Source organism: Python bivittatus, unplaced genomic scaffold (assembly GCF_059951505.1).
Source record: "Python bivittatus isolate LINGU-HERP-01145 unplaced genomic scaffold, Pbiv_v1 ctg000020_np1212, whole genome shotgun sequence".
NCBI classification, from domain to species: Eukaryota; Metazoa; Chordata; class Lepidosauria; order Squamata; family Pythonidae; genus Python; species Python bivittatus.
The window spans coordinates 13,438,874-13,568,954 of record NW_028277030.1 but is presented as its reverse complement, the minus strand read 5'-3'; the positions used below and the strand labels follow the sequence as shown (position 1 = coordinate 13,568,954).

Sequence of the window (130,081 nt, the reverse complement as noted above, 5' to 3'; positions counted from 1 at the left end):
ATTCTGTCCTATACCCAGGACTAAACCCTAGCTGAAAAGTATCTAAATGGCCCACCTCCTTCAGGGCCTTTTGTAGCTGCCATTCCACCAGTTTCCCAACAATCTTCTTTAGAAAGGGAAGGTGGAGACTGGCTGATAGTTTTTACATGATGGCTTTTAAGCGTGCAATTTATTTTACAACCTTACTTATTTTTTTTTCCATTATGAAGTAACAATATCCCAGTTATCTCACAGATGTGGAATTGACGCTGAATTACTGATTACTGGATCTTTTAATCACCCAAAATAACAAAACAAAACCCTCTGCAAATAAGGACAAGTGGTCTGTCCTCAGTAAGTATTTGTAGAGGGATGTTGATAAAGTTTGTCAATCCTGCACTCAGAAGTGAACTTTGTCAGCATCTCAAAAGCCTGCCTCAAAGAAGACACAAATTCTGCAAGTTATACTTTTAATTGATAGCTCAGATTTTAATCTGAGCAACAGGAAAGTCTCACCAAACTTTGTAGTTCCCTGGAGTGTTCTCTACAAGTTTCAAAACATTCATGTTTCTGACTTTCAAGAAGCAGAGCCAGGAGAAGGAGAAGTCCAAGCGGAGAATGTGGAGAACATTATCCTCTTTCTTTCCTATTTACCTGTGACACCGATGAAGAACCTGCTGGGGCACACAAGCTTGAGGACCATTGGAAGAACAATTATTAGGGGTAGGCAAACCAAGTCTGATTAAGTTTCAACTTTCAAATTGATTCAAATATTGATTTGAACATCTGATCTGATTTATAAAATCAATCTGATTCACTTCAGCCACCTGAACTGATTCAGACAGAAACTCCAAATCAAGGCTGACTTGATTAGATAATTCACTCTATAAAAATGCCTAGGTCCAGACATGGAAAGTATCCAAGTTGGTCTAAATCAGTCCAAATTAATTTGGATACATTCTGTTTGATTCAACCAATCAGATTGATAGGGATGTGCAAAATGTTCCATGTATGGATCAGGTAGTATCAAATAATTGTGCATAGATTGAAACTGGTATGCATGGACCTAGAAAACATATGTTCTGGCAGAGATGTTCTGGGGGGAAGACAGTGGGGAATAGAAAGGCTGGCGGCATGGAGCAAGGTAGGATGGGTGGGTCAGGTAGCTGTAGGGCATTAGCAGGGAAGGAAGGCACAGAAAATTGGGTGGCGGGATGGCATACAAGACACATGGAGAAGGGGGAAGGGAAGGACAGCAGCCTGGCTCTGTTTTTCTCCATAAGACTACTGTGGGATGTGTCACAGCCAAAGCCTGGATTAAACTAAATGATCCAAGCTTTGCTTTGGCTGGATCCTGACCCACCCAGAGTAGTTCAGCCAAAACAAAATTTGAATAATTTTAGTTTAACCAGAGTGTGTTTAATATGTGCATGAAGCCAAATTTTGTTCATTCTACAGACCAGTTTGTCATTCTGATTTGTTGAATCCAATGCTCCAAATTGATTTGGAATGTTGAATACTCATTCACACCTATAGCACTCTATAGTAACCTTTAGGATATTAAACAAATGGTAAAAAACAAAGCACAATGCACTTGGGTTTGCTCCGTCCAGTTTTGCTGAGAATGGCTTGTCTCTAATTAGTTCAACAGTCCACAGCTTATACCTCCTATTTGGTGGGATGCAGGCAAGAGTATGTTGGCTCACAAGGTAGTCTCTAGATTACGAATCCTAGCTTGTGTAGAACTGGATGAGCAAGTTTAATGTAAAACTGAGCTTTGGCTGAGTTTTTGGTATACTGGCCAAAATGTACCAAAGCTGAGTGGTGCTATTATTTTAGCAGAGAATGCTACATGTTACAACAAAGGTAAATATTTCAACATTCTTTGTCTATCTTATTAAGAACTGTTATGTGAAAGCCTTGATTGATCAAAGTCAGAAGCCAATGATGTCTATATATATAGACCTATCATCTGGTGATGACTATGGCAAATGAAACATTGCAACTTGGAATATAAAAGGAGTAAACGATAAAAAGCAGCATGGATTAATGAATGACATAAAAATAGATAATGTTGTATGTATGTGAAACTGAGAGCAAGGGAAAGATGCAACAGAACCTGATGGAAGGTGGTCAGATCTTGTGGAGTACTGTTGATGAATATATGCAGGGAAGCGAAGGTGTAGATTTAATTATGAAGAAAAAGCTAAATGCTTGTCGGAGAGTATTGGTGCCACGTATGTTCCTTTGGGTGCAAATTAAAGTAGGAATTGATTGGTGATTAGCAGCATATGGTGATGGAAGAACCAGATGTGGACTTTGGAAAAAATTGGGCAACATGCTAAATGAATGTGATCCTGGGGGTGGGGAGGAAATATTCTTGTCATTGACATGAAAGGAGGGGTGAGAATGAAATGAGTGAGTAGAGAAAAAAATAATTGGACTCTTTGGAAACTTAAGAAACAATAAAAACGGTGATCGTTTGGCCAGTATCTACTTAGAAAAAATTCTGCTCCCCCCCAAATACAGAAAAAGTCTATTCATGCATGGCAAAGGAATGAATATAAACCTAAATGTATGACTGCTTGGATCAGTTATGATCCAATACTGTATCTTTATTTCTGTCTATGATTGGCATAAAATAAAAACTTAGAGACTATAAAATTAACAACTGTAACATAAAAACAACCTGCATTTAAAAACTGTAAGAAAAATAAGGTTTCCCAGAATGTAATTAAAGGGAGATTAGAGTAGTGGCGATGACTGCACTTTGGGAGACTTGAAAGACCAGGTTAGGAATAAATCATCATGGAGAAAATCTGTCTGTGTGGTCACTAGGAGTCAAAAATGACTTGATGGCACATAATCAATTAAAAAAAAAAGAAGCTTAAGAGAGGGAGACAACTACAACATGCAGTGATTTTGATGGAAATAAAACATTATTTGGAAGTGGGTGAAAAGGGTCCACCAGCATACTGAACAGAATCATAAATAAAAGCAATAAGATTTGGGATGAAACTGAAGTGAGGGAATACTGGAAGGAACAATTTAAACCTTTGTGTGGGAATGATAGTGATATCATTGGCTATGGAATTGGCTATGAAATTGGTTGAATATGTATGAGAAGACTGCATCTGTGACTGTGATTAAAAGAATGCTGTTATTGTTCCCTATAGAAAGGGAAAGTTAACAAGAGTGAATGCAAAACCTACAGGGGGATTAGGTTATTTAAGTGGAAAGTGTTTAGCAGAATCCTGAACAAAAGAGTATGAAACATGACGATGAGCAAAACTTGAGAAGTGCAACGTGGCTTTATGCTGGGCGAGGATATGCAGAGCAGATTTTTGCTCTCCTGCAGGTAATGAGCAATGTATCAATGTGAGAAAGGAAGTTTCTTATATATTTGTTGATTTAGAGAAAGTATGTGAAAAAGCGAATAAGCTTGAATTATGGAATGTGTTTCACAAATAGGGAGTTAAAGGTTCATTGCTGAATATGATAAGAAAGGTACAGGGTGGAAGTAAAGCATGCATGAGAATAAATGGGCTTTTTAGGAAATGGTGCAACACTGAGAGGGAATAATACATGGATAGGTGATGTCCCTTTGATTGTTGGATGCATTTATGGATACATCTATAAGCAACATTAGAAGTGTGTTTTTAGGGACATAAACATATGCTTCCTTTTGCATACAGATGATGCCACGCTTTTTATTGGGAACCAAAGGTATCTGTAGCAAATGTTAGATTATGTGATACAATAAGGGGTATGGATCTGAAAATTAATGTATCAGCGGGCAAGGTAGTTGTACATGGAGAGAATTGAGAGAACAAAGGGAATAAATATTTGCTGACAGAAACTAAAATGGGCATGTCTAAAGAGTGCACTTCTGTCCTCTTTGTTATATGGAAGTGAGAGCTGAAAGCCATAGGAATGGGATAACTGAGAAATATGTGTGGTCAAACAAGAAGAGAGAGAGGGTCAAGAACAAATGGGTGCTCAGTGAAAGTGGACTGGAATAAAAAGCAAGTGCCCACTTTTAGAAGTGTGTTGAGGTGATTTGGTTCTATAGACACAATGAATGAGGACCAAATTCCATATCAAATATATGATGGAAGAAGGGATGGGCCAAGAGGAGAAGAAAGGCCAAGGAAGTTTTGCCTGGCTGGAGTTGATGAGTTCCTGAAAAGGGAAAGGTGAGATGTTTCAAGAGCAACCCCTGATGTGTGAAGTGGTATATGGATATATGGAAATAAGGAAGGTTTGCAAGGATTTAAGGGTATGGCGAGGTACCATGAATGCTGCTAGTGTGAACTAGCTTTGGCTGTGTTTTCTCTTCCTGATTTCATGCCTTTAATTTCTTTGGCTTACCATTTCTTACTTCTGTCGTGCAATAGACTGAACTTTGCCTACCCCAAAATAGAACAACATGGTGGGTCTGTATATATCCTTCCCGATCCTGGTTGTGGTTACACAAGCCCCACTTTTGTGGGAAGGTCAATCATCTTGAATTATCAAGAGACCAGGCCCTCTCTCTCCCAGAGGGAAACAACCATTTCTAGGACATGGTGTGTAAAAGGGGGCTTCTGAGAATCACAAGGTCTGTGAATTTTCCAGAATCTTGCAGAAATTGTGCTCCATTCACAGCTGGAGCCTCCCTCACACTATGTAAGTATTATTTGCTACCATGTTTGGACTCATGAGCTCGAACTGGTTTGTATGAACCTGAAACAACCGGAGGCAGCCGTCAGATGAAGCAAGCTTGTGCGTACAGCCAGATACAATTCGATAGGTAGATGGAAGCTGGCAACTTGGCTACTGCAGCAGGTGATGTAAAGCCAAGGCAACGGTATTTCACCCCCCAAATATTTATTTAGAAAAGCAGGACTTTTCTCAGAGGTTTGGCTGGAGATGCCAATAATTAAAATCCAAGAACACTTTATAGTAGATGAAGGATAGCAATAATATTTGCAAATCTCTATGAAGAAGCAAACATGCAGTGGAATGCAGAAGAGAAATGAATTTTCCTCCCAGGAAATTGAACATGTGATTTCATTTCAGAGCTTTGAACCAGGGCACAAACTTTAGCTAGGAAAGATACCCATCAGAATCCTTAATGTGTCAGGAAACTTGCTGTCTTTGGGGCAAAGAGAAAGAAATCCCCAATAAAGATAGTTGTGCATGCGTGACTCCAACTCATTGCTTTACATCATGAAGATGGAGCAACAACTGAGAGAGAGAGTAGCGACCCTCTGGCAGCTCACCTGGAAGACAGATTGGGGATATACAATACGACCAGTTGAGCTGAGTTACAACAGGGACCCCTTTTTTGTGAAATATGAAACATATAACCTTAAGCTGCTATTTCTGGTCTTAGCTGCTGCATCTCTCTTATTTCGTTGCAATCGTAATGCAAGAATGTCCATCCCCTCTAGGGAGGCCATCAATGAGATAGCTGCATCATCCCAAGACAAGGAGATTGTGCTGTTGCTTCTTATCCGCGAACATATCCCCACTTTCTTATCTAGTAAGGACTTCCCTGGCCCCTTGGTAAGATACCATCAAAATACTGCTTTGTACAATGAGCCTGTACTTTAACAGATTGCAGCTCATGATAGGAAACACAGTCCTACCAGAAACAGGAATAGTACAAAAAGTTGCAGGAGGTATCTAACACAAGGAACTTTCTTAACCCCCCTCCCCCTGCCAAAGGCTCAGGATTGAAAAATCTCCCATTCTCAGGGGATCTTCATGATGATTAATTGCAGTGAATGCCATCCTGTAGTTCCTGCTGCAAACTACAAACAACAGAGGAGATCCATCATTCTCCCTCCAATACCTTTCCAAAGGTTAAATGCATTCTGCCCTAATCTGCTGCTGCTCCTTCAAAGTGCTGGGCCTGCTGCTTCCAGAATTCTAATTTGAGTAGGCCAGCATGGCTGGAGGACATCAGACTTGGAAAGGTAGGCAGAATGGTCAGGGTGCTCTCTCCTCCATGTCACACACATCAACTATTCCCATTTTGACGGAGAAAATAAAATGCCAGGTGCCCATTGTGTTCCTGCCTTTGCTCAGGGAGTCCATGTGAAGTGGCAGAGGAGCAAGAGAAGTTCAATCATGCAACAGCACAAGCCTCTAGCATAGCTGAGCTACTTGGAAAAGACCTCTTCCACCATGTAGAGGGAGATCGTGTGGAATGCAACTGGCAGGATCAACAATTATTTGTTCAATATTCATTGAACAGACAGTCATAGAAACAGATTTCACAGCTAAGAAATTATCATGATCTCTCAGCTTTCCATTAGCTGGCACTCTCCAGGTGTGTTAACTGGGAATTCTGGGAGTCGTAACCCCAGCATAATTAAGGAGTGCCAGGTTGGGGAAGACTGATCTCCATTGATTGATTTTTATCAGAGCCTAATTCTGTAATGCTAAGAAGTAAGATAATGGTGGTTGGTTTAGTTATATGGTAGCAAGCAATAATCAGAAAATACAGAGTTCAAAGGATTTGCTCATGGGGAAACTGAAATTGCTCTTGCCTAAGTTGTTTTGCAACACAGGACAGGCTTCTTGTTTATATCATAAACAGCCCTCTTTGCTTCAGGCATTCTTTTCAACATGGCTTAACTTTGTTGGAGGAGGTTAAACAAGCTCACATCAGCTTTAGTAACCACAACTGGCTTTGTTTAATAGATAAGCCAGCCATCTCATCTCTGCACTCCAACAGATGTCAACATCTTAAAGAGCTCTTTATTAGCTCCTCCCCAATCAGCCCCTTCTTCACCCTGGTATCCTGCACGTAAACTGGAATTTCATCTCCAGAGGCTGGAGTTGCAAGCCCAGCATAACAAAAAGGCTGTCTTAAATCACAGAAACGATTAGTAAAAGCAAAGAAAAATACCTTATTAAATCATTCAAAGGGAACGTGTCAAGACTCATTAAGCCAAATAGGTCCTGTCACAATTCATATATCCTGTCTGTCCCACTATGAGTTCCACGATGGAAGAAATCTCCAGATCAAGTTGAAAGGAATTGGGCCAATGTTTAGGAAAATATGGCTATTCTGTAAGTCTTGGGTCTTCAATCCAAGGTTGATGGTAGCATTCAGAGAATATACAGAAGAAACTTGGAAGGTTGATGTTGAGAAAAACAGACATTTAATATGCTCCAGGGGAGTAATCCTGCTGGCTTAAGTTGGACTATTCCATGATTGACTAGATTTAACACATATAATTGCTGAAACCTGGTACAGGGCAGCCAGCATAAATCCACTCATTGGAAATCGTGACTGGATTCACAAATCACATTAAGCTAGAGTTTGCTTAGCCATGATTTAATAAATGGTAATCTGCCAGGTTCACATAATGCAAAAGCGAACAGACCATATTATGGCTTCATATGCTGTCTGAACCCAGCCAGATCTCACATGTGAATTGCACTATCATAAAACTTATCAACAAAGAGATCATCATGATGCAGCCTTACACTTTACTCCTCAGCTCTGTGAGATTGGAGGCCAGTCTTTCCTAATTGGCTGTACTTCAAATATGCTAAATTACAATTTCCAGACAGGAGTGTAGTCAAATGACCATTCCCCATTCCCACAACAGTGGCAATGGGTGCACATGATCACGAGGCCCCAGTTTCTTCCAGTCTCAATCAAGCAAAGGAAGCTGAGATCCAGTGCAATTACATATACCTAGTGAGAGCACAGTTGGATTGTGTATCTATGTGGGGACGTGTGTCATCTTGCCCTATCGATGGCTCTATACCCTTCTAAAAGAGCCGTTAGGATGTCCTACTCCACAGGCACCATCAACCTGGACATTTTTTGAGTTGTATTCCAACATATGGATGACACTGAGTTGGGAAAGGGTCTTGGTGCTTATGCTATGAAAAATGTCTTTGCCAGACAGTGAAGTCAGCAGCTCAATGAAGCTCATTTTTCAGAGTTTTATACAAAAAAAAATTTAATAAATATTTTTCAAGATTTATTGCCAGGAATAACACATCAAGAGATGTATTTTCATGTTCATGTAATGCTAATATTACCATACAAGTTATCTTTGTGATCCAAGTGGTCAATGTTTGAATCCTTTTTTTAAATTATTTGATCGTCCAACTTTTGTAATAGCACTTTGATTTCCTTATTTTTAAGGCGGGCAGTGGAATCTATGCAAATCTACACAGCGATCTTACTGGACATTCTACTGTTCAAGTATTCAACAACTAGCTTATCAGAATACTTTCTACATACAGTAGATTACAAAGGAAAGAAATCAAATCTACAGGTGATTCAGTTTTACTATTCTTGGTGGGGGGAAAAATCAAGAGTTTACAAAATAAGATTTTGGTGCTTCCAACTTCACACACTAATTCAGTATTTTTTTAATTACATGCAACCACTCACAACTCTCACATTTCATCTACAGAAGTTATAGCTCCTTTGTGTTCCCTTAAACTGCTCTGAAGCAGATAATCTGCCTGTCATCCTTTCCTTCCCTCCCACCCCATCTTTAAAGCAGCCAGAAAGAAAAAAAAAAAAGAGAGAGAGAAAAATCTAGATCTAACTGCCTTGGCTGGTATTTTACAAAAAATATGAATGTGTTATTATGGAAGGTGTTTCCCAAAGGAATAAAAGAGACACGTTTGACATCATACAAAAAGTCAGCATCGAAGGCTAGAAAGCCCTTCCTATTGTTAAAAATTAAAAATAAGACAAAACAGATTTCAGAACATTTAAATTTTGGCATGTAGGCAACATGTAACAATGAAAAAAAAAAGTAAAAAAGTAAAGAAGCCATAAGCTTACAATGCTATGAAAAACCTTCAGCTCTAAACACATACATATAAATAAAAAAGGAATGATATTTAAGGCTCTTGATTATTAAGTTAATAAATCAAATATACACAGTGATTAATAAAAAAGAATTATTTACATAACTATACAAACTTCTACTTTTGACACATTTTCCTCTCAATTCTTCATTGTTTTTTTACCAGCAACTTGCTGACAAGAATCCTCCTGTTCCCTCCCTTCCCCCAACCAAAAAAAAAAAAAAAAAGAATTTTACAATAAAAAAATAAATAATAAACTTTTTTTGATAGTTGCTGTGGTTCTGAGCTGCAAAGGCACTTTCAAATACAGAACTAGTTGTATGTCACCATAAAACCAATATACAAAAGAACTCTAATTCAATAAATAAATAAAACATATTTTTTTCTAAGACTACAGATTGCGACATCTCGAGAGAGAAAAAGGGAAAACAAAACAAACCCACCTATATGCATATATAATTCTTTCCCGCTACAGGAAAAATGCTAAATAAAACCCTACCAATTCCTTATGAAAATTTTCTGGGATGCATCAGCTGTGACTGAATTGACACAGGGGCACTTTTGACTAGTTTTGCATAGATGTGAAATGCAGCACTTGGTAATCCAGCCAACCACAGCAACTATCACTGCCAGTGTAAGCCAGCTTGTCAAAACTTAAATTAACACAGGGATATTAAGCAAATAATAGCCTTAGACTCAAAATATTACACAACCGTTTTAAGAACTACAAGCTCCGAGTTGCCTTAGATTGATAGGTGAAGGCCCTGCACGGCAGCACCTGCTGTCTGCTATACAATATATTCCATCCGATTTAAACTTTGTGCACTTTCCAAGTCCCGGTTGTCTTGTTTGTTTGTCCAATTTGGGTGTTTTGTGGGAGTGCCGTTGGGTGGCTTTTCATCTCTGTCTACTAGCGTGTAGGTTGCCTGTTTGGCAAATCGGGTTTTCTGCTGGTGCTTGTCCATGTCATCTTCTTCCACCTCTGAGTTGTGTGTCCTTATTTTGGCAATCTTAGAGTTCTTGTTCTCATAGTCTTTGATCGGCACAGCATTAGCCCCAAGTTTCTCAATGGGGTTCTTGATCTGGTTCAGTTGCTCCCGCACATTGTTGGTGGTGTTGTCTTCCGAGGTGGTGTGTGTGTGTGTACTCTGCTTTCGGCGCTTCCTGATGCACCAGTAAAAGGCAGTGACCAGGCAGCAGATCCAAGCCACAGTTAAAATTGAGCTCAGTAACGGAACCAAGAAATCTGGAAGGCAATTTGGATTCACCGTTAGCACCTCAAGAAGCAGGATAGGTCCTTCCTTGAATGACAGACCTCACACCAGCCTTCTCCAACCTGGTGCTTCATAATGTCGAGTTTCAATTCTCAGAATGTCATTTGACCCTGGTGCCTGGGGGATTTTGGTGGCTGAATTCCAACATACCGGGTTTGCCGGGGGTGGGGGGGCATCATGGTAGAAAAAGTCTTCCCATGCTAACAAATTCCTTACCTAACTTTTAACTTTAAAAATTAGTTGTAAAAGATGTAGACTAGGATGTTACACAAGTTTTAAAATACAAAAGCTGCGGTCAAAGAACGCTTCCTTTTTCTCTGTGTTAGACTCAGGACTAGCAGTGTGCCATGTGAGTTCTGAAGGTTGTTCTTGACCTAACTAGGCTCACAGAGTTTGGGTTCAGACTGTCTCATTTAGAGAAAACCTTCCAAATCAATGGGATCAAGACTAATTATGTCTAACATGTCTCACAGATTTATAAAGGTACGGTTTAAGTATTACTAAGCCTGCATGTAATCCTTGATATCTGATATTGATCTTCCTACTTAAGGGTTATCAACGTGGCCTAATTGACATTCTAAGAAGAGCTTTGTTTTGTTTTGTTTTGTTGTAATGCCAGTTTAACAATGGGCTGCAGTCATTCGTGCATGGCATAGGGCCTGGTTATTTGAGGGAACACCTGCCTCCCATAACATCTGTCTGGCTGATTTGATCCTGCAGGGTAGGTGGGCTCCCAGTTCCTTCAGTTAAACAATGTCACCTCTCAGGACCCTGGAGTGCCTGCCCTCTAGAATAAGGTCCCTGCCCCACAAGATCCAGATGGCCCCCACGCTACTGTTGTTTAGAAGAGCTGTGAAGACCTGACTCTTCACCCAGGTTGCACCCTTCACTGCACCTGCTATCTTTTTTTCTTCATTTTTTATGTTATATTTTAATTTCTTTGATTGTTGTGAGCCACCCAGAGTCACGCCACATACAAATTTAATAAATTATTGTTGGCCGCACAGTCAGCCAGATGTTTAGATTGGATTTGGCATTTTCATCCACCTATCGAGTCCTTCCCAAGGATCTGGGATAGGCAGATGTTGTTGGATGGGATTAAAGGTTTATTATTATTATTGTTGTTGTTGTCCAATTCCCCTCCCATTTAGGACCAACATCTCACTCATTCAATAGAAATGTTATTTGCAGAAGCTGAAGAATGGAACAACGTTTAGTAAATTTCAATGCCTGACCACAAGAGGAGATGATTATCTACAGTCCTCATAGGGCTAGTTCAACTCTGAGCTCTTCCTAAGAACAACTTTTATTGGATCAAGCCACAGGGGTTTTCTTTCCTGTTAGTTAGAAACAGGGGCATCCACAAGGGAAGTAAAACAAAATCAAGATGTCAGCTCCGACTCTGCAATCAAAGCCCCACCCCTTTTTATGCACAATGCATGTAAAAGGGAGTGGGGCGTTGGTTGTATGGTGGACATCTTGACTTTTTTGACCTCCACTCCTGAAGATGCCCCGGTTACAAACTGTACAGCATAATTTCAAGCCATGTATTACCATTTATTATATTTCAAAGTACTTTTATCTCACAATCAGCGAAGGCCCCATTTTCCAAAGCAGACTTATGACAGACTGGTTTGTCTTCTTAGTTTAGGGGAAAGAAAGAAAAATGCCATCCTCCTCTCAAACTGGTTTACCTGTTTTGCTCTTAACTGGCCGCCTCTGGACCCGGACTTCTGCAACAGCTGCAATAAGCGAACTATTCCCATCACGTTTGCTGACCAGATCAATAATTTTATCAGTTATTTCTTTTACTGGATTCTTTTCCTCCTGGATATCTTCAGCAGACTGAATGGAGGAGAATACAGCTATATGTTAGGGAAGCTACTGCTTGAAATGAAGCCAAGGGCTTTCAGAGTAGTATGGAACAAAGGATAACCAATATGGGAAGCTTTAGTTTGAACTGATACAGTACAGCAGGGTTCCTCAACCTCAGCAACTTTAAGATGAGTGGACTTCAACTCCCAGAATTCCCCAGCCAGCATTGGCTGGCTGGGGATTCTGGGAGTTGAAGTCCACCCATCTTAAAGTTGCTGAGGTTGAGGAACCCTGCAGTACAGGCATGGATTCTGCTAATTCAGTACCAACGAGCCTGTTAATTACATGCAATTAAAGCCACCCTTCCACTTTTCAAAACCATTCAACAGATCCCAATGCATTGCAGGATTTACAAAAATGCCCACTGTGTTTTTATTATTGTCTCAGATTACAACATCCTGTTAGTATGCTCCCAAGGTGGCTAACACAAACCTCACACATGCAAAAAGGAATTGATCCTAGAAAGAAACAAGAAACAAGGGGGAAAAAAAAAAGCCATAGAGTATGAATTTCCCCTGCTGGAATTAATGCCATCCAACGAAGTGGAAACGGCAAGAGGAAGCCCTCCTTGGTCCTTTCCTCTCCTCTAGAACGGCTGGAAGACCATCTCACCAGGCATTTCAAAAGCCAAGCTAAAGCCTACAGGCTCAATCCAGGGATAGACTTACAATTGCCACATGAATTTCATTGCTTGCCAGATGCGATGGCTCACAGGTGATATACAGAGCATATTCGATGGAGACATTCCTTAAGATATTCAGATTCCGCAGCTCACTGCAGACATGCTCGGTTGTCAGACCCTACCCAAGAGGGGGAGAAACAGCACAGGCAAGAAAGCATGAGAACCTGGACAGCAGAGGATCTATAAAGATCATGAATCATTAATTTTATCTGGCTACAGTCACCCAGGACTCCTTGTCTCCATGTTACAACTGGAGCTGTATATCCTATATTTGCTATTTAGCAGAGAGGATCATTATAAAATAATCAACCTGAGCTTGCAAAAGTAGACTCAGTACAGAGGCACACTTATTTTAGCTCCCCCATGAGCAGACTTGCACGAGGAGTGCATTTGTAATTATATTCCTAGAGGGTTTTTTGAAAAAGTAATAAGTGAAATGGCTTTGAGGCACTTTGCTGAGTTTGGCAATAAGAAATCCAAATTAAGTCATTGCTGACCAAAGCTTCTTGATCAGCCTTGCAAGAGTCATCTCTTTGCCTAGCCTATGTCAGAGAGTTGATATAAAGGTATGATGAGAGAGTCCCATGGAGGACATCTAGGGCAGCTGGAGAGAAGCTTGAAATACCATATTGCGCAGAAGGAAATGTTTTTATTGGTTCTCTCAGCTCACAGGCACAAGCATGGGTGAGATGCTGCTGCTGCAAGGTAAGCTGCTGGTAGGAGTTTTTTGGATTCTCCCTGGAATGGGCTTACTTACCGGGGTCATCATCTCTTTGTTGAAGGTGAAGGTGATGTTAGCACAATGTTCTTGATAGTAGGAGTCCGAACTGCAGGTCATTTTCACTGGCTGTTGATTTGATGGCCAGCATTCGCCTACATTCTCACAGGGTGGGACAAAGCAGTGATCATCTTTAACAGGATGACAGGTGTGGCCTGTGGGACATTCCCAGTGGCCCTTGGCATTTATCACACAAGGCTTCGGACCGCACCAGACCTAAAGATATCAAACACTTGTTAAGTGGCCCTCTGAAAAAGGGGAAAAGCAAAGGAGCATGTTAGTTCAGAGATCTTGATGGTACCTTAGAACAGGAGACTTTTCCATTCACGCACTGACAGCTATTGCATTCGTCATCCCATTTTGATCCATCTGGAATAATATGCCCACTGGCAACACAGGGTCTTCCTGAAACTAAGATAAAAGCATTTAAGGAACTCATCTACAAGAATCCCTGACTCAGAATGAGACTTTAAATGAAATTCCCAGGGGGAAGGCTGAAGGGAAGATAAGAAAATTATCTACACATCTTTGCTCCCTGCTAACTGAAATATTGCCCATTCTAGAGGAGAATACTTGTCTATTCAACCTAATAATCTATCCAAAAGGAGGAAGAAGGCTTTTTAAACATAAATGGTATACCAACTACTAATTTAGACAATACATTTTGTTATAGCTAAATAGAATTATGCAATTTAAACCAGATGTGGAATACCTTCTTGACATCTGGGACCACCACGACCAGCTGGACAAATACAGCGATATCCATTGATTTCATCTACACATGTGGCTCCAAAAGCACAAGGTGAAGACTGACATTCATTAATATCTGGAGGGGAAGGGAGGAAGTAGAGGAATCCATGCAATTCATTGGTATATGCTTTGACAATTAGCCCAAGCAGAACTATTGAGAGTCTTAACCTGTAAAACTTGATTTTTATTATTAAATGTTTATTATTACAATTATTATCCTTATATATTTTTTATCATCATCATCATCATCATCATCCAGAGCCTTATTTCAGAAGTTCCGTAATGCAGGAATAGAAGCTGCTTATGAACATACAAAGGTTTCTTATACTGTGCTATAATAATGTTCTCAGATTTTGGCCCCTTTCAATGTATACACTCTTCTGATATCAACAGCTTCTATTACATTCTGTATTCTGTACTCCTGATTGGATTTCTGTCTTTTAAGAAGCACAGCTTTTCTTTTACCTGTAAGTTTGTAATGACAGGGAACCACATATGCCACTTCAAGGTCTGAGCCCAAGGCAAAAATTGTTCTAATTAGGGAATATTTCATTCTGAGTAGTTTCTTGCCATAAGAAAGTTCATTCTCAGAATGAAAGGGCATAGGGGAAAGAATTGCTTTTCCCTTGAAACCCCTCTTGAAATGGCTTTTCCTTGGAAGGATGAAACTCTGACACTTGAGGGCCCCATTCAGAAGAAAAAACTAGTACTTTTGAATACAAATAAGGAAGAACTTCCACACAGCACATTCTTAACTTATGGGATTCTGTGATGGTGTGCTAATAAACATCAACTTAGACCACTTTTAGAAGGGGATTAAATAAACACCCAATCACTGCCTATTTGGTATGATAGTAATTGGATATATTATCTACAGCACTGAAAACACTATGTCTCTAAGTACCAATGGCAGGAAAACACAGTCTATAGCATCTGGTTAGCCACCATGGTGTCAGGAAGCTGGGATAGATCCAGCAAAGCTCTTCAGAAATTTACATACACAGCTCTATCATACGTATCTACTACATAGACCTACTGATTTCAAGGAGGCTTTTAAATTGTCTTTGTTTAAGTTGGGTTGGAGTCCTGTAACGGAAATCCCTCTTAACTGAAGACCAGTTCCATGACAACCTCTACTCAAATGAGCCAATATGCAAGCTCTAATTCAGCATTTTTGAATCAAACAATTTTAAAAACTTACTTATCCTGCAGTCAGGACCTGCAAAACCTGGAGCGCATTCACAGCGGTACCAATTGTCTCCATCCACACAGATTCCATTATTGTAGCTGTTTGGGAGGAATGGGGAGCAGGGGAGAAAGGGAAGGGGAAAAAAAGATAATGCAAAGTCCTTTGGCTCTTACTTTTACAAAGTGCAGAGTGACATTCAAAATATAATAGATTTCTAAGCCAGGGAAACTTGCTGCCTTGAATTACGATCCTCAGTATTCCTTAGCATTGACCCTGCTGTCTGTGGCTGCTGGGGTTTAAAGTCCAGCAACATCTGGAAGGTCAGGCTGCCCACAATAACCCATTTTAAATATAAATTATTCTAAAAATACACAGGAGAGATGTATTCTACTATAAGTTGCACTGGTTTAATAAGATATAGTTATTAATTTGATAGTGTGCCTAGTTATCTATAGTGAGCTTGTAATTTAATAGAACAATGATAAACCCAGCAAAGATGAAGGAAATCTTGAAGAATTTGATAGGACATTTTCAGTGACATTCAGAGGCTTTGGAGGAAGAAGATTTAATACCCACCCTAAATGTCTACCATATGACTAATAAAAAAAAGCCTTCTAAATAAAGATATTTGGGGCATAAATAGAGAGAGGGCAGTCCAGGGAAAAAGGAAATGGCTAGGATGGAGGCTTTTTCTTCCCCCCTTCTTCATCTTCTTTTTCTACAGGCTTTATATCTTCAGATGCAAGAAAGTGACTTACCAAGGATGTGGACTGCAGTCATTTGTATCTGCAGGGAGATCAAAGAGAGGCAAAATTAGGAGAAAGTAAGACAAGTTGGGCAATGGATGAGTGATGGACTTTCCGGTGGATAGCCTCTAAATCTCAGTTTCATGCACTAAGCAGGAAGTCGGAGCACACAGATGAAAAAAAGAAGCCTCATTGGCTACTTTTCAATTAACCAACAACTGTCAGCATTCTAGTTTTGTACATTAAATGAGAAGCCCTCCTTCAAAGCTCTATTACTCACACAGATGAATCTTCTCTCTCTGTCTATAGCCTTTGGAGTGAACTGGCAAGACATTTTGACTCTTAGTTATTTAACAGCGGTAACAACTAAACGGCTGTCCCAGATTTTATACGCACATGCAAGTATAAAAAAAAAATCCTGCTAAAATGAATATTGCTCAGCAATAAGAATGAGTTCAGTTTGGTCATAACAGAACTCCTGGGCTCAAGTGATACATATTTAGAAGGGTAGAGAATGCTAACTGTTGCATCAGGCTTAAATTGATGGTTTCTGACAAAACAACTAAAAAACCTAAAGAGATCTGTAGCTTGTGCAATCCAGATCCAAGAGGAGGATTGCTGTAAAGAATCTCACAGGGAACAGGTTTGAACGGTGGCTGCTGGGGAAGAGGAAGGCAGAGCCATGTGGAGGAGCAACCCAACATCTGCCTCCACTTATCTTGCTTGCAACTTTTCTCAGGCCCAGGTCAAAGCTCCATCCTACAATGTCATTAAAGCCGACGGAAAGAGGTGAGGCTCGGGTCCCACATCCAACAGCTTCCCACTTCTGGTTTCAATCTCCAGTTCCCCAGGGCACTGTTGGCTCAACAAAGCCCCCCTAGATGTATTTGTGGAAGAAAGGGGAAAAAAAGCTTACTCTGCGTGCATGTAGGTCCTTCCCAGCCTTCTTTGCAGACACATGTAAAAGAATCTCCACTTACAACACATGTTCCTCCATTATGGCAGGGGTTTGGCAGGCAACTGCTATTCCTTGCTGTAAAAGATACACAAAAAGTTTGCTGCCAATCTCTTCAGCACACACCTGGGAAAGTGAAGGGCAAGGACCCACAGGTTCATACCTATGTTGCAAGTGGCTCCATCCCACCCTGCAGGACACATGCACTTGAAGACATCGCCCTCATCGTAACATGTCCCTCCATTGTTGCACGTGGCTTCATCGCACTGACTGTCACCTACCAGAGGGGGAAAGCCAGGGGGTCAAATTCATCTGGGTCTGACACACTTTTTTTTTTAAAAAGCTCTATCTATTGATTAAAGCTTATTGCTCCCTCTCCCCCACTCAGTCATGGTAGCATATGGGAGCCAACTGTGCTCCCCCTCCCAATAATAAGCTCTGGTCCTCAGTGTTGCTGGAATATGTTCACATAAAGGGAAGGTGTAGAGGAAAAGGCACCATCAGGTAACGGCTGGGAACATTTCCCCAGTTGATCCCTATATTCAACACAGCGTGGCTTTGTGAAACTATACGCCCACCAAAAAGAAATGTGCCTTGAACTCATGCAGGACAGAGACTGGCATTATGTAACTTCAACACTGGCATTCATGAAGCAGCTGCCCTTGAACATGTGATACTTTAACACTTCAAGGGCAGAGGAACAGAAATTACCTTCTGCTCAGAAGACAATCAACACACTCATTGGAATCAGTTGAATTCAGGCATAAAACATGACATTCTGAATACCAATAGTACGAGTCTGGAAAAGCTATTAAAAACACTCACGTGAGTGGCAGGTTTTTCCTTTCCAGCCATTTTTACATTCACAGAAAAAGTCATTGACCAAGTCTCTGCATGTCCCTCCATTGTGGCAAGGGCTTTTACTGCAATCATTAATATCTGGGGATAACAGAGGAGAATGTCAGCTGATTATCCTCTGTAGTAGCTAAAAATATTTAAAGAATATGCTTTGTCTGCATACTCTTATCCCTCTTTCTAGCCTCTACCCCCTGGATTAAATGCCCCAAGATCTTGATGCCTATCATCTTCATTCTGCACTCCACCTGTGTTCCCTTTCAGTTTTTCTCACTATTGACCATCCTTGCAAGTCCCTTGGAATGACAATAAAGCCTCATGACATAATTACAGTACACTCTTTCCAGCCCAAAGGCTAACAGTTCAGATGTTCCTGGGCACCCTTGAGATGCTGCAGGCCGGTGGCAAACTCCCCTCGAGGTTAATATTATGGTCGCAAAATTAAAACCGACAACAACAGTAATATGAAATTCAAAAGGCAAAGAATTCCTTCTGGTGAAAACTGTATAAAACGTAAGTCTGCTGGACACATAATGGTTTTAAGAGAAGAAAATACCTAGAGGTGTAACTCCATGAAATCTGCCAGCAATTTATTCAGCTCACAGTCTATCTGCCTTGTCATAAAAGTATCTTAGTAGTTAAGCCACACTCACCCTATACTGAACTCAGATCACTGGAAGCCAGCATTCCCTTAACTGTACAGCACTTTACCCAGGGTAACTCAGGCACACTGATAACTAGGTGGAGCAAAAAGAAAGCTAAAAGAAAACTTCTCTTGTACAGGATATCCTTTTTGCTCAAGATCATTTGATCAATATCTTATATTGAAGAAAAATGAAATGCAAAGGTACCTTCCAGTGGTGCAACAGTTTGGGACAATAACCAGATTTCCCTACAAAGGACTCCGATGCCCTGGGAAAACTATGTTTCCCAGACTTCTTGGTGCCTGGAACATTGTTCCAAATCTATACTGCTATGGATTTGGATGCTGAGGCTGTCGCTCGGGGCATTGTTGTTTTGCTTCTGTTCTGCTTTACAATAGCTCTTATTTTAATGCTGTATTTTTTTCTCCTTGGTAAGCTGCTTTGAGCCCTACTGGATTGAGCTGCACAGCAGCTGCAGTAAATAAAACCAATAAATAAATAGCCACTGTCAGCTACTCAGAGAGAGGGGAGCATAAGACAACCGTCCTGGGCAGCCCATCAGCAACAAAAGCAAGTAGGAAAAAATAAAGGGCTTGTAGGATGGGATGAGATGTGAGGTCAGAAGGAGCAGCTAGCTGCTTTTGTGAAAAAGAGAAGCGAGTTCTGTTTGCTTAGCCCAAAGCCCAAACTAGGATGGAGGAGGGTACAAGTGGACGGGGGAAAGAGTTCACTTACTACTCCCAAAGCCTGGGGCAGAACACACACCTGCAACTTCCAGTGTTGGATAGCCTACAAACCCAGAAAACTGTTTTCTCCTGATCCAAATCAAGATCCCCAACTCTCTCAGCATCTAGACAGGCTGCTCAATAAATGATGCCCATTGTGCTTTCAAGAGATTTTCCCCTTCCATCCTCCCATCTGCTGGAGGAGGACCTGCTTACTTGCTTCACAGAAGGTGCCCTCCCAGCCATCGCTACAAATACACTTGTAGGAGTTGATGCCATCAATGCACGTGCCCCCGTTTTTACATGGGTTGCTCTCACAGTCGTTGATGTCTGCAAGACAAGGGTTGAAAAGGAGATGAGTAGACCAAAGGTGCCTTTTAAAAAATTAAACAGGGAATCTAGGTTGAAAGGCATCATGTCCCAGGACAAAACTATTTTAGCCCTGTCCCTAGAGATGCCAAGAGTAAATCTGTTTCATTCAACATGCAAGTGCTCTACCACAGTGCTTGGCCCTTTGCTAAAAAATGGAAAGCTGGCTAATAAAAACCAGCTTATTCTTAATATCCCCACATGCTTTAAACATTCTGTAAGGCAGATGATAAAACTGGCAGGGTAAGTTTGCTGTATGCTAGTAGAAGCCTTCTGTACACAAGCCCAAGTTAATGTTACAATTTATTAAAAGGTTAGACATCCAAGGGCAGGGGCCTCTTAAACAGTTTTCCCAAGGCCAAGAGAGCTCCAGTCTCAATTCACTGCAGGAGGAGGAAAGAGGGGTCCAAAAGGTGCATTACTGTCAACCCTGTGGTCCCAAGGACAAATGTTGTTATTATTTACACAGGCAGCTTCAAACTTGGATTTTAAATGAGAGGAACCGAATTAAGCATCTCCAAAGCTTACTTTCATGACAGTAGGTGCCAGTGAAGCCTTTGTTGCATTCACAAGTAAACTTGCCTCCCGCTTGGCTCTTGCACTTGCCATGGGGGCCACAAACATTGGAAGAGATGTAGCGAACCCCTTCTGGGGTGCTGTTGGAAGCGACAGCAACGGTGCAGCTGTCAATCACTGCAGAAAGGAGACAAGCAAGCAAAAATGAGCCTTCACTGTCTCACCAGTGGCTTTACAGACCCTCCGCAGTTGTTCCTGATTTGGGGCAGGTACATTCAAATTAAACTCAGTTTTAAAGACTTGATAAGAAAGGAGAGGGTGGATGAGGAAATGCAGCACAGCTCAACGTGTGAAGAAAAGGGATTTCAACTTTGGACTCTGTCACTTTCTACTTTAAGCACACCCACTTTTCCCTTGCCATGCCTTACACCCAAGCCCCTATGTGTTCCAAAACCTGGCATGCGATCTTCAGCCCCAAAAGGGCAGTATACCCACATCCTATGGCTCCCATGCTCTCCAATACTGTTATTACCCATCCCTTAGGAGTGTGCACTTCACTCTTTTCTGGAAAAAAAAAAAAAGACTCTAGAGCACCTAGTTTTCTAAGTGTCCCCAACTCTTAGCGGCAGGAGCATTTTGTAACCAGGAGAGCCTTAGATCAGACCAGATTATTTCTCCATCTAGATCGGGGAAGGTAAACTTTTGGTGGCTGAGGATTCTGCTTAACGATTTTAGGACGGGCTGAAGTTTGAATTCGGAAGGGTTTGAATCGGATTTGCAAAGCGGGCAGTGTCGGGATATTCTGTAGTTTTAAATTTACTTAGAAATACATGGTGAAGTTACTGGGTCTTCCTCCTTAAAATAGCAGGAAATCAGGCTGCTAACTTATTCAGGGGGCATAGCTCAAGGCTCAATGAAGCCACAGAAAATGGGGTCTGAAGGTCCTATGCCACCCCACGGCCAAAGCCTGCTAACCTGCTCTAACTCAAGCACTGATGAAACTGAGTCGCCAGAGTTCTGCCCCCTGAAATTTCAGACAGACATCTTGGTCAGGTGATGTTGCAGACCGAATTTGGGATATTCTGCATGAAAACCATGGGCTCCCCAAGTGAAAGAGCCACCGCTACACAGCACAGCCCAAATGTTCAAAAGCATACCTTCGCAAGGAGTTGAACGGCAGTGATCTTTGAGGTGGGAACAGTTCTTGCCTTCGTAATCCTCAGGACAGTTGCTGCAGAAATAATCGCTCTCGTAATTGAAGCACTGGGCCCCATTCTGGCAAGGGTTGGGCTCGCAATAATCTATGTCCAACTGTCAGTGATGGTGGAGAGGGAGGAAAGAGGGGGACAGAACAGAGAATCCAAGTCAAAGGCTTTATTCATCTTCTTCCCACGGTCACAGGAAGGAAGTGTGGAATCTGACCTTTTTATCTGCCACCTCTATTGCTTGTGTACACCAGACGCAATGCAGCTCTCACCAGCCTCGCTAAAATAATGAGGCTATCAAGCAGCATGCAGAGGTTGGGCAAACAGAGCACTTGCAACTTGAGCGCGCACAAATGCTCCTGAAGTTATGGCTTTCCACACCTTACCCTTGAGGTTGTTTTAAACAATAAAGTATCTACTAACACTGCTCGCTTGAATACAGGTATTCAGCCTACAGATCCAGGAACTGCAAAGGGAGTTTGCTCTTATCTGGAACCTGCCTCACCTGACAGATGTTTCCCGAGAAGCCAGCCAGGCAGAGACATTGGAAGCCATTGATTTCATCTTGGCAGTGACCCCCATTCAAACAAGGGTTGCTTGCGCATTCATTGATGTCTCTCTCGCAGTGATCCCCAACATAGCCAGGTGGACAGAGACAGCGATAACTGTTCACTAAATCCTGGAAAGAGAAAAGGGTGCAAAAAACAAAAAAGTTAGCTTACCTTGCCAATAAACACAAAACGTCACAAGCAAACAGCACAAAACACAGAGAGGCCATTTGACGTCCTATGATTACATTGAACTACAACTTCCACAATCCCGTCCCTTTGACCATGTGTGCTGGGACTGTGGGGACTTACAATGCAAAACCACTGGAGTGCACTAGGGAAGAACCCAGTCAAACCAGAGAGACCTGGATTCAGTGCATCATCAGAGCTAACCAGATAGGATGAGGTAGCACTGCTGATTCATTTCTGCACATACACAGTTTGAACTTCATAGCTGGGGGGATATTTACTTACAGGAGGGTGATGACACTAGTGATAATCGCATTATAAAGCCCTGTTTTGGCTCTACAATGTTTGCAATTTTGATCTTTTGATCATAGCCTGACCTTCATTCCTGAAGCCAAGCTGGGAAAAAGGGGCAGAAATGATGTGGGAGAAAATTCAGTTCCTCCACCCCACTTCAGTCTCTTTTTCCTGAAAAAAAATTATGCATTTTGTGCTCTCCACCTAATTTGTGGATGAGCAACAATCTGTTCCATCCCAGGTTGAACTCCCATTTCATCTATGAAGCCCTCCTTTTTCTATTTCATGGAATTGTGGAGAGAATAAAAATGAGAAGACAAGCAGTGGGAGAAGCATACCAATTTGAATGAAGAATAGGATAAAAATGGAATATATTAAAATATACAGAACAGCTCTTGGTAGCAACAAATTATGCATTGACACATTGAGAGAGATTTCTGAACATACATTAGTATCAAATATTATCATATCTTTCTAAAATTGAGAAATGACATACAAAAGGTTTTATGAAATTTAATGTCCCTGAAAGGCAGACTACCATTAACCTCATTTTGTGCTTATTTAGTGCAAAATGACTTTCTCTTCATATGTAATGGCCTAGTTCATGCATCATGCTAAGTTTTAACATGATTATTTCATAGTTGGTTAATCTGATGGAAAACCCACCCAATATGCTTACGGTGTGTGAAAACTAGCCATTATGATTTGTTCAACAAACATGGTTATGTGCTTTGTCTGCAGGTTATGGAATTGACACTATTAGTAAAGTAATGATACTAAACTAGATAAGCATTGTGTGCTGACGTTCATTTCTCAAACGATCAGAAAGACCTTTCCTATGGAAGCAATCTAGTAATAAAATAAGCTTCTGCAGATGGAGTACTGAGGGAGGCAAGTTTGAGAAATGGGATTCCTTGGGATTTAAAGAAGGATAAAATGATTGAATTGAGATTCGACTGACAGCCTTTTGGAATGGGAGATTTTGTTTTGGAGCAGGAACACTGGGCCAGAATAATATGCCATCCAGTGCCACAACCTTCTGAGCCAAGTGAGCAACTTTGGCTGTTGTAGGGATGCTTAAGGAATTTGATCTTTGTGAATTTAATTATGAACTCTCCCAGTCTGCTTCCTGGATTTACCTGCAGACTAGAATTCAAATTATCTATGATCTTTCTCCAATTATCCAATGCTGAGCTTAACTTAAAAGAGAGAGAAAGAGAGAGGGAGAGAGGAACCTCATAAGCATATTTTGAGAGAAAAACCCTTTTCAGTGAGAATAGTGAGAATTCTCCCCCCCCCCCCCAAGAACTCATTCCCAGATTAGCAGAAATCTAACCAAAAATGACACCAATCTGAAAGGGACTGTGCTGTCCACCTCTCCTCAGTTGTACTATTCTCTGTTGAAAACTGGCACTAAACACCGATCGGAGGGGAATCAACCATTACTCACCTTACAAGTCCCTCCATTCTGACACTGTCCCACACAGTCATCAATATCTGTAATTAAAAAAAGAAGAAAAAGAAAAACACAAGCTCAGTGGGAAGGCAACACATGCACTGAAATCCAAGATGGGAAAAAAAAATCAGGGGGCTCTGTAGCTCTAGCTAGATAAACTCTTTGTGAAGTTTCCTGCTTGCTTTCCTTGAGATAAAGTTATTATAATGGGTGGGAACCTTCAGCAATTCTTCCAGTAGAGTTAAATTGAAACTTCACATCATTGTTTCAAGCCACCTTATCAGAATCTAGCCATATTGTGGACTAATGGATTTGATAAAATTGCCTCTTATTCATGCCAGATTGACTACTCCCTTTCTAAAAACATCAGTGACTCCCCCCCTTCCCTTCCCTGCATTTGCCTTCTGGCTGAATTATGACAAAATCTAAACTTCAAGCTTAGTGTTGATTGCAACATTTTGCATTTCAACTCCCCCAAGCTACACACATGCTCAAGCTTACTTGTCTCACAATTCTGGCCAGTCCAGCCAGCAATGCAATTGCAGTAATAACTACCAATCAGGTTCCTGCAGGAATTGGCATTGAGACAAGGTTTACCCTCGCATTCATTGGCATCTGAAAAGAGAAAATGAATTGCTCAATGTTCAGCTGTGAGTACAGTGAAAGAGGAAAACACACCCCTTTCTTGTTTTCACAGCAAGCACTCCAAGTTTATTAAAAGCTAGTGGACTCTGAAAGATTACAGGACGAAACAAACAGGAGAACAAGTTCAGGGCTAGGCAACCTGGTGCCCTCCAAACATTTGGGAATACAGCTCCCAGCAGCCGCAGCCAGTCATAACAAACTAGAGGAAGTACAGTCCAAAACTTCAGGAGGGCACCAGGCTGCCTAGTCCAGTGTTTAAATCACTGAAGTGTGTTCTGATTTCTCACAATGACATCAGTAGCACTGAGTCACTGGCCCCCACGATTAAGAGCAATTACTTTTAAAAGAGAAGGGGGAGGCAGGAAGAGGTGAGTGAAGTGGAGATTAGCCAAGGAGCAGAGCATCCCCAGTCCTTGGGATTAAAACACTGCCTTCAAAGTGCAGATGACTCATTCTTCAGGGGATCAAGCCAGAGGTTGGAATGCAGCTGCAAATTCTCCTGGCTGAATGAATTAATGAAGCTGGTGGGATGCCACGACTTTCCCACAAGACCAAAAGGGAGGGAAAAGCAGGTGGGAGAGTGCACTGCCTTAAGAAGGAATATCTGCTCTAAACTATGCATCGCAGCTGATTCCAAGATAAGGAAGCAGTCTCAAGAGTTGCATAAAGGGGGCTACTTCCCACGGACTCATTGTGCAGGGAGATGGAAATGGCTAAGATAACTGCACAGGTTATTCTTGTGCCCTTGGGCAAATGGTAGGAAGTTCTCCTCCTCTGAGTTCAAGCAGCCCCAGAGGTTCCCAGATTAGCAAATCTGAATTTCTCATACACACAGCAGCTCAGATATTCCAAAATTTCTTTCCATAATGCATGGGAACACATGGACAATCTGTTCTACTGTGCAATCTAACAATCTCCACAGACTGAGTATTGTATCTGGGAAGCTGTTTCTATCAGCTTGGCCCAAGGAAGAGAAGAAAAGGTCTTCCTGATGAACATAACGCACCATATCCCTCACCATCAAATACATACCTATTTGACAAGTTTTACCAGTCCACTGAGGTGGGCAAACACATTTAAATCCATCAACTAGATCCTGGCAAGTCCCTCCATGCCCACAGGGGTTTGGAGAACAGTCATCAATATCTACCAAGAAAGGATTTATTTAGACTTGGAACAGATAATTATCATCTGGCCAACATATTATCAGTCATGCATCTCTTTGTCAAGAGTCATGCTGTACTCCAAAGGAAATATCCAACTTTTAGGTTGTGCCCTTTACTTTTTATTCCTCCCTGCCCCCACAACTGTCTTTGGTAGCTCAGACATCTTTAAACATAGTTATGGATTTTGATAAGAAGCAGCTTTCAACATCAGGAACATTCACGTTGGTTAGGTTTTCCAGATTTAAAAGCCTTCAGAGAAAGTGCTAGCCAGTTTCACATTGTCTCCAAACAGGAGATAACTACTCCAGCTAGAGTGCCAGTGAAAATTCATGGATATTCACAAAAACATTCCTGTTCTGCTTTTAAACTGCCAAGGCTAGAGAGTTCAAGTCTGAAAAAGACTCCAATGAACTCATTTAAACTTGGGACAAATTCAAGTGGGGCCCAGGAAAACACAGAGAGCTGTCTTATATCAAATCAACCCTTCCAGCCTTGTACTCTCAACACTAAGTGGGGCTCCCCAGGGTTTCACACATTGGTATTTCCCCAACCAAACTGGGACTTTCTGCACACAAAGCATTGGGTTCAGTTTTCTTTCAGTATCAGCTTACATCATTGTTTCCCTCTATCCATATTTCATAGTTAGACCTAGCATGCACAAAAACACCAAGGTGCAACCTTGACTTCATGATTGCAATGAAGTCCTCTCTACTAGGTTTGAGGTCTCAGAAAATGTGTGTGTAGGGGGCAGGGGGGCAGGTAGAAGCTCCTGGGAGAAGCCCATTCTGAATGACTAATATGTAAATAGCCCTGGCCAATGCTTCAATTTTGATTTGGACAAGCAGTGCTTTGGAATGTACAGGGGCATGAATGCAGCACCTATCTGCAACACATTAAAGCAACTACATCTTTTTCTCAGCTCATGCAGCAGCAGCTGCAGGGAGGTTTCCACTGTGGCTGTCCCCATCCTTTTATTCTTCAAGAAGCAGTTGAAGAACAACTTCTTCCGTGAGGCTTTTGAGGAACCAATTTGGAAGATAAGAGCAGATTTTAAAAAATATTTAGTTTTTTAATATTTTCGATATTGTAAGCTGCCTAAAGTTGCTTAAGGCAAATAATTGTAATAAATAAATAATAAACAAACAGTGCCATTCTGGAAACAAATGTGGTGATTTTCCTTTGTGCTCCTGCATATTCCAAAGTATCTCTTCTGAATCAAATCCTAAAGTATTGCCCAACTCTGCTCTTCAGTTCTAATTCATCTGTCCTTAACTACAATTTTTACTTGCAGATCATCTACATGGACATTGGAACTGACCTGCACTGAAAGGATAACACATACAAGACAGAAGAGCATACTCTGTTTTTTTTTCCCCCAGACTTGCAGATAATACTGGCAAGATGCATGAGTAACAAATGAAGGGTTTAAGAATTTAGAAACTAGGAAAGCAAAACCAGAGGATCTTTAAAGGGTGGAAACTGATACTGTGTTATGGCAATCAGCATTATTTCTGACAGGAGCAAATATTAAGAACCACCTGAAAATTTCTGTGACCTCAAGAAGCCGAGTGAGGTTTAAAGCTTTGCCATTCCAATTCACTTACTAAGCGTGCAGGTTGGTGCTGCCCAGCCTAGCGCACAGATGCATTCAAATCCAGTAGGGGTTTCAAGACAGCTTCCTCCATTGTGGCAAGGATCCGAAAGACAGGCATGTTCCGCTGCAGCAAGAACAGAACCCCCTTCAGCTTAGCCAAAGCTGCCAAGATGAATCACCCCCTTCAATTATTTCCTGCTTCCTTTAGCTCCTCCTAGGTTCAATCCGGCAGCAGACCTAATTCTTGGCCCAGCTCTGAAATACCAAGTTTACCCTCAAACCAGTGACAGCATGCTAAGCCAGAGACCATCAGCATATTTTTCAACAGCCACTTCACACTTCCCAACTGCACTGTCCTCCCAGTACCATCTTCAAGAGATAGGGTGTTACCTGGATTGGATTGTTTGGAAATGCCCACCTGTTGTCTCATTGTATCACCCATTTCTATAACCCAGTTGATTCTAATTGCATGATGACTGGTGGGCATTTCCAAATGATCCATTCCAGGCAATGGCCTTCTCCAGAAATTTCAGGTACTTTATATTCCAAAATGTTCTTTCTCTCTACAAAATTGGTTGGCCGTTAATATATAAAAATTGGTCCGTGCATATGTCTAATAATATAACCAGAAAATTTTTGTTAGTGGGGAATTAAAATATAATAAATACATGAAAATAACTGTTGCAGCTGACTTTCTCTAGAAGCAATGGGGAAGCAACGTGGGACTCTCCAGCTGTTTTGGACTTCAATTCCCATTATCCTTGCCATTAGCCATGCTGGGTAAGGCAGATGAGAGCTGAAGTCCAAAGTTCTGGAGAACAACTGCTTGCCTACTATGCACTGAAATGTAATTTTGCATTCTCTCCCCATCTCTCATTCTGCCCAGATGATCTCTGGGGGTGCAGCCATGGTGCTTGAATACAACAAAGTAGCCACTGGAGAATCTCTTACCAATTTCACAATTTTGTCCCGAATAGCCTTCTGGGCAGGAACACTGGTATTTGTCAGGGCCTGTGTTGCTGCAGGTCCCTCCGTTCAAACAAGGAGGGTGAGTCCCACAGTAGTTGAGATCTGCAAGGGATAAGCAGGCGCCAAAGAATGAATAAGAGGTTTCAAAACAGATATGATGTGTCCTCTGCCATGCTATTCTCCAAGACAAAGCAATCAGATGTCAGGAAGCTCATAAGCAGAATATGGAAGCAAAGCCAGCAGGCCCAAAGTTTACCAGTGCACTTTCTACCTACCACCCCAACCTTCATGGTGTTCATCAGCATTTCAAACACCCCTACAACTCCTCCTAGATTCAGCCTACCTTTATTGCAGAACTGGCCACCCCAGTTGGTTTCACAGAGACATTGCCACGGTTCGTTGCAAGTGCCATGGACACAGCCGGGGTGTGGAATGCATTTATCACAGTACTGGCCTTGCCATCCATACTGACACCTTCAAAGAAAAAGAGCTTGGAATTATTTCCCGAAAGGAAATAAAAGGACCAGCGGCTGGAAATTCCAAGTTTTGCCTTCCTGTTTTTAAATGCAGCGTCCTTTCAGAGACTTATTTGGTGGCTTCTTGTAAACAAACAGTTTTAACCAAGGTCTCTAAAGGCAGCCTTTGTACAAAAGAATAACTGTTTTGGGAGGCTCAGTGTGGAGCCATTGAAGACAAGACTACGCTATTCTGAAGCTCATACAAACGCAGGAGGGAGAGTGGGTGGGTGGACACAAGAGATCAATCTCTGGGCCTTGACAAATGGATTAGAGAAAGGGATCAGGGTGGGAAGAGAAAAGAATGAGTCAGGAGGAGCAACAATTATCCAAAGATCCTCATGAATACAAGGGTTTAGAGGCATTTCAGCAGAAAGGCAAACAGCCAAGCAGTACAGAGCAGCTACCTAACCAGGATTCCCTTTGCACAGCAACTCTGCACACAGATGAACAGCTGTTTTGGACCTGCAGGCACTAGGAGTCACATGCTGGCATTAGGAGAAGGAAGCCGCTTTAAGAGAGATAATAACAGAAGTCCTAAGCAATGTTTCCATTTAATAATCTATATTTCCATATGCAACATGAAAGGAAGGGGGTGGTGTTTGATTTATCTCCTCCAGCCATAGCTGAGCACAGAGACCACAGTTCTATGAGGATTTTATTTAAAGTTTGGCTCAAAGGCTTATGGGAATTTTTTTTAAAACACACACACACACACACACACACACAATGCAGGTTGATATAACAACAAAAGCTAGGAAAAATCATTATTCTCCAAAATGCCCAGTCTCCCCCTCGTTCTCACCCCCACTGCACTAAGGCACTGCTAATCTCATAAAATATACTATCTGAGGGGGAAAATGAAAACTTTGCAAGTGTGAAATTGTGGGTGAACAAAAAGGGCATTTCATACCCAATATCTGGGGAGAAGCAATCAACTGCAATTACGCAACTCAACTGGGCCTAATTTACCAAAACAAACCTTTTTCCTTCAATTTTCAAAGTGATACCCTGTCAGAAAAGCCTTGTGATGAGAAAAACGACAGAGATATATGACTGGGGAGCTAATCGCTAATATCATCCTCTAACTCTCCTTAAAAAAAACCTCAGATGGCAAGCCACTCCCCTAATTAATTTTTTTGAAGCAGCTTTGAGAAAGAAAGATGCCTTGATGCCACTGATAGATTGAAAACAGCAAGTATTTCAAGTCCTGATTGTGGAATCTCCTCTGTGAACAGCACAGCAGAGGAAATGGAGGTTCTCCTTTGAATAAAGAAGCCTCAGAAGGAAAGGACGAAAGACAGATTTCAATCCTTGCATGGAACAAAACGCTTTTCTCCTCCCCTACAAAGCTTCCTGAAATGTTGGACTACAGCCCCCATCACTGGCAGTCGGTGCTGGAAAGGAGGACACGATGTTGGGGAAGATGGACAGACTACTTTAGTTAAGTGCCAACGGCCTCTGCAGCATACGCTGTTTAAACATGTAGCAGCATTTTTTAAAAACAGCCTCCAAAACTCTAACTTTATTTTTAATGTTAGGCAAAGCCCATCTTGACAGTTCAGTTCCTAAAAACAAGCAAAACTGAAGGAGGGCTAATTTTAGCAGAAGAATTTATTAGGTCTTTCCACATTAACATATACCCAGCCACTGTATCCTTCAAAAACAGCTTGGCTTACAAAATGGGTCTGTCTTTTTTTTTTTTTTTTTGCTCCACATCACTTCCAGTGAGAATGAGTGAAACTTCTATGTATTGTTGTTTCAGGTCTTAAAAGCAGCTTTGGCTGGGGTTTTATTTTTAAACTGTTGCATTTGTAACATAGCAGACTATGACTCATCCCAACTCAGTGGAAAAAAAAAACACCATATAGTTTGGTTTCCCTGAGTCCAAGAAGATAATTGAGGCTGGGGTATCAGGAAGGGCAGCTAGGCTGCTGGAGTACTATGAAAAAGAAGTGTGGGAAAGTTGCACCTTAAGTAAATAAGGGCAATAATGCATGTCTGGGCAGCAAGTGGGAGGCGAGAGACACAGGAAGACTTGAACTCTGGAAACAAAGCCTGTTGTTCTGGCTAGCGAAGAATGCAGGCAAACCCTTTAAGGCACATTGAGCTGGATGACAGAAGCACAAATCTTCTCCTGCTTTGGCCTGTGCATCTCTTGGGATCCAGCCCAACCAAAATAGGGCAAAGAAATACAACAGCCTGGCTGAGGCTGAGTCTGCACTGACAGACAGCCAGGGCAAGAACCCCACCCCTTGTCTCTTCTGTGCGTCTGTTAGGGCTACTCGGATTTTGGCCCTACTCCTTGTCTAAGGGTCCATTCACTCCTTTCTTTTTTAAAGCAGGCACACCCCGTTTCAGCAGTGCCTCCACAACAAGGGCACAGGATATGGCCTACCTGCCCCCCCTCCCGACCCCAGGTGGCCCCAGGGTGGGGGACTACCTTTTGTTCTCTGATGTGGAAGGGCTCTCAAAGGAAAGAAAGCTCTGATGACTGGAAGGGGAAGGGCCCCTGAGCCCACGGTTAACAGTTCTCTTCCCAACAGAATCCCATTCTGTTCCTGCAACCACAAGGGTCCTCAGTGGAGCAGCCACACCGGTTGTCCTGTTCCAGGCAGATTCCTCTCTTTTGAAAACACCGTGGCAGTTACTTGGCGGTGCTCCATGAAGCCACTTCTAACACGGATCAAGTGCCCTGAGGGACTGCAGGGTCTTCTACTGCTGCCAATTGAATGGCTATGTACTGCACAAGCCCCCCCCCCCCGCCACCTGGGGTGACCAGTTAACAGCTCCACGTATATTCCTTTCCTTTTCAGGATCTTCTCCAAGCAGACACAGATCAATAAAGGCCTGAAAGCTGCCGGATGTTGTTTTTCTCTCCCACCACTACAGGTAATAGCCCTGTCTTTCACAGAGGGGCAGCAGAGGTGCTGATGGCGTTATGGGCAGTGGCCCTCTCCTCCTCCCAAGAACTTGGCTTGCGAGAGGACAGGGCTGTCAGGCACACAAATGGAGGAGCCATTGCCAGGGAGAGTAACGGAGGGAGTTGATTGGCTTTGAGGTTAAGGAAAAGGGATGAGCATGTTGGCTTGTTGAGATGTTACTGGGTAGGGCTGGGGACGATTGGTCACACCAGTTGCCGGGGGGGGGGGGGGAAGGACCAGGTCTGGTTGGCCTCCTCTTCACTGTGCTTGCCACCACTTTTTGGAACATAAAGCTATCCTCTGGATTCAAACCTCCAAACCTCAAGCGGTTCCCTGAAGCCAGAGACCTTCCTCACCTCCCCAAGTGCTTCTGGCTTTGGTGACTGAGTCTTGAAGTCAGACCAGAGAAGAAACCAAAAACCCCACAATACGTCTGATTCCTCAGTGAGCTCCTGGAGGCTCCTGCCAGTGTCAGAAGCTCCCTTTCTTGCGTCTGAAACGCAGGCAGCAATTACTCCAGAAAGAAAGGAAGTTTTAAAAGCAAAGGTTCCTACCCCAACATTCAACAGCTTTACCTGGATGCAAACCCAATTCAGGGATGCAAGCTAATCATGATTCTTGACTTTCCAAGTCCAGCTACATGCAAGCTGTTCTTCCCCCCATGCCCCACATCACCACAACCTTGTCTGCTTGCCAGAAAAGAAGGGAGACATCAAAGAATAACAGCAGCTCTCTGCCCATCAAGATCTATGGACAAGATTCCATCCCAGCTATTAACCTCTCATCACTCTGAAGTCTGGCTCCCAAGAGCAGGGGACCCAAGGAGGGTGCATTAATCCTGTCTCAAGAATGCTCAACTTGTGCCCTACTGATGGGAAAAGCTGAGGGAAAGGAGTGGGGGTAGGAGATGGAGAAGCCTAAAGGCAGTCGCATAATTACACTTACTAGAAGTAAATGCCTCAAACAGATTACACACTGAAGTTTGGCCAAGAATTTAGCTGCCATTCAGTACAGAAGGTTCATAATACATTTGACTTCCTGTTTCCAGACCTAAATGAAATAGGACTTTTACAAGCAGCAAGCTTCCAAGACAAGCATTTGCTTTCTTTCCTGAGTCCTGGTGTTGAGAATATTTGCTTAAAAATTAAAAATCAAGGGTGCCCTAGGCCTACTCCTACTTTTTTACTTTTACAGCAATTATGAATCATTTAAGGAAGAAAATATTTCTTTGCTTTACCTGCATTCGCCAGGTGTTTTACAAGAACCATGTTTGGGGTTGCAACCCTGACGACAAATTGCTGAAAAGAGAAAAGAATGGAGAAAATTAAAAAGAAAGGGAACAGGAGTCATAACTGCACAAGAGAACATTTCCTGCACCTTGAATCCCCTGGAAAGCTTTTAATTGCTCAGTCAGCACTGCAGTAGCTCCTTGGATTAAGCCTACTAGAAAAGAAACTGAGCTAGGTAATGATTCTTCATGCCAGCAACCTACAAAAGGGGTCCCAACAACTTGGTGAAGGCAGTATGTATATAGTACTAAAACTCTCGCATCTGTAACTGGGCTAAATGGTGCACCAGAGGGCAACAATTTTTGAACCAAGGTACCTCAAATGGGCTAACTTAGAATGCACCCAAAATCCCATGACTCCCATGGGATTGAAATTTGGGAAATTTGTGGTCATTTCAGCACTGCTGTGCTGCCACACTGCCAGTCAGCCCAGGTCCCGTGATTGTCATGGGTGTATCTCCAACCTCTTTCCCGCCTCCCTCTGTCCCCTGCACCCAAACACAAGCCTATATTATATGTGGGGGAGGGGGAGGGAGGAATCCCTGACTTCTTTCCCATCTCCCTCTGGCCCCTGCGTCCAATCAGCTGGAGGCCAGGCCTGATGGGTGAGTGACAATTGGCTGCTTTGGAACTGAGGCCGAAATTTTAAATCTCTTAAGAGCAGTTGGCATTGAGGGAAGGACAAGTGAGTGACTCTGATGCCTGTTGGCGAGACAGGGCTGGCTGAGGGGGACGGGTGGTCGACAGGTGAGCCCCCTTCCTTGAGGGAGGGGGCCCTTGGGGACATGCTAGAATGAGGAGCGGGGGTGCAGTTTTCCTCGTAGTCTGTGGCTCCCTTTGTTCCACCTCCCCCCAGCAAAGTGGCAGGCAGTTCTGTGGGTCAGCCGAGGAGGAGGCTTCACGGGGGCTCTCCTGAGCATCGTGAGGAATGGCAAACGGCACAAGCTTATATTATATGTGGGAAGTGAGGGAGGGAGATTTCTGACACTCCCTGCCAGTTTCCCACAAGCAAAGTCAATGGGGAAGCCGCCAGCAAGTCGTAAGTTGCTAATACTCCCGCTGCTTTTTTTGCCCTTGGTCATTCTGTTTAGGTAAGGAAATATCTCTGAAACAATGACCCAACAGGCCATGGGTTGTCTAGTAGCTCCATAAAAGAAATTACATGAGCCCACTGTTGAAAGTGCTGAAGTCTTTACTGGCCTGCAGCATTTTCTGTTTCAACTTAGTCTATACATTTATGTACCCACATATTATAGCTGCAAATCACTTGCAAAGTACCTTTCACCCACTCCAAGAATAAAACATTTGATGATTTGCAATGCACTGATATCACCACAGCCAAGTCAGAACAACAAAAGAACTGGCTTCTTTACTTGCTTGTGGGTTATGAGATATTGCAGACTCAGAGTGGGATTTTTTTCAAACCAAGCAACATTGTAGCTAACTTTCAGGAAAGGGGTGCAATGTGAGAGGTGGGCAAGGTCAAACAGCAAGCAGGCATGGCCATTCCGCTCTCTCACACATTCACGCACATCCCACAATGCTTCCTGTGTGTATGCAAAGATGCCATGTGTGCAACTGTGTGGTCTTCCCAGCTGGAGCTGACAGGAGGCTTTTGCCAAGCCTAAATGGTGGGTGCAGGTATCGGGGGCAGGGCTATTTTTATCAGAGGTCTCAGCACACAGGGAGTTGCTGCCCAACTGCAATTTTACTCTCCTGATTTGCAACTAGGCCTTAAAAAGCTTCTCACAAGGATTTCTTAAAAAGCAAAATTAGAGAAGAGGAGGGGAGGGGAGGCCAACTAGTGGAAGCCTCATGGGCAAGACATTCTTAAACTGTTACCCCAAAATTAATGTCTATTCTGGCTAGTAGCAGCAGCTCAGGTAGCAATCTTTCCCTATCACTCTACTACCTGCTCATCTGTTTTGGAGATCTTAGAGACTAAACTTAGGACTGTATTGTAGTATTAAGCACCCCTCAACTGTAGATATGGTCCTTATGGATACTTTTTAAGCAGAGGACACATTTTGTTAACGGACAACTCATGCCTTCATGCCAACCAACATTCTTCAGGCATCCCCAGACTTTTGGGGCTGGTGGTCACCTTTGGAATGTTAAGGACATACTGTGGGTGCTTGCACAAGATGGCTACTGGGACGGGGCTCATCCATTCACAAAATGGCTGACATAGACGACAAACCCCCCATCATGATCCTCCTTGATACCTACCCAAGCCCCTCTTCAACAGAATACCCCTTGCTTACTACGGTCCCTTCTTCCAGGAAGGTAGGAAGACTACCATTTTTAATTTCTAAAAAAAGAATGTTATAGGGTCTGTTAGGTCCCAGATATATTCTTGGCCATAAAGAAGCTGAAGTTTTGTTTTGCAGCATGACGTCTTCCTATTCTTTAAAAGACAAATGAACTCCAAAAAACACAATCTCTCTCTCTCACACACACACACACATACACATGCACACACACACCAGGTGGGCAGGGGGCTTGGCCCACACTAAGGGAGGATCTGCAAGCATAGTACTACTTCCAAGAGGAAGTAGGTCATATGAGGTACTGAATGGAAGTCATAAGTCACAATATAATCATGCACTATTAAACTAAATACAAACACAGCTTGGGAGGTCTCATGGATATATCGCTAACTGAGAAAGCTTAGGCAGCAATGTTAAGGAGTTTTGTTTTGTTTTGCCAGCTGCAGCTCTCCCTGGAGAAGTTAGCTATTCATGTGCTAGTGGGGTCCAAGCTGGATTGTAACACAGTCTTTATGCCATTAAAGTCAATTCAGAACCTTCACTGGTAGGGAATGCAACTGCTTAAGGATGGCTGCATCCCTAAGCTAATGCATTTGGTTCATGTGATACCTGTATTGTGACAACTGCATCGTGGGCAAGTATATTCCAAGACTAATTTCAAACGCAGGTTTTAAACTGCAAACCTTAAGTGGTTTGATACAAGTTACTTAAAAGCTCACTTTCATCCATACCAGCCTACCTACCCTTTTAAGAAATACAAAAGAAGCACTTTTGTCAAGTTCTACTACTAAGGTCTTCAGAAAATCCCTAAAAACTCCTTTCTTCTCTAGAGGTTTTTAAAAATGAAGAGTTTAAAAAACAATAAATAAAATTGGCTTTGCTGAATCAGACTACAACCCTACATCAAGTGAGCATTCCTATAATGGTCTGTTTTGACGTGCATAAAATCTTAAGTTCAATCTCCAACAACTATAAATATAGTCAGAAGAGGGTCCCCTTGCAACCCTGGAGTGCCAGCATCAATCAATGCACTAATAATTTTGAGCAAGAAGGAACACTGGCCAGGCTCAGAATAAAGCAAATCAGTTTGAGTAGGGTCAGCAGAGTCACTTGGCTTGAGATGGGCAGCTATAGAAATTGAATAAACAAACAAACACTATAGCACGTCTACCTATAGTAAGTTCCAGATTCAGTTCTGATATTTTCAAGTAGGGCTTGAGGCTCCACAGTTGGAACCACTGAATGCTGCTGCTAGTCAGTGCCTGCAACATCATAGTCTAGATCAGCGTTGTCCAAACTTAGCCACTTTAAGATGAATGGACTTCAACTCCCAGAATTCCCCAGCCAGCATGGCTGGCTGGGGAATTCTGGGAGTTGAAGTCCACTCATCTTAAAGTGGCTAAGTTTGGACAACACTGGTCTAGATGAACCAATACTATGATGTCAAATAATTCATTTTGTGGGGGTGGGGGGCGGCACAACAGGACATATATTAATAGCACCATGCCAAACATGTTTCCCAGGATCTGGTTTTGATAGGCCTGTTTCTTCTGATATATAGCCATGGTAAATAGTAGCCATTGATAGTCTTATCCTTCATTTACTGATCTAATCCCCTTTTTAAGCAAGTTAAACTGGTGTCATCATTACAGTTTGCAGAAGCAAAGTCTGTTTACCTGTATGTTGTATGAAGTAATATTTTTTTATTTGTCTTGATTCGCTCACCATTCAACGTCATTGGCTAACCTTACTTTCTAGGATTATAACAGAGGAAGACAATTTCCCTATTTACTCTCTCCACATCTTACATAATTTAATACACTTTTATTGTGTCTCTTTTGCTTACCCTTTTTCTGAGCAAAAGAACCCAAAATATTATTCTTTCCTATAGGACAAGTTTACTTTGCTCATTATGTTACTCTTCTCCAGCTCTAAATATCCCGAGCTAAGCTAAACTGCATACAACATTCAAAGTAACCTCCCCATAAAGGCATTATAGTTCTGGTGACTTAATTATATGTTCATTCTTCCATATTTCCCAGCATGGAATTTGCTTTTATTACAGCAATCAAGTGACTCTGGATGTTTCCTAGAACCATTCCTAACAACATCTGTATCATTCTGTTACCCAGTCATTACTGACTCCATTAGCACACATGTGAAGCTATGATTTTTTTTGCCAGAGTACACTACATTGGTCATTTAATTGCTTATTCTTCTATTTTAGAGATATCCTTTCAGGGCTTTTGTTGTCCTTTTGTTTTTAATCACCTTAGATAATTTGATATCACCAAAAATATAGCCACCTTTGCAGATGGTTTGATGCAGTTGCTCTTTATATTAATGGATACAATGTCCATTTTATTATTTCAATAGTGTTCCTTCAAGACTATTTGTTTAGTGTTAATTTGTTCTGATCCTACGAGCCATCTGAAGGTTTTGGACTCAAAAAGGTCAGCCTAAAATATTTTTAAATAAAAACATATTCCAACTTTGCCAAAGGCTATAGCAAAATCATGCTTCTGAGCAGATGCTTAGTTGGCCTAAAAAGATAATCTCTTTGGCCTCTAGAATTTGATGGTGGAGGATATACAGGAAGTAGAAAACTGATATTACAAACCTTTGTTACAGTCTGGTCCCATCCAGCCTTCCAGACAAGTTTTATTGCCATTCTGATCACAAGTATAATGTCCAAAGAAGTCATCTCTTGGTCGACAAAACTTGTTGCATCCAAAACCATAGTAGTGTTCATCACAGGTGACCCGGATCTGGTATTCAAAATGAGCCACGCCAGCATTTTGCTTCAAGACCTGCCACTGACGGCTTGGATTGATCATTGCAGAGTGGGAAGCCTTTTCAATAATGCTATCTGCATCTGACATGGGAAAAAAAAGAAAAGAAAAGAAAAAGGAGAATAAGAAAAAATCAGTAAGAATGAAATAGCCACTTGGGAGGGTCTCTACTGTAATGTTAATTCACCCAAGTAGCCCCCCAAAAGTGAAAGATGGGGGAGTTAATGTAACAATATTGTCAGATCTTGAAGCACCAGCCTGCACTGAGGAGTCACCAACAGGAAATATAAATTTTTATAGAAATGCAGAACTGTTTCATCCCTTGCTGTTGCCCTCCTGGTTAGCATTTCTAAACATACTATACACATAAAATCCTATGAACCCCTTATTTCTAACATACCTTGTTACCCACTTCTAACAGCTGTGCTGACAACATTATATCGATTAAATCAAACAATTATAAAGTGAACTTTATGAAACAAGAAAGCATAACTAGAAAACACATGCTTTGCGAAAAACCTTAACTTTAAACTTGGAGTGGAAGATAAAACCTAACACCAGCTGATGATTAACAATTAGGAGGGCAGCAAGAGACTGAAACAGCTTTTCCAAACAAGAAGAGCTTACAATGTCTTCTGTTTTATTCTGATTATTCATCCAACAACCAGATATCCTTTGCACAGTATTTATAAAGCCTTCAGGCCATATACAGTAGCAGTGTTGCAACAATCTACTTAGACTTGGAAGATCAATGCCAAAAATTTCCAGACAAGCAGGTCTAAGCAAGAGATACTTTAAAGCAGTAAGAGTTGGTTACTCACTTTCCCAAATAATTTTTTTAAAGCTGGTTACGATGTTTATCAATTTTTTTAGAAGCCAGCTTTCAAACCACTTTAAGCTATCATTATATACACACTTAACTGTGAGTAAGCCCTACTGAACTCATGGAGTTGACTTCTATGTGCACATGTACAGGGCTGAACTGCAAAAATGCAAGTGGAAATAGAGTATCTGGCAAGATTTCTCCATTATCTCTTTGAAGTAAGGGTTGGTTTTCAGGAAACTCATCTTAGTTTTGAAAGAAAGCCCTAAACTGCTGTGAGGTACACCCCAAACCTGAATATTTAACATTAGCTTGGAACATTGTTTATAGATCTGTGGTATTTCACTTTGTAGTCTAGCCTTGTGACTTCAGTTATCTGACACTGCCATATGACTTGCTTGCTAGCAACACTGGGCTGTAGTATGAAAATCTTTCATAAAACAGCGGAAAGGTGCCTAATACACTCAGTGTAAAAACAAAAAAAGGAGAGGAGAGGAAAGAAGGGACAAGAAAATAAGAGGGAAGAGAAAAAGCTGGCAATAATGCCAAGATACAGTGGGGCAAAAAAGTATTTAGTCAGCCACCAATTGTGCAAGTTCTCCCACTTAAAAAGATGAGAGAGGCCTGTAATTTTCATCATAGGTATACCTCAACTATGAGACACAAAATGGGGAAAAAAATCCAGAAAATCACATTGTCTGATTTTTAAAGAAGTTATTCGCAAATCATGGTGGAAAATAAGTATTTGGTCAATATCAAAAGTTCATCTCAATACTTTGTTATATATCCTTTGTTGGCAATGACAGAGGTCAAACGTTTTCTGTAAGTCTTCACAAGGTTTTCACACACTGTTGCTGGTATTTTGGCCCATTCCTCCATGCAGATCTCCTCTAGAGCAGTGATGTTTTGGGGCTGTTGCTGGGCAACACGGACTTTCAACTCCCTCCAAAGGTTTTCCATGGGGTTGAGATCTGGAGACTGGCTAGGCCACTCCAGGACCTTGAAATGCTTCTTATGAAACCACTCCTTCGTTGCCCGGGCGGTGTGTTTGGGATCATTGTCATGCTGAAAGACCCAGCCACGTTTCATCTTCAATGCCCTTGCTGATGGAAGGAGGTGTTCACTCAAAATCTCACGATACATGGCCCCATTCATTCTTTCCTTTACACGGATCAGTCGTCCTGGTCCCTTTGCAGAAAAACAGCCCCAAAGCATGATGTTTCCACCCCCATGCTTCACAGTAGGTATGGTGTTCTTTGGATGCAACTCAGCATTCTCTCTCTTCCAAACACGACGAGTTGAGTTTAGACCAAAGCATTCTACTTTGGATTCATCTGACCATATGACATTCTCCCAATCCTCTTCTGGATCATCCAAATGCTCTCTAGCAAACTTCAGACGGGCCCGGACATGTACTGGCTTAAGCAGGGGGACACGTCTGGCACTGCAGGATTTGAGTCCCTGGCGGCATAGTGTGTTACTGATGGTAGCCTTTGTTACTTTGGTCCCAGCTCTCTGCAGGTCATTCACTAGGTCCCCCCGTGTGGTTCTGGGATTTTTGCTCACCGTTCTTGTGATCATTTTGACCTCACGGGGTGAGATCTTGCGTGGAGCCCCAGATCAAGGGAGATTATCAGTGGTCTTATATGTCTTCCATTTTCTAATTATTGCTCCCACAGTTGATTTCTTCACACCAAGCTGCTTGCCTATTGCAGATTCCGTCTTCCCAGCCTGGTGCAGGTCTACAATTTTGTTTCTGGTGTCCTTCAACAGCTCTTTGGTCTTGGCCATAGTGGAATTTGGAGTGTGACTGTTTGAGGTTGTGGACAGGTGTCTTTCATTCTGATAACAAGGTCAAACAGGTGCCATTACTACAGGTAACAAGTGGAGGACAGAGGAGCCTCTTAAAGAAGTAGTTACAGGTCTGTGAGAGCCAGACATCTTGCTTGTTTGTAGGTGACCAAATACTTATTTTCCACCATGATTTGCAAATAAATTCTTTAAAAATCAGACAATGTGATTTTCTGGATTTTTTCCCCCATTTTGTCTCTCATAGTTGAGGTATACCTATGATGAAAATTACAGGCCTCTCTCATCTTTTTAAATGGGAGAACTTGCACAATTGGTGGCTGACTAAATACTTTTTTGCCCCACTGTATAAGTAAGGTGACATCAGGACTAATAAGAATGGCAGTAAAACAAGACAGATTAAAAGAAAAAATCTGCCCAGTTTCCTAAAGATATGATTTTTAAAAAGATAATTTCTGTTTTGATGAATTTTGGAACAGTAATGAAAAAGAAAGTTATGAACTTCTGGTTGCTCACTTTCTAAAGATTAATGTTCCCAGGTTACTTAATATATACACAACAGATTAATTTGAGAAGATGAATACCCTAGTTGTGTACTGAAAAAGCAACCATTTCTGAAGGCTCCCTTCCACTGTGTTATGAACCTTCCTGACCAGATTACAGACTAAAAACACCAATGATGCATATGAATGTGTTCAGTGGCCTTCAACTAGATTAGATGATGATAGACCTATTTAGCCTAGTATTGTGAATTACAACTCTTCGTACTCCCCAGGATGTCAGTGATAAATTTCTTCCAGCTCAGCTACTGAGAACACTTCAGTTGAAAGAAACTGAACATGGACTTCTGCATGTAAATCACTTCTGAAATTAGTCTAGTTTGCAGAACAGCCATGCCAAATGTAATCCATGAAGTTATACAAAAGGACAAAAGTCCATTCAGGTATTTCAAGCTGACTGCTACGTTATTAAGACATTTTCTATGGGAAAGACAGCCTCCTTGTTTTGGTTTTCATATAAGAGCTTCAGGGAGGATTATGTGATCCTTCTGATATTGTGGGAGAGGCTCTGCTCCATTTTTAGCCACAGTTCTATTTCCAGCATTAAAGGCTGCTTTAATTATGGGCTAATAGGGGCATTAATACTTCTGAACTACTAAATGCCAATCAAGCTTTTAAACCGTTTGAGTTATTGCAGGAGGAATTGCAATTAAAATGTGGAATAGCGGTATATTCTATTAAAACACCTCCTGATTTTACCATTTGGTCCAAACATATTAGCAACATTTACAGTCTCCAAAGTATTATCAGCACGGAAATGTGTTAGACAATTCTAAATCTACAGGTTTTTTTTTAAAATAGCTAAAGAACATTGCAGAGGTAGATATTAGTTATCTACAAGTTATCTGAAATAAAGAGCTAGAATACTATTAAATGTCTTTAAAATACTACTTCAGCAAAAACATTCTGATTGGGCACTTCAGCTTAAAAATGGTTGGCTGAGAATTTAAGTATGCTGGAAGTTTAAAATGACAGGTAGATACTTATGCATAAGATTTGGACTTGCTCCACTGTAGGCCAGTTTTGGCTGAATGCCCATATACTTGTTCAAATGGTTTTGGGAAAAGTAGTTAGATAAAACTGAGCTGTTTTAATTTTTTTGTTTTAATTTTATTTTTTATTTTTTATTTTTTGCATCCTTTCTCCTGCAAGGATATCATACCTCTCTTTTGAAGAACAGTTATGCTCAGAACACAAACCTAGTTACTTATTCAGCTAACAGCTTTCAAAATATTTGTTCCAGGGCAGTTTGTAATGTAAATTGCACTATAAAGGCCTATTGTTGCACACTTCATTTCCCTAATAATGACGATACCTGTAGGGCCAATTCACACATGCAAGTCAACAAATCCCTTATCCATGGATGCAGGAACATGCTGCTTGCAGTTGTATGACCTACATGTCTGCAGGTTTAGCTTTATGTTCACATAAAGCTCTGAAGAGGCAGGGGGAAAGCAACTTATATGTGTAAAATGCTCCCCCCTGCCCCCCGCCCTGGTATATGGCATCACTAGGCAGATTAGCCACCACACAGGAAAAAACAGGCACTCATATAACCAGCTGCGGTAGGATTTTCCACATACCCTTTAGTCCTTCTCTCCACTCCCACCTTGGCAGCTTGCAGTATCCAAAGAAAATTAGTTCAGAGCTTGACAAACCTGCCATTACTAAGCCACAGAAATGGAAGGTTAATGACTAGCAATCCAATGGCGGCAGACAGTGTAAAAAATAAAGCCAGCCTGCCTAGAGAGAAAGTGATCCTTAGATTTTGCCATTGGCCACACTGGAATCTTACACTTTGAATCAAAAGGAGAAAAAGAAATGAAAGCAATTGGACACTGATAGGAATGTAGGGAAGAGAAGAGATGTATCTGGGCATGCAAGCCTCCAGAAATAATTTTTTGGCTAAGCTCATTGCAGAATGTATTTATGCTGTTTGGGCAAGTCAACATCCACATAAAATTCTGTTTCCTTGCTTAAAATGGCAGACAGTTTAGACAGGCTCGGATCATTAATCTCCCTACTGCAATCTGGTCTGTTATAGTGGGTTGCCTGGCTATTAAGATCCTTTCAGCTTTCGATATCTAAATCCAGGTTCACTCTCTAGCATTTTCCAAGCAGTTATTCTGTACTGCTAGCCCAGGACACCTTTGGCAATCAATCTTTCCTAACGGAAAGAGGGGGGCTCAACCTGTGCTGCATAGATTTTTTTTCTCTTTGTTAAGGTAAGCAAGTACGTTATATCCTCTCAAGTTGGAAAGAAGGGAGCTATACCTATTCAGAGACTCATAAGGTCATTATTATCCATCAGCATTATCCTATCACATCTTCAATGTCTAAATCAATCCTCAAGGCCTTCTTTAAGCATCTAACAGTATCCAGAAAGTGGAATGCATTTTTTTTAAAACAAAACCAATCTTCTTAGGAGACCTCAACAGTTTTAGATAGATTTGCATCCACTTGGATTTACAGATTATAGAGATCAGGGTAGGGAGAACCAGCCAGTACGTCATCTTCAAAATGCCTTCCTAAGAGCTGCTTAAATTGTTAGGAAATATACTGACAATATCTAACACCACTCAGAATACATTCCCTTCAACTGTTAGTTGACTTGCTCATTCCAACAAGATTCTAGAAGCCTGTAATTTTCATATTTATCACCTCAGCCTCATTTAGGAAGAACTCCTGACAACTCTTGTTGTGGGGCTGATGTGTCCTTTGAAAGGAGATCTTCAAGATATGCTCCAAGGGAAGAATGCCCAATGCTATAGGTTCAAGTGCTAACAGAGTACCATCCAATGGCCTTTCCTAGCTATCTTCAGATCCAGTCTTTTACAGTCTAGTACATCAGGATGTGTTGGATTGCAACTCCCAGAATTCCTATCCAACATGGCCAATGGGATTTGTAATCCAAATCTCAGTATAGACACTGCAGCTGATTTTCTAGCAGGCATCAGACTGCCTATCCTTTTAGTACATTTGACAGCTCCCATCTGAAGGTCTGAAAAAAAGTACTTTAAATTATCATACATCTGCCTTCAGAGAAAGAACCAATAAAATACCTACTTGTGAATCATAGCTATTCCATACCTGCATCTAATCTTATTCTTCAAGAATAGGCTCTTCATGTGCCATGTCTGGAAAGCATATCAAGGGAACAGAGAGAAAGATTTCTATTTGTTCTTTTGAGATCCTGGAATTTACACAAATTCAAGATTTGCCTAGACTTGAATAAGATAATATTTGTTGTGGAGGGCTGCTGAATTAATGCCTACTTGTGAGCTTCTCAGAAAGCTTCAACTGGACACTATTAGAAACAAGATGCTAGACTAGACAGCTATCTTCCAGATGTATTAGACTACTTCTTCCAGTAACCAATGCCAATTACTGCCTATGCTAGATTGAAGTGCTGAGAGCTGAAACATTAATGGGGAAGTCCACTCTTTAATCTGATATTAATAGGGCTTCTGGACTTTAGCTTTAGGGAACAGCATTCTAAACTTTTCAACAGAATATTTAGTTCTTCAATTAACAAAAGTGAATTTGTTATCCAGTCTAAATTTTGTTTCTCCAAAAGCAATTTAAAATGCTTCAGTTACATAAATTAATCTATCCTATTCTTTTAAAACACATGTAAATTATGAACCAATGCCATTATTGTATTCTAATCTATTCATCAGAAAGTTCTGTGAGACCTAATAAAATTTTGTACTAGCAGATAAACAATATAATATTGAAAGGAGGAAGTTCTCATTGCATAGTCACTGATGTGATCAATTATGCAATACCAGATCTATTGCAAGTTTACTCATGAATAAGTGCAAAGCTCCATCTGAACTTGGTCAAACATGCTTTTCAGAAAAAAGTATTTTAAGTAACTTTTTGCGGGTGAACAACTTTGCTTCCAGAACGTTCGAACAAATAAAGGATTCATTGTGAAGCTTCAGACATTCTGTTTCATGAAATAAAGATGAGATCTATTCAAAGTAGAGATAGTACAAGATGCAGAATGAAAAGAATTGGGCTTTTCCAGCAAACAAGAGCTTCTTTCAAATGCAGACTTTCTCCAATAGAGCCAATGTGGCAACACCTGTATAAGAGTTACTTTTCTTTCATACGTTGTTTATGCTGAGGCCAATTCTGTATTTTCTAATTTCAGGGTCCACAAAATGCACTTGCTTCTGTAAGGAAAGTGTTCTTGGTCCTCTCCTTGTAATACAGAAGATAACGTCAAATGCATGATGAACCTTTCACCATAGTAAGGTATACCTTGAGTATTAGCAAGCAAGTTCTCTCTGGAGGAGTGTTTTCATAAGAATTTGGGGAGAGGAAGACCAAGGCTGCATAGGTAGAAATGAGAAGCAGTCCTACACAATGAATTCACTGTTAAACTGCTTTCCTCCTCCCTCCAAAAGGGAGTTTGTATTATTTTTATATTTATCAATTCATATATGGTAGTTTCTATGCAGAGTTATGTAAATTTCAAAAAAGAGAGCAAACACAGTTGTAGTAAAGTAGTTAACTGGAAACATTTCACTCTGACGCTACTAGGTGTTCTTAGAAAAGGCATTATCACCCACCAACTACAGTTATACGAGATAATAACAATTCCTAAACTCAGTTTTCTCTCAAGATTGAAAAGAAGTACCTTAAAAATTTCATACCCATTAGGAAAGCTGTTTGGTGAAATGGAAGTGTATGTACTCTGGCTGAATCACTTTGATGTAATCTATGTTTAGCAATGGAGCTGGCTATAACCAGCCGTCTGAAAAAGCTGAATATTATCTTGGAAAGGGGGATCCCAAGAAGAACTTCAATCCAACCTCAGTGCTAACAGTGAGACGAGGCACACGCATGACTTAAAAGTGTATGCTGGTGGTGGTGGACATGTGCCTAAATCAGCAAGAATTAGTCATTTGCTTCTGTCTCCAAACCAAGATGCAACAATGATAGCAAGCTTCTGAATACCACGTTGCCTCAAATATGAAGGAAGGATTTCCAAAACTTCCCCTCTTCCTTGAACCAGATTTGCTATCCCTGGAAAGCCAGAATGGTTGCAGATGTTGTTCATTCTATCTTTGCAATGTATCTGTCACCTATTTAGGTGACATATATGCTACCAATGTTCCCCTACTCCATCCATAGGACTTCACCTGAGTTTCATGACATAGCATCATGCTGTGGACCAAATGAAAACATACTCATAAAGTGCTAAGCACATGAGATAAACATTGTACAGAAGCAATGTGCACAGAGAAAAGTACCATAATGACAACAGACTCTTATAAATGAATCAGCACTTGTGAGTTTACCAGGGAAAAGGAGGATTGTGCAGGAGCATTTCTCTAAAAGAAAACTAGGAGGACACATACAGTTTCAGTGCTACCTCACTCATGAATTCAGATATGCTTATAAACTGGGATCTTCTGGAGGTTTTGCCAACTTCATTCCTGGATGGTTAGAGTTCCACTGAGAAATGGAATAGTGAGTGGCTAGTGATCAGCATTCGCAATCCCGTATGTCAGAATGACTGAACCAATGCTCCAGTTGCTTATGTCAAGCTTAGATAGTGCTGGGGGATTCTTTTGGCTTCAGTGGTCAAAGGATATGCCTGAGTTTCCTGGGCTTTGTCCACTGTCTACTTCCAATGACAAGGGACAGACAACTGAGTAGGCTTTCACAACATGCTTGATCTTGATTGTTAGTTATGCTTAACTCTTCATGGCAGACAGCCTTTTATGCCTTACTCAAGGGAGTTTCAGATATGTTCCTTCCCTCCCCCCATTCTTTCTCAGATCTCCCACCTGAGATCAAAGGCTTTGTCTTTGTCCAGATTCCTATTCACTTTGCTGGAGAAAGCCTGACATTCCTACCTCATTATCTCTTGGCTTCTATTTCTGCCACTTAGGTCCCAATAAACCTAGCCTCTGCTAGTAGCTTCATCCCTAGGGAAAACAGATACTTTCAGGTGGTACATCTGTAAGTTTCTGTCATGGCAGGAACAGGACAGCTGGAGAAGAATTTACATTCCAGACCAAGTTGTAAGTTACATTCAAAGGTAAGGCTGGTAGAAGACACTCAGTTTTCCTTCTTCATTGGCAAGATACTCACTTCAAGAATCCCACTCTCAGGAAAACAGGCCATTTAGGGGAAGTAATTACTGATTTCTCAGGGAACAGGATTTCTGGATTCAGGGGCTCTGCTACTGCCCCACAATACCTACTTGCTAGTTGTTCTCCCTGTCTGCTCTTTTTACTTCCTAAATATTTAAAGTATCTATCCTGTTCTTTGTCCCTGCTTCCTCTTCTGACTTCATTTTCTCTATCTCCCTCCTTTTCTCCAAAGTTTTATTAAGACTATCACTAAGGTTCCAGATCCCAGCTCTTCCTCTCTGCTAGTATAGCTGCCTCTTCAGGCAGGCAGGCTGGCTAGCAAATGGTGATGTCACAGCTCAGTGTTACCATCCACAGTTGTCCTAGCAAGGATCTTCAGTGCCAGTGGGGCAAACTGAGTCAATCAATCCCAGTAGACTCCCACAAGAACTTTCTATATTTGCTTCAAAATCTCTTCAGTTTGCCTAAAATGGAATATCCTGAAGAATTTTCTGTCTCATTTTCCTTACTAACACTCATTACAAGCCATGTAACAATAGACCAGAAGTCCAGATGTGCTTCTCCTGGCAAATAAATTCTCTCCCTAATACAGCAGGTTTCTTCTCATTCAACCTAGGACCACCGTGGGAAGGAAAAAAAAATCCTTCCATTGTTGCAGCAATATGTCTATCAGAAATGTAAATTTCAGAATAATCACTTAAGGATCTGTCATCCTTTATCTGGTCAATCTAATCATATGGGTATCCTCTAATGATGACCTCACCCAAAATTCTGCCCAAGACTGGAGATATTCTACACTGTCCTCTCTAAGGTGGTGCCCATCAGATGCACTGTGACCACAGCAGGCTGGTTAGGAATTCTGGGAGTTATACTCCCAATACATCTAGAAGGCTCACAGTGGGAGAAGACCAATATACGCCCATCAGCCTTCCCTTTTTCATAAGTGCACACTATTCTGATTAAGAAACACACGGCAACTCTGCCACAACACAGTGAAGGGCTGCATCTTTTGTAATGCCATCATAACTGCTTACTCTCAAGTAATTCCAGAAAAGGAAACAAAAAGGGAAATGCATACTTACTAGCACTGTCATTGCTGTAATCCCAGGCTTCAACCAGTAAAGTGTAGGATCTCTGCAAGATAGGAATAGGGATCAGTCATTTTTGTAAGACACACTTATTCTACTATTGTCCTAAGTTTTATAGAGCACCTTCTGAAAACTGTTGGGCTTCTTCCTTTAAATTGCGTCCTGCCTGTAAGCATAAGTAGTCAATAGATTATAGCTGAAACAAAGGTGGACCTCTTGCAACTGCTTAAGCTGCCTTATCCTTCCTGATTCAAGCAATTTAAGGTGAAAATTTTATTCTTTGTCATCACTAATGCATCTTACATACTTAGGCAGGAAATTACCATCCCTCACCCCTCCAGGGTTCTTGTTGTTATGTTACATAAAACATGCTGCAAGGAAGAAAGCAGCTCTGAGAGAGGAGGATTTAAAAAAAAACATATTTTACAAATATCAATGTTTCCCATTCAGAAAGCCAGGCATGGTTGCTAGAATTGCACTGTCAAGGTTCAGAACCATAATCTCTAGAGATTCAGCTTTTCAGCACCCCTTTGAACACTTTGTCTAGGCAAAGCCATAGCTGCTCCCACAAGGATCAGGTAACGAAAGAAAGGAAAGAGCAGATGAATTTGGAAAGGGAGGGGGAGGGGGAAGAGAGGGAGAAATGTATAAAGCAGCCTTGAAAGAAGGTGGGGGGGGGGGAGAAAAAGTATACTCTCTCCTTGTTCTAAACCAACCTGGAGGAAGATGATAGAAATGGGAGAACTAGTGGCTACTGCATGCTTATAAACTCATTAAGCTACCCGGTGAGATCTAAATGCCAGGAGTCATTGCTGTATACAAGACAAACAGATTTAGGCTGGAAGGATGCCAGCTGTTCTAGCTAAGCCACCTTCTCTTTAACCTTGAATTGAAAAAGAAATTTTAAAAACTCACAGAGCAGAGGGATGTAACCTGGTGCTTCCCCAGATTTTGAACTTTGACTCCCCATCAGTTGTAGTTAAGGTACAGTGGGAGCTGTAACCCAAAACATCTAGAGGGCAGCAGGTATCATCTTCTTCATTTGTCTGTTCTGTACCCAATTATCCTCAGAACTCCACAAAGAATGGTGTGTGAGTCAAAATGCTTAGGTAAGTTGGACTGGAGTGGATAGGCAGTAAATCGGGGAAGATGTCTACTAAGGTTACATTGCCTAAGAGGAACATCTTAAGCAGTGTTACCTATGAAATGAAGGGTACAAGAAGTGCATCCTGTGAAGGCTAAACATTGCTTATTACCCTTGCCAAACTGTAAAATGCCAGGACATCCCTGATTAACACAATAAAATTAACTGGCATACTTGGTTGCCAGGCTCTATTCCAAGCAGTAGAAGCCTTTTAAAATGTCTTTATTAAAAATGACATCCAAATCTCACCGATAGCTAAGACATTTAAATGAGAATCAATCCAAATGACGTGGAAGAGTGAGCAAACATTCAATTCTCCAGAACATTTCTTTAGGTATTATCTCCATGTTGAAAAGTTCTGGATGGATTTTAGATTTTTCTATCCTTATTGGCCATCACAAACTTTTCAATCAAAAGCTCTGGAATCACTGCAGTGGCTATTTAAAGTTTTTGCACTTACAACAAGTAATACAAACTTGGTCCTCACACACACAGACAAAAAAAGCTCATTTCTCACATAACTCTGTGGGCCAACAAATGAAGAGTCTGCCAAATATTAGAGAGACCAGGTGCAACTATTAAATCACCATAGTTTTGAGAAAAGTGGGAGAAGTCAAACAAAACAAAACAAAACATCATTGTAACTCCTAAGGCTTAAATTTGCCTTATGTCTAATGACACTCTGGATTTGCTAGCAATCCACTTATAAGAACGGTGGGAAGGAATGAAAAACTACCTGAAACAAATAGCTTCTCTGAAATAAAACAACCACTGTTGTATACACAAAGCTGACTTTTTCTAAACAAAACCCAAATGAGAATTGCTCTTAACTTTGCTTTGCATTCCGTCTCTGAACGAGAGAAAAAGTTTAGTTTTTCTTCTTCTTTTTTTTTAAAGGTACAGTCTTGGACTGCAGCCTAAATATGCTTCATATTGAAAGCAGACAAGGATTCCATTTCGCTCACTGATAACTGTGGGAAAATGCTTCAAAAAGCAAGCAAAGTTGGGCAAGCAGAGACTTGTGCCCCATCTTGCAATGAATGGCCAATTTCTTTTCTTTTACAGCACTCATATTTCATTATCACCCCATTACAGGCCTTTTTCCTGAGTCACAACTAACCATGAACAATCTAAAAGAGAGAGAGAGAGAGAGACTGAGGTACCTTGTTCATACCATTCCTTCTCCGCCCCCCTTCATCCCAGTGGAAACCCAAGATCCCAACATCAGAATGTAAATACACATTAAACTTCATGGGCAGGCGGTTCTACCTGTCAAGGCACCCTTCTTCCTTGGATTAATTGCAGCAACAGGCTATATCAGTGCACAGAGGCACACAACATGTTAGAGCAAGCTGGAAGCATACCACACAAAAAAACAAAGAGCCAATTATGGCCACTCATGCTACCTCTAGTTAAGAGGATGTTTTCAGTGCTGGCTTGCACAATCATTTCAGAAGATACCCTCCTCAAACAGTTCCTGCTCCCTTTCAGCATTGTTTGCCAGCATGTTTCACCCCAGGGAAAGCAAGGAGAGTATTCGCCACAAGGGCTACTGTTGCTATACTAACCACCACCACGTTTCAATGCTGCTCTAGCAAGTCTTGTTTGTTTGTTTGATTCGAGAGAGTCACTTTCTTGGTACTGTTCTATCCCTTGATTTTTCTTTGATCTGAGAGTGATAGCGGCCCTTTGCAATCCTATCGGGCAAAAGATCTTTAACTGCAGCCCAGATGGAAGAGTTTTGAATGGCAACTCAAGAGCTTGCATGTACTTGGTGAAAGCATGGGAAAATAATTCACCCGGCCTAGTGAGAGTTCTCATTTTTGGACAAATCTTTTACAATTAACACAGATGCCTGACCCCCATGCCCCACGTTTGCTTGGTCTGATCCGTTTTAGTTGTCAAGAGGGAAATCTCCAGCAGCACCCAACTGGAGATTTCTGCTTTAAAAGCCATGCACCACCAAGACATTCGAGAGTTAAGAGGTGTGCATCAATCCCCACTCTATAGATCAACAATTAAGATAGCCAAGGAATGCAGGCATACAGCACAGAGGCTTAATTTTTCCCATGCCATGTCTGACCTTTGCACATCTTTGAATAAATATACCAGTCAGACACAAGGAATTCCACATCTTGAACCTTATCCCATCAAGTCAAGGTACTAGGCAACAAGTAGGCAGGGAGCTGTGAGAGAAAGTCACACCCAGTTCCCTAGTGCAACTCTAACCTTGACCAGCCAGAGACAAAGAGGCCTCCATACAATTACAGGAAAAGAAAACCATGTATGCCTGACATTTAGGCTTGGGAATGGTGAGAAACCCGTGTGGTTTATCCAGAATCAAAACCAAAAAGCAAGCCCCCAAGATATGAACCTTCAGGAGGGAAGGAAGGGGCTCACACTACTGTTTAAAGGCTAGTTCTCATCAAGGAGTCACACCATGTCTGCACACTACCATTTCAGGCTACCGGTAGAGGGTGATGTGATGATTAAATTGCCCCACTAGACACTATCCTATAAATGCCAGGGAGAAGGCAAGGGAAAGACTCCTTTCTACAACTCCTTGTGTTGCAGCATATATTGGGAGAGCATGCAATCAAGCATGTCCATGTCCGAGACACAGTCAGAACCAGGCTTATTGTTGATCACGTTTATGCTGCTAATAAAGGAAGTAAAGCTTAATATGTGTAAAGGCCAGGTATCAAATCCCTTCTTGGTTCTCTTTGCTGAAGTGACTCTGCCCTTCCTGAGCAAACAATCTTTTACCCACTCTACAGTTTGCCAGCCACCCCAATGCAGCCCTTCCATACTGACACTCTTTCAGCAATCAAGAATGCTGTCCACGGCTATCTCTAGTAGGGACATACTAACAGAGGGGACCTGCAACCCTGGTCATTGCCTTAGAAACCCTGCTGTCAGGTCTTGAGAGCAAACAAAGTTGTTACAGAGAAGCTCCGGGTCCTAGTGACAATATGAGCACAATCACCTTTGCCACTATTTTCTTCCATTTTTTAAAAAAATTCTCCAGCCTGGAGATTTCCTAGCGGTTTCTTATCCAATATTCACCAGTACTGACAATGCTTAGCTTCTGATATCAGCCTCCAGCTGCACTGGGCTGTGACTCTGGATCAGCATGAATGTGCAATGTTAATACTTAGAAGTTGTAACCCAAAACTTCTAGAATGTACCCATTACCTACTTCTGATTTACAAATCTTCCTGGGCTTCTGCAGCGTATGACAGTTTGAGTGACAACAGTTTTGATATTTGTTTAAACTGGGGCAGGCCTTTTATGCGCTGGCATCCAATGAAAATGCATACTTGTTAGGTTCCCACGGCCATAAAACTGACCCCTACTTCTTCCCTCCTTAGTTAACTACACACTCCTAACCCAAGTGTATAACCTTAAGAATACAATCAGATTCCCTGGGGTGAGAAAAGCTTACATCAACGGATAAAAGAGGAGGGATTTTTTAAAAAACACCCCAATTCAGAAAAACCTTCCAAACAGGTGCCATTTATTCTCTTTTTCCCCAAAGAGAATTGTTTTGTTCCATTTTGGAAGAGGGGGGGGAGTGATAGTCATGATATAATCAGAAATAATTCAAAGGCACAAGAATGCCTGAGCATTTTAGGCACTTTAAAGTGTTTTAGGAGTGTTTTAGGATGTTCACAGGAAACATCTCCAATGCTGTCTCCTCCCTACCGCCTTTTATAACATGAAACCAAGCCTCCTCCTGAGCCAACTCATCTTAGAGAAATTACATCCCCCCCCCATTTCTAAATTTGGTACATGCCTCTGTGGCCCCGGCTGCATTCCACAAGCCTGGGAAAAGCAGGGACTTGAGTATGACTCTTGCCAACAGTGGTTGTCATTCCCACGCACCTCACCCTTGTTTTGCTTTCCCCCAAATGAGCCAGAATGCCTTACTGTACTTTGTAATACAGATTTTATCTGAAGGTCCCAGGTTCAAGTCTGGCCTCTGCTGGTTGATGCAGCAGAAATGTGAAGCCAATCTTGATATTCCAGCTCATGACAATATTTGCACCTCCGCCCACTCGGAGTGCCTTTTAAGTAGAAAAATGGGATGAACACATTTTATGCAATAAACCATATCACTTGTGCTGTCAAGACCTGGCTCTGCAATGTGTGTTTTTTAAAAAAAAATACCCTTAAACCCAGGCCTTGAGAGAACACTGGCCAATCTTTGCCTTCTCTCAATCTTAATAGGCAAGAATGCTTTCCTTTTATACTTAAAGGGGGTTTACATCTTGTACTCCAGAGTTGTTTTCTTCAACCTCTTTCTGCTGCTTTCCAAAGGGAGTTGGTAGAGGACTGAGGCTTTACAAGTTACTAACAGTGGGTACGAGAATAGGATGGCATGGTGTTGGAGAGAAACTCATTTGATTTCTTTGAACAAAAAAGTATAATGGGATTATTTTTCTTGTCCTAAGGTAGCAGTTCTCATGCCTTTTAAACCACATGTCCACCAGGGTGGGGCAAACTGCACACATGGTCAGCTCTGCTAACCCTAACCCTAACTCCCCCAGCCTTGAAAGAAACAGCAAGGCATAGCAACCATGTCTTGTGTCCCCCTCATTATGGATGCAAACGAGAAAAGGAGAAATGCTAACATGCCTGACAGCATCTAAGAGACAAAAAAGAAATTTACCCCTGCCAAGGCTTTTTGGTGAAGGAAAACTCCACAGTGGAACTGATGCCATTATTCCAGATTAATTTCCTTCCAGTGCCACTTGAAAGACTCACTGCTATCTGACAGGGTAGAGTAAAATAAAAACCACCCATGGTAGGTGCAAAATCCAGATCACCTGGCAACACTTTCCATATACATCTGGCCAGATGGCAGAAGCCAAATCAGTCCATGTAGTTTCCCGGGACCAAGGAGGAGCTCTGTGAGATGCTTCTTTTGTTCTCTGGGTATCTGCTGACAGGTCTTGTGAGCCATCCTTTCCAGAGTCAGGAAAGAGAAAGCAATTGGAGGAGTCTTCTTTTCTCCCCCCATCAACAGCCCTTTGGTAATTATTTGCATTATGAAGAAAAAAGTGGAAGATGTTCTTCTAGTATCTGCAAGGGTCTAAAGAGCCCTGGTGGTTTGTTAGTGGAGGGAAGAGCAATCTGGTTGCAGGACATGAATTAGATGGCTTGAGAAATTTTTGGCCAATACCATCAAGACAAAAGGCTTATATCAGGGGCAAGCGACCTTTATGGCCCTGAGGACCACCCAGGTCCATTTCCACAAGCACCTGAGAATTTGGGCACCTCCCTCTTTCCGCCACTCAACACACTCCCTTTCATCCAAATGGCTTTTGAAATACATATTCAGAGTTTTTCCACCAGCAGCGGAAAATCAGCACTCTGTTTATCGCCAGCAAGCTGATCAGGCTGATCAGTTGCCTGGCAAGGAAAGGAAGGAGGGAACTCCAATTTAACTGGCATTTTTTTCAGCCAAGGACCACACATGGCTTAGCTTTCTTTTCCCAGAGTAACCAAGCAAGCATGCCCAACAAGTCTCAAATCGAAGTACATTCGCTAGATGAGAGCAATTCTCACTTGGTTTCCCTACAACCATGGCCATTGCTCTTTAAAAAAAAAAAAGACATCCTGATTTTAATTTCAATTTTATGTTTTACTGAAAACCAGTCATCTATCTGGGATCTTTGTTTCAGAAAAGAAATGAACATATCTCTGAACATTGTGTGATTTTTAGTTCAAGATCAGCAAAATAATGCAAATACAGAAAGCTTGGAATTTGATAGCCTGCACAGCAAGACTGCCCTAGGCCGCAGCAAGCAGACGGAATATTTTGGAAAAAAATCTTATTGGATGTGGACCATGCTGAGTTGCTCCTTTAGTTCAGTCAGGTTTGCGCACACCCCCCTCCCAGCCCTCTTTGCAGAAGCAGCAAAGATTCCTCCCACTTTTGAGAGAAGCACCCCCCAAAAGTCGACACCTCTCTTCCGCTCCCAGCCAATACCGAAAGGGAAGACATGATGGCTCCTTTGAGTGTGTGTGCTCTGCCTATAATAAACCAAGTCAATCAAGGCTCTGGCAAGGCTGATGGAATAATAATCACTATTATTAGGGATGTGCTGAACTTGCCATTGTGTAAAGCTAGTTCACAGTTTGTCTGAGAGCCAAACTATGCTGAGTCTACTGTTGCTTCCTGTTGCTTGCCCTGTATTAGCATTATTTTTGGACTGGCCCCATTATATTCAATAATCCTCTCTGCAGTCAGCATGGCCACGCTATTGTCACTGGTTAATATTAGCCACTAGTGCTTCTGTCTGGGTGGTCAGGCTACAATTATTCCAAGGACTAAGCTGATGTGCTTTAAAAGAGGTGGGGGGTGGGGGAGAGAGAGAGATCATATAATTTTAGTAAGGCACGGTGGTATCTTGTTTTTAACTGCATTATTTTCTCTGGAGAAAAAGCCTTTATCTGCTGGCCAGGGGGCAGGGCTGAGCTTAAAAAAAAAAGAAAAGAAAACTGATAACCCCATATCTGTTTGCAAGACTGTCTTCTCCCAAGCAGGCCAGGCTGGCAGTGGCTAGTTTAAGCCTCAGCACCAAGATTATTTGCTGTTCTCAGCATCTAGCCTCACTACCTGTTTAAAGCATAGCTTTGATTATTAAATGCACCAGTTACGACAGGGTGACAAGGTTAATAGGCAGAATACCTACCAGCCAGCCAAGCAAAAACTCAGAGTTGCACCCAGTGAGCCTCCAACAGAGAGAAAGAGAGAGACGAAACAGTCGTGGTGGTGGTGTTCTCCACCAGAAGACCATGCAGAATATTGGGGTATTTACTTGAGCTCATTTATCCATTTCACGACATGTTGGACCATTTGCACTGCATGATTCAATTTCTCCAGTGTATCTTACTTTAGCTTTCATTTGGCACCTTCTCAATCCACCCACTTCATTTCCCACTCAATCTCATGCTACAGTAAAGCAGTTAACTCCCAAGTCTAAGTCTTCTAACCTCAGCATGATGAATATAACACCCCGATTGGAACATCACACACCTTTTAAAAGGTTTGCTGCTTTCTTCCTAACAGCAGAGGCTGCTCATCCAAGAGCAAGAGCTGATAGAATTTCAGCCTGATCAGGAGTGTCCCAAAGAATTTACTTACTAGTATGCATTAAGACATAACCTTCACTGATTTTTTAAGAAGGTACCCAAGGGGAAATCAAGAAACAATCTTAAACAGTCCAATCTTCTACAGAATTAGGCTTTCTTAAAAGCTATAGACTTACTCAACTACAGTGGGCCTTTGTTTCTGCTGCACAAGGATCTGGGAATAAACAAATCAGTGCCTGTTTTAAAAAAGCATACATACCAAATTAAACTAATGGGCAAAGGGTACAAAAATATTATAATCAGATTATAAAGCATTACACACTTTGGGTTACCAACCTCACCCAATGAGCTGCAATCCAACACTGATGAAGTGTTTGAAAAGTAACCAACTCCATGCAAACAATTACCTGCTCCACTGTAGCCTCTCATTAAAAATACTTTAAGTATTTTCACATTCCACAGTCTTTCCCACGATGTACTCAGTCCTTTTACTGAATGTAGGTTTGCCCAACACTACTTAATTCTATGCTTGGTGCTGCAAATTTCACTTTCAGAAAGTTACTTTAAGTGGAGTGACTGGTCTTGCAAAGTCTGAATGGGAGAGCATTCACAAGCTCAGAGATAATCTGATAGCTTTTCTTTTTCCTTCCTCCTTAGGTCAGAGACCCTTTGATAGACCAGACAAAAGGCTTTTAGGAGGACTGGCTACAAATAAAAGCCTAGCATAACTCAGCAAAATGATAGTTTTCCTCAACAAGAGATTCTAGAATCTGCTGAAGAAATCTTAGCATCTGCAAACTACTTTTAAGAATCCTCTAAAATAACCAGCTGGCTGCTTCCAAGGCTTTTCCAACCCAAGGGTTTATGCAAACATAAGAAATTTAAAACTTCTATTTTAAATATTTCCAGTGAACCAGCTGAAGTACTTTAGCACTACATTCCAGATCCAACAGGCTGATACACTTTTTACACCAGCAAATTCATCAGGGACCATTTCAAGTTCTGAGGCATATACACTAGAAAAGCCAACAATTCCTGGACATGGTGAGAGGAGGGACTCTCCTCATAACAAGAGGCAAATTTAATGCTCTCCCTCATTTAATAAATAATGGCTGCTTCCTTCAGTGGAACAATGCAGGTCACATACTGGAGATTAATCTATTTATGCGCTGGGTGGAGGTCTTTAAATAAGGGCATTCTAAGGAATAAGAGCTAAGAATAAAGTTAGAGTCTCTTTGGTGTATACACTAAGCATCTGTGTGAGATTTTATAATAATACAGAGAATGCTCCTTGGCTGAAGTGTTGGTCAAGCTTTCTAAATTTTGGCAATTCCATTTTTTTCCCCTGCATAATTTTAGCCATGATTGCAGGTGTGGTGTTCTGGATGGCTCCCTTTATTTCCTTCCTGCTGATTTGCTGTCCTGTTTCCTAGCAACTAATTCAAACCTCCAATCTCTTAAAAGGAAATTTACAGCCCTCCATTCCCACAATCATTACTCACCAGGCTTATATCAAAATCCAGAGCAGGCAGTGGGAAGTTTTAACAACCAAATTTCAAACCTACTTCCTACCTCCCATTTAAACAAAACAAAACAAAACCAAAATAACTGTTTTGATTCACTCAAAGAAAACAAAGATTCCATTCTGCATGGTTTATTGGAGAAGGAGAAAAAAGGTGGTAGACACATTGCTGTGTCACGCAATATTATTGCAGCAAGTGTAGTTTCTGAGAAGACCACAGGGAGAAACAATTTTTAGGAAATAGAAGATGCAAGAGTTTGTTAAAAACAAGCTAGAGAGGCTTCCCTTGAAATTACCCAAAGCAATAGCAATTCATACTAATATGTCTCCTCCCTCCCTTTCTGTTGAAATAAGGGGGAAATCCAAGTGAAGCATTGGCTTCCACCAACTTTTAAAGAACTGCCCAGTTGGTTACAGGCTAAGAAGTTTACCCACGTAGCATCAAAAAGAAGACAAGAACTGATCTATGACTAACAGAGTAGACACATATCCCAAGTCTCAGGAACAACTTCCTCGGTTAACAAGTTTAGAATTGTGCAAGCTGTGCCCACGGATTGCCTTTGTAGCTCAATATCCCAGAACATGCCTGCAGATGACTTGGCCATGCCTAACACTTAATGAACAAGAGGTGGCATGAGGTCTGAAGCACGCCTGCAGAAGACAGGTAACAACAAAAGTGAGAGCTGTAATAGGAAAACAAATACGCCCAGCTAGATGGATGAGAGGGAGGAAAAAGCACCCCGCCTCAGGAGCACCAGAGGAAAATACAACCTCTGTCCATGCTGTAGAAACTAGCTTTAATTTGAATCAGATTCCTTCTGCAAGAAATATTTTGCAAACGCTAAATCCACTTCGGTGTGTCTTTTGTCCACATACGCTGCCCATCATAATGCTTAGATGAGAAATGCTTTATCGGGGAACTCCAGAGCAAATCAACAGATAGCGCTTTTAGAAACACACCTACTAAGTAACCTGGTGAGACAAAGAGCTTACTATAGGATTAAATCATGTCTAATTCCAAGGATACACATGCTTTCCATGAAAGGCAGGTTGGTGGTTCAGAAAGAGAATTTGAAAGAAAAGCACATAGCAGTGCTGGAACATAAAGAGAGGCAAACAAGTGCAATTCACCTTTAAATTAAGCCCTGCTTTCTTCTGTGATTCCCAGGTCAAAGGTTCATTTTACAGTGATTCATCTGGAAGTAAGCTCCATTGAACTCAATGAGACTTGCTTCCAAATATACAGAGAGTGATTATACTGATATATGCACAGGGCTGTGTTCCTACCAAATTTCCTAGAACAGCCAATTTCAACTCCTGCTCACTTTTGCAGAAGTGCAAGTCACTGTTCGGTGATGATGCAGAAAGAATTTGTTTTGGAACACCTGAGACAGATTTCTATAGCAAAGCATCCTCAACAGACCTTTCTCTCAATTTAAAGAGAAAGAAAAGTCTGAATTTTTAACAGAAATGGGACAACCACTAGTCATTTTCCAACACCACCCTTAAAAATGTATCCCTCTGATGGCATGGTTGGCATGGCTTTATTGCATTTCCAGCAAAATTCAACCACAAGGCTCATACAGCCCTGAACAGAGAATACTTTTGTACTTAGTAATAATATCTCTTTAAATACATGGATTTGGTTTCAACCCCTTCCCTCCCATCCCTACCCCCCAAAAAACAAAGCAAAAAAGTTGGGAGGGGGCAAACACTGAGAAAGATGAGTGAGCTGAGGATATTTACCACATAGGCAGACAGGAGGCAGTGCAAGAGCATTTGGCAAGAGCTGCTAACTACTAGGATGGGGGAGAGAGACGAGGCGGTGGCTTGGGCGTCCCTCCCACTGAATCCTCTGCGGCCTCCAATTTAGTAATCCGAGCCAATAAGAAAACACAATCTTGTGTCTGAGACCTCATAGTTGCATCTCTTCCAAAGAACCAATGGGAGGGGGGACCCTCTTCAAGAAGAGGCAGATTCTCAGCTCAGTCAGGATTTCAAAGTAACCAGGAAATACTCCTTGAAACCACTTACAACATACAACTGTTCAGCATCTTAAACAAGGGTGTTAGATGGAACCCACATGTCTGGCCAAAGCTGTGGCTGTTTTTTTTTAAATGCTGTCCAGCTTTGGCCCTGAGCAAAGATAGCATATTCTGTAATAAATCAACAGCCCCAACTTCAAAGTAGCATCAAGAACAGCAATATGCATACAGATGGATTCATCACTTATTTAAGGACTGGATTATTTACAGCCAACATTTCTCTTGGGCCTGCTCCAAAAGTTAAGGTTCAAACCTTCCCCAGTGTAAATCCTTGCATTTTAGAATAGATATCCTAGCTAAAGCTAAAGAACTGTGATTCCGAGAGAGAGAGAGATCTTTGCCTTGCCAGCAGCAAGGATGGCTTACAAGGGAAGATTAGGAGAAGAGGAAATGGCTTCAAAGAGGCCAACTGCTGGTGGGTTTCTGGCTTTCATTCTCAGAGACTCTCCGCTGCTTTATAAGCATGTTAAAAAGATTCTCTGAGAAGATGGCACTGCAAACAGCTCACAGTGCTGATGAGTACCAGGGAGAACACAGAGATCCCTTTAGGGAGGACTCCCCAAGCATGCCCTTTTCTGGCAAGCTACATTTCACCAAGGGACCAGGAGAGGCATGGCCCCTCCCTTTTTCCTGGGCATGAGAACTAATTGGGAAGAAAAATAAAATCAGTAACGTGAACTTGTGACCTTTCTAATTTTCAGGGGGATTCACACATACTTTCAAAGAGCATAAAGCAAATGCACAGAGAGATACAAGCTACCTGCAGCTCCTCCTCCTCCTAAACTCAATCTGACCAAGCAGTAGGTCTCTAGCCTAGGAAGGTTTGTACACGCTTGCCAAATCCTTGCTCTTTGGGCTGGATAGAAAAGAGAGAGAGACGCCAAGAACTCCACCAAGAACACTGAAGGCAGCCAGCACTTTCGCATGCAGACAGACACACAGACACACAAATGTGGCAAGATGCCTCCAGTGCTTCACTCACCGGCCAGGCAAAACTGAAAGGGAGGACAATCCGGTTCCTTTCATTATTCCGACTGTATTTTAAATTAAAGGTATTCCCACCGATGACGGGGGTTGCTCCAAATCCAAAGCTGCAAGCGCCCCCAGCAGATACGCGGGACTGATACTCCTTCAGGCAAATTTTGAAATAGGTATCACATTCATCTCTGGTGCATTTTTTATCAATTGGGTTTCGGGTCCCATCACAACAATTTCCATTTTGCAATTCACCATTTATATTTTGCATGGATATGATCTCAAACTCGAACTGGCCTGATGTTAGAGTCACCTGTTAAGAAAGACCCTCCCCAGAAAAGGGAGAGGAACAGAGTTTTAACACACAGGTTGTAAAAAGAAACCAATCAGTTAACATAACATCACAAATGGGAAGACAGATTTCTATTCCTCCTCTAAAGGAGCAGATAAGCTACGAAAACGTTAAGTCACAAACGCATTTCTTCCTCCCACGCCCCCCCCACCCCCAAAAGCAGGAAAGGAGACTCCAAGAATCAGAGTACTGTAAGTTGGAAAGGGGTGTCATGCTGTGGTCTCGGGAAGGAACAGCATTAAAGAACCATCTCTTTAAGTAAGTAATAGCAATCCCTACACATTGCAAACCCACAGTCCTAATCTAGCCAATGCAACCGTACAAATTGTAAGTCACTTTGTAATCAGCTCTTAAAAAAAAAAAAAAAGCAGAACTCCTGTAGGAAAAAGTGAAATGGAGCAATCTTTGGAAAGTTTGTTGTAATTAGATAAATCTGCGAAGAGGGCGGGGCAGTTTCTTTAGAAATTATCTCCGGCCGTTCAAATCGCGAAGATACGTTGAATTAAAGCGTCTTAAAATTAAAACCGAAGAAAACCTGGGGTTTATAAAGCACGGGGTCTTCGGATTTCTAACGAACCCCCCCTTTTTCCCTATTTACCCCTTTTTTGTTGTTGTTCAAAATTCAGTAAACTAATTATATCGCTGGAGAAAGAGGGAGGAGAACTGAAGTGTGTTTCTAAGTTTTTTTTTTTTAAAGCGAACTCTAAGCTACAGCGAAAAGAGAGATGTGCAACGTACCTTTGCTCGCAAGCATAATAGCGCAAGGAAAAGACTTAGGGAAAACTCCGTGAGCTGCGGTCTCTTTGATAAAAGCATGCCTCTTTCCTGCAGAGTCCCTTCGCTCAGAGACGCTCCCAAGGTGCCGCTGCTCTTGCAGCCGCTGTCCGGCTCTAATATACTCCCCGAATCGAAGTACGCACGGGTGGAAGACAACACCACTTTTCAAAAGCTTTTCAATAGCGCCCCAATCTTCAATGCAAAGCAGCCCAGCCTCCTTTTATTCTCCTCGGTCTCCCTCTCCCCCCCCCGCTTTCTTCTTTTTTTTTAAATATATATATATATATAACTAGCGATGGTTATTCTGGTCCCTTTCTGCTCCCCCTCTCTCCCTCTCTTTCTTTGCAGATCACTTGCCACCTCTCGATCAAGGACACACAATAACCCGGGCGAGCCCCCCTCCCCACCCCCCGCGACACGCACATAGACGACACCCAAAGACAACAACAACAACCCAAAAAAAAAAAATTACACGCGCGCAAGAAAATGGGGGTGGGTGGGAAAAAAAAAGCCGGAGAAGGAGGGAACCGATCGCCCGTCCTGCAAGCCCCACTGAACAGAATGCCTCTTCGCGCTAGCCCGTGGCCACAAGAGGAGGGGAAGGGCCGGGCGGCGCATGCGTTGCCATTAATATGCATTAAGGAGGAGGGTGGAAAGGAAGCGGCAGCGCCGCCTCGGGTCCCTGGGGAGGCCTGCCTTTTGCTTGGAAGGGTGACAAGAGGAGGAGCGTCGGTCACCCCGGGAGGAGGGGGACAAGATGCGCGAGAGACAGGAAAGGCGGAGATTTGCAGAAGGTGAGTAAAGGCGAGCAGGTGGGGAAGGCGAGCTGGACGGCATGATTACGTCCGCACTCATATTAATCCCGATCCTGTGGGTTTGCACCAAGCGGTCGCTTGCTTGTAAAAAAAGAAAAAAAAAAAAAAGGAATATTAAACCCATCAAATCCAGCTCTTTGCGCCTTCTGATGTCCTAAGGAAAGAACGGCTAAAACCGCCGGAAGGTGTGGAAGGGAAGGGGGCTTCCTTTCACCCGGGCTGTCCTCTTTGCAGAGGCTTTGCACAGCACTGTCACGGATGTACTGCGACCTTTTCCATTTTGGGCTTTGGCGACGCTGCTTGCCTTCTCCATCCCATCCTCCGCCCCCGGGTGTATGTGGGAACGTACTCGCGCGCACAATTTGCCCGCTCACGCATCTGGCAAAGTGGGTTCCTAGTCAACAGAAACTTATTATCTGTTCCTTTTAAAGATCGACAAGACGTTTTTGTTCTTCCTATAAGGAAAGGTGGGGGGGGGGAGCGCCTTTTCCTAATCCTCCCTGGAAGCGGAGCCGTTCCCACAGCCTGGGAAGGCCGAATGAATGCTGGTGAGCAGATTTTAATAAATAAAAATCGTAGGTGCTATGGCTCCGATCACAAAGTTCATGGGAGGTGCAAGGAGTAACTTAGTACACATTGTGCTGGCTGGATTGGGAGGGAGGGTGGGTGGGTTATAAAAAACAGCTTTTTAATACTCAAGTGTGATCCACACTATTTCTATCCTGTTCAAGTCACTTTAGGAACTGCTTTCCTGGTGGGCAGGCTGGCTAAAGACTGAGTCCATGAATACCTGGGCTGTGGAAATTGGTGAAAGGTTTATTTACTCCACAGTATTTTATTTACTCCACAGTAAGAGTAGCGTTTTTGGTGTACCTTACTGCTAAGAAGCCTATAGGATTGCAGTCTCCACGCTGGCCAACTTCAGATTGTCATGAGCCACACGTGGTGGAAAGTGCCTCTGTCACAGCAAAGTTGCCAGTGAGGAGGCCATGAGAGTTATGCTTCAGGGCAGAAAGCATAATGCACTCCCCCCCCCCCCCCGCAGATCTGGCTTCCATTTTATTGTGAAGAATGTAATTCATGACACTACCTAAAGAGGAGGCCTCTGTAAGATCATTTACGTCTCAATAATTTAATCTTACCATTGTTCCTGACATGTAGAAAGGTAGCTTATAAGGGAAAACAGCTAGAATTTTTCTGACACGCTGATTTTCTAGGCGGGAAAATTACATTCTTATTTACCTTTTTCTTCTCTAGGGAAAGGAGGAAATGCTACATCCAGTGAATGCCTTTCCCTAGCTGTCTGAAATGGTGTAGCTCAAATGTAAGTTGACGTACCCAGTGAAAATGGTGACTTTGCCACTAGAAAAGAAGCATTCCTCGTTTCCCCTTCTCACCTTTTAATTTGGCAAGGCTGCTGGATTTCCAGGGGTGATACTTCTTGACTTTCGTTATTTGAGTTGAGGTCTGCCTGCTTGCTGCTGTTTTGGAGTGACCAGTGTAATGCTTTGAAAAATGAATTACATAAGAACGTCAGCTGAAATGAACACACTCGTGCACAGCCGCGTTTGTGGAACATACTTGAAGAGATCCTGTTTCTGAGAGTGGCTTAATTTGGGGAGCCAACGGATGGGGCTTAGAAACTCTGCTTAATGGGACAAGTGTGTGTCTGTGTGTAATAATAGGGTAGGACTGCAGTCAGGTTTTAGACTTTTTTTTTTTTGGCATAGCGCCTGTACCCTTAATTTTTTAAAAAAGAAGATCTATGAACGTATAAGAGCACCCTTCTCTATGCCAAATGATCAAGCCATGTCAGGAACATGGAGGGACCAGTGAAAGTTTTGGGATACAATTTCTGGGCTGCAAAAATCTGGACAACCATGAAAGGTTGGCAAGGGGGATTTGTCTATTGCTTGCCGCTGTCTTTTGATTGGCTGGATATTGGCACCCCAGATCCGGCAGCCCTAAGAAAGTGGGTTTTAAGAAGGTAGATAAAAGGGATGAAAATAATGCTGAACTGGGTAGGTGGAATTCTGCAAACAAGAGGCTGTAGCTACAGTCCCATGTGCCCCCCCCCAATGCCTGAGGAAGCTTGTTTGAGCTGAAGACAGTGTTGCCTCCAAGTAAACACACACAGGCTCAAGGCTATATGGCAGTAGCTAGAGGAAAGGGTGTGTGTTTGTGTATGTGTGCAAGTGAAGATAATCACACTGGGAAAAGGAGGCATGTGGTGGAAATCATTGTCTGAAGACAAATTGCCAGCCTGAGGAAAAAAGAGGGTGTGTGTTGGAGAGAGACTTTCTCGGCTGGGAAAGTGGCATTTCAGCTGCAAAGTTTCCTTTCCTGAAATGTGTTAGAGCACTGAATCTGCACCAGTTGGCTGGAAAACTTGGTTAGCTTTCAGGAGAGACCAGAAACTCTTACTCACCTGCTGCAATGTTGGGGGGCTGATCAAAGTGAGCGCAGGCAAAGCAGGGATTATGTCGGAGTTGCTGCACTTTCTTGGCTGCTCCTGAGTCTGTCTTTTAAATCTAACTGCTGTGCAACAGGACCTGTAGGGATCCTACAAGGGGGCTTAACAACATCCATAGATGGCAATCTGCTTTCTAGTTGCAGCCATAAATACTTTTATTAGGAAGTGAGGCAGACCCAGGTAGAGTGGAGCTTCTAAGGAAACCAAAAGCTGTGCCAGAGGATAGTTTGGGAATAATGATTCTGTGGAATAAAAACACCAATTACTTTAAAGCAGAAAGGTCCAGGTCATTTGCACCAGTTAAATATGCTTTTTTTTTTTCTGTCTATGGTGCTAGTACAAGTACCAATCACGTTCTCAGTTTTGTAAGTGCTGAAATGTACACAAGGCCCAGTAATCCTTGCAACCATCCCATTTATTAGTTATAGTTCTAATCAGCCCATTAACAAGGTTCTTTGGGTGGACTTCAGAGCTATTAAAAATAAAAACAATAAAAAGGTTGACATTATCTCCTTGAACACAGAGCTGAGCCTGAAAGACAAGCCTTGCTCCTAATGAACCAGGAAATCTTTAACTCAGCAATATCATTTCAAACTGCTGTGTGTGAGGACTCAGGTGACAGAGCTTTGTGTTAAACATTGCTGAGTATAGAAGATTCCCATGCGTACAGACAAGTGTTTCTAGTATAACCTTCATTCTAACCTACTTGGGCTTTTTATGTGCCAATATTTATTTTACAGAGAGGAACATGAAGTCCTGGAGTCCCTGTGGTATGAAGTGGGACAGCCTAAATTGCCTTAAGGAGAACTAAGTCCAAATTTAGTGGGGGTTTTTTCTTTTTTGCTGCATATTTCCCTCAATCCACTTTCTAGCTATACAGAGTAATCTTGGCTAGGCTCAGGCATTACATTAAGCCATGGCTTGTTTTAAGTGGCTTGGTAAATTTATTTAATAAATTTCGATGATGCCCGACTCTGTAAGGACTCTAGGTAGCTTACAGATTAAAAAAATACATAGAAAAAACACACAACTGACTGGGTGTGCGTCATAAGTCATAATAGCCAGGATCCTGCATACCACCAAGCCATCAACTATGTTTACAAACCACAGGGGCTAGATTTATGGAACAGACAAAACCAAAGTCAAAGAAGCCATGTTCTGGCTTAGCGGGATTGATCACTGATGGCAGCGGCAATGGTGCAGTCAGAACTATTTTTTATGTACATTGAACTGTTGCGGAAGTCATCTTGACTTTTTCGACCACACCCTGCGAATCCCCACACCACTTGTGGGTCCAGAGTGATCTCTTGGCCTCACCTGCTCAAAGTCTTTAAGGCAGTGCTAAGAGGAGAGAGGGACAGAATAGTAGCCTTGAGTTCATTCCAGGAAAGACAGACAAAAATATAATAATACCCAAATATACTATGCTTTCTTGAACGATACAACCTGGGATGGCACCATCTCTTCAAGAGGGGACTTTATGAGTTTTTTCTTTTGATGAATATCATCCCACTGGTCTTCAGTGCTGCCTTTTTGTCTGTAGGAATGTATCTCAATGACTCAGGAATGAAGTATTTTTCCATGTGAGCTGGGTTCACTTACCGCATGAAGCCACGCTGTGGTTTGGCTTAGCTTGCATGTGATCCTTGCTGTTGCACTTTGCAAACCAAGGTTAATTGCTTACTTGACCAACCCTGGCTGAACATTTAGTGTGACCCAGCCTTGGCTTCCTACAGCCTTCTCACCCCACAGCCCTGGAGCTGCATTTAGATGACACTGCTGTGTTGCAGTTTCCCAGGGCATTCCCTGCTTGTGCAGCCCCTCCGACTCCAGCTGTCCAGCCTTTCTGACTCCCTTGGCCTCATCCCATGCACCCATCTTGAGAGCTGTGAATGCTTAGCAAAAAGAAGAGCCTCAAAGTATATCTCATCCTCTGCTACTTGGGGTGCTGAAAGGCAAGGTTAGCCTGTGTACTGAATCAGATTCAGAATTCCGGCCATGGAAGTTATTTAGATGCATCTCCATTTCTCTTTATTTTGGCAAGCATCCGCTGCAGGAAAAGTGGCAGGATTTCTGTCCCTAGAGCCGGTAAGAATTCTGGAATGTTCCATCCAAAATCCAGATTTTGCTTCTCACAGAGGCTAGCCAGAAGCTTCTGAATCAGGAGAGGTGAGAATCTTGTGAGAACCTGATTAGCTTTTGATAAGAACTCACCCAAACCCACAAACTTGTTTTGTTATAACGAGTCCCAAAAGCACCTGAATGAAAAGAAATGGAATATAGGAGAAAAACAGGTTCTGTCATCTGGCCAGATAGTGCCAAGTGCGTTTTTGAATTTGAGTTTTTAAATTCCTGTGCATTGAGCCATGCTGGTTGTGTTGGCAAAATAGGGTTGCCAACCACCTTTTTGGGAACAGGTTCCTCCTTTCCTACAGCAGGCAGGTACAGGGCAGTCCCCTCCAGGCTGGGAATAGCAGTACTGGTTGAAAGCTGAGGGTGCAGAGAAGTGAGATCTTTTTTTGTTAGGAACTTCCCAAACTCAACAGAGATGGCTAAAAGCTGCACTTTTAAATGATGGGATGTGGGAGAAGACAAAATGCACAGGGCTTTCACTGCATCCTTGGAAGCTAATAAGGAACCCATGAATGGAGCAGCCCTCCATATCATTTTGTATTTCCCAGCAGCTGTAATTCACAGGTGTACTGCATCTGCCCCTGAAAGTCCCACTGGTTTGTAATGCTTAAAGAACCATGGATAGATCTCTTTCTCCAGAAATTTGTCTAATCCCCTTTTACAACCACTCAGCAGACCTTGTAGCTGTGAATGCCAGAAGTCAGTTAACAGGTTGTGATTTTACCTTGGCTTCCAATCAATTATATTGGATCAACTCAGGTTCCAGTATTATTAAGGAAACAAAACAAAACACCGAATTGTCTAGGTTCTCTCACTGTGTTTAATTTAATCCCCTTATATTTACCTGAATTCTATTCTTTACGAAGCCAAAGCACGCATCTAGGCATTCACAAGAACTTTGAGGATCACAGAAATATCATCATCATCATCATATCATCATCATCATCTTAAGGTGGGTAGCCTGAATGTGAATGCAGGAAATAAAACTCTTGTATCTGCAAGATGAGCGGCCCTATAAATCGATTTAATAAAATAAATAAATGATACAATACTATGGAAGGATTTGGCTGGAACCCCAACAGGGAGGATTACAAGTCTATTACCTTCCAACTTTATGGCTCCCCCCATCCCCCCGGCAATACATAAGGATCTTTTTGCCACTCCTTGAGGAGCAGGTGTCGTTTCTGCAGATACCATGCCCCTTCACACACTTTCTCTCTAAAAGATGGGGACTTTATGAATTGTGGCGCAAGGTTTTGGTGGCACTCCTTATGCCCTGCCTCCATCCTGTTTCCAGAACCACAGTGATCATCAGGAGATTAGTCGGTATACCAAAGGGCAGAGATACGGCATCAGAATAGCAGTTTTATTACCAGCAACAATATTCAGATTGCTGGTTGCTCATGGCCTACTTACATACAGACTTTGTTTGGGTCCTAAATGTTGTTGGAGCATTGCTTTGTTTGCATGCTGGAGCAACTGGGTGCAATTTGGGCTTGGAGTGGAACTGCCACTCAACTTCACATGGGATGGGGGTTTACACAGTGCAGAGTTAAGTGAGTAGAACCTCAAGGGGTAGTTGACCTGCTAGACTTATTACACTTCAAACCAATCGATTCTAAAAAAGGTCTTCTACTTAACTATGGAGGGAAGAATTCACAGTAAAGGTATTGTCGGAGGGGTTCCTATAAATCTTCTTTATCTACCTTCCTGCCTATCTCTGCTACAGTTGCAAGACTCTCGGCAGTTTACAGTAATTGCAAACAGCCCAAGCATTTAAAGAAAATCTCCACAGTAGGAATTGAAATATATGCCTTTCTAAAACCAGAAACGTCATCAAAAGCGTCAAATCAGGCACCTCATCATTCACTAGAGGCCCTCTGGAATACCTCCATTTTCAGGAATTTCCGGAAGATCAAGACTGAGGAGGCCAGCCTTGTTTCTCATGGAAGGCTGTTCCATGAAATAAGGGTTGATACTGAAAAGCACCTCCTCCACGCCTACATTCTTCTGTGCAGGCGGAAACAGGAAATCACCAAACATTCCTCCCAGGATGCATGTGATGGGTAGGTCGAATCCACTGGCCAGAGATGGTTCTGTGGATACTTTGGTGGCAAGCCATTGTCAGGCTGTACAGGGACAAGAAGCATTTTGATTGCACCCAGAGTCTAAGAGGAAGCCAGCACAGGGCCTGGAGCACAGGAGTGATGTTCTTAGAGCAATGTGTGCCAGAGAGGAGCTGGGCCACTGTATCTAATCCTGTCTGCATCCTGTAACTCTTAAAGTGTTGCACCAATAAAAGCTTGAATCAAATGATTAGTTTGAGCCACTTTTTGAGGATTTGCATTCTCTGCTGAATACCAGGGACAAAAAAGATGTGAGAACAATATAAACTCAGAGGAGTTTCTACCTACAAACCACAATCTTTTGGGAAAAAAAATGATGGCTCAGATAGTACTATACCTATCAGCCTTTGGAGCATCTTCTCTTTTTAGCTCACCAACTTAAACACCTAATACTAGGAAGCCAAGTGGTCCCTGAGCTGGGAGGATGCTTGTGACTGCTAGTATGGGTATGACTGATGGTTGGAGGGTCATCACAGAAACACCTTCACAGGTCAGCAGTCAGCAGGTTAGGAAGGAAGGCCAGGATCTTGCTTCCATAACAGGGTCTCCTCTATACTGAGAAACATTCATTTATGCATGTGTCTCCCTCATAAAAGTCTGAATCCCAGGAATTCCTCTCTTGCCTAGGCAGAAGACTAAATGCTAAGGGGATTTGTTTGTTTATTAGATTTATATAATAAGGTTTCTATCCTGCCTTTTCTTCAAGAGAAAGAAAAGCAGCATGCAACATGTACCCTCCTTCCATTTCCCCCACAATGTTTCTATAAAATAGTTTGGGCTGGTCCATGGCTGAGGAGGGACTCGAACCTGGCTCTTCCAGGCGAGAGTCCAATATCTTAATTTCTGCTTCTCACTGGTTCTTCTTTGGCTTTAAAGTGTAGCAGTTCTGGCAAAGTGTCCCTTTTCAAAAGTCTATCATCTATGAAGCTGAGTACTGGCGGGTTGTAGTCCTATATACTTTTAGCTTCAAATATATCCCATTAAACTGAGGTTTAATTTTGAGTAGAGGAGCATCCCACTGCATAGTAAAGGTTGTATGAGCTTGGCAAACCCACTGCAGGCATAGCCACGTTGAAGGCTGTTTGTCATTACGACTTTGGCTGCTGTTTAAAGATGCTCTGTGTAACAAACCCAAACTGTCCAAGACAGCTTGATTGCCTTTCCAACAGATGATGAAAGCGGCAGATAAGCTTGGGTAAAACCAAAAAGGCAGACTTCTCCATCGCTTGCTGCAATCACCAGAGCTGGGCAAGAATATGATGAGTGAAATCACTGGAGCCACCCCAAATAGGCACCAGCTCTGGAACTTTAACAATATTCAGGGGCATTAAGCACCGAGTACAGGGCTGCTGAATTATAACAGCTGCTGGAGTCCTTTTTATCAGTTGAAAATTGGAATGGGCATTTAGAAAAAAATGTTCTTCGGTCTCAGTAGCTGGCTATCTATGGCTTATAGTGTATCCTGGGCATATCGATTCAAAAGTAGTCCAATTGATTTTAGCAAGGCTTATGGCCAGATGAGTCGGTAAAGGACTGCATCCATCATGTTTACAAATAAGCACCTCTCTCCTGTTTTTTCCTGCCTTAGATACGTCTTAACTACAGGTACCAGATTACCATCCTGAGTGTATCCACCTCTGAGTAAATCTCACTTCTGTGTACATCTGGCGGGGCTTGCCATCATTCCATTAACGGGGAAAGGAGTCAGCAACCTTTTGTGGCACCAGTGCCTTTGGGAATTTCGCAAGATTTGGGACTTTATTTATTTATTTATTTATTTATTTATTTATAAGGCATGTTTAAGTTGCTGAATTTGGAGGACCATGGGGCTGTTTATGCTGTAAATTGCAGATTCCTGAATAGGATATATTAGTTGCAGTAACTACAACCAGGTCATCCAAAAGTGTTACAGCACCAGAACTAAGGTGATCTGTGCTTGTAAGTGATAGCGCACTAACTGTAGTTTTCATTGTAGAGCTTCTAGCTGCTGTCAGTGATTATTTTAATATTCTGCAAACTAACTCCCGCTTTCCCAATATTTTGTCATACTTTAATGTGATCAAGAAAGTAAAGTCAAGGCAGAGTTGTATGGACCACAATTGGGTTCCATTCTGCTTTTATAGGGATGTAAAGAAGTTGCAGTTTAGGATACAGATGAGGCGAATATCTGCTTCTTCTCTTTGCCTCTTTTTCCCCCCTGGGGGGGGGGTGGACCTGTGTAGAGAGTAAGGAAGATGACCTTGATGGAAATATGCAAGAACTGTTACGTAGGCAAAGGGGGCTGAAACATTTTTGGAACCCTGGGAAACAAGATAATATTCGGAAGTGACTCAGGTAGATGCCTCTCTGATTCACTGAGTAGAAGAACGGGTACGGGGGGCGGGGGGGGGGAGGTACAGCACAATCAGATCTGCAAGATTCTGTTACTATAGCCAATCTCAATAAAGTATAGTTCTAGCCTTCCTGGGGAGTTGATTTCCTGGTCTGGTCTCCCTGGTGGAGCTGACAACCTGGAAGTCTCCAGGATTTGAAGCCAGAGAAGAAGGATTCATAATGCAGCCAGGTTCTACAAGCTGCAGAAATTTCTATTCCAAACCAGGCAAGTGGCAGAAAATTGACAGCACAGCATCACTAAACTTGCGTCAACCTCACAAGCATCCCGGCAAGTGTTCTAGACTGAGCAGTGGCTCACTGGGAGCCTCCTGAATTTAATTCAGCGTCTACTCTTCCTTCCTGCTAAGATCTTGCTCCTATTTTGTAAAATAGGAACTGCCGCATAAGGTTACAGTCATTCTAAAACATGCCATGGAAACCATGAGTGTTATAGCCGTATGAAGTATCAAGATGTGATCACCCTGACCTGAGGGACTTGTGTTCCAAACTAGAGATAGGACAGGCTCAAGAGATGAAAGAACAGAGCTCTGTTTTGTGAGAGGCAGTAAGGCAGTGCTGTGAAAACCAATAAAATAAAAATCCAATGTTCTCTATGCTAAGGAAATTGTAATTTTCCTTGCAGTTTTGGATGATAGCTGGCTGGTAGATATCATAATTTCAGACATAGTTTTTCATATACTACCTCATTTGACCCAAGATGTTCTATATTAGAGAACGGGAGGTACTCAACAACTGGCTGGGTTGCTCCACCCACCCCCTGCACATTTAAGAGGTGCATGGCAGACCAAAATTTGACTGGTATGGTTTCTCTCCCAGTGTATAACCCTGTTGAATTTCTGCCTCTCATACATTGCTTAGTGGAGAGTAGATGCCACCCATCTAGCTAATCCTTTTACGAGGATTTAAAGCTACTGTATGTCAAGGTGTGCTTTCATAGGGAACATGTTGAGCAAGACTTCCTTTTAGTTAAAGAGGCCTCCATAAGTGCCCCCAGGCCACTTTTATCTTGCTCTTATGCTGAAACTGATCCCCTTCACTTGAATGAATGTGGTGGTGTCAAATATAAGGATAGTGCCTCTCCAGCTTCATGGTTGACTGATGTGCATTCCACCTGAGGAGCCCATTTGCACAGCCGAGTGATCTAAACTTGAAAGCTAATTTCTGTAATTACCAAGTGCAATTGAACTCCGGCACAACTTTTCATCACCAGCATGGGATGGGAATTCTGCCTCCATAACCATTTAATATGGGAGTGGGTTAGGGGCAAGGAACTAATTGGAAGGTATTTAACTGGGAGATTTCCCCTCTTCTTAATTGTACTATATTTAACCAAGGGGAAATTGGTATCCATAATTAGATATTTGAGTGAAGGACGGAAGCTTCCACAAGACTGAGGTGTCAAATAGCACTATACTGAAAAGCCATCTGTAGGTACAGTATTCAAAGACTGTACGCACTGAGAGGGTTTCAGCCACCCGTCTGCTGAAATAAGCCAATTTGTGGCAGAGAGGAAGAATGGCTGTATTCGTGTAAAGTCACAATCCCATGGAGTCCAATCACCCATTTCAAAGTCGCGTACTGCACTTTTCTGACCTTCCATGTCTGGGAGTGACTGGTGGAAGGTTGTGTGTGCATCAAAACCTTTCCATCTATGATTAAAGTGGTTCTCCTTCCTTAGCTTTTTTTGAATGCCCAAAGAGGCTGTTGAACAAGGGCCCTCTCCTCCCCATCTTGTAAGGAGGTAGTAGTATTTTTGAAGAGGGAGATTTTAATGTTGTTGGGATAACTACAGTCTTTTCATAAGAAAATGCATCCTTTTGGAGTGGTATCTTCAAAATGCTATGCATATTTTACTTATTTATTTATATTTCAAATTTAGATACCGCCCATCTCACAAAAAGTGACTCTGGGCGATTCACAATAAAACAGCAATAAATATTAAAATACATTAAAACAATATCAAATACAGTAAAATAGAATAAAAACCAAACACATACACAAGTAATATCTTCCAAGATGTTGATGGTCAGTAAGATGCTAACATATGGGAGCATCTTCAAGGTGCTAGCCACCCCCAGGGTTGGTTGCCTCTTTTTTTGCCCCATGCCAGTTGGCAGAGCCAGGTCTTGACTGCTTTCTGGAAGGTCAAGAGAGTAGGGGCCTGCCTCACCTCTGGGGGGAGAGTATTCCATAGGGCGGGGGCCACGGAAGAGAAGGTTCTCTTTCTGGACCCTGTCAGTTGACATTCTTTCATTGACAGGATCCGCAGCATACCCTCCCTGCCTAACCAGGTAGGACGGGTAGATATAATGGGGGTGAGACGGTCCCTCAGGTAACCCAGTCCCATGCCATGTAGGGCTTTAAAGGTGATAACCAACACCTTGAATTGGACCCGGAAGCAAACCAGGACCCAATGCAGCTCACGTAGCAACGGTGTAACATGTGCCATCCTTGGGGCACCCAAAATTGCCCGTGTGGCTGCATTTTGAACCAGCTGAAGCTTCCGGATACTCTTCAAGGGTAGCCCCATGTACAGCACATTGCAATAGTCTATATAGGTTGATGATGGTGCGCAGATGGTACCCCAGGCAAATGCCCAAATATGAAATAGGACTGCACTTTGGGGCTAAAACAAGCAGTTGTAGTAGAGCTGGATAAGCCATTGCCCTGTGTCCAGGCCTATAAAGTCCCAAGAGTCTACAACAAAGTTCTAGGCATAAAAAAAGGCTCTGTTATATATGATTATATTATAGGACAGATGCCATGTATACAGTGCTTGCTTGCTTATTTATTTATTTAACTTGTATGCTGCCCATCTCCCCCAACGGGTGACTCTGGGTGGGAGTCAATAACAAAAAAGAACAAACAAACCAATCCCTCCAACAGTGACTAAAATCCATAAATAATTAAAATACAAACATACATTAAAAATGTCCTAACCCCCCCCCTGTATATTTTAGCACTAAAACCTTCATCTATATTGGGGCCTGTGGTTATGACAATGGCCAGGGCTACAAAGTCTTTTGAGATGTGAGTGTAGCTCTTCATGGATATTACTGCTGAAAAGGCAGACTTTGCTCCAGAGGAATGGCACTTTTTGAAAATTTTGGGGACTTCAAAAGAAAATCAGTATGCATTATGCTATTTGACACAGATGAACCTTTCAACACATGCTAACATGCCTATGGATATGCCCCTCTTCTATCACCCAAAGGTCACTAGCTGACCTTCAAAATCTTAGCCATAAAAATGTGACAGACAAGAATTCAGCACAAAGTGTTCTTAGGTGGCCACCTAAGACAGCATGAGATAAGCATCTGTAGTTCCTAGATGCAAAGGAGCTGCTCTTGTTTGGTGCCAGCTGTTAGAGAGCCCATGCCATCCATCCACTGGGGAGAAATCTGCCCAGATGTGATCGCAGGGAGAGGGGGTAATCTGTAAACATCTGCTCAAGGTCTTTGATAGTTCTGCATGAAGAGTATTGGTTTTCTAGTGCAGAGGCAACTCTCTTATTGGATAGAATGAGGCAGCTGCCTTAAACAGTATTTGGTAAGGACAAGAAGCAACAGCAAAATGTTGGAGGGTGAAGCTCTACACTTTGAAGCTTCTTCTCTTCACGAGAAAGGAAGGATGATATGCCTTCCATTCTGTTCTTGCCTCTGATGTCATTCTGGTTGCTTTCCTGAAGAGGAAAGATTGGGAATTTCTAACCAAGTGGTGGGTTATAAATGTACTTTAGCTGTGTCTGATTTTAGCCTGCTATATTTCCAATTTATTGTTTGGCAATTCAGACATTACAACAAAACTTACATGTGCTTCCTTAACCTTGATTTAGTGTGATGTCTGAATTGAATCCTCAGAAGCAAATAATAAGGTTGGTTGGTTGGGAGGCAGCTTTTGAGGATTTAAGAAAGCAACATTTAATACAGTCAATAGGGAGAGTTATGGGAGGAATAGCTCTTTAAAACTAATATAGTTTATGTTGTAGTGAGACTAATACAAATCTTTTCATTAAACACTACTGAGAGCGTAAAGGCCCCCAAAAAAGTGATTAGCCCAAAATCAACCTTTCCAAAGTAATCCCTTAAAAAAACAAACAAACCTTGTTTTGCTTGCTATTTTTAAACTGTTGGAAATGTTTGGAGAACTGCAAGAAATTACCCAAAAAATGATGAGTAGATTCAAAGTCACTTTCTGCTCAACCATGTGCCAAAAAAATTCGTTGCACCTCATTCAGAGTCTATTTGGAATGGTTTAAACCAGTGTTTCTCAAACTTGGCAACTTTGAGATGTGTGGACTTCAGTGCCCAGAATTCCCTAGCCAATAATTCTGGGAGTTGAAGTCCACACAACTGCCAAGTTTGAGAAACATTGGTTTAAATCAAACTCCTCCAAAGTGATTGTCTCAAATCCCCAACAAAATTGTTCATCTGAGCCAATTCCATGGTTTCTCTGTATATTATAAGAACTAAGTTGATGACTGACTAAATGAAATAAAAATTGACCGAGTGATATATTTCAGCTCAGAGATTTATTGGCAAATACTGAGCAAGTACCTTGGTACTCCACAATAAAATTGTATTATGATTTGAAAAATTACCTATTGATCTGTTTAAGTCTGCTTCTAGATAATCTTTATTAAAATTTCAACAAATAGCCTCTGGTGCTTTAAATGGGGCAATATTGTAACCTGATTTACTATTCATGTCACTTTACTTGTGGTGAGGCAGTAACTGTAAATACTCTACACTATATGTTCTGCTGCTCTATTTCTGAAAGTGGGTTGAATAGTTTTTCTTACTCCATTTGTGGAAAGATCATGAATGTAGGTGTATAAATGCTTGCTTGTTGCTAAATCTGTTGAGGAAATTATTCAAATGCACCTTTTGCCTTCAAAGCTGCAAAGTAGCATTAACATCCTTTCATAGAAAGGTTTGAAGCTGGGTAATACTATAGTTATCTGAAAGGAAGGCTAGTTTTCCCCAACTATAATTTATTTTTTAAATGGGAGAGTTGTCTTTGATTTGATTAAAATACATACATACATACATGCACATATATAATAGAAGCAGAGGAGTTCTTTCTTTCTAAACTTCCATTGTACAAGGGGGAAACCTCTTACATTCAGGTCTTCTTTTTGACTAATACGATGTTTTACTTTTGGGTAAAACATTTTCTGATGTTCATTATAAATTGAATATTTGATGTATTGGATAGATTATCATCTCTTAATTGACTTTGTAGATAAGTCTGAGGTTTAATTTTGTCTGCCGTTCTGATGTTCTGTGTTTTAATTAAATATGACCTGCATAGTGTGCAGCAGACAATTAAATAAGTCAGCCTGGAAAATGAAGACTGCGGTCTGATGTGCACTTGCATGGGAATAAGACTTATTCTGTGGAAGTGTGATTGTTAAATGTCAGATATGACCCTTTAATGATGCTTCTGTCCTAAGCCAGGCTATCTACATTGAGAGGAAAGGATGAGTAACATTGACACAGGAGAAGCATGGAAGGCCACCTTAATGCAGTTCAGAACTACAAAATTTTATGTTAAGGTTGGTTTGTTTTCCTCAATTGCTTTATTATGTTTTTTAAAGTATAGTCCTAAATATCAGAAAAATTGTATTGTTTCAACAAAAGCCATTGTATTCTAACCCAAGCTAAAATGTATCCTTCTCTGGCTAGACTTCTTTCTTATGTAAAATTATTTCAGGTCACGTTGGTCTTCTAAGTTCTTAGAATGCAAATGGGTGTTCTCTAGTAGGTGACTGATTACCTAACCAATAAGCTTACTTTAATATACAGTTATAGCACTTGCGTCTGGATAAAACAGGGTACTCCTCTAGCCAAGCTCTGTAACGATGCAAAACCAAGGTTCTTTCACATTCCTTTTGTGGAAATTTTGAGATTTTCCATTTTTCTTAGAAATATACGTACATAGAGGGAACAGATGTCCAAGTCTCCCTCCTTTTCTACTGTAGCAAGAAACATTTATTTAGTCAGTTTTTTCAAATTATTATTTTTGAGCCAGAATTGTTTTGGAAGTCCTGCATGAAGATTTGCAGATTTGGATCTGCCAGTTGTCAGCTAAAACATATATTGGGGGGTCGTAATTATTAGAATTCCTGTCCTGCCTTTAAATGCAGCCTAGCCTTTTAGGCAGGCACTGAGCAGCTGAAGCTATTTTACTATAGAGAAAAGCATTCATTGACTTTGTGCACATCAGATTACTGGGGATGAGCTCCTGAACGAAAAGCAGGATATATATCTAGCAAGCTAATAAATAAATACAAGAACAAAGCTAGCTTTTATCTTCTCCCTTTCGGTTTACCCTTTCATTCTGGGGCCAGGAAAGAAAGCTCACTCAGGGCAAGTGTTTTATTTGGGGTTACTACCTGTAGGACCCAGTGGGCTTCTGCTAAATGTAAGGAGGAAATAACTAAATCTGATGCCTTTTAGGCTGGATCTGTTTTTTCCTCCTGAAATTATACAAAATAAAGGGGTACAAGTGTTCAACAACTTGATAAGCAGACCTTTCTCTGTGCAATTCAAAACTGGGACTTCCTTCCCATCCCCTTTCAAATATTTATTGGAAGCACGTGCTAAGGAATCTGTGTGGTGGGGATTGCTAATAAGTGTGCAAGGCTTCAGATATGAGTAAAACGTGGTTGGTGGTGGTGGGGAGAGCTCTTCCCTCCATCAGAAGTTCTGCAGACCCATCTGTTGTGTTACATGGCGCCACAATAGAGCCAGTTGTGAGAAATGGAGGAAGAGTCTGAAATTACCCAAGTGGATGCATCTGATTAATTTTCAACAAGTGCAGTCCTGCAGAGAGCAGCTTGTGAGATGGGGGGTTGCTTTTGTTGTTTCTGCATGATCATGTGAGCCTGAAAAGCACATACCACAGTTCAAAAGAAGGAGAACTGCCCTTCCCTCCTGTTCTCCTAACCTTGGGCTGATCAATAATGGATCCTGCAGCACAAAGCCTGCATTCTTTTATTCTCAAATCAGAGCAGCTGTTGTAGTAACGGCACAGCTTATTCCAAACCTGTTCGCTTTGGAAAGACATAATCCAGTTTGGAAATATTAGGGCTTCTGACTTTCTCTCACACCAATTAAGAGGCATGGTATGGAACTTTTGCTATTATCATTTGCATATTTTACTCTCTGGCCTAGTTCTCCTAAAAAAGTAGATGATGTTGTCAAATGGTACTTGGACAGTACTATTACAGGCTGTTGGTTCCTGTTTAATTAAATATTTCCAAACCCCAACATATTCCTTCCACACAAGACACACAAGGCTTCCAGTCTCCAATCTCTTACAGCTTGAAGTTGTCCTGTGATCCTCTTAATTGCTCCAGACTTAAAAAACTGAGAGGGTGCAGAGAGCATCATGAGTCAATAAGTGCTAATGAGCAGGATTATACAAAGAATGTCATTCAGTCTGTGCCCTGTACCCTCATGCCACTAAAAAGGGAAATAAAACATATTGCTAGCACACTCCTGCCCTGTTCACATTTTCAGTACATGTTTTGCGCATCTGTCTTCTTGTTTGCCAGCAAAACAAAACTGAATAATGGCTATGAGGGAAAGATCCTGAATGCCTAGCCACCATTCCTTCTGCACTCAAAAACCCATTTGAGCCGTCAGGTTGAAATGACAGCGTGTCAGCAATTTTGCAAACAGGTGCTTTCCCTTCTGGTGGCAATCTTGGCTTTCTGTTGCTGCTGTGGTTGGAGTGGGACAAGAAGAAGATTGACTTTTTAAAAAATACTTTTAGGCACGTGTTGGGATGTTCTATGTGGAGGAGAGAGAGAAAAAGTAATTGCTGCCTTGATCCATGAGCTGGAATGTGTAGTGAGTTAGGAATAGACTGTCTAGGGCTTTATACAGACACAAAACCCCAGTTTTGCTCCAGTTTCAGATAACTTCACACAAAACCAGAAATAAATTGACTCAGCTCTCAAACCCTTCTATGCTGTGCCATCAAACAAGTATGGAACTAATTCTGCACCAGTACAATGTCATAGACCGTGAAGTCAGGAAGGAAAACTTGGACTTGGGAGGAATTCTTGTCTAGCCTTCTCCTTGACATGCTGTCTTTCTGTGGTTGAGTTCATGCATCACATTAAACTGTAATGCAATGCATTTGGTTTGGGCTTAGAGTATTATATGAACTGGTTTATTAAACCATGGCTTATCCCAATGTATAAACCCAGCCCATATGTTAAAAACTTTGTGGGCAATTTGTCATCAAGTAAGCCCTTACCTTTCAATTAACAGAATTCACGTTGTCTGCTGTTTTGACGGTTCACACATTATAAACAACATGTTTCCATGCATAATGTCCAAAGGAAAGTTTACAGGAAGCATGTTGAAGCATGTATCTTTCGTAACCCCAAGAGTTACGAAATCCAGACAGATGAATCTGGAACTGTGCTCTGGTAAAGGGGAGGTAGCTCTGGAGGAGAACCCATTGCAAGCCCCGTTCAGATGAAAAGCAGCAACCATCATTACAAACTTACTAACCGCCATAACATATCTAGGCGCATCAACAACCTGACTGTGAGGCGGAGTTGCAGTTGACGACCCCACCCTAACCTGATTCTTCACGCTACATTTCATTTTACCATTCGTAATTATATGCCTATCTTCCCTTCACATCATTCTCCTACACGAAGAAGGATATACTAACCCCCTGGGAGGCAACTTAGACATTGACAAAATCCTGTTTCACTCGTACCGTTTCCTTCCCTTGCAGTTCCTGCTCATGCCAATGGGAGGATCGCCTGATTCACGCATAAGGTGGTTTGTCTGATTTTGGTTCAGCGTTCTGTGTAAAGCCAGCCATGGTGGATGTGAATCATAGATAATAACTTTGCATGTTCGGTGAATACAGCCAGTTGTGAATTATGCAATGAACTGTGGTTAAATCATGACTCAGTGTGATGTGAGAATCCAGGCTATGAACCTTGCAGAACTGCCCTCTCATGTGTTGTAGCAATCCACTGCCTTGATCTTTGACAGAGGTTAGCTACAAAAGAGGATGAAGCTAGACTCTTATTTCCTTAACAATTATGTATCCTGGTAGATTCAATGAGCTTAGCAAACTCAACTTATTAGCATCAGTGCATAGCAGGGCCATCAGTGGTGTGTGTGTGTGTGTGTGTGTGTGTGTGTGTATGAAAAAAAGTCAGGCTCGAAGCCTTGCCCCTTTTTATGCATGTCAGCATCAGTAAAAAGGCTCAGGACTTAAACCATGCAGTCGTAGCCACCTCTTGACTTTTTTGACATGGGACACTCTGCAGACATTCCTGCAGAGGACAGCGTTAAGGGATGATCCCTCTGCGCTTGACCGCGGTTGCACTATAAGAGAAATTCAGTAGATAAAGCATGTCTCAAAACAAAGATGCAAATATTGTGGCAAGTTCCCTCTACTGATTTTTTCCCTAATTGTCCCCTAATATTTCCCCACCTATTATGAGTGTGATAACCGTAATAATAATAATATTTAGGCATCTGAGTCATAACAATAACAATAATAATTAAACATATTTTATGAGTGCAATGATCATCATCATTGGCAACGGTGAAAAAAAGTGTTCATCATGGCTTTGTCCAGCTCTCCTTTCACTTAATATTGTCTTTAAGATGTTCTTGCCCCCTGCCATCTTTAATTATACAGTTGTTAAATCCCATCTTTGCTTTCTTAACCAGGAATTTTTCACAGTGAAAAATGGGTATTCCCAGACACAGGGGCATAATTTAATGAGAGCAGAACAAAGGCTGGAGCTGCGTGTTGGAGATCGGCCCTAGTGTAGTAGAATAGAGGGCGACTGAGCTAAAGAAAATGCAAGGCATTAAAGATGATTAGAAGAGACAAAAAAGAACCATTGAGCAACCGTGCAAGAAATGAACAAGTAGCAGAATGAGAGGGTCCCAATAAAGGAACCCAGCAAAATTCAAAGTTTTTTTTCTTTTTAGATTGTGAATCCAAACTGCTGAAAGGTCCGCTAGATTTTGAACAAGCCATTCTCTTTAATTTCTGCAATGAGGTGAATGAGGAAGAGCAGCTATCATAACTATTCAGTGACACATGGTACAGCTTGTTATTTGCTCTGCTGCTGTTTGCTTTTCTCCACTTTTGGAACAAGTAAATGTTCAGGTGGAACTTTAAAATTGAGCTCATCTTACACAAACAAAAGAAAAAGCACTGTTAAACCAGCAAATATTTCCTACAGCACTTTTTGGGAACCTGGTGCCATTCAGAATTCCCGATGAATGTGGCCTTTGACTAGGAATTCTGGGAGTTGCATTCCCAACTCATTTGCATCAGCTGCTGGATTTGGGCAGGCTGTTTAGGACAGTGTTTCTCAACCTTGGCAACTTTAAGCTGTGTGGACTTCAACTTCCAGAATTCCCCAGCCAGCCCTGTCCACACAGCTTAAAGTTGCCAAGGTTGAGAAACACTGTCCTGGGAAATGCAGCTCACCAGTCAGCTTTTAAAAAGAAGATCCAGCAGGGCAATGTGGCTTTTCCATTGTGGCACCATGTTCTGTAATGATTCTTGCTTTCTCATACTTGAAATATGGAGCTGAGTAAGAATGGCATGGATGTACTGAATCACCTGTAGGTGTACCCGATGGAAGAGTGTCTGAAGAGATAAGAGCGTGGGCATAATTTTCATTTGAGGGCGGGCATTCCTCAGACTCATTGTTCATAGAAAATCAACTCAACAAGGCTAAGGAAGAGGAATGCAGAATGGTGGGACAGAGCAAATGCTCAACAACCCAGAAAGTCTGTTTCAGGACTAGAAACGGTGCTTGCAGTAACATTTATCTGCACACCTTTGTATTTTAGCATTCTCCCAATTGTTATTGATTTGTACAGATTCATGCAGGGGTTAGGATAGAGAGGGGATCTTTAATTGTTCGACTCTGACAGCTGAAGCCCCTGCTGACCAAGCGGTGGATCCAGATCGTCCTTCCAGTTGCCATCATCCTTCCAGCCCATCATGAAGATGTATTGTACGTCCTTGTGATTTTCAAACCTTTTTACACCGCTGTTTTCTGTATTATTTTTGCTCCATCAACGTTTTCTGTTTGGCTTTTTTTTCCCACTGTTCTCCAAAATAAATCTGGTTCCTTTTATAGTCCCACCCCTGGGCTGCTGCTCTGTTTCTTAATGTGGGGTGCATTTAGATCTCTTAAATTGCTTTAAAAGATTGTTAAAAATGTGTATATCTCTCAGTGTGGCTTGTGAATCTTGTTTATTGTCACTGCATATAGTTTCTGCTGTTTGAGCTCTCTGCTGTTTTATGGTTGATTACTGTATTTTAATATTTCACTGGTATGATAAACTATACAGACAACTTTGTTACTGGGTAGACTGCAAATACTCTTAATAAATAAATGATATGTCCCTTGAAGATTTCTTAATTTTTCACATTTCCCTGCCTTTTTATGCCTCATCTATTTAACTATAAACAACATTAACCATCTGGTACTGTCATTCTATATGGTTATCTATCTTTACTGTTTATAAAGTTGATACAGTTTTATTTTTTTTAATCTTTGATTTGTTCTTATTTTATTTTTCCCATGTATCTTTATATTAGTCATTAGGGCCGGGTCTTAATTGGACATTCATTGGAAGCACTGCATTCTTTTTGTCACAAAAATGGTATTGCATATAGTTTGATCAACAATAGCTACATTTTGCCACTTAGGTTGTTTTTTTCCTTTTTCCTATTTATGTTTGTATAATGCTTCTTTCTACCTCCCTTCACTTTATGAGCCTTCTACATAGCTTTGCTATTTTTTTGGACTTACTTACTTACTTATTTAACAAATGTATAGGTCGCCCATCTCATATACATGACTCTGGGCAGCTGACAATTAAAGCAGAGTAAAAAAACCAAAACAATCAGATTAAAAACAACAGCAACAAAAAAACAAAAGTAGCACCCAAGAACACTCATAAACACTCAAATGAACCATGAATTGAATGAATGAATGAATGAATGAATGAATGAATGAATGAATGAATGAACTTCTTTAATTGATTTTAGAAAAATTAGTGAGGTTCCTCTCCACAAATTTCCTGTTTTTATCACATGCCTTAATAACTGTCCCCATTTAATTGTTCAAATGATGACTGCCTAAACTGAAAACAATGGAATCCTAAGCAAGTTGTTCTTCTGGCTCTCTGGCAGGTTTAGGCCTTGAGGACTTGGTTTTGCTGTGGTTCTGGTCCTTCTTGACAGACCACATCTAGAGGGTGGGGACTGTTGTTCAACTCTGGCATCATTGACTTAATGGTGTCTGTAGGGTTCAATCTTGCGCCTCATGGGGATAGTTTATGAGAGCTGACGCCCAGCTTAACTGGTCCTTACCAATACAAAGCCCAGGAACTACTTGGTACCCTTGAACGTTGCCTAAGCTTAATGGGTTGGATGGAGGTAGAAGGAGCTGAAATTAAACTTGAAAAAGAAGGAGGTTATGGTAATAAATAAGACTTTTGCTTCAGGAGACATTATCAGTGTGGTTGGACCCTTAGCAAAGTAATCAGGGACTGGATTCACTGGTCTCTAAGAGGGAGCTGGGGCTGTTTTAAGGCACAAGACTTCCTGCTATTCCTTCACTTCTTCCCAATAGGTTGTTTTCACATTTCTTCGCATACTGAAAGCATGCAAGATCTGAACAAGGAGCTCTGGCAACAGATGCATTGACTATGTGACAAAGTCACCATATCTTCCACAGCTATATGAAGGAGCTTACTGTGCATAAAGGTATAGAGGTGATAGGCTTGTGCGCATGAGAGTCACTTCATGTGGCACCAGAATGGCCCACAGCATAAACCTGAAATCCTTGAATTGTTTCAGTTGTAGCTGGTTATGATTTTTAAGCAGTTTCAAAATTATGTTCCTGAGTTTGCAGTTTTCTTCCTCCCTCTCTTTCTGTATTTCCCTTTATATTGTACCTTTCAGGTTGTAAACCTGTTGGCAGTGACAATCTTACTGATCATACATAAGCTCTGCAAGCATTTTCTTTAATTAAGAGAGAAATGTGTCTGAAATGATTGATAGATGCTACAATTCAAGTTGCCTGTTATTATTATTTTTTAATTTGGTTTTTACCTTGTAACACTAGTGAAGACAGTAGTTTGATGGAAGGACTTAACTCTGCCAAAAAAAAAAAATCCCAGTTACAGGGTCATCCTAGGGATATGGCCAAATCAAGTCTGTTTATCTTTATTTAATTTTATTTAATTTGTTAATTAAGGCACAAACTTTTTCTCTGTGGACTATTTCCTCTTAGGTAGTAACATTTGCTGCATCATAGGACAAAAAAAGAATATATTTTTGAATGTAAAATCATATGCTGTAGATTTAGCTTTCATGGGACTTTCTGCCATTAAAGACAGAAGGAGCCTTCTGTGCATATAGAGGGGAAGGCTTGTGCCCATGTGAGTCACTTCATATGGCACTGGAATGGCCAACCAGCATAAATCTGCAATTTAAACCGTTACATGCAAAATCATGATAAATTTTTAATTTTGGATTTGGAGTGCCTAATTCCTGTCACTTGCCAGTCTCCTTTCAAAGTGGACCAGTGGCCCAGATTTGTGAGTGTTGCATTTCAAGTGAATGAGAGATGCTGCACTGTAAAGTGTACAACGGATAAACACAGGGCCATATCTTAAGGTAGGATGAGAAGTTCTGCCTGACAGCAATGTGAAAAACCTGCAGCTAATGCTGGTAGGTGTCAGCAAGCTCCCAGGTCCTATGAGAAAGTTTTAGGATCCCCAAATTACATGCACACATACATGTTCCCACTCACACACACAGATATGAATGAGACATATATCCATATATTAAATAGATAGATAATTGTGTTACAGAACCAATACACTATATGGAATATAAATATTTATTTAGATCTCTCACGGTCTATGATTACAAATCTGCTGAGGATTTATAAAGACTTCAATTGGTCATGTACGCATCTGGATGCTAAATACATAGCTCCCCCCTCCCGACTCTTCCTGTTTTAAAGATGGTGCACTGAAGTATATTGTGTTTTTGAGCCAACAAGAATTTCAACATCTAATCTTTCTGGTGGTTAACCATAGCATGGATCTGGTTTTGCAACTCACTCTGAAGAATCTCAGAGCCAGACTGACTTTGTGCCATGTGCTTAAGCATGCGAGTTAAAGACCCTACAATTGCATTTGTCCGACATGCTGAACTTGGTTAGTTTTAACCTTGATTCACACTTTTATTTCTTTTCTTTCGTTTTTTGGGGTTTTTTTTACATTTAGTGTGTTGGGCAAACCCATAACATGCCAAATGTTTCAATATTTTATGATCTACCACGCTGTACAAATCCTGAAAATGGATTAATTCAGTAAGCAAATTAAACATGTTGTCAAAAGCAATCTAAAAGCCCCAATAGACAACGTTACCTTAAAGATGAAATCCTTTAAAAAATAAGCCCTAAGAGTTACATTTGCTGATGTCTAATAATGCATATTAATGGGAAAAAATCTCTCTCTCTCTCTCTCTTGTTTCCCCAGCGTCCTCTTGTATGAAAGACAGGACTACCATTCTTACTTTGGATTAAAAATAGATGCTTTTGCCCTATGAACCTTCAAGCCTCTTTTTCAAACAAACTGATTTTTCTTTTGATTAGCTGGAAAGGAAACGGCACATCCAGGAGGAATGCACATCAAAGGGAACTCTCTAAATGATGCAGAAATGCATAAAACAACAAACAAGGCCAGCAGGGAAGAGAGCGATGCCATAAGTGTCTATGTCTTCATATTACAATGAAAGCCAGCTTGCCGAAGAACTGCAAGATGAGAACTAAAACTCTTCTTGAGTCTGATGCTTTGCTAGAAATTTAATGATCATTCCCTCTGCTGCCAGAGAGATGCATAATGCCCCTCTGAAAGGAATGGCAGGGCTGTGTAGCTGAACTTTTGCATTTTCTCCCAAGGTAGGTTCAAAAGGTTGGTTGCCTGCATTGAAAAGATATTCATGCTTAAGCAGGTTGCACACTTAAGGCAGAACCACAGCATTATGGCGAAAGAGAAGAAGTCTCTCCTAAAATATCACTGTAGCCATTTTTAATTTTAATTCCCAGATGGCCTCCAAAGTCAGAAGGAAGCCCAGAAGAAGGGGGAAAGTGATCCGGACAGGCATTTTTTGGAGAGGAGCAGTGGTTGTTGTTTCCATCCTCCTATCTGCTGATCCTATGAATGCCTCATGACTCTTTGTCACAAATACCTTAGAGATAGGCATTTGCCATAGCTCCACGTAGTACCATCCTCAGATAGATCTCCCAGGATCAACTGCAGAAGGAATTGGTCAGAAAATCTAATCTCTGAGTTTGCTCTAGAAAGAGCATGCCCTTCCAAAGCTGTAGAACAGTCTTTCTCAACCTTGGCAACTTGAAGATGTGTGGACTTCAACTCCCAGAATTCCCCAGCCAGAATTCTGGGAGCTGAAGTCCACACATCTTCAAGTTGCCAAGGTTAAGAAGCGTTGCTGTAGAGCGGTGTTGTCCAAACTTGGCCACTTTAAGATGAGGGGGCTTCAACTCCCAGAATTCCCCAGCCAGCCATGCTGGCTGGGGAATTCTGGGAGTTGAAGTCCCCTCATCTTAAAGTGGCCAAGTTTGGACAACACTGCTGTAGAGAATATGGAGAATCTAGAGCCCAGCATTCTGCAAGGCTACTGATGCAGATACAGGCTTCTCCTGTGCCCGAAGATAGCACTGCAAGGTTGTCAGGATAGCACCAGACCTATCTGTTTTATATACTGCAGCATAGGTTCTGGTCAAAGTGTCGTTGTGGGTTTTCTATCATACATCAGCTTTGCTGTGTCCTGGGAAGCCCTGAAACAAGCCCCTAAAAGCCTTATCTGTGACAAGCAGTAAAAGTGTGTACCTTTAGGGAAGATTGAACTAGACATGTAGTAACTGAGTGCAAAAGCCACTGTTGGTGTCTGGAACAACTTGGGATTACTGTTATGCTTTAAAGTGCAATGAAGCTATTGGTCAATATCTGAAAGAATAGATTTTTTCCCCTCTGTAAGTGCACATAGCCTTAAAAAAAAAAAGTGTTTCTTTTGAAATAATTTCTGTTAGACTTAACAATGTCTGTAGTGTGATTTAGACAAGTCAATGTGAATTTTACTTTTCCCATGAAAATTGTTGCATATTTATACGTATCAATGTAGTGCTAGTGGGTCAGGGCCTAGGGTCATGGCCACTGCATGAGAAAAAGGATACCGCTCATTAAAGATCTGGATAAAGTCTTAGGCATTCTCAACATCTACAGAGCATTGCATGATTAGTGAACCTACAAAACACTGGTCATTTGATTTCTAGAATTTTGTTGAAGGAGATTTAACTGTTGACCTATGACTACATATTGATAATAATTAGATAATTGTACTATGTATACATTGCAGCTATGATGTGGATAATATTCTCCAATATCATTTGTAGAAAATGCCCTTAAATAGCTGTAATGCATCTCAGGGGACAGGAAAGCTTGTATTTGGGCATTTTAAATTCTGAAACACCTCAGATATTTTGTTTTGCCATATTTAATAATCGGTGCCAGACATCCTCTGACAATGGCAGTGGATGAGTCAACTTTAGCGGAAAACAGGAATGTCTGCAGTGTGTGCAAAACAACTCACTTTTGTTTGCCGAGTCAAAGCTATAAAACTGAAAGGGTCAGGAGAGGAACAATGGAAAATAAGATTTGCAAATAGCCAAGCGAAGAAAGCCCAGGAACTGAAATACTGAAGAAGTTCTCTCTTTCCACAGGATCAGTCTTACCATATCATTCCAAGGAATTTTTCTATGGTGGTTTTCTATGTGACATCACTTCCTTTGGAACACACATGAGCAACCTACTCGTAATGATTTTCAAGGAGGGCTTGTGTGAGCCTCATTCAGCTTTAGAGGCCAAAGCATTCTAGCTGTGGGACAATTGGGTCCTGGGGTGGGGGTGGGGGGCTTTTCCCTACCAGCCATTTTTCAGTATTGTATTTCTTTCTTTTCCACACAGGAGAATAGCAATATTAAATCTCTCTGAGAAGTGGAGTCATAATCATGCTCCTATCATAATCCTGTATAAACTGAGCCAGGAATAAACTTCATTGAATCCACAGGGGCATTACTTCTGAACAGATATGCAAAAGATTGGACAGCCAAGTTCATTATGAGGGGCATTATGTGGAAGAATACCATGTTATGAGCTGCACCCAGTCTACCATGGTGGATAATACTGTATTCAGAATGACACACAAAGATCTAAGGCTACAGGTCCCCATTTGGGGGATAATTGGTTAATTTATCACTGCATGAAATTGTGACTTCTCGGTCACTATTGAGATTGTTCTAGTGCTAATACTGGTCCTCAGGCGTTTTCGTGAAGATGTAGGACCTCCAGTGCCACTCCCTGCCTTTTTAGTTTCCACAGACCCTCTAGTTTATTTCTGGGAAGAGCAATATTGCTTTAGCAAACAGAATGTAAGAGCTGGGGACCAGAGATATTGGACTGAATCCTGTTTCAGTCAAATGAACTTAATTGCCACAGAAATCATGAGTGGCTCATCCCCTGGATGTCAACAGAATCTAAATCCTGATAATTTAACCTGAATCCAACCCATTTTTAAAAAACATAAAGTGTAACTGGATTCTTACAGTTGAGGACTCCTTTCATAACTGCCCCTTTCGCCAAATGTTTTAGCATGCCGTTAATTTGTAAAATCTCCTTGCCCCAAGACTCGTAAGCATTCCTCTTCCCTGCTGCTTTATGCTATAGCTGTATTAAAAGAAGATTCTGGATATGAGCTAAATTCACAGGAGCCAGGAGAGACAAATCAGCATAAAATCTGCCATTACTAAAGGTAGAACATGCCTCCAAGCATGGCTGTCTGATGAAAGCAAAGGTTACATAGACTATTATTGTAACCTAGAAAGTCTGCACCATAAAAGGATCTGACAATTTTATGGGTGTTTCCCTTTCCTTGTATAAATCTCCCTGTTTTCTTGGCAGAAAAAGTGAACACTCTTGACTCTTCTGGTTTTTAAAAAAGAAGGTATTCCTGTATATTTTCCTCTAGAATTTTCCAGCTGGAGGAGGTGGGGAGAGTTATTTATCCAAAATGCCCAGTGGCTTCCCCCATAAATTTTATCCTCATTTTCCCACTAGCAATTCCATTCTTCCAGTCTGTACTTCACTGGTGAATTTAGGGTGACAAACAATTAATGGGATGCACAAGCGTCAAACAAAAGGCAGAAAAGGCACACCGCTGCTGGGAAAGCACGAAGAGTGGAGTAATGTGATTATGGTAATGATCAACAAGTCATCGTCTGCTGCTTTTGTTCACTGTAATTAACTTCTTGGAAGGGCACGGTGGTTTTCCCTGTGTTCATCAGCTGGCCCTGTCTTTGTGCCACCCCCCCCCCCGATCTCTCTTTCTCTCTCCCGACAGAGGCTGCACCCCCTCCCCCCCCAAGAGCCTTCCTAAATAAATTCAGGGCAGGAACAAAGATGCAGCAAGGAGAATAGAGATGGATATCATTTGTTGTCAGAAATTCAATACCATCTAGCAATCCAATTACTTAAGCTGTTTTTATAAGTCTTATTGCTGCTCACAGTAAGACCGCTCAGTCTCACAAAGAATGTAGTGGAACAGATGAGGGGTCTAATGAGAAGGTTTCAGTAGTCGAGGGTTTTTCTATTGTGTAAATGTTGGGATCTAGGAATCCAACCCCAGCAAAAAGTGAGAGTCACTGTTGCAAAGGCAGATCAAAGGGAATCGTGAAACTGCACGGTTACTTATGGATTTTTCTGGAGAGCAAAGAAAAATGGGGAAAGCTGCCATCCAGTGAGGGCCTGCCTGTGGTGAGTCTCGACAAGGATGAGAAACGGAAATTACTTCTGAATATTCTTGCTCCTAGGCTTGTGATCTCGATCTGTGCTTAAGCTTCCTCCCCACTGGATACAGGTCAAATGCTGAGCTCTGCTGCAATGTCTCCAGAATGCTAACCATAGCCATAAATTGCCGTAAGATGCTTTCTGTATTCCTCTACAGAGGATGCATTTGCAGAAACAAAAGTGTATCATGTTTATAATCTAGATCATTCAAAAAAAAAGTACAACTCAATAAAGAATAATGGTAAAGTCTCTGAATCATAGACTCATGTATTGAGTTACTTCATGGACACATCCCTAGTTATCTTGGCAACAGCATGAAAATACTTTGCTGTTGCCTTCTTCCTGGATGCTTTTCAACTTCGTAGACTCATTTATAGTCCTGGGATTCCATATTAGCTGCCCATCCAAGAATATACCACAGCCAACTCTGCTGAGCTTCTGAGTTCACACAAGGTTAGCTGCGGTTAGCCAATGGCCAAGAAGATGTAGGCAAATGGTGTATTGTTCTGGAATGGGATGGGCATGTGGCCCCTCTGATCATAACTCAAAAATCAGCAATGGAATTCTGAACCTTTTCAGCACAAGTTAAGTTTATGCGTTTTTTGGAGAAATAAGCAATATATATTAATGCTTCTATTTTATATCCAATGGATGTAAAACAGATGCATTAATTTTACTTAAATGCTCTAAACCAATGTTTTTCAAACTTGGCAATTTTAAAATGTGTAGACTTCAACTCCCAGATTTCTCCAGCCAGCATGCTGGCTGAGGAGTTCTGGGAGTTGAAGTCCACACATCTTAATGTTGCCAAGTTTGAAAAACACTGCTCTAAACTTTCAAGAATGAATATATACACACACACACACACACACACACACACACACACACCCCTACATACATACAAATTTATATATATAAAAAAATTCTTAAAGAGATGGGGGTACCAGACCACCTTACCTGTCTCCTGAGAAATCTGTATGCTGGCGAAGAAGCAACAGTTGGAACAGGTCATGGAACAACCAACTGGTTCAAAATAGGGAAAGGAGTATGACAAGGCTGTATACTGTCACCCTGCTTATTTAACTTATATGCAGAGTGCATCATGAGAAATGCCGGGCTGGAAGAATTGATGCCTTTGAATTGTGCTGGAGAAGACTCTTAGGAGTCCCTTGGACTGCTAGAAGGTCAAACCAGTCAGTCCTAAAGGAAATCAACCCTGACTGCTGACTGGAAGGATTGACACTGCAATGTAAATGAACATGAAACTGAGCAAGCCCCGGGAGGCAGTGAAGGACAGGAAGGCCTGGTGTGATATGGTTCATGGGATCACAAAGAGTTGGACATGACTTAACAACTGAACAACAACAATGACAATATATAAATATAAATAAAAACCCAACAAATTTGTGACCCTACGCTATTTAATAATGTCATTAGAATGCCATCTGTGGCCCCTGGAGATAAAATTAAGACTGTAGCCACAAAATAACTGCTACCCCCATTTTTCAATATGCAGAGGCCAAAAGAATGCAGACAAAAAAAATGTCCAAATGTGTTAGCAAAAAGAGTGGGTTGTAAATTTAAAAACCTTTGCAACGTTGTATTTCATGTCAGTACTGTATGAAGATGTATGTATGGCTGTGAGAGCTGGACCATAAAGAAGGCTGAGCGCCGAAGAATTGATTCCTTTGAACTGTGGTGCTGGAGAGGACTGTTAAGAGTCCCCTGGACAGCTAGGAGGTCAAACCAGTCAATCTTAAAGGAAATCAACCCTGATTGCTCATTGGAAGGATTGATAATGAAGCTCAAGCTCAGATACTTTGGTCACCTAATGCGAAGAGAGGACTCTTTGGAAAAGACCCTGATGCTGGGAAAGATTGAAGGCAAAAGGAGAAGAGGACGGCAGAGGATAGCATCACTGAAGCAATGAGCATGAAACTGAGCAAACTCAGGGAGGCAGTGAAGGACAGGAAGGCCTGGCGCAATATGGTTCATGGGATCACAAAGAGTCAGAGACGACTTAACGACTGAACAACAACAACTGTATGAAGAAAGATCTATTGGATGGATGAGGGAATGGGATTAATGGCATTTTTTAAAAAGTCAAATCTTTCAAAATAACTGTCCTCTTCTGTTGTCCTCTCATAGAAACTTGGAACCAAAATGTTCAGGCTCATGAAAGAAATAAGGGTGTTGAAGAAAAGAATGGGTATGATTCCTTAGGAATCACCCAGCCTATCATATACAGTGGTACCTCAGTTCACGAACGCTTCTGTTCACGAACAATTCGGTTCGCGACCAGCACCTTAGGAATCACCCAGCCTATCATATACAGTGGTACCTCAGTTCACGAACGCTTCTGTTCACGAACAATTCGGTTCGCGACCAGCACCATTCGCAAAATTTTGCTTCCGTTCACGAACTCCGCATCGGGTGACGAACACGACCCGTGGCCATTTTCCCTGCTGTGACATGTGGTCATGGCTTCCGGTAGGGAGGGGGACTCTCCCTCCAAACAATAACCGCCTCCCCACCCGCCTTCCTGTCCTCCACACCAGAAGTCGCCTCAACCAAGGTTAGTGTTCTCTCTCTTCATACTGTACTGTACTGTACTTTGTGTCATTTGTTTGTGGTTTTAAAAAAAAATACATATGGTTCAGAATGGATTAACCGTATTTACACTGAACCTTACGGGAAAATTTGATTGGGTCGGTGACCAAAATCGGTTGGCGACCACATTTGTAGGGGTCAGAACGGATTAACCGTATTTACATTGAACCTTATAGGAAAATTTGATTCGGGTTGCGACCAATTTGGGTCGCGACCAGAGTCGCAGAACGAATTAAGTTCGTGAACCGAGGTACCACTGTACAGGCAGCACTCTATGCTCCAACTGGGCTGAGACTGCTGTTCTCAGAATTTGGGAAGGTCTGTTTTCAAGACATCTGAAGGATACTATCAAGGAAGCCACCTTTAGCTAACTTTTGTAGGATACACCTTCAAGTATTCCTAACAAGTCAGATTCATTGTTTTTATTTTTTTTAAAGAAATGCTGAGAAAAAAGTAGAGATAGCTGTAATGATTTACACAAATCAAGATTGCATACAAATGAAGAAAAAATCACATTAGGGATAACAATTCCAAAAAGTAAAGCCTGTTTCATCAAGGTCTCGGTATAATTTCCTTTTTTTTAAATGGCTCTGTTGTTTGTAGTTGCATACATTTGCACCAGCTGTTCTACAATTCATGTATTTATCTTACCAATTTATTTAAGCAGTTTAGCATAATCACAGGATCCTATGTGTTCAGAATACTTATCATCGTTCCCTGGGAAATACCACTGCCCCCCTTTTTCCTTTTTTGTTGCTACAATGCAACTTGAAAGGCAATTTCAAACATGGGGTGGGGGGTGGGTGAGTTTAACCCAGAAATGTGTTTTAGTTAATCATTGCTTAGAATGGCCACAAAGCATATGTTCTTCTCATCCAGTTCTACTTGAAAGCAATATGAACATCTAGAAGGTAGAGGTAGAAAAATCAGGGCACCCCCAACCAATTTCAGCATGGTGCGCTTGCTTTGAAAGACAGCCTAATCTTTTCAGGCATTAATCTGCAGAACTTGAGATAATAAATTTCAAATAAAAATGATCAGCCAAAGTTGAATGAGAACAAATGGGTTCACAAATGTATTTTTCCCAATATAAAAAATAAATGAAACAAGGGAATGCTTCACTAAGCTGTAAAGATTGAATAATCTTTGGAAACCGACCATCTAAGATGTGAAAGCTGAAATATTATTTTTACCCCATTCTTTCTAAACTCTTTGCAAACATTAGATATTTTCTGCTTACAACTGATTAAGATCCAACCCAGACAAAAACAAAACAAAATTATGATGGGCCATGGCTACTAAATACATATTATTTAAAATATTCTGGTTATTATATCTAATGTAATGCTTTCATTTGTTTAGAAATGAAATTTGGCTGAAATTTATTTGTTTAATAAGGATCACAAGGAATTCTGCCTAGGAAAAAGCCCCAAATCTGTAACACAGGAGTTACAGAAGCATTTCCTACATGGCACTGAGAAAGAATTACTGTAGTAATTTGTCTCCAGAAGCTAGACCAGGTCCCTGTATAAAACAATTATCAAAGTCTGGGAAGTTCTACATGGGCTACCACTATTCTCTAGCAGACCAGATCCTCATCATGACAACATGGATAACTTTTAAGAAAGTTGGGTCACTTCCAAGAGTAGTATGGCTTTGCTTAAAACAGTTTTAAAATACATACATACTGATGGAGTCTGCTTAGTAGAGTCATCATGGAGTCAGGTGGCATGACTAGGTAGGTAGGTGATGTAGATAGACAGACAGACAGATGATAGATAGAATAAAAAAATAACTGTTAACGGAATCCCATTCCAAACTTGATGAGGTGTTAATGTAGACAGATCTTATTCAAAGTCCTTGGTCTATGAATAAAATTAACTCCAAGGTGATTTGCATTTTTTTGTAAATTGTGTCAGTCCCACTAGATGGACCAGACTAGAAAATCAATTCCACAGGAAGGCTAAAACTCTTTTTATTGAGATTGACTATAATAATCCCCACTAAAATCATCTTCCTTACTTTCTACAATTGGCAGAAAAGTTGGAAATGACCTGATTTCTCCCCCAGCTGTGCATCAGGCAACAATAATGCTTGCCCCCTGACCTTAATTGGGATACCAATGTCATCTCAGCCATTCAAATTATGTCCCAATTAGCCTCACTAATTGAGTTGTTTATATTTGTCACAATGTGTGAACAGCACTTCAGTTCTTATTTCATTCATCATAATTGCAAAATTTAACATTTTGAGATCTGATCATTTTCAAATGCTACAACTCACTTGGATTATATCAGAATGGGGCTTTTAATTTATTTTATTTTGTACTTGTACTGAATTTATTGTACTGATTTCATAGTAAATATTTGTATTGATTTTATTGTATTTATTTGTTGATGAAATTTACTATGGGTATTGTGATCTCTCTTCCTTTTCTATTATTTTTAAATAACTTTATAAATTGCCCAGAAAACTCCCATCATCAGATTACGCACACATACACACATACACACACAGGCTCATGACTTGAGTTTTAAAATGGGAAAACTGAAGCAGAAAGTTTGATCTTGAGTGAGAAAGATAGCAAAGCCAACTGAATGTTACTTTGCAAATAAAATTAGCTTGAAATGATATTTATTACCCAGTGCTCTTAACATCAGCTTCATTGTCCTCTTTTCATCTTAATCTAAAGTGAACTATAATCAATTAGGCAAATGTGTATCTTTTGTGATCAAAGCAATGATGATACTCTATGGTTGGTGCAGATGGATGTAAAGCACGCACATGAATACACCCATGTGTCAACTGTTCGCTTTCCCCTGTTTTATAAAATGATCTTTCCCAGGCTTGTTTCAGGGAAGCTGGGAGTAAAGGCCAACCGTGATACATCAGTGATCCAGGACAAGATGGCTGCTTAAGCCAACGATACTAGTTTAGCCTATAAGAAGTGCTGTTCCTGCTTGCTGGAATGGCCCTGCTAAAGAAAATCTATAAAAGCTGCAAGGGGAGAACTGACACTGAAGGGACGTGTTCTGTTTTGTTTCAGAGAGCTCAGATCAGCTCTGTAGCAGATGCACTAAAGCCCCAGCAGAAGAAGAGGTCAGAGCGGTGTTGAGTTTGCTTGATGCTGCATGGAACCTCTGAAAAGGCCAAGTGCGTTGTTGCTGAGAAAAACCCTGTAGAACTACTCTTCTCTCTCCCGCCCCTAGATCTGCCTCACTTCTTTCTGTGTGTGGCAGATGTCACTGAAGCTGAGAAATGCTCCCTCCCTGGTGTGATGGGAATCTAAAGTGCCTGGAAAGAATATTGCAGCCCTAGCATCTCCATCTTCTTTCATGGAAGATTAGTACTGAAAGCATCCTGTGGGGTTGAGGTCTGCTGCCTTCAAACAAGGGGCAGACTGTTGCTCACCAAGTTCCAGCAAATGATGGCCACTTTGCCCTTGGGGGCTTAGGCTTATGATCAGAGAGATTCCCCCTCGTTTACGTAAGAGTATCCTAGATGAAACAGAGAGAGACACCCCGCTCTCCCAAATTTTATTTCCTGCTTATTACTAAGAGTGTGAGGCAAGCTGAGACATTTATATATAGACTTCAGTTGTGGGAATTAAATCAGTAGCAAGAGATGAAAATTCCTTTATCACATGGCATGTGAACATGTGCATATTTGCTGTTAACTCATAAACTGTGAGCGTTTTCACAGGTTTGTTTGTTTTTTTTCTAATTAATGCTACCACAATGGAAATGAAGGCCATGTTGAAAACAAGCTATGACAAATGGGATTTTTACTGCTGGTGGCAGAGGGAATAATTACCCAGGCCATGGAGAGATCTTGATTATAAGCTTCTGCATATGTAATGGACGGGCTCAAAGATCCTCCAGGGGAATGGATCAGGATGTACACCTTGGGGCACGTTTATGTTGTCAGTTCTACCTTTCAAAGGGCAGTTGGACAAATGTGGGAAAATATTTGGTGAAATGAAAGATACCCAAGCCCACTCTTGACTAAGCAGGGGAAAACGACTTCTGTTACCTCTTTGACTTCTATTACTCTATGAAACCAAATGATCAGTTCCAAAAAACATTATCAGGAACATTCTTTGGTGACAATAGAGGCGAATATGATCCTTCTGCTTTTAATCAAAATTCTACTGTATTTCTAGCATTAAAGGGTGCAAGGCATATTTGGAAGATGTTGGGCTGGAAGTCCAATTTTGACTGTTATTCAACAGACTGTTATTGACTGTTGATAAATTTACCCTGTGAGATAATCCCAGTAAATCCTCTTCTTCCTCATTACTATTATTAGAATTCATGGGTTAATAGGGATATTAATACTTTAGAGGAATAAATTGCCAAGCAAATAGTTAAACCATCTGAGTTATTACAAAAAGAAATTGGATTATCTAAACATTTGGTTTGATTTTACTATTTGGTCCAGACACATTAACAGCATCTAAAACTCTTATGTTTGGGGTGATTACAAATCACTAAAGTATTCTTTAATGACAGTATTCTTAAGGTAGATATTAGTTATTTGTAAGAACTTTGGAATAAAGAAAATATCTCCATATTAACAAATCACGTTTAAGAGTTTTAAATAAATCAGGTATGTTTGATATGATATTAAAATGAAATTAATTCAACAACATAATGTTTTTCCTTAATGTCTGCTGGACACCTCAGAACATTTTTTAAAAAGATTGGCTGTCAACTTCATTATGCTAGAAGCATAAAATGATGATGGAGACATTTATGCATATGATATGAACTTATTTATTTATATAAATTATATGGCCACCCATCTCACAGTAGTGACAGTACAATAAAAACCAACAGTTATAAACAATAACCCATGATGCCCAAGGTAAATAATACATTCCAATCATAAAACCACATCAACAACAGAGTATGCCTGACATCCTGGCCTGTAAGGTCTTCAGACCCTTACAAAAGACTAACAGGATCAGGGGCCATCCGCATCTCCTGGGAGGGGGGGATGCTGTTCCACAAGTGGCTTGCTCCACTACTGTTCAGCTTTGGTTTAATATCCGTAAGTTTGTTGTTAGAATCTGGGGAAGAGCAATATGGTTTACAGATGTGAATGTGGTTTTGAATTATATACCCAAAATCTGGAATTTACCAGTCTATGAAGAATTATGGATTTATTGAAAGTGGAGCCCAGCAAAGATCAATCTTTTAGAATGGAAAAATAGTGGAGTTCAAATCTTGGACTGACAAAATATGTTTCTTCTCTGAACTGGCTCTTTATGGAAAGACTGATCAATATAATTCCATGTTGGCATGATTTAGTGCTGGGTTTAAAAATGGAGATGTTTTTAATATGTATAATATATTTTGTCTTTTTTCCCCCTTTTCTTTCTGTATAATAAAGAGAAAATATATATTTCTTTGACTTTACTAGTGCTAAGGATGGGTCATACTGTATTGTAAGAAGAAATTCCAAATGTTTCCTTGTTCTGATGCAAGAATCCCTAATAAGGGGTTCCTTTCTCTTTTGAAAAATTAGTAATTAAAATTTACAAATGTGATAAGACTTTTAAAAGTCTCCCTCTATTCCAGCTGTGGTCAAGCTCCAGGAAAGATTTGGTTGAACACATTTGTAAGGCATTTCTAAAGAGGCAAAGGGCGTGTGTGTAATTGCTCGGAGCTCCACATATGGAAGAGGCCCCATGCAAAGTATAATTCGAAATGATTAGGTGGATTAATACTTTTTATTCAAGGCAACAAAACTGATCAGTTCAAGGAGACATTCATGAGAGGGGTGGCTACACTATATAAATCTGGTAAACAAACAAACAAACAAACATCCCTTTAGTATTTCAATACAGTGTTTCAAGTTAATAAACAAATAAATAAGCAAGCAAGCATGCCTTTAGTATTTCTATACTGTATTTCAAGTTTCTGCATAGCCAGTTGTTGAGATACTGGAGCCTCTCCAACTTCTAAAAAGATCGTACATATTTGGGAAGAGACTCAAAATTCCAGCTACTGAATATTTTGAACTTCAGTTCTTACAACTCCTTCAAGAAAAAGTTGCACTGGCTCATGGCTGAAGGGAGTTAAATGTCACCCAATTGGAGGGCACCAACTTGGGGGAGGTTGTGCTATTATGTTTGGAAGGCAATGGCGCATAAGACAGGAGATGTTAATGGATTTCATTCATTCCCATTCTCTCCCCCCCCCCCCAATTCAGGAACCGATTGGATACTATTAATCAAATATTGCCCTTTAATTTCAGGGCTTTTCGCTCAGAAGCAAAACAAGGGTAGGGATTCCTTTCCCTCCTCCTCCTCGGTAGGAAGAAGAGCAAGCAGGGCAGAACTTCAGCCGCTCCCATTCACAACCAGATTCCCTATTTCTGAACTAGCGAGTGGGAAGGACGGGCCTCTCCGGCAACGCAGTCTAACGTCCCAAGAAATAAGGCACTTAACTACAAATGGATTTGCCTGCTCCCTTAATGAGGCTTGTTGACAGAGTTAATAGGAAACAAGGACCCGATCTTCGGCTGGAACCGGCAGAGAACGCGGGCCCAGTCAAACAAGCGAGCGGTCGTCCAAGCTGAACCCTGAACGAGCTCGCGTTGCTTCACAGCGTGCCTTCCAGCAATGGGGAATTTAAAAGCCCTAGATTACAGCGCCATAAAATAAAAGACACATTTACATGTGGTCACATGCAAGATCGGAGATGTCGAACGGGAATGCTTACTGTAAGTACCCAGGCACCAGCTGAATTAATGGCACAGCAGGCCCGGTCAAAACACAAGAACAACATGTCAAACTCCCTCCATTATTAGTCGGTCCAGCTCCACGCTCAGCCGCCCGTTCGGTGCGCTTGCCTTTCTACCCCTTCCTTTAACTGCCTCTTGTCCTGCAGTCGTGGGCGCCCTGAAGCGGAATACATTTGCCCGGGAGGCTTTCAGCTCTTCACGGCTCTCTTCGAGGTTTCTCTCCCTAATACTAAAGCAAACAGATTAAAGTTGCAAAGGAGCCATTCAGAAGAGGAGGACGGCGGTGGCGGGGGGGGGGGGGGGGCGCCTTTCCCCGCGAGCAAAAGTTCAAGCCGCGCGCGTGATGCCCGGGCAGTGGGGGAGTCCGGGCAGACGCGCGGCATAAATATTCATTCCAACGTCTTCAGTCCACTTCGGGTATGCTGGAGCGGGGCGGGGGGCCGCGGGAAAAACTGCTCCTTTCCCCCTCGATCCTGACGCCTTCAGACCGCCTTGGGTAAGGTGGCTGGTGGGACATTCCTGGGGAGAAGAGAGAATGGCTTTACCAGATTGGTTTCTTCAATGAGATGCCTACTTGGGAATGAGCAGTTTCTCAAGAAGGGGAAACTGCCCCCCGCTCCCCCCCCAAGAGTATTCCTGGGCACAGTGAATGAAGGGTCCCTATAAGGGCAGCCTGCCCCAAATTTAAGAGAACCTCCCTGGCCAAGGTGCCATTCGAAGTGTTTCCCCTTCTGCAGCCTCTGCATCTTTGAAGGCAAGCCCCTCCGATGCAGATATTCCCAACAGCACCCACTTTGTGCTATCTTCCCTCTTCTTGGAGGGTCTGCAAAACTGTGTGCCTGGTATTTGGCACCAATGACCTAGCTGTGTTCTTTTTTTGACAGATCCCGAGAAATGGTCATTGGGATTCGATGGGGTAGTTGGGATTCGATGGGGTGTTTATAAAGATTGGGAAACCTGGAATAAGGCAGTAATTCCCAAGCCCCACCTGTCTTCCAGGGACCATTGATGGTCCACAAAGATACTTGCAGGTGACCCTGCCACAGATGCCAACATTTGGGCATTCTTGCACAAAATCTCCTAAGCGATTCTGGCCCTCTCAACTTTTTTTTTAAAGAAATTTTTATTTAGTTTTGTGCCCCTTCAAATATCACCTGGGCAGGACTTGTGCCATGATGCCCACAGACATCATGTTCCCAACCTTCAGGTTATGTGCTGACCTTCAAAAACTTTCAGTGATGATCAGTGATCTGTATGAAGCCCTGGAGTGAGGAATTGAAATGGTGGGACACAAACATTAGGAATCAAAGATCATGTTTTATTTTAGTATATTTAAAATTACAGTTCATTCAGTAAACATTATTGTTGGCATGTATTGGGCACCTTTTATTTAGAAGTAATTGGCAGATTCAGCTAATTGTTGAAGTATGGCACTCAAAAACCAACACTGGTTCATACGATGTGGTGCTGCATTGCCGTAATTCTCTTTTGCACAAATGTTCCTTCTCGTATTCATTCTGTTCTGATTTTTTTCTTTTTTGCAGATGCTTTTTTTTTTTTTTGGAAATTATATGCAAAAGTTTTAAAACCTAGCAGGAGAGCAACGGAAATAGATCAAGTGCGCTTTTATGGTTGCAAAAAGAGAGATAATAGAAGGCCAGAAAATTATCTCTTCTCCGTCAATGTATGTAATGGATGAAGAACTCATCTATTTTTAAACAAGCAATCCAATTTGGAGGCCTGTTTCAAAATCTGGACTGCAAACACAATCTCGACACTTTTCCCCTTCCTTGTTGCTACATGAACTGACTTAAAGGTTAGTAAATTAATTGTATCATATTACCTGAAAGTATATAATATATATAATTTTTTATTTAATATGTATGATCAAATCCTTTTCCCTCTTTTTCTTTTCTTTTTTGCAGGTGATGATAACAACATCGGTGATGCTGCTGCAGCAGAGAAAATGGGCTTCTTCTGTAGTTGTGGGCAGGGACTTTCCCTGGGAGAGATGTTTGCAGGCTGGGTGTGTGGTATCTTTCTGCCCGCCAAATAAATATTTTGCCAAGTCGATGGTTGTTTTTATTTGGTAGATCTTCAGTTTAAAATGTTTTTATCGACTGAACCTGTTTCCTGGTTTTATGCTTTTAACAAATGCATGTGATAAGGTTGTGCTAATGCTTTTAATTGTTGCAGGCCATCCTGTGCAGTGTAAGTGCATTGGAAGGGCTGGGGATCAGTTTTCAAGCAGAGTAATCCTTGAGGGAAACTGAGAATTCTAATGACGGAGCATTTCAACGATTCCTAAATACCTCCCAAGAATAGGGGTAAAAGTAGGGAAAAAGTAATGTTTGCTAAATGTTTACATTCCGAAGAAAACATTTGCATCCTTTCCTTTTGATCTTTCTCTATTACTGCCCCTCCCTTGCCTAACCCCTATCCTTTCCCTTTGCTTAACCCTCCCCTTTCAGACCTTTTTTGAAGATCAGGAGTTTCTACCCTCGGAAAGTCCAGATGGGAAGACTGGCAGGGAGGCAAAAGATGAAATGTTGGTATTCCCCCTCTGATTGGACCTCTACTTCCAACCTAGAGGGGGGAAATAGAACCATCTTAGAGTCCCTTGATGCGAAGACTCTAGAACAGTGTTTCTCTGCCTTGGCCACTTGAAGATGTGTGGACTTCAACTCCCAGAATTCCCCAGCCAGCCATGTTGAAGTCCACACATCTTCAAGTGGCCAAGGTGGAGAAACACCGTCTAGAACTTCATCCTAAATCAATAAAGTATTTTGCTAGCTGCATTGGGTACCGAGAGTAGAGACACTAAATGCAAATGTAACAAAATAATATTTGAATTGAGGTTATGGGTAGAGACCATGAGCCAGATTTCTGTCCTATAATCTCTTCCCCATAAATTCACTCCACAGGTCTCATGTATAAAAGAGAACAGTGTGAACTATGTTTCCGGAGTATAAAGCTGTACGTTTTCTCTATCCATTTTAAGGTATTATTTTGATTCGTAAGCTCGAGACAAGAAGCGTTTTTCTTGATTGAAACCCAGCTACAGAATTAAAATAGAGACATATTTTTATCTCATTACATTAAGAATATTTCAGTCTTTGAAGAATTATTTTGGTTTCACAGGAGTAGTGGGAGAACTTGCCATTCACATGGGAATCCTGCACAGTTGTCCCGTTCCCAGTTCCCTAAGAGCCAGTTTAAAAAACAAAACCAAACAAAGCCAAACGCATTCTCGATGTTGACTCTTGAGTCATGCTTGGGAAATGTCTGAGAGCAGCACGGAGAGTTCTCATTGCGTTTAGTCGTAGGTGGGATCAGCCAACCTTGAGAGCGGAATATTGTTTTCCAGGGATGGAGCTCCCACCCCAAAGTATGCCTCAGTATGTGAAATGATGCAGTGGGGTTGAGCATTTTCCAGACAGTAAGATGAATTTGTCAAAATATAATCTTAAGACTAACTGATTTCAGAGTTTCTCCATGTGTCCCTGACTTTGATCAACTGCAAAATGGAGGAAAAAGTGACACTGACCTTGGGTGCAGCAAAAAGAGCATGGAGTGGCTAAAATGAAAATTCTCTCCTTAAAAAGAAGAGGATCAGTTTGATGTGATGATGATAACGATAATGAGGATGAGTGTAAATATGAATACGATAATTTAAGTTTTACATTGGCATTTTACACTGTGTTTGTCTTGATCGGCTTTGACATCATGTTTCTGCCTCTGTCAAACATCTGTAATATAGGCCTTGGCGTAGAGACAGGTTATTGGAGGAGGGTGCTTTATGTTTATAAAAGGCAGATACATTTTAGAAAATGTAAAGTCACTGAGTAAAGATAGGGAGAAACTCAAAGAGTTAGATGTGCTCAAGTGCTTACGGATGCCCCAATGGGTTGGTTCCAAACATATAACCCATTCAAATGGCAAATTCACAATACTGCAGCTCCCCTGTACCAAAGCTAATATCTTCTTAAACTCCCCAGTTTCAAAGGAGCTTGTCATAGGGCATAGCGTAGGCTGCTGTTGAAACAGCCTGACTTTCATCTTCCTTAACACTGCCCAGTCAGATACTAAACAGATAAACAGTGGCTTGCGTTACAAGCATCTCCCTTGAATTTGTAATTTTAAAATAAAATAATTAGGAGTTATTCGGCCAAGCTGGATCATTCCTTGCACACCACAATGAACATGTGGCCTACTCTGTACTCATGTGGTGCATTACTGGTGCAAATTGGTAAGAAGGGTGGGTTCCAAGCAAGACAGAGAAGCATTCCCAGCTTGGTCTTGTTCCAACATCCCAGACTGCAACATTACAATCCCCAACCAGTGTGACTGGGAATTATGGGAATTGTGTCAGTAGGACAACAGACAGGCAATATTGCGATTGAGGAATTCTAGGTAGAAAAGGAAAAGGAAATGGATGTGATGAATAGCTAGATTTCCCCTGCAACACACCTGTAACGTTCTCTCCAGCTGCTCAACGACCAATAGGCCTGCCCCCACTTTCTAATTTTCTATCCATTGAATATAAAAACCTGAAAGCCTATACTGGGCAAGGCTGCCCTAGGATGACTGGCAGGTCCATTTGCATTTACCACTTCATTACAAGCTCCATTAATTAAATTAAATTGGATTCCCAGCTGTTTAATAAACAAAACCATTGTGACTCTATTATGCGACTTGTACATTGTTTTGTTGTAGTTGTCTTTACGGATATTGCATCAACTGATGATGTTAATTGTGCAATTAGTCTATCCGCCACTGGCCATAATTTTTCCATTGATACAAATGGATTAACTCACCACCATTAGAACCAATGGTCACATTTTTCTGGGCAGCTCTAATTCTGCTTGACAGAAATGCATTAAGGTTATCCTTCTTGGATCCCTTTTCCCAACTCCTCAACCAAGGGGGTTTTGAACGGGGACAGACTTTTTAAATCAGTGAGATTCCTTCATGTACATGTATTATTACAATTATTTATAGGATCCTTTTCGGGGAGCAGTTGATGGTAATGCCCAGTGAGATGAGGAAGGGAGATTCTGACTGAACCGGCTTCGGCTTCCCTCCTCTCTCTTTGGGATTTATGTCATGTAATGGCCTCATGAATTGCTTTTCTAGAACAAACCAGGGTGCTGCTCCATACAGCAGGCCTCATCTGGAGGATGAGTTTGAATGGCTGGAATCAGGTGGGGGTGGTAGGGAGGGAATAAGGAGGTGCAACCAGCTATAGATTGCTTTGATTTTGCAGCAGAAGGTTCATCAGAATTATACTCAGTCCCTGAGCTTTAGTGTACAGAGAAGGGTATATATTTACAGTACAAAATATATCCAGGGCTGGGACCCATTTTTGTCCTGAAGGCTACTGTCCAGGATTATATACCTCACTAGGCCCTCCAGTTGGCAAGGCTATACCGTATTGATACCTATCGTTATCTGTACTCATGCAATACCTTCATAGACATCCACTCATAATAGATACTGTATCTATTTATTTTATTTTTATTTCTTTATCATATTTATATGCCGCCCATCTCACAGAAATGTGATTCTGGGCAGCATACAATAATAAAAAACCCACTAATTACAAAAACACTCTACAATTAAAACATTAATATTATTATTAAAAAAAACAGAAGGGCTAGGAAGAGCATTAGGAATACAATGTAGCCACCTCATTAAATCCCCATTTCCGTGAGACTCCCAATAACATAACCAGGTTTTAAGGGACTTTAGGAAGGATATCAAGGATGGACCCAGCCTCACCTTAGGGGGATGAAGTTCCACAGGGTTTGTGCCATGGCAGAAAAGGCCCATCTCTTGGGTCCCACTAGATGTAGTTTTGGAGCATACCTCTTCTACCGGACCTGAAGTATAGGTAGTCCCTGGGTTAAGAATGCCCATGTTACAGATGCCCATAGTTACAAATGGAGCCTATTGTAGCAAAATTTGAATTAAATGCACAATGATTTGAGTTAAATGCACAATGGTTTAAGTTCATTACACAATACTACTTATACAGTATCATACAATAACACTATCCCAGTTTACTACAAATTTGACTTAAGGACAGACTTTGAGAACAGAACTTGTTTTTAAACTGGGGACTACCTGTAATCAGGAAAAAGAGGTTCTTCAAATAACCTGGCCCCATGTCATGAAGAGCTTTAAAGGTCAAAACCAGCACTTTCAATTGGACCTGGAAGACAAACTGGCAACCAATGCAGCTCACGGAGCAGAGATGTCATATGTGCTGTTCTGTTATTCATGCATTCACTTGCACACAGAATACACAGGTTCATCTTCATCTTCACCTCCCACCCACTCTCATTTATCCATATACTTACTGTCGTGTACCCACCCAGGCAGTGCTCCCTTCTGTGCTGCGATCAAGCCTGTGGGGGAAGAGTTTCATTTGATGGAAATAAGTCAGATTCATGTTTTTTTTTTCCCCAGAGAAGACATTTTTGGCAAAACTGTCATGGATACAGTTTGAAGTGGCTGTAATTATTTTCATAATGAGGCGGCCAAGGGATGCAGGTTAGAATTCCTGCCTTTCACAGGATAATCCTCGGTTCTACAAGTGCCTTTCCCCGGGCTTTCTGCACGCCAATTAAATTCCAGAGGAAGACCTCGTGAGGGCATTTTCTCTATATTTTTGTTTCTTTCTGTAGGAAGAATGAGGAGGCGGGGAGACTACAGAATAATGGAGAGATGTGTGTGTGGGGAGGGAGATGACTAAACACACGCGCATGCAGACAAAAGCAGCAACAAAACAGTGCCTTCTATCATCAATGCCAACAATGAAGTGGGAGACCAGTTGGCCAACAAAACTGAAAAGTGCCTGCAAATGAGGTAGAAAAACAGAAGTCTCTTTTTGCAAAAGAAAATGCGGGGAGATACTTGAAGGACAGATTTCAGTACAGAGTTAAATAATATATGAGGCCCTGGTGGCCTGCATTTGCCTTCTCCCAGACAGGCTTGGATAAGAATAATTTTTATTGCATACTTAGCTATGTAGAAAAGCCTTCGGTTAGACATTGTCATTACCATGACTACACACACATGCACACCTATGACCGGGCACAGACAACCACCCACTTTGTGTCTGAAGTTTACAGCCGCATAGATTGCTTTCTCCCTTTTGTGAGAAGCAAGACTCAGATTTTTGTCTTCTTTTTGCATTATGAAGGATAAAAAATTCTCTGGGTGACTTCCAAAGCATTATTTGTTCAATAGTGGAATGGTTTGTTTCTTTGGAAACACAGATTCTGCAGTTTGACACTGTGCTCCATTTTTCAAAAAAGATCTGCCAAATCTTCATAATAGGGCATTAGTGCAAGGACTGAATAAACTGTCTGAACTGAGAGATAGAAAGCATCAGCTTCACTCGGCCATTTTCTTAGCATACAGGTCACATGCATTAGTGAGATCAAGCTGGGCTTCCCGTGTACAGCCAGATGGCTGCGTTAACATGCTATCAGCCGGTCTTTGAGTCAGCAGAACAGCATCCCATCATAAACTCTGGTGCCCTGACTGCCCATCCCTGTTCTGCTTCAGGAACAAAGCTGGTGAACGGTGCTTTCCTTATGATTTTAAAGCAGGACAAATAAAGGAAAATTATTGGCTCATTTCCCTGGTTTTGCTTCCTCTTCCACTAAGTGTCACCTCTCAGCATGAAAAACAGCCACCAAACATTCTTCTTAATGTCTAGGGCAAGGTTGGCCAAGAGAACGTAGGTGCCTGGTTGGAAGGTTTAGTTGGTTTGACATGGGACTTCAAACCAGGAACCTGTCCCTTGAGGCTATTTCTGAACCTGAGTTTAGTGCATTTTTGAAAGAGTGCTAGAGTCACATCCTGGCTGACAAATTGACAAGTCAGGTAGTTTGTGTTGGCTCAATGTGTTGTGTGAATCTGGACTGTAATTTCTAAGTAGGATGTAAATACAGATTCCTACTCCCATAACCCCAAGTCTCTGAGTACAAACTATATTTGTCTTTATGTCTGAGACTGAGAGTGACTGTGCCATCAGAACAACTCACACCATCATCTTCCTTTATTCTTTATTTTCTGATTTTCACTTTCTTTTCCGATTTCATGCTTGACCTGGGTCATACATTGCACAAAGCCATTATATAGTTTATTTGATTTTGACTTAACACAATGTATGAAGTCACTCATTTCTAAACCATAGTTTATGGCACAGTGTTGTATGTGAATCAGACCATTGTCAAATAAATCATGGCTATAACAAACCATGGTTTACTCTGATGCATGTGATAATAGTTAATTGTGCTATTATTAGTAAGAAATTAGTTGATGAACAATGTGGAGGTAGGGTGTGAAAGATCTTGCTTGTTGGACAAAATCCTAGCACATGGATTAGGGCAATCCATCCCATCAGTCACAGTGGGATTATTTCTGAGCGAAGAAGTGAGTCTTCAGTGTGTTTGTGACATCTATGAAGCCTCACATTGCCTGCCTCCAAGAGCATTGGCTTCTGTCTGTTCAGTGATCCAGTGAGGCACCCAGATGGAACTGTTCCCAGTGACAGTAGAAGAAGACACGGTCTGTCTGTCTGTCTGTCTGTCTGTTTGTCTGTCTACCTACCTACCTACCTACCTACCTACCTACCTATATCACATTTATATAGCCACCCATCTCACATAGTGACTCTGGGTAGTGTACACAATAGAACAATCCAAATAGATAAAAACCAATTTAAAAATGCAACCAGAAATAAATGTAAAAGATTAAAAAAAATTGGCAAAAAATAAAAAACTCAGAGAGTGCATTCCAGTCAACCATCATGTAGCCATCTAGCAGGCTCCACTCTATCATGGAATCTCCAGGCCAGTTGACCAAACCATGTTTTGAGGCCTTCTGGAAGGTTAACAGGTTGGAGCCAGCCTCACCTGAAGGGGAAGGATGTTCCACAGGGCAGGGGTCACAGTAGAAAAGGCTTTCCTCCTAAGTCTCACCTGATGAAACTCCCTAGGTTTCATCAGGGACCCATGACTTGCCTCTTCTATGGGACCTGGCGGGACAGGTAGATGTAACTGGGGAGAAGCTGTCCCTCAGATAACCTGGCCCCATGCCATGTATGGCTTTAAAGGTCATAACCAGCACCTTGAACTGGACCCAAAAGCAAACTGGCAACCAATACAGCTTGTGCAGCAGAGATGTAACGTGTGCAGTTCTTGGAGCACACATAACTTCATTTTGCTTCATTTTGCGCCAGCTGAAGCTTCTGGATACTCTTCAAGGCAGCCCCACATTGAGTGCATTACAGTAATACATTCAGGGGGTGACTAGGGCATGAGTGACTGAGAGTTGCTGGCTAGTAGAGGACCTTTGGGTTAATCACTTATCAAACGTACGTTCCATGCTATGCCAGCACCCTTGGCTGGCCTGGGTGCCGCCTCTTGCGTACTTTCCTCTGAAGCTCCTGAGAAGAACGTTGTCAACCAGTCTCAGTGCTCTTGTTGGCCAGTTTGTTCACCCATTACTTTATGAGATGCCGCAAGTTGCCAAGAAGCGAAACAAGCCTTTGGAATCAGACCCTTCTCTTTCTTCCTGCTTTGTGTTGGCAACTAATATTAAACTATTTGGGAGATTATCCAAGGTACCCTGCCCTTTTTAGGACTGACTGATTCCTGGAATTAGCAAACGTGTTTGCTACCAAGTTCTTTGAGGCTGCTTATAGCCTGCGAAAATGCGCCCTCTGTATTGTGTCAGCTGTGTTATTCCGTCACGGCCGGAGCCGTCTCATAATTCACAAAACGGATAAATACATTCCTATCCCAGAGTCCCTGATAATATAGCATGTGGCACCTTCACCTTTAGGCACTCTCATCACCTCTGAAAATATTTTCCAACCTGTTTAGTTTGGCCTTCCTTTTGGGGCATCCTATCTACTTCCCCCTCCACCTCAGCCTTTTATTACACTAATTCAAACATCACTTCAGAGGTTAACGTGTTTGAACTCCCAGACTGATGCTTTTAACTTCTATCCTGTGGTCAATCAGAGGCAAACTCTATCTATAAACAGTGTCAGATGGTGTCTCACACACTGCACTTAAGAAACTTAACTCCTGGTACTTCCTTGACCTTGGTGGCCTTCTAGATTGAGGCAGTTTAAATGATACAGAACAGGGTCCCTGGAAAGGATCAGAGGGCTTGATTGTGCAAGGCTGAGATTGGATGAACAAGGAAAGAAAAAAGATATGTTCCATAGCCTACCCAATCTTCTGGTAGGGGCAAAAGATATAGAGGGCAAGGTGAGGAGAAGTAGGTATGGAATATCCTGCCTCTGAGTGGGGCTGAGGTTTTCTGTTTCAGGTTTTTGGTAGTGGGGCTGCTGGCTTCCTTTCATTTTGAAATTGTGTGCCCTTGGCTTCCCATCTCAACAAGTGAGAAACCTCCACTAGGTTTTGGAGCTAGGCTCCTTCAAAAAAGGGAGTATGGGCAGCATATATTAAATATTTAGCTTCTCTGTTAAAAATGGTATTTCACACAATGTAGTCACTCTATGATAGAAATCTTTGGGATAGGGATTACTTTCCCCCATATAAGCTAACTTGGCTTACATCAGTGTTGAGGAGTGCTGTGCGATGTAGTCTAGCAACATGGGGTGGACCACAGATTTCTTATCCTTGGTTTACCTACTATTTGTTCTGGGAGCTATTTGTTCTGATATTTCTTAGACAGAGTACACTTCATTTGTGCATACCACATTGTGTTCTGTTTGGCTAAATTGACAGACAGATGGGGACCTTCTGGTCTTAAGGAAGGAGATGAGATAATGTTGTCTTCAGTCCCCTTTAGTTATATGATCCTGACTGTTTTTCAACATTATTCTTTGTAAACAAACCCACTCACTGTTTTGGAAAGAGTTGCCAACTGCATGCTGAAACATTAGCTGATGACCTACAAAGGATGATGCAGACTTCATACATCATCATAGACAGACCTTTCATGTCATCTGAATTTGCCTTAAACTTTATGCTTGTCAACAGGAGTAGTGTTCATGGTTGGCCATAAATCCATCAAAGGATGAGTTATTGCCTGATGTATATGCCTTTACAAATTGAAATCCAGGAGATTTAACTTGTTTAAGCCAGTCATAGTTACATTGAAGACTGTTAATACTTCAGAATGAATGCTTTTAAACTGTTTATAATAGTTCATATCAACAGCATCATCGTAGATTAGTTGAGTTTAGCTACTAGAACATTGCCAAAAAGAGTAAAAAATTACAATTAAATTAGCATATGTTGATTTATATGCAAATCATCTCAATTTAAAATACTTACTATCATTTAAATACAGTTAGATACATCTCACTATGTGGAGAAAACTGTGTTAAAGTAACTTGTGTACATTTTTAGAGTACTGTCCTGGTAGAGTACTTTGATGGCCACTTTCCAGGTTCCTGTTTGCCTTCCTTATGTTTTACCTTTAAACTGGACTTGTACTAGCTAGATCCTCAAAATGAGGACATCCTGAAATAACAACAACAACTCCTCTGTGAAGTAGAACCTGTGGCCATCCTATACAGCAGATATTTGTTTATTATGCCATTAGCTCACTTCCCAAATTCCTTAAACTGATTCAGAGTTCTGAGATTAGAGACATGGAAGGTCAATTAGACATGTCCCAGAATACTTCCAAATTGAATCATAATTATGAACTGCTGAAGACAAATCCCATTACTCACCATACAATATTCATGGCATTTGATTTCTAATCTATGAAAATTGAACTTCATGGGGCTCAGTCAGCCCAAAGTTAATTAATGCACACTATGATTTGCAGCCAAACTTCAGCATCTACATAGAAGTCTCAGTGGGTTCAGTGGAACTTGCTTTAATGGGAATGGATCTACATCTTTCATGATCTTCAAAGGGAAATACCTGAAACTTCTTTAGTGCCTGCCATGGGATCTCCATGATCTGAAAGACAGGATGGACTGGCTATTCAGCAGGAAAACAAACTGTTAGCTGTGTCAGGGGTCCTTCAAAGGCTGGTGATTTTTTAAGTGCATGTGTAGGCTCAAACATGTCTTTGCAGATCAAAGTTGAGCAACCAGCAGCTCTCTGCAACAACACAGCCTGACACAAGACACAGCCTGACACATTCTCATAAAGTTCAGTGGAAGGAGGTCCCAGATGAATGGGTACAGGATTGCTGTTTTAAGAGATGATTTAGTATCTTGCTATATCTGTAAATAGATATTAACAGTTCTTTGCTGTGTCATTTGTTGACCACCTAGTAAATCTACACTGTTTTTGCCAGCTAGGAATCCAAATTCTAGTTGAAGGAATTAAAAAATAGAAGACATTCATTTGCTTGTATCGTTAAACCAGTTAATTCAGAACAGCTTTTTGGGAAAAAAATGATTTATGACATTAAAACATAGGAAGGAATCCCAAATACCTTGATATTTGCAAAAAGAGAGGGGGGGGGGAGGAGGAGGAGGAGGAGGAGGAGGAAGAAAGGTAGATAAATGAGAAGGTGTGAGCTCTGGAAATAGTACTCATTCATTCATTACAATAATAAATGAATGAAGTTGGGAAGCTGGAGCTTGCATCTTAAGAAAACTTCCTGATATTCCTGCAAGCAGCAATTTTTAAGAGAAAATTGCTTTTCTGCAGACTTGTTTACACAGTCATTTCTCCTTATTGTTTGTTTTAATCTTGCTCATGCTTATTAAAAAGAAGGATAGTTAGAAGTATGAATGTGCTATAGCACTGAGTATTTAAAAGAGGTCTCTGACTTTTCCATGGCTCCCAGGTTGCCAAGTGATTGGATGTTCTTGTAAATGAACCTAAAGCACTCTTCCATTTTAAAATTATGGTTGCAGATTTTTTTTAACTATATCCACCCCCTTCTTATAAGTGGCCTGGGCCTAAGCTGAGAATGCATATCTAAGTATAAGTATGTGTGTGCTTCTGCACTTGTAAACTTGTCACTTTTTTCAAGGTCTGTAGAGCTGATCACAACAAACCTGATTTCTGGAGAATTTCTGCCCAACCTATACTGTGGGTCATTTTCAGCTGCCATCTAGAACAACACTTGGATTTGGTTTGGGCTAGGCAGCCTCTGGCCCTTCAACTTCTGCAGGAGGGCAAGGTGGGGCAATGTGTTGAAAGCAGCCAGCTCCTTTGGATGCCCACGCAGTGGAACGTGTTGGAAGTTATAGGCCAGCGCTGTTCGGAGGGCCACATGTTGCCTACTTTGTGCTAAACCACAGCTTGTTTTACCATGGCTTGAAATAACCCCAAACTGGGTCCATGCAACCCAGGAAACTAAAACCAATCAAATCGTAAAGGATCAGGGCTCAAGCAAGTGGACAGACTGTTTATTAGGTTTTTAATTTGCTACCTTCAATGAAGAAAGAAAGTTGCTTTGTTTACACCGGTGTTAATGGGGATGCTCATCCTTCATTATGATTTTGGAGAATTTTTCCTCCTCTGGAAAAAGCGTCTGAAACAAACCCTCCCAGGATCTCTGCAAATGGAGGGGCTAGGGAAGCCCAACAGGGCATTTGTGCATAGCTCAGTTTTGGATTCTGGAAGGAGGGAAGGTGAAGACTGAGAAGCAGAACTGGGGAAGGATCTCTTTTATTCTCTTTCCTACCCATTTGTTGCTCTCAGGTTCTGATATACAAAAAACATTTAGGTTATGGATTTTGGCCAGCCTCCCCAAATTATTAATCTAATAACAAAAAACACCTAAAAATGTCACTGAGATATAAATGCAATGCTGGAGAATTATTGCATATAATTAACACATCCACCCTAAAGGTAAGAGTGTTCTCATAATTAAAGGAAAAGGAATATTCTCTAAAATCATTCAACCAAGAGGGTAGGTATGTTCTCTGAAAATCTTATTGGACATTTAGGCTGTTGGAGACTTGGCTATCTAACAGCATTGCCTCTAAAATAAGTAACCAGAAAAGAAAATAATATAATAATTTCCAGCTGATGCTGGCAGGACTTACATAGGGACCGTTGATCTTTGCTTTTCTGATGAACGTAGTGATTCACTTACAAAATCATAGAATACTAAGCTTGGAGTATATTTTAAAAGTCGCTAAATACTAATTGCATTAAATACTTAGTAGAACAAGCTTGCTTTTCTGGAAATTGAGTTAAAGCAATTTATGATGTCCCCTCAGATAAATGAATTAATATGACAGATAGCTGTTCTTCACATCCCTTTAACCATAGCATGAACATTCCCCAGTAATGTTTTTTTTTTTTAATGTAATATCCTCATGACACTGCCTTCATATCACCCCAGCCCATTGCTGAGGCACCTTAAAGTCCTTACAGTCGTTTCTCTCTTCTCCTGACACAATACTGTTGCTGACATAATTGAGGTGAGATCTACCTAGATCCTACTGGGCACTTTAGGCTTCTGCTGGCACACCTCCTTCCTTCTGTTCAACAGCTGTCTATGGCCATTTGGCTCAAACTGCAGGAGAGACGGAACACCTGGATTCCGCAGAGGCTATTGTCTGCATAATGCATGATTGGTATTCCAAAACACTTGTGAATTATCTGGTCTCCTTATATACATGGGTTTAGTACTAAAATGTACAATTTAAATTGGAAACAAGAGCCAGGTTCTACCAGCTCTATGTTGATGGTTCTGTCCTCAGTGGGTTCTTTGCAGATTTTGTGCTGCTTTGGCCAATAGGAGGTTGTACAGGGCTTGCTTTTTTTGCAGCTTTTATTGTTGGGGGTTGGTAGCACCATTTTCCATATTCCTATCCATTCTGCCTATTTCCTGGGCTACCCTAGTGTTGACATCCATGGACATTCACTGCCAACACTGCCAGTGCCTTCCAGTGTTATTTGAGGGAAGAAGTGGCTAGTTATAGTTTCCTCACATTTCAACCCCATCCTCCACCCCATGATCTGTTAGCTGGCTTTTTTTTTTTTTAATGGGTTTAGTACGCTTTCAGAAAAGCACTAGTCTTCCATTCATAAATCTAGGACTCTGTCCTAAACAGGCAATTTGGCAAGTGGCTAAACCAACCAATTGAAGCATCTGTCTACATTTGCCCATCCCTGCCACACCGTATGCTAAAGAGAATAATTGGTGGCAAGTAACAGTTAGAGGGACCACAAAGGAGAGGAATCAACCAAACATCTTCCTGAACTTGTCCTGCATTAAAACTGTAGGGACATCCCCACTTGCCATCCTCATTACTGAGGCACAATAAGGATTGGCGATGAGCCCAGTGCCATTTTTCTGCTACCTCATGAACTGGAGGAGAGCACTTTAAATCAGTCATCTGGCTGTGTACCGTTTTGAGTGGGATATAAATGCAACAAAAAAGCAAAGGGGATACTTCTAGCACTCTAAATGGTAGCTCTATTATCTACATCTTGGCTTGGCAGCCCTTCTAGAAAGAGCATCAAGTCCTCTCTTCCCATGAAGGGGCTTGTGGTAGCTATAGGGGGTCAACCCCCAAATGCAGTATCATACATTGGGACATATAAGAGCAATGTCAGTGTGATGACATCATGACATCATCACATGCATGTTGATGTCATTGTAGTTTGTTGCAGATGCCGTTGCTTATGAGCTACTGCTAAACAATGGACTTTCAGAGCATTGTGGTGTTAATAGAATCTCTGAAGAAGCAAACCGAGTCCAGCGTGTTACCAGCTTGGCCAAGTAGTGGAGGCTGAAGGAAGAGCAATCCTTCTTTTTCAGTCTTCAGCAGAGCAGAAGCCTGAGCACAGCGTAGAGTCCCATCCTATTCCCAGCAGAGAACATGGTTAAGGCTTTTCCTCAGCTTCCCCTAGTTGCTGTGCCAAATGCAAACAGAGTTCCTAATGAAGTCTGAATGCCGAGTGGCCCCAGCTATGAGAGGGAGGCTTTCAAAACAGCCCTTGCCTTTACTCGTTGGTGGAAGCTACTGGGATTATGATACGCTGGAGCCCATTATTGCCTGTTGTGCAATATGTTTTCACTGCTGTTCCTCCTGCAGTGCTCTCCAGTCAAACAACATTTGCAAATCTGGGAAGCACTGCCAAACCTGCTTAATCAGAGACTGTGGTGGCGGGGGGGAAAAGGGATGTGCAAATAATATGAGATAATACACTTTAAATAATACATGCTCATCTAACCCTGCATGTCTGGAAAGACTGCGCACCGTTTCAGGTGGAGATCCTTCCTACCAATTTTTGAGATCCTTTTAATTGAAGAGGAAATGTGGGGAGGTTGAATCCTCGATCAAGAAAGCATGTATTTTGCCACTAAGCTACGGACAGCACTTGGATGCGATGTGTTGAATTTTGAGAGAAGCTCGAAGTCTCCAAAGCAGTTTAATCCAACTTCATATTTCTGAAATCTATTATTGATACATTCTTTCATTTATTTGTGATCTTTTTTTCTGAGAGCAAAAAGTGGCTTTCTCCCCTAATTTTATCCTCACAACAACAACCCTCTGACATAGGTTGAATGGCGAGAAAGTCACCCAGTGAGCTCTTTAACTGGGTGGGGACCTGAACCTGGATCTTCTCAGGAAGGTCATCTGCAGGATGGGGTCCAGTCATATTGAATGATGAAAGCAGTGTTGCTTGGCCTCTTTCGTACATGCATCTTGATGTCGGATGCAGAGCCAACAACAACAAGATGCTGCTTTCATTATTTTGACAAAAGTTTGATCCTGCAGATGTTTCTGTCCTCAGCCTGAGCTCTAGATTCTAGATTTTAGCTACTAAGCTACTCTGGCTATAAACACATTTGCCCAGCCTTGTGTTTCCTTTCCCTTATCAAATGAGTTCTTCTCAACTCTTGAATTACCTGCACCGAACTTGTTTAGAGCCTCAGCTTGACTGCGTATGAAAGTACTTCCAAGCACTCCTTGAAGTTCTCCCAGCCCGAGTGGATTTAGGAATCAAGAGGCAGCCTGAATGCCAGTGATCTGGAAAAATGCTTTGATTCTCCAATACCCCATGGGCTTAAGGACCAAACTACCTGTATCTCATGATCTGTGGAACAATGGTGGGATACTCTTGAATCTCAAGCTTGTCTTCTGCCTCCAATGTGTATGCCAGAGCATGGGGCTCAGTCCCTGGGGGCTGAATCCCCATATGTCTCCAAGCCACTGCCAGTTTTATACACTGGTCACATGCTATAGCAACTCTTTTAAAACTTATCACCGAGCGTATCTCCTTTGTGAACATCCTCATTATCATTTCATTGTCCTGCAAGATTCCTGGTTCACTGCCATGAATATTGACTTCATGCTTGCTTTTCTAATTGAATTACAGGCAGTTTCCTGCCTACCCTCCTGCAGCCTTGGCGGCAGCTTGAATAGAGGTGCAAAGAAAAGCTGTTTGCTAGAGCTGCAGGGATAACAGGGGCCATGTCACATTATTGCTACAATGATTTATTGAAAAGAGAGAGGGGACTGAGAGGAAGGGTCCCTTGCTCACTTTTAGCACCAGCTGCTTGCATCCTTCTTTGTGGGTTTCAGTATTATAAAAACAGGCAAAAAGAAAGAGATTAGATTATCAATAGATTCAGGCTCAAGAAGGCCTTCTTTTGCAAAACCACGCTTCTTTATGCATACTCATGTTTAACATTAGAAGTAACCTACTGTCTGGCATAAAGAGCATCAGTTTGCTGGAATAATAGCACCAGCAACAATGGAGACCCTCCTGAAATCCACAAATAATTGAATTCTGCTGCTAGATTATCTGATAGCGTACCCTACTAATATATGTATATTGATGTGGTTGTGCTCACATGCATCTGTCTAGCTATCTACCAACAAGGTTTGATTCAGAGCTGAATTCAGTGCTTTAGAAATGAGTCCACTTTGATGCAACCAGAGCTGTTCTCTCTGATGTGGAATCTAATTCAAGGCAAGGTTTGTGGCTCCTATTAGCTGGCATGGGAAAAATGCAAACTGTTGCTTTGCTGTTTGTTTTTCTAACAGGAAGCAAAGAAATGTTTAGAAACAATTTTGAGGGAATAAGATTGGGAACTACACTCCTTCAAGGTTTTTTTTTTCTTTTTTAGAAAAGTATCCACAACTTTGTTGTTTTGAACAGCATTCCATGCATTTATAAGCATAGTTGTTTTCATACAAGGAAGGCTATACAAATCTAATAACCATTTTAAAAGGGATTAATCAATCTCTCCTTAGTGGTCAGAGTTGCTAAATTAGTGGTAGAGAGATGCCTTAAGATAGGTAGGTAGGTAGGTAGGTAGGTAGGTAGGTAGGTAGATAGGTAGACAGCACTGAGGCACTGATCACAGCAGCACAAGAACAGGCACTAAGCGCCAGATCCATAGAAGCAGGAGTCTACCACACTAGACAGGACCCAAGGTTCAGGCTGTGCAAAGAAGCCTCAGAGACAGTCCAACACATCGTGGCAGGGTGTAAGATGCAGGCAGGAACAGCATACACTGAACGGCACTACCAAGTAGCTGGCATCTGCACAGTGTATGGACTAGACCCTCCCAAGTCCAAATGGGAGATTCCACAGAAGGTCATGGAGAATAACAGGGCTAAGGTCCTGTGGGACTTCCATTTCCAGACAGACAGGCAGGTATTGGCCAACTGACCAGACATCATGGTTGTAGACAAGGACTGGAAGACAGCAGTGGCGATAGATGTAGCAGTGCCAAATGACAGCAACATCAGGAAGAAGGAGTATGAGAAGCTGGAGAAGTACCAGGGCCTGAAGGAAGAACTAGAGAGGACATGGAAAGTAAAGGGCAAAGTGGTCCCAGTGGTGGTAGGAGCACTCAGGGATGTGACTCCTAAGCTGGGAGAGTGGCTCCAAGAGATCCCAGGAACAACATCACAGCTCTCTGTCCAGAAGAGTGCAGTGCTAGGAACTGCTCAGATACTGCACAGAACCCTCAAACTCCCAGGCCTCTGATACAGGACCCGAGATTGAGGAAGGCACATACCACCCATAGGGGTGAGAGGGGAATTTTACACCCCCCCCACACACATACACCCACACACACATATGTAAATAATCTTGCCACTGATCACTATAGACAGATGATGCCTCTGAAGCACTGATGACAAAATTCCTGTCTTTTTGGTAGGAAGAGCAGTAGAGTTTAGAGTGGAATGATGATAGCTCTGGCATTTTGCTGGGGGATGTGGCTGTGCAGACTGGATGGTGCACCACAGAGACCAAAAAGGAATCATGAGCTATAGCTGATCAATCCTATTGGTAGACTGTGTGAATGTGCTCTGCTTCCTCCCTGGGATTTTATGGAGTCAAAAAAACAAGATAGCCCTTTCTGTAGAGGTGTCTCCTTTGTTCCAGTGCTATGGAGCATGAAATCAGTTGCAAAACTTTTCAGTTTAGGTTAGGTAATTTGGTACACATTCTGCTTCATTCTATACAGGCACTAATTTGATCTAAAATAGTCCACCCCAGCTACAGTAGCCAACTTCAGTTCCTTCCCTCTTTATTTGTATTTCTTTATATGCAATCTAATAAGCAGATAAAAACTTTTAGTGGGATGAATTTCAGAGGTTTTTTTTAAAAAAACTGCTACTGTTTATACACTCCAGGCAGTTATTAAATGTATGTCTTTCTCAGCGTTGTTGACCTAAATAGGAAGGGATGTGTATCTAAGGTGATATTTCTTTGTTATTGTGCATAAATATGTATACTTTCTGCACAACTACAGTAATCAGTGATGGCGTAAACATAGTGGTATGAATTAGAAAAGGGATTAATAGCATGGTAGCTGCAGACACCAGCCATCTATGGCACCTGTAGTTCAAGTCTACAGACTCCCAACATTGCATTAAAAATACATCTAAAACATTAGAAACCGTGGCAACATTTCATGAGATTTTGGTATTCTCACTTAAAATCTTGCCGGATTTTGTATGCAAATGCTGAATTCTTCCACTGTCACAGCTGAGCCAAAATCTCAAAGGAAAAACAATGGAAACAGTTGTTCATCTCTGAACTACACCAACATTTGAAAACTGATATAGATTTTATTTAGACGTTTACATGTAGATTTCACCATCCATCTAACTGTTTTGAATATCTGTATCACAATGTTAATTCCACCAAATAATGAAAATGTACATACGTGAGATATGAAAACATAATCCATCAGGATTTTTGTTCCATTTGTTAGGTGACTTGTCATGCATCTTCTTCAGAATGTCTCTTGAAAAGTTCAGTAAAGTTTGATTTTGATTTAGGTCAAGTCTGTGTATTCAGCCCTTGGGTGTATTGTGAAAGGTCATTATTTGCATACTCTGTGTATTAGTATGCCAGATTTATGATGCTGGTTGTCTCTACCCGTATCTGTAACCATGCAACTAAGGTAATGAAAGTTCTTCCCAGTTTCACAGAGATTGCTTTCACAGCAGCCTCAGTGTTTATACAATGGAGGTAATTCTCATTTGGTTTGCTTTCATATAAGACCTGCGGTGTGTGGAAAACGTAACCTGATTGGAAATCCATAAAGCAGAAATGTGCAACTCCATTACATTGCAAATGCACCATGAACAGCAATAGATTTTTCTGCAGTAAATTAGTTATGGAGCAGACCATTATAACTTCACTGATGTACATTTACCAAGGGGACACATGCCAACTGTGTGTGTGTTTAGTTTATTCATAATATTATGCCACCATCGATTTGTTAAAACCATTTGATTCTTTATTCACTCATTAATATCATATTTGTATAATTTTTCCCTGACCATCTTCTTCCCACTCTTTCTGATACAGTATCCTCATCTGTCTCCCAGACTACCTTCTGTCTTGGTTGCTGGGGACCCAGAAATTCCAGCAGATGACAGACTGTCTTTGCAGACATTTGTAACAGCTAATGTCCACAGTTTTCATCTAACATCTCTGATGGATCCACCACCTCCCACAACAGATACTATGCAGCTCCAGGACAATATCTGGTTTTGTCACACTTTTACCACTGCAACAAATCTATTGATAAGTCTTCCCTCTCTGATCCTTTCCTCTTTGGCCTGATCAAACAGAATCTGTCTGCTTACACTGCTCTGGACCTTGCCGGTTTCCTTGTATCTCTAGGTACCCCAAGCCTTTCAGTAGCTTCCTCTAAGTACAAGACCCTGATACAAACTTTTGGTTGTGTGTTTTGGCAGCTTGTGGTGCAAACCCGCCATCTAACCTTTGCTTTTTTGAATGGGTCGCTTGTTATGTGCCTTGTAGAAAGATGATGATAATAAGAACTCACATTTGTGCTGCTTTATCCTTCCATTTAAGAACTGTTTTGCCATCATGATAGAAGTAGCAGCAGCAGCAGCAGCAGCAGCAGCAGCAGCAGCAGCAGCAGCAGCAGCAACAGATGTCCTCTTGTTGGCCTGGCTTAGGGTGTTTATCATGCAATTTTGCAATACTGTTTGATTCTTCTACTGTGGCTGCCACTATTTCCCTACCAGTCCCCAGAAGAATAGAACATGTGGACCATTTGAGGGAAAAGTGATAACTGTTGACAGAAGATGGCCATCCAAAGCTGCCAATGCTGAAACAGTGAGCACAAGGTATGAATATATAATGAAAACAAATCCCTTTTGTAGCCAGTTATTCACATCCTAACCCAGTGATGGCGAACCTTTTGGGCTTGGCGTGTCAAAAATTCAGAAAATGCCTAACTTGACTCTGCTGGCATTCATTTAATAAAAATACAGTCCAATCATGTGTGGTGCTGGTTGTTGTCGGGTGTTGGTGAACACTGGTGTGTCACCCAAAACGTTGTGGCATGTCACCTTTGACATGCATGTCATAGGTTCGCCATCACTGTCCTAACAAGAGAGAATATAACCAAATGGGCCCATTTAATTTCATCTTCCCTTATTATGCAACTAAAACAAGAATCCTTGTGCCACAGTATTGCATTCCATTCCTGATAGTGAGTCTGTCTTCAGCAGGTGCCGATTCCTACTTGGGCAAAGTATAAACAAACTTTTATACTTTTTATAAAAAGGTGTAAACCTGAGCTGAAAACTCCATTAGAAAGCCCAAGAGAATCTTCTAAAGTTTCGCGTTTTAACTCTTTTAAGTTGAGCAAACTTGAGACTAAATCCACCTGTCACACTATCTCCACCTGGGTCACTGAAATCCTTCAACTTTTTGTTTGCAAACAGCTTAACAGCTACTGGAGAGAGTAGTTATCAGTAAGCTTATTTCAAACAAAGATTAATGTGCGATTCAGCTTAATCATAAGGAGAATCAGCGAGGAGTGACCCAGCAGGTCCAGGCCAGTAAAGCAGATTGGGTGGTGATTTATGAGGTTGTGGTTAATTGCTGCATGAGGAAAGATGCTTGGAAAAAAAGCAAACCGATGTTATGAAGGCAGACCAAAATGAACACCATCAAAAGGGAGTATGCTAGCATGTCTGGTCAAGTGAACAAATGGAATAGAAGACAAAGCATAAAGAGACACAAACTAACAAAATAAAACAAACAGAAAGACACAAACTAAACAAACCCACATATTTGGAGAACTGCAGTATGTACATCTTAACAGGGAAGTCAATCAAGGTCTTTAGAAACTGGAAGTCATTGTCAGTCATTGCTTTTCAGAGCCTTTCTTTTTTCCATCAAGTTAAATAAGTCCCATTTATTTGGAAAGTATCATTTGGATGGGATAAATCTTTTAATTTCAACTTCTTATTTTCCTGACCTTGTTTTGGACCATTCATGGTATCCATTTGTGAACTGCTAAAAGAACATATAAATGTTCATGCATGGTGTCCCCCTGCCCCCCGCTTCTTATATGCACATTTTACACATAGGTTGTCTGGGATGCATACTTTGGAAAATGTTTCTGCTGTACCACAGCATATCTTTCATGTCTGCTGTCCTTTCATAGACATATTTGCGTGGGCATTTGTGAGCTGCGTGTTACTGGAGTATCTGCAAAGGTCGTTTTACAAGGTGGACTGCTTCCCATCTCTTTCTGCACGGAGAAAAGTGCTTCTCACAGAAACGGGTGAGAGCGATGGCTCCCAGTTCAGCTCTCCTGTAACTGCTTCTATCTACTGTAAACAGGAGGAGATGGACCATCAAAGTTCCTTCTTGCATCTCCATGGAGAAGCTGATGGGGTTAGGAGGTGGCACTTCTGAGGAAGAGAGAAGCTTTCCCTCCCCATACTGTATCCCTATCTTGGATATCACTTGGTGTAATTGCTGATGTAAGAACCCTGATCTAGTTCCCAGGCTGGATCCTATTCTCCACTCCAGATCTATAGTTTTGAGGAGGGGGAAGAGCATAAATCTGCATGAAAATGTGAACTGAAGAAATTTCTCTTTATATCCCAAAATATAATTTCACTTTGCATTCTTTTGCCATTTGCTTTTGCAGACAAGGCAGGACAGAAATGACCTTAAGAAGTCTGTGCTTCAACACTAAAATGGTTCATCTTGGGGCTGGTGTCAGAGACTTGACGTCAGAAGGCATCTGCCCTGGAAAACGTGATCCCAATTCTTTGTCCTCCTTGCAGTTAATGTTGTGACAAAAATGAAGAGAAGTAGCAAGCTTCCCCTTTCTTGTCCTTCACGTCTGGACAGCAGCAATAACAGAGATTTCACCCAAAAGAAAAGTGAACAGACAACGGAGATGGATTCATTTAGAGCAAGGGAGCCACTAAAGATGTCCTCCAGGTGTTCTCACCCCCTTTACATTTGAATTACTTTGGATATTTGAACATTTAATTTACCCAGTGGAAGTTCTCTCACACACCCCTTCACTCTGAGAAACTGCTTAATGGCTGCTTGGAGCAGAAGAAAGAAAAAGAAGAGGTAGAAGATTGAGGGCAGGAGCCAAGGGGAGAGGAATTCTTGTGGAAGTTGAATACCAATTGTCATTCTGAGAGGGGGAATGAAGAAAAGCAGAAGTGACTGTGGGGAGAAAAATCACTGAAAGGAAGGACAAAGTGAGAATTCCCCAGGAAAAGTGAGACAGGAAGCAGCAAACAGAAAGGAGCCAGCAATGGTCCAGAACAGGCCCAAGCATCAACACAGGATAAGACCGTTGGATTTAAACTTGATTTTCATCAGATATTACTCCTGTATTTCTCCCCCAGCCCAGGAAATTGAGCCCCACATGTCTGTTTAGTTTCTTGTTGCTTTCAACCTGTGTACATTTTTTCTTCTGCAAAGTAAAATCAACCATTTTTATTCACTGTTATGCTTAAATTGTTTTTATAGTTATAATGAATATTTAGTCCCCCCATTACGGAAGAAAAAAAAAAGATTCAGGGCTCCATTAAACAAGCTAATCCCTTAATGAGGATTACACTTATATGTTAAGAGAAGAACATTAATTAACAAATTGTATTTGAAAAGCACCGTTCATGAAAGAGATCTTGGAGTGAATGAGTTGTCAGCTTAGTGTGGCTGGAAAATTTGCAACCACAGGCTGCATCACTTGAAATATTGTGTCTAAATAATGGAAAACCAAATCTGCTTTTGTCAAATGGCACCATCAGTATTGTGTTTAATTCTGGACTCCACACCTTCAGAAATATTCAGGTAAACTGGAACAAGTTTGCAGAAGGGGACTGAGGACAATCAGGGAGCTAGAATCCAAGTCCTAAGAGGAGAAATGAAAGGATTCGGCAACTTTCAGCCTTGAGAAGAGAAGACTGCGTGTATGTGAAATACAAAAGTATTTTCAGATATCTAAAATGGTGTCACACAGAGGAAGATCAAAGCTAACACAGAACACTGGATTTAAGTTATAGGAAGGCAGATTCCAACTGAATGGTAGCTGGGGATAGGGAACCTTCCTAAAAGAGCCATTTGACAGTGGAACCTATATTATTATTATTACTATTACTATTACTATTACTATTACTATTACTATTACTATTACTATTACTATTACTATTACTATATTATTTCTATCTTGCCTTTTAAAAATACCTTTTGGTCAACTGGGGGTGGTGAACATACCACAGATTCCCAGAGAAGGCGTGGGAATCTTAACTGTTCAGGCAAAGACTAGGTAGCCATCTGTGGGGGATACTTTAATTGGGACTGCTGCACTGGACTTGCTAGGTTCAAGGGCCCCTTCATGCTTGAGGGTTCAGATTGGATTGCATCCATTGCACAAGATTTTTGCCAGCTTTTCTTCCATAGGCAACAGATGCCATACAATATTTGTAAATTTCCTCTCCCCCATTTCCTTCCACTTTGAATAGAGATCTCCTTTGCTTCCACCCGTTTCACCTGATACGTCTCAATCAATGTCAGTGGATTCAAGGTCAGCCTGCCAAGGACTGATCTCAGTAGGTGGAAACAAAAAGTCCTTTATGTGATATTTAAGCTAGGCAAGATTAGCACCCCATTTGCAAGTCTGTCGAGATAACATAGTGAATTACATTTGAGCAGCTAGATAACGATCATCATCGCTTGGAGTGAAAGGGGGCACATTCCCAGAGTGCCAACAACTTTGTATACAGAATGGACTACTGAGTAACAATATGGAAGTATCACTAGGCTAAGGGAACTCAGAGGTTTACAGAAGAACACACACACACATACGCTAGTTTGGGAGCTGGTTGGGTAAGAAAATTGGAAAATGGGGGTTCTGAACTAGGCTGATTGGCTAATAGGGAGTAAAGAGGGGACATGGTCACAATGATCTGGAAGATTTCAAGCCTCCTTCCTCCCAAACAGGCTGACTGACAAGCAGGAGAAGATAGCTGAGAGAAGGGAAAGTGTGCAGAAAAGACCAGAAACTCATCATCTAGAGAGAGAGTTGAATTCACACTGAATGCAAAAGGGCAGATCTTCTCTGTACTATATTGCTATAGTTTGCAGCAATCTAGGGCTTAGCAAAGTTTTTTTTTTTAATTTTTTATTTTTTACAACAAACACAAACACATAAACAAACAAGAGCATAAAAACATAAAAACCATCTTCCATCTTAAACCGTGTGTCAGCCAGTTACCAATCATTTGTGCCATCCTTTCATAGTCTTCACTCACCATTTATATAGAGTCTCATATTATCTATCCAACATATATTTATATATTTATCAGTTATCAATTATTATTCATTTGTGACTAGTCTATCTATAACACCAGCTTTCATTATAAGATTTGTATCATTTTTGTCCATTGATTATATATATATATATATAGTAATTTATATCAGTTTATCGAATTTCTATTATATAATTTCCTAATCTATTACATTACTATATCTTTTCGTCCAACCATTGATAAAACAAATCCCATATCATATAAAATTGTTTGTCTTCTTGCTCTCTAATTTCAAATGTCAATTTACTCATCTCAGCACATTCCATAATTTTCTTAATAACTTCCTCCTGCATAGGTACTTTTTCATTCTTCCAATTCTTAGCAAATACAATTCTAGCTGCTGTCAAAACATTTACAATCAGATATTTCAATTCTTTACTATATGTTTCCGGTATAATTCCCAGTAAAAATGTCTCTGGTTTAAAGTCTATATGTTGTTTTGTCATTTTTTCCAACCATGTGTGGATTTTAATCCAATATCTTTTGGCTTCTGAGCATGTCCACCACATATGAGCTGGGTATCTGATGACACTTCCAACATTTATCAGACTTGTTCTTATACATTTTCGCGATCCTCGCTGGGGGTAAATGCCACCTGTAAAACATCTTATACAAGTTTTCTTTATATGCAGTTGACATTGTCATTTTATAGTTTTGAGACCATAGTTTTTGCCACTTCTCTAAATCAATTCCATGTCCAAAATTTTTCCCCCATGCAATCATTGTTTCTTTAACCTGTTCTTCCTCCATTTTAAATTCTAGTAAATGTCCATAAAGTTTTTTAATCACCTTTTCATCAGTACCCATCAAAATTTTATCTAGAATAGTCAGCTCATCATAGATACCTTCTGCTTTAAAATCTTTATCAAATCTAGATTGTATTTGCAAATATGAAAACCAGTTCATTTTTATACCTTGTTCTTCCAACGCTTGCATAGTTTTAAGTTCACCCTTTTCATTCAATATCTCAGTATATCTAACTGTTTGTTCCTTTTTATATGTTATTGGATAAGAGAAGGCTTCGATAGTGGATATCCATCGTGGAACTTTTAAATAATATTGTCTTCTTGTCTTCTCCCAGTTTAAAAACAATGCCTCTCGAATATAATGCCTTCTAAAATAGCCCTGTGTTTTCGTTCCCTTATACCATAGGAAAGCATGCCAGCCCAACAACAGGTCATGTCCCTCTAAGGTCAATAATCTGTTATTTCTTAAAGTTATCCAATCCTTTACCCACATCAAATTTGTTGCCTGGTAATATAATTCCCAGTTAGGCAAGGCAAACCCACCTCTTACTCTTGCGTCTTGTAGTAGTTTAAGCTTTATTCTTGCTTTTTAACCCTGCCAAATGTATTTCAATACGATTTTATTTAAATCATCAAAGAACTCTTTCCCTAGACGAATAGGAATTGTCTGGAATAAATATAATATCCTAGGCAATATATTCATCTTAATGGTGGATATTCTCCCAATCATTGATAATTGTAGGTTCTCGCATTTTGTCAGATCTGTTGCAATCTGTCGTTTAAGTTTAACATAATTATCCTCCTTCAATGTACTACATATTGGTGTAATATATATCCCTAGGTATTTAACCCTGTTTGTGACCTGTATTTCTAAAACTTCTTCCAATTCTTTCTTTCGCCTTGCTAACATATTCTTTGTTAATATCTTTGTTTTATCTTTATTTATTTTTAAACCTGCTACTTTTCCATATTCTTCTATCTTTTCAATTAATTTAGATGCTGTTTCCAATGGGTCCTCTAGTATAAATACTAGGTCATCTGCAAAGGCTTGCAATTTGTACTCTTCCTTTTTGATTTTCATTCCTTTTATTTCTTTCTCTTCTCTTATATTCCTATTCAACACTTCTAATGTTAAAACAAACAACAAGGGGGCTTAGCAAAGTTTTGAAAGGGTGCACTGATTTGCTGAATCTGATCCAAGGGCCTTGTTGAACCAGATTAGTGAATCAAAGCTGTGACTCAGTTTGATTCAACTGAACCGAATCAAGGGGACTGTGAAGTAGTTTGCAAACTTGTGGTCTTTTCTGCTGCTTTTGAGATAGTTCCAAACCATATATGTTGTGGGAACGTCACTTCCATATTTGGACAGGGCTGAGGGGCTGTGGAGTGATGTGCTAGGCTACATCAAGGTACAAATGCCACTTCCTCAATGTCAGCTTCTGTATCTGTGGCCCATCTCTGTGGCCTTGCATTTCACTTGGTTAACCTACCATTGCTGGCACAACCAAGCTATAGATGACAAGCTTTAATCGATATGTCATTCCAGCGTGACACCCCACTGAAGCCAGCTAACCCTAGTGGTACCTCACAGAACGCAGGAATCTGAGGCAGCTAAGCTAAGCTAAACTAAGCTAAGGAGCATTCTAAGGAGCATTCCACAGAACAGCAAGTACCTTTTTTTTTTTTTAATGATTTTTGAAAGTTTTAAGCGGAGTAGGATACTTTCTGTACAGATGTGCTGCTTGCCTCATCCCTGCGATGAGAAATGCAAAGGAAATATTTCAAAAAATTATTGTGGTAACACCCTCAAAGGTATTAAAGCTATTCCTTAGCCAGATTGTTGAACTTGAGAGGATTTATCATCCTGGCTAGTTCTATCCTTTTCTTTAGGCTCCTTCACAAAAAGTGAAGCAGCTGCAGGCATATTGATGCTCCCCCTTTATAACCTAAGGATTAAAAAAAAAAAGAAATCTTGCAATAGTTCAGATTGAACTAGTTTTCTCTCCAAGCTTCAAACATCAACTTCAATCTAGATTCTTTTCTCTTTTATTTTTCTATACGTAGCTCTCATTTTTCAGGTTAGGAACAGATCATCAGGGAGAAAATCTGTCTATGTGGTCACTAAGAGTTGACACTGACTTGATGGCACATCATCAATGAAGCTCTCATTTTTACCCATGGAAATAGGGAAAAAGATAAAAAATATTCAGGTCTTAAATTAAAGTATGAGATAATTAGGAAAGAGAAGATTATTGTTAGTGGAGTGTACACCCTGGGCATTCCTGTGCTTCCTTGCATGTATGAGTCTCCCTTCCAACATCCCTGGCCCTCCTACACTGAACAGAGGAATCTGCAAGAGATTGTTGCTCACAATTGTTTGAGTGTGAATGGAGCACTTGATGCAGTGACACCTTTTATTCTCACTCCAGTAAAGATGAGTAGAAGTCCTTTGCAGACCTCCCTGTCCAACATAAGAGGGCAGTGTCTGGGAAGATGGGAAAGAGGCAGAGAGATATAGTTTTATCTCTCTTAGTCATGGCAGTGATTGGACTATGTTGTGATATAACACTGGTATAGGGGTTTGCATGCTTCTAAAAACGGTCTTTGGTTGAGGGAGGTTGAGCTCTGGCAAGGTGAGGGTGGCAGCTGAAAGAAA

The 130,081-nt window shown here is 41.3% G+C and overlaps 1 protein-coding gene and 1 long non-coding RNA gene across 4 annotated transcripts; one reads left to right on the top strand and one right to left on the bottom strand.

Moving 5' to 3' along the window:
- Nucleotides 1-8,752: 8,752 nt before the first annotated feature.
- Nucleotides 8,753-62,906, bottom strand: JAG1 (jagged canonical Notch ligand 1). 2 transcript variants are annotated; one of them, XM_088134549.1, is made up of 26 exons: nt 62,301-62,906; nt 61,218-61,538; nt 48,418-48,469; nt 37,859-38,113; nt 32,918-32,978; nt 28,585-28,715; nt 28,224-28,343; nt 27,283-27,396; nt 25,545-25,658; nt 24,369-24,482; nt 23,862-23,908; nt 21,886-22,059; nt 21,333-21,486; nt 20,188-20,352; nt 19,507-19,620; nt 17,892-18,005; nt 17,230-17,343; nt 17,028-17,144; nt 16,124-16,151; nt 15,378-15,463; nt 14,139-14,252; nt 13,728-13,837; nt 13,406-13,642; nt 12,635-12,766; nt 11,786-11,936; nt 8,753-10,063 (listed from the first exon to the last, which is right to left on the bottom strand). In XM_088134549.1, the coding sequence occupies exons 2-26, from the start codon at nt 61,479-61,481 to the stop codon at nt 9,606-9,608; spliced, it is 3,540 nt and encodes a 1,179-aa protein (XP_087990675.1). In that variant the 5' UTR covers nt 61,482-61,538; nt 62,301-62,906; the 3' UTR covers nt 8,753-9,605. The 2 variants fall into 2 exon arrangements, with proteins under 2 accessions (XP_087990675.1, XP_007426865.2); XM_007426803.4 differs by having other exon boundaries at nt 61,218-61,523.
- Nucleotides 62,907-62,996: 90 nt separating this feature from the next.
- On the top strand, nt 62,997-91,494 carry LOC103052949 (uncharacterized). Of its 2 annotated transcripts, XR_003086193.2 has the most exons (6): nt 62,997-63,133; nt 64,412-64,478; nt 68,627-68,712; nt 77,740-77,837; nt 86,860-87,281; nt 89,124-91,494. It is a non-coding gene; the product is annotated as an uncharacterized LOC103052949 (long non-coding RNA). The 2 variants fall into 2 exon arrangements; XR_456684.4 differs by lacking the exon at nt 68,627-68,712.
- The last annotated feature ends 38,587 nt before the right edge of the window (nt 91,495-130,081 follow it).

Coding starts and splice junctions, on each gene's coding strand:
- JAG1 (XM_007426803.4), bottom strand. CDS start 62,378: ATGCTTTTATCAAAGAGACCGCAGCTCACGGAGTTTTCCCTAAGTCTT. Junction 28,344..28,584: donor TGGCCAGTTCTGCAATAAAG/GTAGGCTGAATC, acceptor TATCCCTTGCAG/ATCTCAACTACTGTGGGACT. Junction 22,060..23,861: donor AGAATGGAGGGACTTGTAAG/GTGAGTAATGGT, acceptor TTCTCTTTCCAG/GATTTAGTGAACAGTTATCG.